At 45.2% G+C, this 144,179-nt stretch overlaps 3 protein-coding genes across 19 annotated transcripts in view; 1 reads left to right on the plus strand and 2 right to left on the minus strand.

The window, feature by feature from the left end:
- The window catches only part of arhgap24 (Rho GTPase activating protein 24), a 92,476-nt gene extending 65,629 nt beyond the window's left edge, over positions 1 to 26,847 (minus strand). Inside the window, exons 1-4 of one of the 6 annotated variants that reach the window (XM_042059597.1) lie at positions 26,681 to 26,847; positions 26,383 to 26,439; positions 25,439 to 25,565; positions 5,963 to 6,165 (exon numbers count right to left, since the gene is read on the minus strand). In XM_042059597.1, coding sequence (XP_041915531.1) covers positions 5,963 to 6,165; positions 25,439 to 25,556 — 321 coding nt within the window. In that variant the 5' untranslated portion in view covers positions 25,557 to 25,565; positions 26,383 to 26,439; positions 26,681 to 26,847. Of the gene's footprint in view, positions 1 to 5,962; positions 6,166 to 6,264; positions 6,359 to 18,923; positions 19,293 to 25,438; positions 25,566 to 26,382; positions 26,472 to 26,680 lie in introns of those variants that run through there. The other 5 variants (XM_042059596.1, XM_042059599.1, XM_042059600.1 and 2 more) reach the window with 5 other exon arrangements.
- Positions 26,848 to 37,478: 10,631 nt separating this feature from the next.
- esm1 (endothelial cell-specific molecule 1) lies at positions 37,479 to 39,690 on the minus strand. Its single transcript, XM_042059616.1, has 3 exons — positions 39,237 to 39,690; positions 38,503 to 38,649; positions 37,479 to 38,250 (listed from the first exon to the last, which is right to left on the minus strand). Exons 1-3 carry the CDS (start codon positions 39,541 to 39,543, stop codon positions 38,174 to 38,176), a joined length of 531 nt encoding a protein of 176 aa, XP_041915550.1. The 5' UTR covers positions 39,544 to 39,690; the 3' UTR covers positions 37,479 to 38,173.
- Positions 39,691 to 42,262: 2,572 nt separating this feature from the next.
- On the plus strand, positions 42,263 to 100,531 carry LOC121680306 (probable E3 ubiquitin-protein ligase HERC1). Of its 12 annotated transcripts, none has more exons than XM_042059592.1 (79): positions 42,263 to 42,607; positions 45,918 to 46,903; positions 49,143 to 49,238; positions 49,712 to 49,894; positions 50,350 to 50,661; positions 51,556 to 51,652; positions 52,071 to 52,214; positions 52,555 to 52,682; positions 53,035 to 53,179; positions 53,522 to 53,693; positions 54,493 to 54,627; positions 55,230 to 55,395; positions 55,651 to 55,776; positions 56,138 to 56,347; positions 57,185 to 57,337; positions 58,064 to 58,196; positions 59,149 to 59,340; positions 60,781 to 60,993; positions 61,384 to 61,557; positions 61,692 to 61,806; positions 62,259 to 62,385; positions 63,954 to 64,119; positions 64,923 to 65,220; positions 65,333 to 65,420; positions 65,549 to 65,597; positions 65,745 to 65,983; positions 66,308 to 66,505; positions 66,687 to 66,807; positions 66,913 to 67,153; positions 67,472 to 67,638; positions 68,528 to 68,689; positions 68,872 to 68,969; positions 69,059 to 69,157; positions 69,299 to 69,466; positions 69,807 to 70,046; positions 70,177 to 70,260; positions 70,404 to 70,623; positions 70,942 to 71,248; positions 71,700 to 72,541; positions 72,750 to 72,951; positions 73,175 to 73,227; positions 74,942 to 75,025; positions 76,993 to 77,200; positions 77,338 to 77,465; positions 77,574 to 77,782; positions 78,441 to 78,709; positions 78,793 to 78,872; positions 79,006 to 79,203; positions 79,370 to 79,544; positions 79,688 to 79,922; positions 80,541 to 80,754; positions 80,943 to 81,202; positions 82,022 to 82,149; positions 82,386 to 82,510; positions 82,875 to 83,093; positions 83,241 to 83,368; positions 83,847 to 84,046; positions 84,343 to 84,457; positions 84,688 to 84,819; positions 84,970 to 85,071; positions 85,183 to 85,356; positions 85,730 to 86,014; positions 86,792 to 86,857; positions 87,253 to 87,378; positions 87,572 to 87,710; positions 87,957 to 88,138; positions 88,715 to 88,870; positions 88,960 to 89,082; positions 89,310 to 89,412; positions 89,798 to 89,967; positions 91,052 to 91,190; positions 91,664 to 91,833; positions 93,048 to 93,217; positions 93,733 to 93,898; positions 96,736 to 96,812; positions 97,016 to 97,268; positions 97,506 to 97,658; positions 98,113 to 98,418; positions 98,601 to 100,531. In XM_042059592.1, the coding sequence occupies exons 2-79, from the start codon at positions 45,953 to 45,955 to the stop codon at positions 98,784 to 98,786; spliced, it is 14,367 nt and encodes a 4,788-aa protein (XP_041915526.1). In that variant the 5' UTR covers positions 42,263 to 42,607; positions 45,918 to 45,952; the 3' UTR covers positions 98,787 to 100,531. The 12 variants fall into 12 exon arrangements, with proteins under 12 accessions (XP_041915526.1, XP_041915517.1, XP_041915518.1 ...); XM_042059583.1 differs by lacking the exon at positions 73,175 to 73,227 and adding an exon at positions 74,112 to 74,269; XM_042059584.1 differs by lacking the exon at positions 73,175 to 73,227 and adding an exon at positions 74,112 to 74,269 and having other exon boundaries at positions 91,667 to 91,833.
- The last annotated feature ends 43,648 nt before the right edge of the window (positions 100,532 to 144,179 follow it).

Genomic DNA, 144,179 nt, shown 5'->3' on the forward strand with positions numbered 1-144,179 from the left:
AACACTGAGTGATGAAAAAAGCTGTCATTTGAGCCCCAGGCTAAAACCTGTGAGGACAAGTACTGTTTTGCATGGAACAAATCTGTCTGTCTGTGTGTGTGTGTGTGTGTGTGTGTGTGTGTGTGTGTGTGTGTGTGTGTGTGTGTGTGTGTGTGTGTGTGTGTGTGTGTGTGTGCAGAGATGTGAGGTATGTGGATGAGACGTGGGTGTCTCCTGACAGGGTAGAGGCGGAGTGTGGAGGTCATGCTAATGATTCTGCTCTCTAATTCCTCTCATCTACACAGAGCAGAGCAAAGCTGCAAGATGAATAATTAAACCTCAGATTGTCATTTTAATAGGCATCTAAAACGCCAAGGGCACAGGCCTTTCAACAGTCAACTACAGCTCTGGAAAGGTCTTGACTTTTTGTAGACACTGATAAGTGAACTTTTTTTTCTGTGCCGTAAAATGTTTATTTATTGAAAAGCAGCAACATGAAACCTGTAATTACACCAGTATTTTACACTGTGCCAGTCATTGTTTCTCTCTCTGTAATAAAAGTCATTTTGATTTAAATGATGAAATTAGATTTTTACCCAGTATGAACTATGCCACTCTCAAGCCACTGGCAAAACAATGCAGGCTCTATAAAAGTGGATCTATGGGCTCAGTAGACTATGCATCATTATTACACAATCAGATGATAAATGGTTGGGATTAGAATAATTATGCAATCTTCAGCACTTGCCAGGCACAGAATCTTCTTTGTGCCGCTGAATGACGCAGTTGTGTGCATGTGCGTGAGTGTGTTGTGCCAAGGGATGAGCGCTCGTGCCTAGCACTCAGACGTAGCCTCGTCTGTAGCTCTCTGTGACCACTGACCCATGCTGTGGCAATTCTGCACATTCCACATGGCACACACAGAGAAGGCGTCCAGCCTACTGCCCAGACATACGCATCAACCCACCATGAGGGTCCACGGTCATGTTTACATGTCATGTTTACAGCCAGCTAGGCTAGCCTGTCTGGCCAACATTCTCTGACCTGAGGTCAGGGGGATTGAAAACGCCAAGGCTAGTTCATCGTCCTTGAAGTAAAATAAACGGTTTGTGTTTTCTGTGGCTATTATACATAGCATGTACTCATGTGAGCTTGAGCGCACGCTCACACAAGGGTGCATTTGCGTCTGTGTGCAGTGCACACGCCATCGAGGTCACATCAAAAAGAAACAAAAAGAAATTTCACAAAAAGAAATTTCACCCAAATTGGTTCTGGCCTTTAATATCCACTTCAGACACAGCTCTTCTCACCTTCAGCAGTAGTCTCTAAATTTAGTTAGGCAGTAATTAGTCTTCCCCTCAACTCTTGGAGGAACACTGACAGATGCTGAGAGTTTTGTCATATTGGAGGGCAGTTTGGTAGCTTGCTTCTTACTAGCCCTGTTCACCCGCTTCTCTGTGGGTCAAAGCAATTAAGAGTTTGTGCTACATTCATGGCCCAGTTTTCTTCGAGTCTTCCTTCCCTACAGCATCAGAGCGAAAAGTTATGGTTAGAAAAAGGAGAAAACTAATGCTGTTGTCAGTTGTTTTTAGGTTGGGAAAGCAAGAACTTCCTTCCTCCGACAAATTTAGAATAATGTGGTGGCTACATGTAGGTTAGAACTTGCCGATGCATGTTCAAAACAGTGTCCAAAAATATACAGATAGTCCATGGGGCACCACAGGTCTTTTTTTTAACATCCAGAAGCATCCAGACACAATTTCTTCAGAAAATGGTCCAAACTGAACCATGCACCTGAGCCCACCGCCCCCCTGCGTTTTTACACATAGATCACATCAGTCCCACATTCCCCTGCACAAGGGAGGCCATTGAAAGCCAAATTGAAAAACATTTTTACTCGGGGGGTGAAATGTCCAGATGACATGCCGTCAGCCATACCACTCTTGATGTGTGGTGTTGTATTTCATGTAGGGCACAGACAGCGAGCCTCCACTTCCCCCTTGTCCCAGAGAGGCTCTCGTATTGTACCGTATGGACGCCATTGTCCTGGCTGGAGCCAAACATAGGATGCTTTAGATGAGAACATAAGGACTTTCATTCAGAGGCGGGGAGAACAACAGCTGCATTGTGGGTCTGAGGAGGTCCTCCCGGCCCACCGCCCACCTCCAGGCTTTGGCTGGCTGACCTTTTGTGTGGGCCTGGGCGTGGACCATGGCCAGAATAGAGGTGGTCCTGGCCCAGTCAGCGGTGCTGCAGAGAGGCCGTGGGCAGAGGAAACCTCCGTCCTCGGACAGAGCCAGCATGTTTTGGGTAGTACAACTAGCGTGGAGTAAGGAAATGGGAACTCCATTCACCAACAGTGCAAACAATACAGACAGATTTAGAGCATATTAATCAATGGAGAAATGCCAACAAGCTGATAGAAAAGTTCCACTATCAGATTCATTCTTCTTTGTTGTTTTTCATTAATAGTTTCAGCACAACAGCTTACATTACTAAGGCACTGTTAAGCCCACTTTTATCCAACGTTTGCTGTATATTTAGAACATCTAGAGGGAAGACAGACAGATTGTTGGGTGCACTGTCTCTCCACCCTTAATCAAAACCTCCCCGCCCCCACACTCGAGAAGAAAAAAGACAGGAAGGCAACATGGCACTGAAAAACACCGGTCTCATAAAATCAGTTCCTGATGCATGCGTTTGTAGATTTGCACTGCAAAAAATGAAATCTAACCAAGTGTTATTAATCTTGTTATAAGATCAAAAAATCTATTTGGTATTGTTTTTAGTATGAAAAGACTTACCTAGTGCTCTCCCGTAAGATCATTTTGACTTAATTTAAGAAGACTTTGACTTATTTTAAGGAGTCTTATCAAGACAAATTTACTTAACGCACTGGCAGACAAATTTGCTTGTTTTTAGGACAAATTTGCTTAACGCACTGGCAGAAAAACTTGCTTGTTTTCAGGATGAGATGTCTTAAAATAAGTCAAACTAAGTCAAATGATTTCACGAGAAAGCGCGGTAAGTCTCTTTATACTGAAAACAAAACAAACTAGTTATTTTTATCTTGATATAAGACTAATAATCTTGGTTAGATTTTATTAGATAAGCAGTTTTTTGCAGTGTGGCTGGGCTAAAAGGCATTTGATAAACGCCTCTCATTGGCATTCGGTACATCGCTGAAGTTATGGGAGATCAAAAACAAGCATCGCTGCCTCAGATCAGGGCTTCAGGTTCTCAAGCCGACTTTGAAGCCCTAGCTTTTAAAGGAAAAGTGAAAAATCTTTTTCTTGTCTGATATTGAATCTTGATCTGATCAAATGAGAGGACATGATGCAAAGAAACATCTCGTGAACGAAATACAGAACACACACGTCTGTGGTTTCTGGAAGTGAAACATTAAAGTGCAAAGGATTGACCACACACAGACCAAAAAATCACTATTCGCTGCCATCACACGCTTGAACATATCTCTTTCAAACTTCTCTTCTTGTTTTGGTCTCTGTTTAAAATTACCCTTATGCACAGATAAAATCAAACCACTTGTACACACAGACAGACAGACAGACATACAGACAGACACACACATACAAACACACACACACAGACAGACAAAGAAACAAATATAAATAGGTACAGCGCATAGGCAAACATAGAAACGCACACAAAATCACACATACACACACAAATACCTTCACACATTCCCTGACAGAGATGTGAGTGAACTTTAAAAGTGAACTCCGAAACCTAAATCCTGCTCTTGCTCTCTCTCTCTCTCTCTCTCTCCCTCTCTCCTCCTAATTACTTCAAAAGTGAGCTGATTAAAATATCCCGGGCTCACCGGGCCATGTAATATCGAGGTAGAGCACCTCTGCAAATGAAAGAGCTAAGACTGCCTGCACTCCACATTGGGACTTACTAATGATGGCCAAGCAGCAGGGATTTCCACCCAGAACATCAACACACATTTAGGCAGAAACTGCTGAGGCAGAGCTTCCAAACAAACCTTTCCCACTTCCTGCTTTTAGCCAGACCGAGCCCCACTCAAACACACTGCCCGCTCACGATGGGTCAGCTGCCTGCTTATGGAACTTGAGAAAGTGTGTGTGCATCTTTTTGTTTCTTTGAATGTGTGTGTGTGTGTGTGTGTGTGTGTGTGTGTGACTCATTGTCTGTTCTCCATTAAGGGAGTGTTAAACCCAAAGCAGATCTTTCCACCAGGCCTTGGTTACGGTGCGGGGAGAGACAGTCAAAACAATCTTACACACACTATTGTACTGTTTTCCAACATATATTCTCTGGCCTGATGACACTAGGGAGAGTTGAGTCTGCAGACTGAGGTTATGTACCATGCTATGTCCAGCTGTGTCCTTCTCCCTACTCTGATGTACTTACCAGTTATTATGTAAACAAATGTGAATAAATAAAATAAATAAAAAGTTTACACTTTTTTCTTTATTTGTCTCAATCTTCCTGTATCTTCCCCATACTGGTTGTGAGTCAGGGATTCTAAAAACAGCGTCTGTGTCCTCAGCTCTCCTGGTGTTTACTAGACCTCTCGTTTACTCCTGCAGCACCACTCAGACGCTGGCGCAGAAACAAATGTGTTCTCGTGCCACCGTGCCAACTCTTAGAAGCAAGGGGGCAGGAGCCCGAGATTACCTCGGAGACGGTTCACATAACACAGATTTTAATTTCGCATCGCTTTGTGGGAGACCACCCAGCACAGAACGGTTTCTGTCTTGGACGGCATTAATGCACAATGGTGTCTGGACTACTGTAACTCTGGTTCTGTTCTGCATAATGCTACATCTGTCTTATGTAAGTGCCACCCGTTTGAATCCGTCCATGTATGTTTTTGAGCCAAAATGGTGGATCTGTCTGGGTGACCAACACTGCATCCTCTATCAAGGGATTTGGGATTACTAAATGTTGTCTCACTGAGCCCAAATGAAGACATCAACATCAACATCACATCAATCCACTGCATGCACTCTGCAAGCTGCACACATGCACACGCCTGACTTCCCCAGGAAGCTCAGCTATTCCCTTCAACCCCAGCTGTGAGATAATAGAGAAATCATTCGATTCCTTGACAGAGAGCCAGTTGTGACAAGTGAATGTACTCACACATGGCTACTCTCTAGAAATGACCTGATAGAGATTAAAGTTTTGCCCCTTCAGTGCATTTGTGCTTATCTGCTTATCTGATCAGTGTTTCCGGTGCTCTGCACAGGCCATGACTATAATACAGTGGCACTATCATGCCATGCAAAACACCCTCTGCTGCAAGAATTGGAAAGAGTGATGCATTTCCATATGACATGGCGGACGTGGCCCCTCCCCTCTACTGGCCACAGGTCAACACTGCCCTTTATGTCATGAGTCGTGCTGGTCCACTTAAAACATCAAACACTCGCATGGCTATAAAAGCATATGAATACTCCAACAGAGATTCCTATAGCACAAGTTGTTTAGTGCTTCAGTTTTAAGAGCAAACCGAGGGCTGGGAATTCACTTTAACAGAATACTACGCATATAAATATAGAATATAGAAGAAACTCGTCATTTTGCTACAACATAGCAGTTGCTGGTGGTGCTTTCAGGTTGTCCAGAGTGCTAACAAGCATCTAATCTTAACGTGTGACTCAGACTCAACAGGTCTAACTGACCGACCTCCCTGGTCACAGCGTGTGTGTGAGAGCCCGTGTGAGGAGATCTTGCAGGGTGGGTGGATAATCCCCCCCCTGAGGCCTCTCTGAGAGGTGATATTTATCAAGGTGATCACACTGCCCTCGCCCACGCGGCTCTGAACCTGACACCACCTTCTAAAGCGCCGCAGCGGCTCATGGCCCGAGGGGTCAAGCTTCCATAAAGCCTGGGGGAGGATGGACACGGGTGGGGAGGGCAGGGGCAGGACGGAGGGAGGCGCGATGGTGCGGCGCGGTGCGGTGCGGTGCGGGGGAAGGTTTCGACTTACCAGGGCTTTTGTCTCCTCCTCGTCTTTATAGTAGTAGAGCTGGTCCCCGCGGAGCACGAACCAGCGCGTGTGCCAGGTCTTCACGAAGCCGCCCTGCTTCCTCAGCCAGCCACAGCGGAGCGTGGTGGGCTGGCCGCGGCCGTGGCGGGGGCTGGTGCCCCGCGACACGTCCAGCTCTTCCATGAGCAGGACGCTGGGCTTGCCTGCAGACACAACAAAGTCACCAAGTCACAAGAGGACCTCCACGCGTACTGACCAAACATTAGGATATCATAAGGATCCAATCTCTCTCTCTTTTTTACCCTCTCTCACTCTCACTCTCTCAGACACATTTGCCCTCATTCCCCCTCTTCTCTGCATTCCACCTCATTCCACCTTTTCTTTAATCAGAGCAAGTGCAGAGCCCCTGCTGTTCCACACTCCACAGTCAGAATAGAAACAGTTCTCTACTGCTGAACAAACACCTGCTCACAACAGGAAGGGGATCTCTGCTGCCTTAGCTCTCTCATGCACACACACTCACCACACAAACATACTCAACACACACACACACACACACACACTCTGTGGCACCTCATGATTTGAATATCCTTTCATAGGTAAATGGTTTATAAGGCATGAAATAATGCAGGCGGTGGCGTGGCGACTGAAACTCAGAGAATCCGAAGCCAGACAGTGAATAGCCAAAACATCACACAAACACACACACGCAAATGCACATGCCCACACACAAACACAGAGACAAACACAAACACACACACCCACACACACACACACATACACACCAAGGACTCACAGCCCTTTCACTAACCTCTGATCCCTTTATTAGCTAAGGCTATAGGCCACAATTTACATACAGTCAGACACCCTGTTTGATACTCAAGGTCAAACCGTAAGCTGTGGACATTTAAGCCTCATGCAGCAGGAGGAAAGACTGCAGCGTCTTGGAGCTTGATAGTCTTTCCAATCCTCTAGGTCAGGTCAACAGTACAAGCTAGAGCGCTGGTGTTTTTAAATGGTGTAAGGTGTATGAGAATAACAGAGAGAGAGAGAGCGAGAGAGGGAAAGAGAGAGAAAGAGAGATACAGAGGGAGGGAGGAAGGTAGAGCTAGAGCCCAGCGGACTGTTGGAGACATTAGAGAGAGGAGAGAGTCCACAGCAGCGCCTTCCAGCTCAGATAAAAACAGCAGTCGTGAGACTGTGGCCAGGAGCCACAACCACCGATGTGTTCCTGCCTGTCTGTGGACTCCCACACGCTCTGAGCCTGGACACCAGAGGTGTTATTGTACCAAAGTAAATAACTAGCAAAAATTAATTAATAAATCGTTTGACATTGAGGTCACATGGGAGGTGCAGTGGAGATGAGTGACATTTATTCAGCCGATTGTCTGACAGCCAGGCTGGCATGTGTGAAGTCTGGACCTGAGTGATTTCTCCGTCCTGATTTGGCTCTGTGATTCAACCTTCAGCAGGCTCAGAGGGAGAACATTGTCTGGCTCAGCTGCCATGTCAACAGGCTCCTGACTTGCTGTGTCCACCATCTTCCCGCATATCGCTATCATGTCACAGCTGTCAGTGTGGATTTGCTGCTAACAGACTCAGCATAAGTGAATGTTATTTACTTGTGTGTGTGTGTGTGTGTGATGTGTGTGTGTGTGTATGTGTCTGTGTGTGTGTGTGTTTGTACTCCATTCATTTCGCCAGAGTACAGTACATGAATCCCTGTCCGTCCACCTGGGGCCAGGCCTGGCAGCCACAGACTGGCCCTGTTTTCTTTGCTCCACGCAGACCATCAAAAACAAACATTTGGTGTCAGATGAGACAGCGCTTTACAGCGCTTCCCTTAATAAATCTATCACCCTGGAAAGGACACCATTTTCTGACAGCAGGATGGCAACACTTGAGTCGAGACGTCTCATGCTCAGTGATTAAGCACATGTGTAACCAATATGAGAGCCACAGCTCGCAGAGGCCTCTGCCCCAGACATAAGGGATTGGAATGAAGATGAAAGTGGGATGTCAGTGCTGTTCTAAGGATTGTTCAAAAACATCTATACATCAAACATCAACAACAAAAACCTCTACATGACAGACAGGTTTGTACCAGAGCCTTTCGCTTGCCAACATGGTCAAATGATGCTCAAAGAGATCTCAAGCAGGCTGCTTTTCCATGGCTCATTTGACATCGCTATAAACAACGAGATGACTTTGGGCTCTTTGTTGTGATGCCAACACACACACCAGTGAGTGAGTCCCACAGTGAGTGACCCGGGTGGGTGAGTGTGCGAAGCCAATGAGGTTGTAGGAGATGCTGTCGTCAGCTCGTTGCTTCTGCCACGCAGTCACCAGGGCTCTCCCCCGACCGCTCCAGCAACAGCGGGCTTCCAGATGAGTTCCAGATGTGGTGCAGGGGGGGGGGGGTGTTAGCAGCCTGCTCAACAAGTGCTGCGCTGGGCTGGGCTGGGCTGGGCTGCGCTGGTGTGTGTGTGTGCTGTGCTCTGGTGTGCTGCGGTGAAGTATGGAGAAACCCCAGCAGGCTGCTGACTGTTCCACTGGCACCACACCCCTCTAACCCCCCATCCATAACATCCTGCACCAGCCCCTACACACACACACACACACTACTCAGTCTGCAGACTTCTCTGGCTTTCATTAGGCTGTCCTCAGGGATTAGTCAGCCTCTCTCAGTACTAAGGTGGGCTTTTCACCGACCAAATCAAATGAAAACACTCGGAGATGCAAAGGGCCATCTGCTTGTGGACGCATGGTGGACAGAACAGAAGAGGAAGAGCAGAGAAGTGAAGAGCAGAAAAGAAAAGAGGAATAGACCCTTTCAACAATAAAAACAAAAACAATGCTTGAACGTTCTATTTGGGCCCCAATCTACTTCCTCTGCATTAAGATAACATATGGAATGTTAAAATGGAAGTCTTGTGGGGCCAACTATGATGCTGATAATGGAACTCTCTTGAAAGGGTCTATTGAGAAGGGCACTTCTTTTCTTAGCTGGACAGCAGCTAGCTCAGCATGATACATGTAGGGCCTTACCAAACCCGCTTTATTTGTGTACCAAATTCTGTTTACTTCTGTTTACTTTTTGCAGGATCCTGCCTTTCTGTTTTAGTGCTGGTAGATTTGGCTTTATACATTTTATTCAATCTTATGTCCAATTAAAAAAAGTATTTTTAGGTGATAGGGTCTAGGGTATAGCAATGCTAGTATACAGTAACCCCAAAGATTACAAATACACTTTCATGTACACTTTCTTGTACATGTACTTTCATTTGATTCAAGAAATTCCAGTTGGCAGGTACAAGACTTGTAGTGAGTCAGTAAGCCACTTGTGTTATGATAGCCTTCAGTGTGCATTCTAAGTATTAATCTAAGAATACTCATATGCTTCCCAGATGGCCAGTTTTAGTCTACTGTGTCTTGTGTTTGTCGTCTAAAAAGAGTATTTCCTGTTTGGTTCACTACACATTTAATGAATCAGCGCTATATCGCTGTAGGACTTGTTAACCTACCGTACACACCTACCATACATGGTCGATGTGATTACATTTATAGCTATTCTTTCATTAACTTTGGTCAGCTGTCTCTGACAACATCTTTGATGAGCCTTTGTCACTACTGCGGGCAAAAATATTTCTTTTTAGACAATTAAATGTTGCAAATGTATTCCTCTCCTGTCATTTTATTAGTGCAATTCAGACATCAGGCATAGTTCATCATACAATGACCAAGTATGTCATGGGCAGATGTTGTAGGTGAACATAAACACACTCACATCAGACATACATCAACAAAGCAAAACAGAAACACCCATGGACAGAGAGAAAGGCACAAGCACACACACACACACACACACACACACACACACACACACACACACACACACACACACAAATATACACCCTGGGTGGATGCAGTGTCCCTCCCTCCGTGGTGTCTTTCTGTCAAGCCACAGCTTTGTTACCATGCCAACATTCCTCATTACGCTATGTCTGTGTTTTAGACATTGGTGTATGTAGCCTGTGTGTTTGTGAGTCAGAGTCAATGTACAGACTGTGGGCAAACTATCTGTACGTTGTGTTTATGTACCTTATATTTGGGCATGGGTGTGTGAGGGTGTTTCCAGCCTCGTGCCACAGTCCTGTCAACATGCCATCCCTCTTAGTCTGGGATTTATCAGGCTTGTCTGCTGGAAGTGCTTACTGCTCAGCAGAGTGTCCCAGGCAGTGCCTGATGGAAAAGAGCAAGCCTCCGGAGGACCCGGGCTATCTGAACCTCTGGGAGGTCGAATACATCACCCGCAAGGACATTATCAGGACGATCAGCGCTGTAAATTCAGAGCGTGAGTCGGCGGGGGAGCTTCTAACGCCTCTAGGTTCATTTCTTGGCAGACCACGTCCGCCATATATCCACTTGGACTCCAATAAAAGCGCTCGCAGTTTACCGCTTTTAATACACAAATGATCACAGAGTTGGCCCTGAGTCAAAGACGAGAGGAGAATCCAGTCAAGTTGTTTACATCAGACACTTCAAACAAAAGGACCTGAGAGGAAGTGATGGTGTACCAAAACAGCCCTGAAGGGTTTCTCCATGCTAATTGAGTCTGTGACATGGAAATGATTTGTCCAGACATGAGATGGGTCTAATGCGTGTGTGTGTGTGTGTGTGTGTGTATTGGGCCAGGGGTCCCTGTGTGTTTGGCCTCGTGTGGCATGTGCCTTTTCAGAGGGTGACGGGGCCACTCGGGCCCCCCAAACACTGTGGCACTGTCTGGTCTAAAAGAGCTTATTGATGAAGTTCATGAATAAAATATCCACTTCAGTCTGGCAAATGGCTGCCTAGGAGAGAGAGGGGACTGGCTGGGGGGACATCAAACTTGTATTATTAATGACATTTTCGTCCGAAGCCAGACTCACACAGAAAGAGTACAACAATCGAAATTAAAATATTGGCATTTTAATAGAATCGGTCTACATTCTGATATATGAGGAGAGAGGTGGAATATGCGCCAGACAGAGGAGAGGAGAGAGAGAGATTCATATTTCCATCACTGAAGCTACTCAGAGGACACTCAACTCACAACATGTAACAAAAGAACGGCAACTGGAAGAGGTGACCTTCAGTCTCCAAGAAAAGACACTGCTGCAAAGCTGCAATCGCTAACCTCGCTTGGCTGCAAGTCTTGTATTTGTAAACAGGAAAGAGAATTCCTTATGGCTGCAGAGAACCAGAGCGAGCTACACGGCCGCTGTGGTGCTCGTCTGCTGATAGTTGCTTATCCTACATGACTGGTCTCCATATGCTAAAAACACTCAGCATCCAGCAGAATTGAAGGCTAATTCACTGACAAGGAGCACTTGATTCAGAACTGCTACAGAATCCACAAAGGCACAAGAGTATCTCTTCATCTCCTCTCTGGACCTTTCTTCTCGCTCTCGTCTGAAGTGCAGCATTAGAATTCCACCTGAGTCCTCGCTGTGGTACTCAGTAAAAGGTGGAGTGCAACTCACATGCCCTTGCTCATTTCAGCTTGACTTTGTACATTTGACACATTCCACTTTCAAGACTGTAAAAAAGCCTCTGAGCCTCTGAGGTCACAAGCATCTGCCCTTTAAATGCTAAACATTTATCTTGACTGGGGCTGACCAGTCATACTGGACTGGCCTTAGATCACCTGTGCAGCAGTGTAGATGAGGACTATCTATGAAAACTGTTACTGAGAACAACCAGGATACCACAGCACCTTAGGCCAGCAAAACCATTCCTGCTGTGTCTTGAACATACAGTTTGATTTATTGCCCATTTATACCACAGGATTCACAAACAACAGCCTTTGTCCATTATGAAATTGGACGAAGATCAGGAAGTTAAATTAGATTTAAGTTACCATTTCAGAGCTCTTAGGGATTGTTTTCTCCTATGGAAACAACACTGACAACTAAACCTCTCTCAGAGAGATTGATTATGGTACAATGTATGTCACTATTTTTCAAAGTAATGCATCCATATCAAATAAATCTGGAATAAGAATGTTCTACCCTTTTATATGAGGTCAGGCACTGTCCTGTAACTGGATTAAGAATATAAATCGTCTACACACAATGACTAAATCCTGGACTTGGTCGCAGTTCTGTTTTCCCATGGCCATTCTGTGAGAGTGATGGTGAGGCAGAGAGACAGAGCGTCGTCTCCTGGGTAGTGGGTCATGATGGGGGAAACTAGGCTGTATTCCAGCGAGTGTGTACAACGTCCTGTGGGTGACTGAGTATCTAGTTGACGCTGTCCCAGCAGGGAACAGACAGTGCAGAAGATTGGCAAAGATGAAAAAAGAGAGAGGGGGGGGGGGGGGGGTTGTGGCAGAAAGAGTAAAGAGGGGGATGTTGGGGTTGGATAAGTACATTAGCAGTGGAGTGTGTTGGCAAAGGGACAGAGGAAGAGAAGAGAGAGAACGATACGGGGGGGGGGGCTGGCAGGGTTCAGACCTGGAGAGATGGAGCAGCAGATGAGCTCCAGTGGAGTGATGGAGGAGGGGGGGGGGGGGGGCATGGAGCTGTGACCCATCTGGGCTTCTCTGTAAAAGGATCCCCCCTACTGACAGAGGGAGAAAGGGGGTTGCCAGTGCCCTGGATCAGTCAGGCTTTAGAAGATCATCTCTAACCCTACTCACAGGTGGCATGCCCATTGGCACAGGAGGGGTGGATGCCAGTCCAACGTTCAGAAGAACGCCGTTTTCATTGTAACATTTATAGCTGAACGTGTCTGGCCAGTCTCTTTAGTAAAATGTAGATTTCATTATACAGGGCAATAGTGTTCTCTTCACAAAGTAAAAGGTTCACCTCAACATTCATTACCCAACAAATATGCAAACCCATGCAAATGAAGTTGCTATGTGAGATGACACTTCATCAGAGAGAACATGAGAGTGTCCAGCTCTTCCATGTCTCCTAACTGACAGCATAGGGCTGGGGAGAGCAGGGGGGGTGCCGGCTGCAGTCTGGAGGTGGCTATTGACAGTGAGATGTGGCAAAGTGCGGGGAGGTGGCTATTGACAGTGAGGTGTGGGAGAGTGCAGGGAGGTGGCTATTGACAGTCTGGGGATGGGGAGAGTGATGGCGCTGGGGTATTGGCTTTCTTTGCTTGCTCAGTGTGTTTGCACTAGAGCAGGGGAATGTGACAGGAACCTCCGTACACAAAAAGGCAGGCTCCATGTTTGACATAGCCCCGCCTGGAGTCCCACGTATGTGCGAAAAGTGACAGCTCCGCTTTCACGGACTCTCAGTTTCAGGATCTAGTCTACTGGAGTGATATGACTGATGTCATTTACAAAGTTAAGGCTATAGTTGTTGTGTTAATGTTTTCTCTTCCTTAAATGAAAGTCCATATCCAGGTGTCTTGAGCTCTGGGCAGAACTTGACTGTGAATGGCAAAAATACACAGTAAAATTGCTGGCTGTTTATGATGTATTAAAAAAAGCCCGCAGGGGAGACAAGCCGTGATGACTTTCGATAATCTACAGTGCGCTTGAGCACTTAGGACCTCTGATGAATCCCTGGTGAATTGTGGTCATGAATTCTTTATTTCACATCGATGTGGTCTTTTTTCGAGTCGGCCCTTGTAACCGGGCAGCCGGAGCCATTATCCTGGCCATCTGTTTGTCTGTCTGTGTCTTGGGGAGAGCTGTCCGACAGCTGCTGACAGCACAGGGAGAGAGCAGGAGCTGGTTAACAGCTAATGTTCCGCCAGCTCAGCGGTCTCCGACACATAACATCCATAATGCATACGCTATCAAAGCTACATAGCACACACAATAATGGGAAGAATATTACACATACACCTTATATTACATCATTACTGAGAAAACCGTTCCAATAAGCTCATTAAATTTGATATGTCTGACCTCTTGGAAGTAGACAATGTTGTTACTCATCTAACCACAGCATACATCAACATCTAATTGCCATGACCGTAAAGGTAAACACGCCATGACGGCTTTCAAATTCATCATGAAAGTAATTTGAGCCAGAGCCATTAATTCCACGCCACTGATTGTCTGTTCACCAGATATCTGGAACAATGAGGAAACACTGCACATTTATGATCTTAGTGAAGCATTAGAGCCATTTAAGACTTTAATCAAACCTATTTTCAAAACAAATTCAGTAACACCAGTCTACAGCCAGTGAGAAGAGCAGAAGTTCCTTTAAAACATCTGAACACAAGAACACAATGGCTACTGTACATCATCCACTGGTGTCTTGCCACTTGCTTGTACCATCCATAACAAACTGAACAAAACAGTTGAAAAGGGCAAGCCTTTAAATGGGGAATCCTTTTCCCGCATTTAAATGGGTTGAAACGATGAGACAAAAAATCTCTGTGCAAAACAATCCATATTTAGTATTGTGGATTGGTGATGACTTCCGACACATTCACATTGCAATCACATACCACAATTGATGAGCCACATTGTGCAACCACCTTCAAGCTCAGCTATGTTAGATCAAGAAACACATCAAAGCAGAGTAAAATCTATCAAGTGAAATTATGAAAAAGAAAAAAATCTTTATTATACCGGCCCAATCAAAACCTCAGTCATGGTAGTATGTGGACAAGACATACACTGCTGTTCAAAACCATGCTATCCAGTATGTGAGCTCAGGTGCTGTGTTTTACTGTGAGGAGCTGCCATAAGTCCTCCAATATACCCAGATAGACATGTTTGTGTTTAGCAGCTTATTTCCGTAGTAGTAAGACTGTGTGGCATTGAAAGACATTGAAGTCCGTTGGTTTTTTAATGGTCCTGCCCACTGCTCAGGAGCCTCTACAAGGAGACCAAGGGGACAAGTGACAGGATTCCCTCTGACAGCTGCCATGGCTCCATAAACAAGAGATTTCTGGTTGTAGTGCTTTTGGAGATTTGCAGTGAAGCCTCAATTTGTACATTTCTGGTGGTCCACAAAGCACTGTGTTCTTTCCCCTGAGACTGTCTGGAGAGGAAAGACACACACACACACACACACACACACACACACACACACACACACACTTAAAGTAGAGGTGGAATGGGGTGGAATTCTTTCTGAATGGTCTGATCTGTTCAAACATGGCAGTTAGCAGCAAGGTAAGATCAATCACCTTGACAGTCCTGAGCCGGAGGGGCCCTCGGAAGAAGCACATTAAAATAGCGCGCTGCCGAGCGCCACTCTGAATGAAGCGCCCAACAGACGTATATTACATTCCCAGTCCTCTACAAGGTCCATCTGTCCTCAGAGGAACAAAGCACTTCACATAATTAGTTATCATATCAGAAGCCTTAAACAAAAAGAAAATCAAGACTTCTGAAAGACGCTCCGGGGCCAGAGACACTAGACACAGTTTGAGTCGTGCTTTTCACTTCCCTGTGATGCAGTAAATTGTTTAAATAGACTCTGGTGGTATCCAGGGGGTGGGTAGCAGCAGTGCCCAGACGGTAGACTCAATGGTGAAGACAAATATAACCCTGCGGTGGGCCAACACAGTTGCTGTGAAGCTGGGGTAAGGGAGTGGGTGGGTGGGTGGGGGGTCCGGAGGTAACGGAAGGCAGCGGGCCTCTGCTAGGGTGGTGTTGCGGGTGTGAGGTGCTCTCATGTGTACGGAGTGGACAGAGGTCACGAGGAGGTCGAACCCTGACGTCCAGCACTGAGAAGCACTCCGGGGGCCACAGAGGTGTGTGGTGGACACTGGTGAGCACATCACTGAGAATGATGTCACTATCAGGGGCGGTTTCTAGGGCAAGGCACTGCGGCTTCACACTTCTGGGTGATTTTTCAATATTTTGTCTGAAAAGGGAGATCGTTGGCCCCTGGCCTCTACTGTACCTCTCTCTAGAACTTCCAGATCTCCTTTACACTGTACAAGAGATTTACATATCTAACACTCCGAAGAATTCCCATATACCCGCATACTCTTTCCACTTGCTCTACTCTTCAAATGTCTTCTGAAAGCTTCCATGAATCCATTTGAAACTAACACAAGCAACTGATTCACAGGTTAAATGTACTTTACTCTCCCCAGTAAGTCTGCTGGATTCTTGCTAATGCAGCCTGTGACAAAGCAGGCCCTGGACTCTGAGTCATGCATGACAGAGACATGGAGAAATGAGCCTCTGCCAGTTAGAGAATACATCATAGAAAAAAAGGAAAAAAGGAGCTGTCTATTTTCGTCTGCAAAGACATGATTGTGTCAACGCGTGTGAGGAGACATTATGGAAATATCAGAGGAAATCATTACTCAGTTGTTTTGTTCGAGGAAAGCGAGGACTTGCTGTCCAGTGTCCAGTCATGCTGTGTTCGAACTTTTAAAGTAGGAGGATAGAGGATGATATGTCTCGGACAAAGCCACTGGTCTTCCAGACAAAACAGGAAGCATCCTGAAGATAACTGCATCTGACGGGGCCGTTTTACTGGGCGCACTCCAGTCAATACGGGCCACGAACTGGCTGGAGTTCAGTAGCAGAGACACTCTGAGTCTGAGCACAGAACACACCAACATCCCTGGTGAGCCTGCACATAAACACACTCACTGACACACACACACACACACACACACACACACACAGTCCTAAGGCTCTGTACAAACAAATAGATTTGTCTGTTATTATGGAGTTAACACCCTAAAATCAGGAGCTATCTTTGAGTTTCCACTGCAGTGTATTTGCGTGCACCTCCCACTCCCATCCCACCGTATGAATAAAGCAGTCAAATAAAGCTGAACAACTCTAGAAATAAGCCTGCCGTCCCATACTGCACTTGTGTGGGTCCTCCTCTGTCATGTCATAGAGTCTAATCTCAGAGCACTCCACTTATATATATATCACTTTCAGATCCCATTGTAATTTCAGTGCCACATCTCATCTACATAACTTCAAACACACCCTCCCTACATACATACAGTACAGAACGTATTGATATTTTTATATCCCTCTTTTCCCTCCTCCTCTATCCACCCCTCCCTCCCTCTCTTCCTCTCCTCAGGATGAACAGATATCACAAAGCTGGACCTGGCCGCCCACGACAGCTGACAGCAACCTGATCTCAGGGTATTGCAGTGGAGCCCAGGCTCTGCACACATTCCTCACGCAGCTCCCCTCCCTCCGCTCTCCCTTAGCGCCGCACTCGCTCTCCTCTTCTCTCTCTCCGACGCTTATTTACCTTCATTATCTGTCGTTCCCTCATCCACCCCTCCCTCCCTCCCTCCCTCCCTCTCTTGCACCAGAGCTCTCAATCTTTGCCTTTCCTTCACACCTCTGCACAGCTCCTGCAACCCGACAGTAATGTCTACCATCCAGGGTCTCTCTCTCTCTCTCTCTCTCTCTGTATGTGTGTGTATACAGTATGTGTGTGTGTGTGTGTGTGTGTGTGTGTGTGTGTGTGTGTGTGTGTGTCTCTTTGTTACTCTCACTCATTATGTGTCTCTCTCAAGTCTTTCTCTTTCAGTCCCCCTGTTCCTATGGTGAAGACATACCAAGTGCTCGCCACCCCCCAACGGTTGATGTGCTTCTTGCCATCTTTAGTGGCCGGCCAGTGTTCAGTGCCCGGCCCCTCTCCCTGGCTCCCCTCTGTGTCTACAGCAGGCACAAAGACCCACTCCGTGCCCTCGGGAGAGCTCCATGGGACAGTGACAGAGACATCACCCTCCCTCTGATGTTACACTCACACAAACACACATTCCACACAGCCAGGACACCTGATACACCACATTCAGCACCAAATGGATTTCTCTCGTCTGTGAATAGTATACAAGAGTGAGACCCAAGTGTGTGTGTGTGTGTGTGTGTGTGTGTGTGTGTCTGCGTGTGCCAGCGTCTCTGTTTCTGTGTTTGCTTCTTTGAAAGTACCAAATACTTCTGGTGTCCTTGAAATTCAAGTTTAACACAAGCCAGACTGTACCCCATATTATATGACCATCTTGTAGTTCAATTTGCACTCCCTTCCGTCTCCAATGTCCTCCCATCTCATTGGACATTTATCTGATCATTACTTAGATGCGTTACAGTCTGTTACAGAACTTCTACCAATCCAGTCATCAACAGCAATACCTCTTCTCACTGGTGACAAGTCTGGCAGCAAGAAATCGATTAAAATGTCACCAAATCCCACTGAAATTCCTCTCAAGAGAAACTTGTCTACCACAACCCAATCCAGAAATTCCCTAAGCTGTGTTTTTATGCCTGAAAATAGTTGGCTTCTAGCTGCAACAGCTTAGTAATTGGCACTGCTGGTGCAGAGAAGTGAAACCAGCTCAAAAGCACAGTTTGAGGAGGCATGGGTTTCTGTGTGCAGGGGAAATGACACACACACAGAAATAGTCCCTGACTCAGAAACATCTGACGAATGAAAATCTGACCGTTAGACCCCCCCATCACCATGCACACACAAACACACACACACACACACACACACACACACACACACACACACACAAAACACTGCTCTCCTCATGAAGAAGGTTTATACATAGACATGATAAGAGAGAAAGCAGCAGAAGCAGACAAGTCATCCCTGTCATAGTGCACACACATGGACACAGACACAACTCAACATCACACACATACACACTGATAGCTTGCGACCCTCTCTCTGCCATTCTGATAATGAGTGAAAAGGGGTGAGAAGACCTGTCCAGTGAAGAGATATGACCTCTAAACATTACACACATACACGGACAGAGACATACTTACACACACATGAACGAACACATACACACTCACACACAGAAATACACTAACCACAGACTGCAACACTTAACCACTCTTACTATATGTAGTCACAAACTTTAACTTCCTAAACAACACATATACTACTGCACAGGTGTACCTATTGCCAGATGCAGTTCATACGCACAAGTCAAGCACGGGAGTTTACACTGGCATGTAAACAAAAGCAGAGACTGCTCTCAAAGAAGTGCATACCTCTGAAAACCAGCTCTTCACCGGACGCAGTTTCACTGTCCTCTTCTCTCTCGGTCTCTCCTTACACAGCACACACGTAAAATCCACTGGCACACTCTTCAGAGAACAGCACAGTCCAAACGAGAGAGAAGGAGATCCAACACTGTAGTCACCTCCATGTGCCTGAGCGTACAGACTGAGAGGGGAGAGTGTGAACCAGACTGCGAGAGAGAGAGAAAGAGAGAAGGGGGGAGGAGGGAGAGAGCGAGGGCTGTCATAAACTTTTCCCCTGACTGCTCAGACCATCTGCATGCACCGAGTCTCTCGAGGGACGGCAGCCGCGATCAGCCGAGCAAAGCCACCAGGGGCTCAAGGGGCAGCCCATGTGTGTGCACTTGCATTACACCCCCCCCCCCCCCCCCACACACACACACACAATATACCAGCCCAAATTATGTTCATAAACACAGAAGTATGACAGGCAGTGTGTGAGAGGGAAAGAGATAAGGAAGGAAGGGGTGTGACTACAGATTGTTTGTGCGCGTGTGTGTGCGTGTGTGTGTGTGTGTGTGTGTGTGTGTGTGTGAGTGTGTGTGTGTGTGTGTAAAATCTCATGTCGTGAGACAAGTCATGTTTTCAGCTTCTGCAAAATCACTCACTTCACACTCTCAGATTTAACACACAAGTCTGGCAGAGTGTTCCCACCACCAAGTACAAATACAAACACTTTTTTCACTAACTCAGCTTGTCAGTCACAGTCAGTCACAAAGTCAGAGCTCTGTCTCTCTCTCTCTCTCTGGAGGCAGCAGCAGGTCCCCCCACAGTCTGTGTGTTCCCTGGAGTGAGAGCATAGCACTGGGGTAAGCCCCTACTGTTGACCTCACATACCTGTCAATCACTCATTAACACAGACATGCACACAACACTCACGTATACACATGATAGCACGCACATACAGACACAGATACACACACACACGATAGCATGCATGCACATAGACACAGATACACACACACACACACACACACACGTGTGCATGCTCACACCCACAGACATTTCCACATACATTCCAGTGTGTTGCTGATTCCCGGTGAGGAGAGTTGTTTCCACACATACCACATCATTATCGTAAGTCCCATACCTGCATCACCTCACCTGTCCATGCTTGCTTTCCCTCACTACACTCCAATCACCCACTGACATATACAACTGACTTGTGCGCTCATCCTTGCTATAGTCAAGTACACCCACACTTCACAGTGTTTCAGTGGTCAGTAAGATGAAGGCATCAAGTAGGTTATGAGGTGGAATCAAAACGTCTGCCCCTGCACAGGGGACATTGGGCTGGTCGCCCAGCAGAGGAGAGAGGCGAGAGTGTCACGCGTGATTGACAGCATGCTGTTCCTGATCCTAGCCTAGGTCCTGTGTCTGTCTGAGCCAGAGGTGACTGATGGGGAACTGCCTGCACAAACAGGGGAGGGGCTGTGTGTGTGTGTGTGCGTGGGTGTGTATGTGTCCCTCGCCCAGCCACTGCACCAGCTGAACACACACTGTATAGGAGACAGTGTGATGTTTGCTGCATAGATTTATAGCACTGACATTCCTGTACTTATAGGGTGAATCAGAAGGGGGTCTCAAAGGATCTCTGGGTCTCACACACAAGCATAGGCTATACACAATATGTATTAACATACTGTAGTAACAGTTTACAAATATGTATTATTCCTGACACAGACTAACCAATTTAGGAGCTAATATGCAATGATGACAATGGTTACATATCCATTCAATTAACTTTCCAAAATGAACAGATGACATATTGCAGTCAAGTAATAGCTGTTTGTCATACTATCACTTACTTTACTGATTCAAAATCCTGATCTGTATAATGTCTCAAATTTAACCTGCAATTCTGTGTTTGAAATATAGTTTCAAAATTGTATTTTTGTTGCATTCATTTATTGGTCACTTTATGTTGGCTGAACACATACCCACCATAAGTCAATGGCACTGACGCATACAACACACTTACTGTGCATTCATGCAAAAAGGTACAAAGAATAAAGGTAGTAGGCAGAGAAAGCCATAGCTTCAAACACACATGCATACACATGTCAAATATGTATGGCTAGCCATCCGCCACTACATTCCAGAGTTTTGACATTCCTGGAACTCCTTATCTTCTAAACCATAGATAACATTTCTAGCCAGAAAATGATGTATATCCACATTCTGCAACATCACAACAATAGAACAGACTTGGATGACTTGGACAACAGACTTGGATGAGAATAATCTTAACCCCACAAGATTGATATATTAATACAGCATCCAAATGAAACATGAGTTGAAAACACCCACATGGAGTCTCACTAAAAGCAATTTAACTGGATATTAGACAGGTATACAATACATGTAAGCAAATAAGAGTGATATATTTCAAAGCAGATGCTTTGATGTCTTTGGCACTGACTGCTATTCATATCTTTTCACAAGTGAAGAACTCTCGGGATGAGCTCTGACTGACATGAAAAAAAATCCATACAGAGTTGTGGCTTTACCAAAGATTCTACAGCACGAGGCTCCAACACAATTTCATCAGAAAACTAAGTTTTGCCCCAGGAGCTGTGGCTGCCTGGCTCTGCTATCAAGGACATGAATTACCATCATCTGACAACATTAAAGTCAAACTCTTGCCAATTTATAAACTTGTTTTCACCCTAAATTATTCAGAAAACCACCTTGCTGTTGGTCATGGGTATCAGACTATGATGTTCATCTTTTCAAGAGAACATAATACACAAGGGTTCACTGTTACATTGGGCCAAGAATGAGGCACTTGGGTTCCTTCCCAGGAATATCCTCTTCTAGATAAAAGTTGTATACCTGTAGTTATCCCAACATTTTCCTGATAACTGCCACACTACCACAGTTGTTGACTAAAGAATTGAACTCTTCATTAGACGTTTGTATTTCTTCCTGCTATAACAGCTAAATATTTGATGATAATTTGTAGATGTATTTACAAATTCCCTTTCTTTGTTTTTGTTTAAGTAATTAGTATATTACCTTCCCTGTGTCATTTTTAATTGCAAAATTCTAAGTAAACACACTGTTCAGAAATATAATCAACAGAATTTAAAACAACAAGTCTTTGTAAATATTTACATATTTTCGTAGCAAAGGTCATCACTACACACTGTGTCCATATGGTTGCTTTCCCCTCCATTACATCCCAGCTAACGGCACGAGAGAGGAGAGATGCCGAGACACTCAGGTGTCATTAATCACCATGGTTAGAATGGGCCTCCGTGTTGATGATGTGCACGTGCTGCCCACTGTGCCACAGCTGTTGACCACAAGGTTCCCACAGCCCTCAAGGAGACTTTCAGGTCAAACAGCTGAAGCCAGGCTCAGGGCAATGGAGTTACTAGAGCAAACCCTCTAAATCCGTCTGACCACTTTTCTTTTAAAATGAGCATTTAAATTCAGGCTCCTATAGGTTTTTGCCTATAAATCGATATTTCAGACCAGGAAGAGAGTGGTATTTAGTGGGTTTAGAAGTTAAATTATTTGATTAGCGTATACTATGTGTGGAGAGCATCCCCTCACCATCTTTATCTCATTTTTGACATAGGTGGCATTTAGAGGCTTTTGCATCTGAATCCTTCAATTTGAGTTTGCAGTGCAAAGGAATACAGCCAAGAATATGGTCCCATGAGTCTTATGTGAAATTTGCACATTTTATTGCACTATTTGCAATATTTATATTTCTGCCACTTAGAAAAGAATAAGCCACAAACTAAGTCAAAATTCTGAGACACTAAGTTGAAATTTTGAGATTGGCCTACTTAGTCAGAATGTTCAGATCCTAAGTCAAATTGTTAAGATAAGAAGTGTCAATGCAATGCAAAGTCTCAGAAATTTGACTCTCAATATTCTGACTTAGTATCTCAGAATTCTGACTTTTCAAATGACTTTAAAAAAATATTTTATCAAGTGGCGGACACTGGCTTCCACACTGATAGACACAACAAGTTTCTGGTTATAGATAACAATGTTACATCATTAACCAACATGAAAAACTCCCAGCTGCTTTTGTCTGAACGGGTTTATGGCAAACTACAATGAGGATGCCGGAGGTTTACAACTATCAATAGTGTTTTCAACCAGGGGAGTTGAGAGTGAGAGAGAGAGGGAGAGAGGGGAGGGGGTTAACAAGATTGTCCAGTAAAGTAAATCGCTATACACATCAGTAAAATATATATACAGCATATGGTTTGTTGCTCCTATTCATAATAGTTTGTTTATGAATAAAATGGTCTTTCCAAATATAGATTTGTACTCTGAGAATGAAGACAAGCCTGATTCAACCTATTCTTTTTCACAAAAGCAACCATTACTGCTCCTATGATCCTGCTATCCACAAGGACACCCCAGGCATTTTCCACCCTCAACACAAGGCTCTAATGGTTTCTCCTCTTCGCTGGACTTACAGTACATCCTGTTCCTGTAAAGGACACACAAAAAGGAACTAAAAATACTATGTCACTGCAGATTTCTCATGTTTCGACAGAGGTCGTATATCCACAAAATGTTGATTCTATTCTATCTGAATCTGGCTCTTGCTGAACATGTGAGAATATGGTTGCTTTCCTCTCCATTACATCCATACACAAGTGAGAATAAAATGTGTTTACACAGAAATGGAAATCAGAACTGATCAGTGTGTGCTTTACTGAACGGTGACAAAAGCCCCGCACCATTTTTCTAGTGTACTTCTGTCTGAATGACTATTTTAGCAACAATATACTGTAACCGAGTTCTCAAAACAAATTTGAGAGAAGCTCTGGGAGTTTTAACACAAGCTGTGGTCATCTTACACAAACTATTCCAACTCAGCTGGTTTCCACTTCCACCACAGCCTTTAGCTTAAGGGCTTGGTCAAACCCCAATTTCTCAATCGCCACCTGCCGTCTTTCTTCCAATTAGGAAGTACAACTGACGTGTTTGCCAGGAATCATCTCTCAGTCGCTAGCTTTAACTGCCTGATGCCGTCATCAATGACTCAAAACTCTCAAATATATCCTAATATATCAGAACCAGATTTTGTTGTGAAGATGGATGATGGTGGGCACTTGTTTACATTTGGTTCCGCTGTTGCAAAGCCTGTTTGTTGCTTGTTCAACCACTGTTTACTATGGTTGTTATAGTTACATGTTTATGAAAGAGCATTTATATGGGACAGTGAATAAACATTTTTACCAGATCTACTTCACAGGTATCCCAATATACAGAATGAATAGTATAATAAGATGTAATAATGACTGTAACTCACAGATGATTGGTTGCTAATAATCAAATTACTTCCTGTTGTTTAAACCCTAGTACCATGGTTTCACAGATGTGTGAAGCTCAACAGACATCCATCATTCTTCACAATGTGTATTCTGTAATATCGTAAGCAATACTGAAATATTTTTTTCCATGGGTGTCCATCATTTGACTGTACTGTATTCCTTACTCCTTGGAATGACAAACACGCATCCTCAGTGACACACGATGTCACTAAGGCAACAGAGGGAGCCATCCTAAAGCAAATAAACTCCACGGCCGGCCCTGTGAGAACGCGTGGGGGCTGGAGCCTGAGTGGAGACCCCGGCCACATGACAATCTCATCCTTTAGGTTCCCATGACATCCATGTCCCACAGGCTCTGACCCCTGAGTCACAGGACACCGGTCACCAGGGGTCATCACAGACTAACAATGTTAGATAACAGACAACAGCACTGTACGCGGCGCCAGTACTTTAAGGATGAGCATATGAGTGCACACTGATGGCCAGTCGAGGGCATATGTATTGTATACAGAAGTCACAAATCATCCACTAGAGGAGACCAGTGAGGGTCAGTGGGCAGTACAGAGAGAGCCTAAGCAATGGCTGCCTCTGACCGATGAGGAGGGAGATCCAGAGGAGGATGTGTTTACAAAAGTGAGGAGGAGAGGGAAAGAATCTGCTTATTTGGTGAGATTCTAGTGTTGACACATACCATGGAGCTGACTTAGATCATGACGTGAAATAGTCTTAGACCTCACCTGATTGTATGTTTAAATACTAAACAAGAAAGGAATGAGGACAGGAGAGAAATGTTACAACAACTGACAATTAAAAATTCAGAAGAATTACGCAAAGAGTTTTAGAATGATGAAGACCTGTAAAAGAACTGTAAAATATCAAATAACCACAGTTTGATAGGCATAATGCATTTTCAATGGATTCACACAAGACGTAAATACGGTGTTTAGATACTTTTACAATATATTCTGATGAAGATATTATTCTGAAGATACTTGGCAAATAAGCAGACTGCACAAAAAAAACCTATGAAAACCTGAATATCTATATCTCTGAAAAATACTGTTGTTTTAGTCAAGACATGCTCAGCTTTGCCCCGGCCATCATATTAAACATCATCTGTGACATTCGCCAACATGCTATTTACAGGTCCCCAGACTCAGCACTACGGTGACTCACCTATGTATTTCTGACCAGTGCCCCTCTGCTGCTCCTGTGAACTGCACGCTGTGTGCTGTGTGTATCTCAGTCCTGACCAGTTGAGACACGTCTCTGTCCCCCTCTGACAGCTGCGCATGGGTCTGCTCTGGAAGCACAGACTGAGTCATATCCAAGTTGTATCAGATGACAGCCGTCACCACTGAGACTATGGCCACAAGCAGGAGTTGCATCACGCTCTGGTCCTGCTGAAAGGTGCTGTCACAGGGTCTATCCCTCGACAATGTTTACATCTGCTTTTTGGCAAGCCACCACATACACTACATCTCAGCAGTAGAGGGATATAGTGGAGGAGGGATCAGTCTGACCAACATTTTAATTTGTTCCCTGTTAAATTTAAGTATTATATTGTTTTGTATTTGTATGTCGCTTTGGACAAAAGCGTATCCATAACCATATCTATCATTGTCACATCTGACTAAGTTCTATGACATAATCCAATTTGGATTTCTAATTTGACCATATTCAAGAGGTGTCAACATAATCATAAACAGTGCCTTATTTCAGTAGCAAATTAAATTATCATATTTGCTAGTAGATAACATGCTAAAAAATAACATCACTTAGGACTACAAGCAATTTTCACATGACAAGAGATAAAGAGGGAATAAAAAACGAGAGAAAGCATACTGTTGTGATACTGCACACGATATATTAACAATTTGAACTTCCTTTTTCATTCGTTGAAACTACGCACCTTCTGAAACTCAATATATAAGACTGATAATGCCTTTCTTTACACAATAATTTAATTAGCCTACAGGTTAAGCCATCAGCCAGACCAATTACCTCAAGCACCTGGCACTCCACAAGATCTTAGTACAACCCTACGCTGTCTTAGCACAGTGTAGGCTACCACACAAACCCAGTACTCTTTCTGGCAACAGCAGGTCCTGTATGTTTACCTGAGATAATGGTTAAGAGAAGCGGCGGATATTCAAACTGGCAGCCTTTGATGCACGCTGGGCAAGGAAGCAAATGAAAGTTTTAAGTCAAGCGTTAACCTGCAGGGTGTCTGAACTAAAGCAGCAACATTGGACCAATCATTCCTCCACACAACCTCAAAGCACGACGTTGAGCAAGCATGACTTTGCATTCTAGTTCTTAACTATTATGTTGTCCCAGTCGAATGCGCCTCGTATGATAAGTGCTAATTACACAAGACGTGGGACATGTTTATTTAGGCTACAAGTTTAGGCCTACCTCCCATTCTGTTAAAACAGCACCTCCAGCTGTACTATACAGATAGTAGCCTAGCTAGGATTGGATATATGAGGTAGTTAGATATCTGTTATGAAGTTAGCAAACATTGACATTAAAATAATGTTGCAGGTAGAATGAGTAGATCTGGGAAACAATTTACTAAGTGGGCCTAGGCCTGTCCTATCATTGTAACGTCACTGAAAAAAGCAGGTGGACATCTGACCTTGTCGAACTGCGATTGAGCACAGCCTTTTCATTAATTTCAAATCATATCCGATCTAGCACTATATGTAAGTAGGAGTAGGCCTAATCATGTACCGAGAATGTACATATGGGATATGTTCATTTCAGTTTTAGCATTTTAACACATTAGGCCCTGTACTTGCTTGTACCATCACTGCAATATTACACTCTGGGTACTCTACTGCCATCAAGTGGTAGCCTAGCCCTATAGGCCTATATTTTCACAAAGCAGCTTGGACGCCTGGTAGGCTACTGCTCTCAAATGATGTAGCCTATCAGCTAGAGCAGGGGTCTCAAACTCAAATGAGCTGGGGGCCACTTCTGCCAATGTCATCTGATTGGAGGGCCACATCAGTGTTAAAGAATAATACAAAAAATGCAATGTTTTTTTTTTCAAATACTGTATTTTCAAACACAAAACTACAAACAGAAAGTGGAAGTATTTTTATCTATTTTTAGACACCTGTGCTAGCAACCTTGTAGCTTATAAATAAAATAATATTTAAAAAAAAATATTAATACAAATTATAAAAACAAACAAAAAAGCATAAAAACGGGTAGGCCTATGTGTGTGTTTCAAACCAAAAAAAAAATATTTTCCTCTCATAACTTTTTTAAACCTGGCAATAGGCGTCAGGGTTAAGAAAGCAACACCATTGGATTTTTATATTAACATTTCAAAAGGCCATGGCTTGAAAGTGGTCAGAGATAAAGTCCTACTGTAAATGTAAAAATATTTGAGTATAAACAAAAGTTTATGAAGGGGGTACATTTACCCATCTAATTTGCCACTGGATGGCAAGCACCTCAAATTATGCACCTTTCAGTAAATACTGGATGAACATATTTGAGCAGGTTTACTTTCTTTTTTGTCATATTACCCACATAACAAATGAACCGGAATACCAACAATAGTAAACTATTACTGGCCTATAACCACAAGGCCTACAATAAACCTGGTCAAATCAGTTCCTATCGAGGGTGACTTTGTAGTTCTTCAGAGCCCTATTTCTACTAGCCCTGCTGTCTGTACCACGTCCATTGGACACTATCACCACGATTATCACTGCAACCTCCGAGCTATGTTGGGCAGAGGGTCGAAATAAGCATGGTATGCTTAGTGGACACCGTCGTTTAAGTTACACGCAAAGACGCACGTCCATTCACAGACGCACCGTTACTATCACTGTCAATAGACGATCGCTCATAATCTCCGAAAGGATATTCTCCTTCAGAATCAGAATAGGTGAATAACATAGCCTACCTAAGAATTCATCACACGTGAACATTTTTCAACATTTGGTGTAGGCCTATTTCTGCTTCAATTTGTGCAAAACTATGGCCTGCATCGCGTTATTACAAATGCACGTCTTCGTGTTTCTCGCGTGTAATACAAGTATTTCCTGAAAACTTTGTGCAGCGATTTTGGGTTTGAATCAAGCTCTGGATGTCTAGCAAATAGTGGAGAGTAGCCTACAAATGAGATTTGTCACCTTACTTGGATCTATCGTCTATTTTAATCAGTATCGTTGTTTGTCGCAATTAAAATATAGTATAGGGAATTGTGTTATTTTAGGAACGATTCATATAGATTTTTGCAACGGGTGTTTTTTTACTTGCTAGGACCCCATTGAATACAAAACAACCTGTTTCCAATTTTTTTCTTCATTTTCAGTGCCAAAATTCAAGATGACGGACAATATATGCGGAAAAATAATATAAAGGCTTAAAGTGGTCAACTTTTTGATAAATATACACCTAATAAGGTAGACAAGTGAGATACAGACTATTAAAAGATGTATTGCATTATTTGCCAACAAAATTGGAGAAAAAATGGAAAAAATGAAAAAAAGATGAAAAAAAAATCTGCAGCTTGTTTCATTATTGAAGAGTTCAACAAAACATTGTCATTGTCACTCAAGTATTTATCCTCACCACTGTCACTGTCTTTTTAATATTGGTGTACATCTCCTCAGAGCCTTCACACCTGCAAAGTTGCGTGAATGTTAAGTTGTTACTCTTGCAAGAACACCTTATACTGCATTGGCTGGCAAGACAACAACACTTCACAAGTTCCACAACAGCCTCTGGTGCTGGTGGAAGTTTTGACAGAACAGGAGCCCATTGCCCATCAACAATTTGTCTCCATCCCAGTGATAGTGAGTCAAGAATCTTTGGAGCAGGCACTGTATCTTGTGCCCAAACATTTGCTTTGTGTGCTCTCAGAATTTCAATTTCAATTTAATTTCAGTTATAGAGTGTCAAAACATTACACATGTCTCATGGCACTTTACAGAGTGTTAAACATTCAGACAGAGCCCATGAGTAACAGGGGCGATGAAAAATCTCCCAAGAATGGGAGAAACATATATGATGAAACCTCAAGCAGATCCACGACTCAAGGGCCTGACCCATCTGCCTGGGTCGGTTACAGGACAGTAAGGTCTATTTACAGAGAATAGAACATGGTATTTAGAGCCACCTGAGGTATATGTTACAACGTGGTTGGATGGTTACATAACCAGTATGATAATGCATGAATCCTATTTAGTGTTAAGTTCAAATAGTCCAGTGTAGGAGATGAATTGTCCATAGGAGTTAGGAGTTGTCATCGGGCAAATAGTGGGTCGCTAGGCTGTGCGGGCAGGAATCCGAGCATGGGGACAGCAATAGGCGATGGTAGGGCAATCATAGGGATGGGATTTCCCTAGTTCCTGAGTTTCTCCACTCCCTGGTTGGGTTTTAGAGTTTTAAACATGTTCCACCGAAGGGCTTTAGCTGTTTGAAAACCATGTTTTGAGGAGCTGACACAAATTTCTCACATCCAGCTAACATGTCTGGAGATGGATGAGGACCTACTACAAGCCTACAAAGTGTGTAAATGACACCATCATGACTTGATTGACTTGAAACAGAAACCTTTCCTTTCCCATGGGATAAACGGTAAATGGCGGGACAAACGGTTGACTTTCAATTTCCTGATAGGATAGGATACAATAGGATACCTGATAGGTCCACCGACTCTATACACAATGTGATTGGCCTGAGCGAAGTTTGGTTTTTCCACCTCACAAGCCAACGGAGAGTTGCTAGACTACCCTGACTGCAAATGACATTTGCTGCCGCTAGGGTGCGTCAAGATTTCTAGGCTGTATCTTTTGTTGACGTTCTCCAGTGCCCATGATAATGAGACTGTCTTTGTTGATGTCTGGTACCCTGCGAAGGGCAAGCACCAAGACATCTGTGTGACATGTAGATATATCGGGTTTTGCCAAAATGACTTACTGCTACCGCCACCTTTGTGTGTGTGAACTGTGACTGGCAGTTTACATAGTTCAACAGCTTTATGACCAAGGTAGAGGATGAGGTCGGCTTTGGTTTCCTTCGATCCCAGGAAAGCTTTAAAGTCTTTGATTGGTGTAGAGTCTTGTATTTTGTATCCCTTATCATGTGCTTTTCCCATTGTATGGACCTGTCTCATCCTGTCTTTCATGGAGTTTGTGATGGTATAGCTGTTAAATATTAAGTATATGTCATTGTAGCCTCGTGCCTTACTTTCAACATTTTCAAAGAAGCTTTCTGCCAGTTTATGTCACTTTTCCTGACAACCATCTCCTGTGTGTGTTAATTGCACTGAGCTACTCTCTGTAGATTGTTCAGAGGATGCTGTTTCTGAAACCAGTCACAATTCATAGATGAAGGCAGACTTAGCTGTAGTGGGCAGCATTAGGCTTGCATATAATCAACAAATTCATATGTTCCCACAATTGCAAATGCAAGTCCTGTTAACAGAATTATTGAAGACCAAAGAGTTCATTGTGGACTTCAGGAAGTCTAAAGATAGCACACACACCCATTCTCATCAATGGGACTGAAGTGGAGTGTATCACCAGCTTCAGATTTCTGGGTGTCCACATCTCTTGGACCTCTCTTGGACCCTCAACACCTCTACCCTGATCAAGAAGGCTTACCAGCATCTCTTCTATCTGAGGAGGCTAAAGAAGGTCCACCAGCCTCCTCAGATCCTGGTGAACTTCTACCCCTGCACCATCAAGTGTATCCTTACCAACTGTGTCACAGTTTGGTATGGCAACTGCTCTGCCCACAACCGAAAAGCACTGCAGAGGGTGGTGAAAACTGCCCAACGCATTCCTCACACCCCTCCATTGAGGCCATCCAGGGCAAGCGATGCTTGCATAAGGCGCACAGCAGGTTCAGAGGAAGCTTCTTTCCTGCAGCTGAAGTCTAGCTCTCCATCCCAGTGACAACCAACCAACTAAGCCCCCCCCCCCCCCCACCCCTGTCCAATGCCTCCTTGCCTGTGCCTGTTGAGGTGTCCACAACCATGGCAACCTTGACAGGGACAACAAGGAGGCAGACCCCCCCCCCCCCCCCCCCCCCCCCCCATGTATGTTGTTCACTTTACATAGCCATATTTATTCTGCTCTTATAAGGTAACCGCTAATACACTGCACATATTTATATTACTCTAAACCTCTCTACTTTATATAAATCAACTGTATACTATACTGTCTACACTGCACTATATTTCTTGACCTGTCTATGCACCACCTGTCTATACTTTGCAGTGTTTCCCACAGAATTCAGTTCTATTTGTGGTGGTAGGTGACGGTGGGGGTTGCAACAGTTTTGCGCAGCATGTTTATGATGCTAACCTGATTTAATCACGATTTAACCAGTCATCTTCTATGCCAACAACAATCCTTGCACAAATGACAATGTTTTCTTTAAACATGCATGCAGAAGAGGGGCAGGTTCGTTGAGAGAGAGAGAAAGAGAGAGAGAGAGAGAGACAAGGAGAGGCTTTGCAAAGGTGCCCATAGCTCTACAATGAAAGGATTTCATCCTATTTAAATAGTACAACATGGCAAATCATTGTGTGGTGGTCAAAGTTGATATTGTGGTGGGCCGCCACAAGTAAGTCAATTCTCCTTTTTTGCACTTCTGGTTAGACGCAAACCACATTTCGTTGTCTTCATTCTTGTACTCTGCAATGACAATAAAGTTGAATCTAATCTACTCTAATCTAATCTATTGGGGTGATTGCAGAACATTACTTTAATTCAAATGATTATTAGGTTATGTGAAGGAAACTTTTAAATCAGTCAATGTGTTTTTCCGGGTATGCCAATAAATAGCATAATGGTGGTTACACCCATCACTGGTTGATAATCATGACATCTCATGTCACCCATGGTCATATTTATTACCTAAGTCATTCAATTTTATTAGAAAATGTATGTATATAATGATAATACCTAACATATATCCATTTAAAATGTTTAAAAAGGCGATTATTTGTAATTTTTGGTGATATATCTGCCATCTTGGATTTTGGACCTGTGCAGTCCGGGAAAAAATTGGAAACAGGTAGTTTTGCAAACTATAGGGTCTGAAGAAGTGAAAAAACATAATTTGCAAAAATCTATATGAACACCTTTTTTTTGCTACATATCGCCCTGCACTAATACCCTCAAGGGCCGGATTACATTATTATTTTGACATACGTCGTGGGCCGGAATTGGGCCGGGAGTTTGAGACCCCTGAGCTAGAGTCACCGTTGGCGAACTGATTGTGTCACCAAATGAAAATAAAACACATTAGCGTGGGTATATGGATTATATCTGTGTATGTTAATATGACATGGTGGGTATCATTCTTAACCCAAAGTGAAATGATCATTGACTGTGTATGAACATATGTGGTCCTTGTATCACAGCTGTCTCAAGTCACATCAGTCAATATTTGATTTTAACACATTTACAAGAGATGGAATGTTTTCAACGTCCCAAGGACTATGAACATTAGGCCTACTTAATATATTGAAATTGAAATGTAGGCTTACATTTTCATGAAAGAATGTAGAACATTAATAAGCTGTTTTTGTGTTACTCAAGGAATTCTGCAAAAAAGAGCAAATTATCTGTTTTTACCTTTTTTATTGTGTAGTGTTGTTTCCAATAAAACTGAAAACAATATGAAATGATGTCAGTAATAACACAAACAGTAAACCATGGTCAGGCTTGCTCTGTGTTGTTGATCTGTTCTGCGGCTCACGCTCAAGTTTATTTTCTCCTCATCGAATATGTGATATGCATGTTTGTATTGTTGGTTAACCATACAGGACATTGTCCTGGTTAACGACCTTTGCAAGGTCTGATAATCCCACATGTGATGTGGAACAACAGAGGCTTTTTAAAGTCACATTTCTCCACATACTTCCCTGTATAGTAGGGTAATTAAAAGATAAAGATGATCAAAGAAAAAAGGCACACAGTTGACTTATGTGTGGGACATATTTATTATGCAGGGTAAGGGTTCACATCAGTTTTCAATTTAGTACTTGACACTCCTTTAGTCACTCCCTCTAAAGCTCATATCTTAACAAGTTGAGGTATATTTGTGAAATATTTACAGTTTTCCTGATCCTGTCCGTTTTACATGCCAGAACTGTTTTTTTTTTAAAGGGGCTCGGAGATGTATTCTCCACCAGAGGGCCCTGAAGGTTTGAGGCAAAGATTCTAGAACATAGCTCTGTTCTAGAATCTTTAGTTTGAGGTGATGGAAATGTTGTGAGGTGTACATAAAAAGACTGATTTGAATGATGCATTGTCCTGTGTGGTTATCACTGACACACACACAAGTTATATAAATCAGTATAATATTTTCTGAGATAACATGATCGACGTCAGGGTGGGGTGGGTGGAGGGTGGGGTTCCCAAGGATAACATTTGTGTTTAATACAGGGCTGTGGTGCCGGAAACGCCATGGGGAAAAAAGAAAAAAGCTAACAATGGAAACTTGCCTTGTCTTTGAAGAAAATGAAATAAATTGTTTTCATCCACTCACAGCAATCAGATCATTAATGGTGAGTTCATTGTAGACACATTACTCTTACAATTACACAATGAACACATGCATTACACATACTGTAGCTACTCAATGAACCAGACACATTATTCTAACAATTACACAATGAACACATGCATTACACATACTGTAGCTACTCAATGAACCAGACACATTATTCTAACAATACAGTTACCATTCATGACAACTCAATTAAATACCCCCCCCCCCCCCCCCCCCCCCCAAAGTGACTGACCTAAATCAACAGCGATCCAGCCAATTGGTGCTAATAGTCTCACAATTAGTGAAATGGAGATCGCCTGAGTGCAGTGAATGTGTATAGTATAGTAATATAGAGACACCTATGTCTGGAAGGTACAGTCACTGGTCAATCAGTATTCCTCCAAACACTCCAAACAACTCAACAAAAAGAAAATGTTATTAAAAAGCATAAGTGAGGGGATGGATACAAAAAAAAATGCCCTGAAGTTCAGTGACATCCATCATTAAGGAATATAAGGTCGTCACTACAAACGGAGTGAACATTCAAGAAGAATAATGATGGGGGAAGCCACCAAGGCATCTATAACTCTGAAGAAGTTAAAAAGGTTCAGCAACTACAGCAGCTTTTTCCCGAGTTCTTCACCAGTAAAAGCTCTATGGGTGAGTGGCAAAGCTCTTATTAAATCTTAACTAAAGTTCACCCAAAGACATGTGGGAGACTCCAAGGTCAAATGAAAGAAGGTTTGTTGGTCTGATGAGACCAAAATTGCTTTTTGGCCATCAAACTAGATGCTATTTTTGACGGACACCAAACACTGCACATCACCAAAAACGCACCATTCCTAATCTGAAGCATGGTGGTGGTAGCTTCATGCTGTGGGGACAGCAGGCCCTGGAAGGCTTGTAAAGGTAAAAGTAAAATTAATTCAGCAAAATATATGGAAATCCTGGAGGACAATATTATTCAGTCTGCAAGACTACAACTTGGGAGAAGATTTACTCTCCAGCAACACAATTATCTGAAGCCTACAGCGGACACTACCCAGAAATGGATTAAAGACAACAAGGTGAATGTTCTGGAGTGGCCAAGTCAACGCCCAGACCTCAATCCTATAGGAAATCTGTGGCTGGACTTAAAAAAGGGCCGTTCACACCTGATCCCCTCAAGCAGAGCTTGAGCAGTTTTGCAAAATGGAGTAAAATAAGAAAAAATGAGTAAAATTGCAGTATCAAGATGTGCAATAATAATTGAGACCTATCCACACAGACTCTTTAATTGTGGCCAAAGGTGCATTTCAATGCTGACTTGAAGGAGTTGAATATTTATGCATCACTTATTTTGCATTATATATTTTTTAATTAATTAACATTACTTTGTAGAAATCTGCTTTCAATTTGACATTAAAGAGGGGATTTTTGTAAATTATTGTAAAAAAGACCTAATTAAATTGATCAAGATTCCATTTATAAAAGCAGTAAAAGTGGAGATATCCAAGGGGGGTGAATACTTTTTATAGGCACTGTAAATTGGCTAAAGAAAAGGCTAAAAGTGTGAAAGTGCCATTATGCCAACATATTCTCAGTTAAATGCAGAACTAAATTCTGCCTATAATCCAACATTAGGCATTAAGCAAAAAGCAAAAACATAAGTGCCTATTTCTTGTGTTTGATATTACTGAGCTCTGCTATGATGCACTGGATCTATTGCATTGTTTTCATTGTGTACTGTATGACCTCAGGTCACAAGGGACAGATCAGTATTTTAATGTCTCCTCTGGTAAATGCTGTGGGTTCATAAAAATCCATAAGCTTGTCAGACCAAGGGAAAGGCAGAAATACATTAAATGGAGCTAAATTGGCTCTGGCTCTGTGCGGTGGCTGCCAGCAGGAATGTGGAACCATACTGTAGCTCCAGATAGGCATGTTGGAATGATTGGATGGCTCAAGCTAGCTCTAAAGTGCCATGACTTTCCAACCCCCTAATCAGTTCACTTTCTTGTTTCACAGGTTCTTTAATCCTTGATTTAGATATCCGACTCATTGTTGTTTTAGTGGTGGGTTGGGGGTGGGGGATATTCCCTCAGACACCGTCCAGTTTCCTAGAAAGGTCATGCTGTGTTGATATCCATCTAGCACGCTAGCCCACTCTAATAAACAACTTGGGTGCTTTGCTTACTGTAAATAGGGGCAACGGTGGTCTGTGCCGTAATAGCTATTTACTATGCTGCACCTTTGTGTTAGTCTTGCGATGCTGACGTGCTTGGGGGAGTCAGATAAAGAATATTTCTCACCAGTATTTTCCTGTTATTCAGTGGCCCCTTTGTCCGGCTGGAGGAGTCCCTGCTCTTTGGTTCTCAAGGGAACTGGCAGAACCTGCGTGCCTGAGGAGCCAAGCAATTTCAACACCTTCCCCAGGCAAGTTCATCAAATCACACGGAGCTTCCCTCCCCACCTCTTCACACACACTCACTCACCCAGCCCTCATCCTTGGTAGGGACTGCCCAGAAGATATTTCACTTGACCCGGTCAAGGTTATCTGGCACATTACTCAACTGACGCTGCTGCAGTTCTTGCGTTGTGGTGCAGACCAGTACCAGACATATTAATGCTTTCTTAACCAGTAGAAATGTTCCCAATGATTAGGACCAGTACTGGTAGCAGACCATTCAGCGTGACAATATTCAGTTAATCTGAAATAGGTCTCCAATGGCTACAGGGAAATGCACAAAATTTGTTGGACTTGTCAACAAGTTTTTGCCATCAATCAGCACAGCTTGAAATTGGATGGGACCATATTGGGATGTCTGTGCAGTAATGCTGTCTAGTCTGAAATAGAAACGTTTCAGTCAAGGGAGCTTGAGCAAAGTTGGCTAAAACAAATACTGCAGGAAAGTGTGTTGTGGACATTTATACCATACAGGCCATAACAAGCCATGAGCCTTTTAAAATGAAGGCTATCGATGAAGCAAAAAGTCTGAGCATACTTTGGATGAATGGCCATGATCGCCATTCATCCAAAGTATGCTCAGACTTTTTGGCATTGGTAACAAAGTGAGCAATGTCTGATTTTATACATATCTAAAGTGACTGGCCATTGCAGGTTTTAAATAAATAGAATTAGCTTCTAACCAACAGAATGCATGTGAGAAAGCACAATGCCAACCATGTCAATAAAACATGTTTGTGTTTAGGTGTTTTATTTCAGATCAAGCGAGGCGGAAACTCAGACGTCTGAGGCTCCCAGGACTGTCTATGATGACGTGTGTCACTTGACAAATTCCAGCGTGTTCGGAATTCTGTCCCCAGGACAGACACAACAACAACAGGAAGACAGGCCATTTTCACAGGTGTCAGGAAAGACAGGAAATAAACAAGCTGGATGCTGGAAAACAAGCGAGCCCACACAGCTCCGAGAGGTGACGGCCAAGACGGCTATTTTTAATCCTGAGGGGGTATTTTCAGAGTGGTCTCAATGAAGGTACGCCTGTTCTGTGACCAAACGGGTTACTGGAAGGGACACGGGGTTGGATAAGCTGAGACGTCCCCAACCCCCCCCCCCCCCCCAAACACACACACAAACTTCCACACACACACACACCATCCCCCCTTCCCAGACATCCAAATAAACAGACATTTATTGCATTTAGAAATACTGGCATGAACACAATATCCAAGTACACAATTCCAAGCATTGATGTATTTTATTCTTCCACGTCTCTCATGCTAATCAACTTTACATTTTTTTTAAAATATCCTGGTACAAAACAACAACAAATACAACAATAACAGACAATGACAAGCACAAGACATGAAGGATGTATTTCTGACAGTTGAAATATTTTTGCCATGAGTGTCTTTGAGGTCACATAATAATACTGGATTTAAAGATTAATGCTCACAATTCCATTACGATTAGATAAGGTACTTTATAGGGCAAAGATAGGACAATGTGTCTACATGTATGTCCATTACATTCTCTCTGGCAACTAGAAGCAAAATAATATGGAACTGTACCACCATACTGTAATTATTGCATTCAGTCATCAACATATTGTGTATGTTATATTGCATTCAGAATATTGTTTTTGGTTTGGCTAATAAATCCATGTATGTGTGTGTGAGTATGTGTGTGTGCATGCATGTGTGTGTGTGTGTGTGTGTATGTGTTTTGAAAATATGACTGACAGCAAAAGATGAAAGAGAAAAAGAATACATTTGCGTGTTTGGTATAAAATCACCACTTGAAAATATTGTATAAAACTCTGAATAATCACATCTCTGATGTATTCATTTGAGACATAATAAAATATAACCTTTATTGACCATTTAAGTTATTAATATGCTACATTGTCACTGAATAATGTCTGAAAGTGTCTGTCAGCGAGGATTCCATTTGGGGGATGTTGACCTGTCTTTGAGTTGGTCCCCACTGTCTCCAGAACCCATCTCGGTACCTAAGGGAGAGGATGAATAGCTTGACAATTACTTTTAGTTTACATTAAAGAAATCTAAAGATGCACTTAAACATCCATATAGGAAAACTCAAAATGCCTATTGCACTGTAAAGCAATACTTCTGTAATGGATGTCCCAAATTTGGCATATTTTTCAAGCAAAGTTGAGTACAGTATTACCTCAAATTCTATCTGATTTAATCTATCTGATCTGTGTTAAATGTTCTTTTTATTTTTGACAAAAGACTCTCACCAGTGCTCCCATGTGACCTAATCTTGTTGGTCATCTTTGAAAAGAATTTGAAGGTGAGACAAGCGCCAGTCTCTCTATCGCAAATTCCTCCAGCCTTACAGTTGCAAGTTCTTCTGCACTCTACTCCATATGTTCCAAACACGCAATCTGAGAAAGAGAAGATGGTTCAGTGCTTCAAAAAAGATACACAGGAAAATGCAACATATAAAATGGTAGAAAAAACAATTGAAATTTTAAAAATGTAATCAAATCAAGAGATATTAGTAGGCCTAGGCTGCATTAGGCAGTAGAAGAACTGCAGCCCACTTCACTTGTGAGAAATCTAAAACAGGCATCAGCTGATAAGAAAACATGAAACAGGATAATCCACCCTGAAACTGTCCATGTAAGCTAGCACAACATTATACACATGTTGTACATCATACACAAATCCATAATAATGGTCTAAAGCCTTTGATCTGAAGTCTTATGAATGTAATGGGCAACTGCTGTACAAGCTGTTATAGAATGAGACCCTACAGGTGATCATGTTGAGGTTTTGTGATGGCAACACATATCTCTCTAACAAATGTGCGGTCATCTCTGATGGACATAAGAACAACTTTAATGGTGATATTTGAAAACACCAATGTGTTTGATTGTTGTAATAACTTATTGCCTTTGAGACCCCTGAACTCCATCATTTCCCCCCTAAATATATTGGTGCAGTGCAGGTACTTCGGTGAAGATCTTACCTTTGCAAATTCCATACTCATCCCCATAATCATCTTCGTCTTTGTAGAAGTCACAGAAGAGCCCGGGTCCACACTTCACCCCGTGCATCCCAGAGACGGTGCGGTAACAGTGTTCACCCCTCCCCGCTGCGCAAACTTGACAGCAACCGCAATCATCCAGGACCGTCCGTCTGCATCTCTGCGTCGAGCCGCACAGGTCCACATTGCAGCGCTCGGGGCAGTTCACTGCGTATTTGGCTGCTGCGCCCCATGATTCAGCTTCTTGCAGCTGTACAATAAGAAAGACAGCAACGAGGAACATATGCATGATTACTCCGACAGCAATGTCACCTAGTGCACGGTAGTCTGGAAATTGACGAGAGGTACGCGAGGCAGGCGACGGTTACTTGAATGTTCGGAATTAACACGTCGTGTCGCATGGTTGTCAGCTTTAAACAAGTTTGTTTTGCACATGGTATGCCCTTGTCAATTTCCTCAATCCGGTGTTGTTGTCTATTTGCCAGCCTGCCCCCCTTATTTTAGAAATCCGGCATGGAAGTGGGATTAGCGCGCGACTGCCATCCAGGAATTGAAATTCGTGCAAAATGATGTCATCAGTTATGTTTAGGGTTGTTTGTGTGGACGATCTCAACGGGGCCCCTTGACCCCAGGTTCCTGGCTCCTCAGTTGACCCTTGTGTCGAGAAAAATGTTTAGTTGCAGTGGCAAAGATACCTGTATCGTATGAGGATATAGGCTGAACTCATACAATTCTTGCGCTATGCTATACAGACAAAGTTAAATTGTCCACAAGATGATTTAGTGATGGGGATTAATTTACTTTCAATGGGATGCTCAGGTTAGCCAGTCTTGACGATAGGGGGCACTGTCGTCATTACGGAGCGAATAACCTAATAGACTTCTTGTAAAATGATGGGATTTTGACGTGTGATGATGGCCAGCTGTAAAGAACTGTTCACTTGTGAAATTTGAACATGGAGTTGCAAAGTAATGTGTAAATAATGGCCCAAAACCTTTTGAATTTTGGATGTCATGTTTAGCTACTTCTTGAATTAATTATGCCTAACGTTTTTTTTTAAAAAAAAACATGATGACTGATAATTGACAGACCATTTATTTATTTAATAATTTACATATTGAGAGGTCTATCATTCAATGGACACAAATATGGGTAAAAAGAGAGCTTTCCCATCACAATTACACAATTACAGCTATACAGTAGCCTAGTTGTTCAGTCAGCAATCAATAACCTAAATCAGGGATGGGATTTGAGGGACTCCATAGTCTTGTAAACCTGCAAACCTGTTCCCTTGTGCTACAAATAATCATGAACAATTTGATTTCTTAGCTATGTTGATGACATATAAGTTTACTTAGCTCTGTCGCCTAATGACTATGGTCCTGAATCTCTTCATCAATATAATAACCAAATCAACAACTGGATGTCTCAAACTGCACTTCAGCTGAACAAAGTAAAAATTGAAGTACCGGTAAATGAATTTGGTAAAAAGGAGGAATGACTTAGAATTGCCAGTGCCACTCTTCTTGACACAAAATGGCTAAAAGCAAAAACACAGTTACAAATCTCAAAACATTGCTAAATTTAGAGGAATCTCATTTATGCATACAGGGTTGATTATGGCAATGGGCTTTTCACAGGCCTTCCTAAAAGAGAACCATCAAACCACCATCAAACAGCTCCAAAATTCAGCAGCTTGGGTTCTCACAAAAAACTGGAAAAAACCCTGACCACATTAGTCCAATGCTTAAGTCCCTCGGATTTAAGTAAGTGGGAGAATTGACTTTATAGCACTTCTGCTTGTTTATAAATCGTCTTTCTTTCTTTCTGTTTTTGTTAACTTGTGGAATAGTGGAATATTTTTGTTAACTTCTCAGTTGAAGTGAATTATTATATAACCTTTACACATTTGTTGAACCATGGTACTAATAAAAACTACAGGATAAGAGCTGAAATGTTGCTTCATTTATCCAATTTCCACCACTATGGAAAACGTGGGCCGGTCTTGGGCCTGAAACTCCTGGGCTGAAAAGTGGCCCCACTCCGGCCCTGGTAAAGAGAGATATCCTATAGGCAATGATTAATAGCAGTTATTGGGCTAATATTGGATGTTTGTAGCGTTGTCAAGCTATTTGCAAGTAACATATTAAATTACTTAAAATATTAGCCTTTTGTATCCGATTCATAGACTTTGCAGTATGCAAATATTAATAACAAAACTGAAGTTTGATCTGTGTAGGCATATGCGATAAAAATTGTAGCCTCTGAGCAGCAGATCAACCAGTCGACCACTGAAAATGATGAGCCCGAAATTAGTGATGAGGAGGCCATGACTACAGGGACAAGTAGAGAGGATAAATTAAAGTTATTTAATGTAAGAAAGAGCAAAATATGTATGCTACATGATGAAGCTATATGCCTTGTTTGCTTAGAAGAGGGTGTAGTAGGAGTAGGCTAAATCACCAAACAACAATATAGCTTACCCATGCAAAAAACATTTAGCCTAAACATTAGTTAAATATGCCTCTTTGTGGAAGCGTGGGATAGGCTACATTTCAAAGGCTTTCTTTCTTTCTGTCTTTCTTTCTGTTTTTGTTAACTTGTGGAATAGTGGAATATTTTTGTTAACTTCTCAGTTGAAGTGAATTATTATATAACATTTACACATTTGTTGAACCATGGTACTAATAAAAACTACAGGATAAGAGCTGAAATGTTGCTTCATCTATCCAATTTCCACCACTATGGAAAACGTGCCGGTCTTGGGCCTGAAACTCCCGGGCTGAAAAGTGGCCGCACTCCGGCCCTGGTGGTAGCCTGCATAATTGATGAATATCAATGAAAGAAATGTATGTCAAAATGTAAATCAACTTCTCCAAATTATTGAAACAACACGACAAAAGCATCGACCAATTCTGCAAATTAGGAGTTAAACAAATGGGTTCTCTGAGCGTGGTGACGTCTGTTCAAGCGTCTGAACGCTTAGACTGCGCTCTCCGCGCATTCCATGATTCCATATCTGTTTTTCATGGCAACAGTCCCGTTGCCTAACTGCTAGCTAGCTAGCGGAGTTATTTCAATTCTGGTATTAGGAACACTTCGCCGGCTTTTTGTGAGAGCACGATTGGAGATTTGAGCCTAGAAATATCGATTGCAAACACTGCAGTCGTAGTAATCTTGTTTTTGAGCAATGGCAGTTTAAAAAAAACCTTTCGCCCCTGTTTGTGCATCAAAATCAGACTTGCAGAGGGCAGTGGTTTGATAGCCTGTAGCATAGCTTTCTGGCTAGCCTGCTTGCTAGCTAAAGAAAGCAGTGTCAGACTGGGTGTGAATGACAGACGCAGGGAACAGAGGTAAGATTGGCCCTCTGTTTTGCATTGTTTTCAAGCGATTATGCATATGATTGATGTAGGATCTACCGGAATAACTCGTACGTTAAGTAAATGCTGTCAGATTTTCAAAACATCATAAATTACGTGCTGTCACTCTAGTGTGGTTTCTGATAAGCTAGCTAACTAGTAGGAGCCTGCCAGCAAGATGTCTTAACGTCAGAAAAAAAACAGCTAGTTAGTTGCTATCTAGCTAGGCTGTTTGTCAATTAACTAAGTAGGCTATCTTGGTAGGTTGTGCTTATTGCTAACTTGGTCCTTAGAACAAACCAAAGCCTTCATCGACTGTATTCTGCTGAGATGATTCAGCACGCTAATGCACCGTTTGCTATGCTTGGGTCGACTCGTTAACATAAGGTTCATTTGCAGTTAGCCAGATAGCTAAGTGCTACAGCATTAGCAATTTTGTATCTAATAACAGTAGCATAGCTCTTGTAGATATTGTAACATTAACCTAAAACGGAATTCAAGTGCAACATTGTAGCGTTATGGAGGAACTGTACCACCACCTTGAGCGTTGCATTTTGACATAAAGAGCAAAGAATATAATTGAAAACATTCCCAGAAAACCCACACAATGATTTTACATGGAAAGACGACTTTATAGATAGAGCATTCAACATGTTCTGTCGGGCTATTGCTACCTACCTGTGCATTTTTTTTTAAAAGTAAGCTGTGTGCTTTAGGTTTGAGTGATAGTGGTTAATCAAGTAATCAGTTTATGCAGGAGGTATGGCAGCTAAAGATGCACGACCTTTACACCAAGAGGCGTTGGCTTTCGTGGGCTGTTTGACATGCAGTTTTTTTTAGTTTAGTTGTATGAGTCTCTTACAATAAATGCAAGACAACCCGAAAATATTCCGTTTCAAATGTTTCAGCTTTCAATCATCTCTTCATTCAAGTAGGGTGGGCCTTGTGGTGTGAATGTTTGCCAAGTACATTTTGTGTGCCTCAGTCAAGTTTATCTGTTGCAGTATGTTTTTAACCATTTGTCCAAGGATTTGATAGATTTCTCTTTATGCTAGATTTATACTGTCAGTAGCATTACTGCCCCCCCTCTCAAAAATAATAAAATAAAATAAATAAATAAATAATAATAATAATAAAAAAATCCTGGACCCATTGTTGGTAATGTATAGGCCCCAATCACTTGTCAAATGGTACAGGTCCTATATAATGCCTGACTGCAGCTTTGTTAATGTTCTGCAAATATGTTTCTTTCCATCAATAATTTAGCTTAATGCTCAAATGTTTAGTTTTACTGTAGTTTATAGCAAATACAGTAGAATTTGCTGTTTGGTATCAAACATGCTTTAGGCTGATATTCAGGCCAGAGTGATATAATTTCTTCCAAAAAATCATGGTGTAAAGTTACTGTTCAACTTTATAGGGTCTTCTAAGTATTTGGAGGTATTATTAGAAACATGTAACCTTAGCTTCACCTACATTTGTACTCCCATAGTAAATAATCAAGCTTAACCAACAAGCCTGGAAAAGTAAACACTGCTTGAATATAACCTTGATATTGACATCGTTACTCCCTAACTTTAATTTTTTGATCTTGGCTATAGGCTAGGTGTGGTGAAGGAAGATTTGCACAAGATTTGTTTTTAGGAGTAGTTAGTGCAGTGTACCATAGCCTTGGATTTAACCACTGTCTGTAAGAAGCTTCCTGTTATTTTTACACATAAGAAACTGTATGTTGCCTGCAGTCATAAGTGTTGGTGTCAGTGCTGAGTTTTTGACTGCCACAGGGGGTCTAAGAAACTGAACTCCATAAGGAGAACGCACTGTGTCTGGGTCATGGCCGATGCCCTCACCTCACGCAGTGGGGTTGGCACAAGGAGAGCAGTGGAAACTCTGGAAGACCTCAGTGACATTTTGTGCTTGTGTGTTGTCTGTCTGCGTTCTGCCCTCAGTTAGACGGGTGATGGGGTATACTGTTTGATATAAAGTTTGTATAGCCTACTTTTCTGGTTGGAATTTTCCACTTTCCATCTTGATGCAACCCAACATTTTTATACTACTGTAAACATTGGCATCCTTACTAAGTATGAGTCAGCATTTTAAGATTGTTTACATTTTAATTGAATGCTTTTGTTTTTGAGTGCAGGAAATAGAATGTGCATACTGGCTGGTCTACATTTTGCTTTGACACCTGTTTGGTATGTTTGCATCTCTATGCTTGCTCCAAGTGTGCACAGCTTGATCAACAGCAAATTAATTCTTGAATATGAGCCATTTTAGTAGTTGCGAGGATTTACTTAACTGTATTCAAGCAGAATTCGAGGAATGTTATGTTTTACAGTGGGGTTAAGATGGTGGTCTGAGGTGTGACATAGGCTACAGACAGTGCATCAGCTGTTTGGAGTTCATATGACGCTGTCCCAGAATGTATTCATGATTCCTGCTGGCAGATCCTATTCCCATAGACGATACGTGTGTCGTGCCAGTCTCTGGCTGGCTTCATAACATCAGGCAGACCTGCAGATTTACCTGCTGTTAAATATAGGCTCCATGCAGCTTCATGCTCTCTGGCGGGTTAGGGAACCAGTGGTACAGCTCTGCTAATGAGAGAAAGCCCAACACTGCACCTAATGAGAATACTTCCGCACAGAGGTCTTGTAGAGGCAGAGTTTGAACTTGTAGTGCACTCAGCACTGCTGCGGGGTTTAATCACTCAGACACATACTGCGCAAGATTAGATTGAGTTAGCACTGCTGATTAGCGCGCCAGTGCCTGTATCAGTGGGACCCAGTGGCCTCATTTGTTCCCCACCCAGGATGGTGACAATATGGCTACAGTGCGCAGCTCTGTTCTCTTATTAATGACAGAAACTCTAGGGAGGATGTCCTCCAACCCCTAGCTCTATATGCTGGGCCTCTTAAGGCTGCAGATTAGAACGCTTCCTCCCGGCCAGTCTCACATTCAGTCATAAATAATGGATTTTGGGTACAGCAATGCATAAGATCTGCTTTCTTTATAGCAATTGTAATTTTGATTGCTTAACTTAGGTTCTTTTTTTTTAGTTTGGGTTCTGTAGCCTAATACTTGTAGACTTTATCAAAATGTATCAATCTAAATTTTAGTTGTAGGAATATGTAGGAATCAAGCTTTCTTTTTTGTAATTGGGGTCTTGATGTAAGATTAGTCTTAATCCCTTCTGTGAAATCAGAATTATGTAATGATTTTATTGATATGAATTGGCCTGTACTTGAAGTCCGATTAACTGATGACGAGCACATGCTAAAACTCTGTGCTTTTCCTCCTGCAGCTGTGGCCCACAGTCTCCGTGGATAATGCACAGTCATGGTGCCTTGCCAGACCCATGTGATGTTGAAATGGCAGGAGCACCTGAACAGCGCCTGGGCGGCGGAGGACAGCGTGCAGACGGCCACGCGGTGCGGGGCAGGCGCGCTCTACGCCAAGCTCCTGCAGAGTAAGGAGGTGGTGGCGCTGGCCCAGCCCGTGCAGGACCTGATGGGGCCGCGCCTGCCGGACTTCCAGCACGAGAGCAGCGCGGCGGAGGAGCGCGAGGAGTACCTGTCGGCGCTGCTGCTGGCCCAGCGCTGCCTGGCTCGCCGCTCGCTCGCCTGCACGCCCTTCGCCCTGGCGCTGCACCACAGGCTGGTGGTGCTCCAGCGCATCTACTACGCCCTCCACAGCAAGTACCACGAGCGCTTCCGGCCCGCGCCCCCGCCGCAGCCGGCCCAGAGCGGCGCCGACAGCGGAGCGCTGGAGCCGGCCGCCGAGCCCTGGATGCCGGGCCCGCGGGCCAGGTCGGGCACGGACGTGCTGATCGAGATGGGCGTGCGGACGGGGCTGAGCCTGCTGTTCGCGCTGCTGCAGCAGAATTGGCAGCGGGGTCAAGAGGTCACGGGCACAGCGGCGGGCAGCGGGGTGAGCTCGGGCGCGGAGCTGTGCAACGACGTGCTGGCCACCGCCTCCTCGGTGCTGGCCTCCCTGCCGCCGCTCTCGCTGGCCAACGAGAACAAGATCCCCAGCGTGGGGCTGCACTGCCTGGCGCAGGTGGGCGACTTCCTGAAGCGCACGGCGGTCAGCGGCTCGGGGGCCGACCGCGTGGGCAAGAGGCTGGCGCTGGAGCTGCTGCTTGGGCTGGCGCTACAGAGGGGCTCCCTGCGCTTCCTGCTGGAGTGGGTGGAGGTGGCTCTGGCCGCCTCCTCCTCCTCCTCCGGCGAGGGAGGGGGCATTGGGTACGATCTCATCCATCAGACCTTGCTTCAGATGAGGCAGTACTCGGTACGTGGTCTTCCTCCTCCATCTGTGCATTGACCTCGAAGGTTGTGTAGTGTAGCATTTCAATGAGGGCTGGGCAGTATATCAAAAAAGTTGATATTGATATGCTCAATACTGTTTTATACAATATTTATTAGTATTCTCATTAGTATATATGTATATGTCTTTTTTTTATTAGTTTAGCTGAACACAGCACAGCGACAACATTACAAATGATAAATACTGCTACTTTTTTCTACTTTGTTACATTGTTAGTAAATTGTATCCTTTCTATTGCTGTTCTCCTTAGCATATGGATAGGCTGTTTTGGCCAGATCACCCTGCCTTACTTTCTCTCTGTCTGACTCACACAGAAACCGTAACCCATACAAAATCTTGTGTCTGTCAGTGCCACCACTGAAGTAAACGATAAAGTAACCATTAAGCCTTTTACCTTTAAGAAACAATTAATCATAATGTAGGAATATTGAAAGCATTATTCCTTAATGTTCTTAATTATTGTCTCTAACCTAGATGAGTTTATGCAGTCTTTTTGACACAAGTTGAAAAAAGGACCATAATATCAGAAATGGTCGATGAACCGTGTTCTAAAGAATCTTTCAACATCTATAGGGTAGATCTTGAGCAGGGATGGACATGGTGTGCTTTGGGAGAGGCCCATGCTGTAGGAGGCTCAGCTTGAGGCCAGCCCAGTGATGGGAAGCATGAGTGCAGTGCTGTAGGAAAAGCACTCTGGACACACTGCCCAGTGACCACCACAAATTAGTGATGCCACTCACTCGGCTCTCAGCATCTTATAGCAGTCTCTCTCTCTGTGTGCTTGGAGTATTACAGACTCCTTAAAAGACCCTCTGTGTCTGAGTCTGTGAGTGAGTAGGATTGAGTGTGTGTGTGTGTGGCTTCCTTTTGCTATGTTATGTGATGTGCTGCCACAAAATATCAATATTGTACTTTCATATTCTAAATGGACTCATCCACTCATCCATTTATGGTGGATTTACCATACTAGAGTCACTAACACTAGTTTATGCATACACATATATACGCTGGAATTTGTCTAGAAACAAAGTAGTGTGTGGTAAAAATTAAGAAATCTGTTATTTTGACATTTTTGAATAATAGAATTGAAGAAATATTTGGGGATTTTTAAGAGGCAATGAGCTACATGTAAAACTCAGTGCATGTTAGGCCTATACAGTGTTTCAAATTCCTTTATGAATAAATGCCTTTTTCTTATTCATTAAACACAGATATGGTCATACAGTATATTGTAGATTCATCTTTTGCAATGTATGGAGTATTGCAGACTCGCTGAATCGTAATATGTTAAGGTGGGCAAAGTATCATATCGATTTGTGAGGTACTCTGTGATTCCCACCACGTGTGCGTGTGTGTGCAATGCAAGGGAGAGATCACAAACATTTCTCTTTTCACTAAATCAATTGTTGGCTATGGCTTGACTGATGTCTTGGCCGTCTGCCTGGCTTTGAGGCGGGCACTTGGAGCTGCTTTGGCTCTGCGTGTCCGTCTGATTTCGCCTGCACTTAATCAGTGGCAAGCCTTCCGCCAGGAGCCTTTTAGAGATGAGCCTGTGAAGGACTCCACCGCTATCGATCGGCACTTCTACTTTGAGGTGTAGCAGGCAGCATTATATATCGGCTTTACGTTCAAATGTTCTGAGAGCCTTTGAGGTGCCAGCTTATATAAAATTCATTTTTCAGACGATGAAAATCATATTGGACCCCACCCCCCCCAACTCCCCCACCCTATGTTTTCTATGTTTTCATCGACTCATCCTCATTCCAAAAGAGCCCTATTTTGGATTTCTTCACAGTAGAACATAACACAGCTGAATGCCAGAGTAGTCCGTTTTCTGAACCCTGAAATGGGATGCTCTAAATGAGGGGTTTTCAACCAGTGGTCCGCGGCCCACTTGTGGTCCGTGAGGACATTGCTGGTGGTCCCTGACCATGGATTCAGTAGTTGCAATGTGGGAATCAGTATTTTTATTCAGTGGTGGCTCTGGCGTTACGTAATTAGTCAGAATGGTGGTCCCTGGTTCACAATCAGTTGAAAACCCCTGCTCTAAATATCTTTAGTCTGCAGACAAGCAAAATAAATAGTGACCTCGAATATGAAGTAAATAACAGGATGTGACCTACCCCTTGATGATGTAACATCTGTTTTCTGACCCTTTGCCATGCGGCGTGATGACCACTCTGTTTTTTGCTCTCTCCTTCAGGGTTTCCGAGGCGAATCGGTGAACACTCAGGTACTGAAGAAGGACGCGGACGGCCTGTGCAGCCTCTCCCACGTCGCCCTGTGCCTCTTTGAAGAGGTGTGTGTGTGTGTGTGTGTGAAACCATGACCACAGGCTCTCTCTGTGTTCTGCTCTTCTGTCACAATGTCAGTGCAGAGCCCAGCGGAGGCCGGTCAGGCTGCGGTCAGTGAAGTGTCAGTGTGGTGCACTCAACATGGACAGGCCTCTCCAGACCCACGTGGCTAATGCTCCGGATGCTTCCATGCAGCGCTCATAAATCACAATCCTAATCTGTCCGGCGCTGTTTTCTGTGTTTCCCGTGATGGCCGTCCTTACAGCTCTCTCCCCGCGCTGAAATTCAATCTGTGCCCAGATTAGATCCCACGATTTCAGATTATCTTGCGAAAATTTACTCGGTGCTTAACCTTTGACCCGGAAAGCAGTCAGTGCACTTTGATGGGGTTTCGTGTTCGTGTCCTGCCTGTGGCTGTCCTGTGGTCTCTTTAGGATTCCTCTGGTGACTTGTGTGTCTTGTGCCGTCTGTCCTGCAGATCTGCAACCTGGCCTCCAACTGCCTCTGCTCCTGCAGCACGGGCACAGGCAGCGCGGGCACCGAGGGCGACGCCGTCCGCGTCTACGTTTGGGGCAGCAACAGCAGCCACCAGCTGGCCGAGGGCACCCTGGAGAAGATCCTGCAGCCCAAGCTAGCACAGGGCTTCAGTGACGCCCAAATGGTGAGGCCAGGACCCTTTTTGTTTTCCCACACGGTAACCAATACGCTCCGAGTAATGGTCCAGTTAGGCCTGGCCTGCTCTGGTCCTCCCGGAGACTGTGGCTGAGCGCCTGCGGCAGCTCTTTGGTTAGACTTCTGAAATGTGGTTATGGAGGGGGAGAACACAGATCGAGGATCTTACAGATAAATGATATTACATGTGGTCTAATGGAGACGAATCAGCTCTGTTAGCTGATTCATTACATTACATAGTTAATGTAATTTCCTGTGTGAGACTGGACCACTAATGGTCTGTGTGGAAGAGCTTACTCTGTCTGTTTACTTTGTGGCTGTCTGTATATGAATGTGACTGTGTTATTTTGTGGTTTTGTGGTTTTTTTGCACTTATCTCTTTGCGTATGTATGCTTTCTTATCACTGTGTTTGTGCTTGCTGTGTGTGTGTGGTCTGTGTTCAGATCGAGGCGGGGCAGTACTGTACATTCTCGGTGTCAGCTGACGGCTCGGTGAAGGCCTGTGGTAAGGGCAGTTATGGCCGCCTGGGCCTCGGCGACTCCAACAACCAGTCGATGCCCAAGAAGCTGGTGCTGGACCCGCCCCGGAGCATGCGCAAGGTGTCGTCCTCCAAGGGCTCGGACGGACACACGTTGGCCGTCACGGGCGAGGGCGAGGTCTTCAGCTGGGGCGACGGAGATTACGGGAAGCTGGGCCACGGCAACAGCGCCACCCAGAAGTACCCTAAGATCATCCAGGGACCACTACAGGGAAAGGTGGGTCACCACGCCAGCTGCAGGGATGCCTGGGTGGACAGACCATCTGCCAGTCCTGTACATCACAGATGTGCAGTTTAAACTGTTGGCCCCCTTTCTCCCTAGCCTCACGTTGTCATACTCAGAATTCTAGTCAGAATATTCTTTTCAACCGATACGGGGGGGGGGGGGGGCTAACCAATCAGAGCAACGAAAAAGCTTGCCGTGAGCTGTAGGAAGAACACCTGAGCCATCCTTCTTCTCCACAAATGGCGTTTTCATTGACGTCTTTGAAAACATTGTTTTCTGGTCTTTTTAAAAAGTTATTGTGCTGTCAATATCTTGTACAACACCCATTAGTAAAATGTAAGATAACAAAATACTAGCTCGGAAATTTCCCCTCCTTCGTTTTAAAAAATAATTCCGTTCACACCGTTGCTACAAACATGCTATAAACCGCATGGAAATAATATGCATTTTTCCATATGGGGTCTTAGAAGCCATCTGTATAGCTTCTAGCCACAGCTTTTTGTTGCAAACAAAATCAACCTAAGCGTGCTCATATGACGTGATGGATAAGACACTGTTGCTTATCTGTCCATCATCGTACAAAGCACAATTTGATTGCCCGAACCATAGCTGTTAGGACCATAGTTGCTCCACAACGGAACAAGTCCAGACCGAACTTCCCGACCTCAAATGTTGTGGGCGGGGCTAAGTTCGGCTGGCATCCACTCTCCTCTCTCCCAGGGCCATCTGAAATGCTCATGTTTCTATGTCTATTATCGGTACACATTTTCACACACAAACACATACAACAAGGCACTGTTCTTAGCTTCTAACTAGTAATGACAAGTTTGACCTTTCATTATGGCATTCTTAACTGTCTTGTTGCTGTCTGTGGTGTGCTGGCAGGTTGTGGTGTGTGTGTCTGCGGGATACAGGCACAGTGCAGCCGTGACCAATGACGGCGAACTCTACACGTGGGGAGAAGGAGACTTTGGCCGACTAGGTATACACTGACCTCAAGTCAAGTTACTGTCTCAAAGGGTAGAGAATGTGATTGCCCTGAGGTACTCTGAGGTACTCTTACGTACTCTAATCTTGCTGACAAACAATGAGGTTGATTTTCATAAATGTGGTGTAGCATGGACCAAAAAGGAACTCATACAAGTTTGGAGTAGATCTGTCTCAAGAGGCCAATGTGGAATTGTTGTTTTGACTTTCTGGAACATTGCGACAGTACATTTGACTTGGTGGAACTGATGCAATGCGAGGAAGGAAATGTCCAGGAGGTTAATTTTATCAGATGGAACTAGAAAATAGCCATGCAAGTACTCTTCTGTCAGTGAAAGCATTATGCTAGCCTTACTAGCCTTACACAGGTATGTGGTGCAGTGCGATTGAGCTGGCTGGTGCCCTCTCCGCAGGTCACAGTGACAGCCACAGCCGCAACGTCCCCACTCTGGTGAAGGACATCAGTGGTGTGGGCCAGGCGGCCTGCGGGAGCTCCCACACCATCGCAGTGGCTCAGGATGGACGCATCGTCTGGTCTTTTGGAGGAGGAGACAATGGTACGCTGCTTCTACAATCTGACCATTTTCTACACTGTTAGCTAGATGTAGCTTTACCAGTGATTGGCTGTTCATTTGTAAAAGCAAACTCTAAATGTGCTCTGTGACTCCGTTACCCAAGCCTATCTCTAGATGCCCCACTTTTCTGACCAAGTAAACCTTGACCATGCACGTGGAGTAGTATATTGTGCAATCACTGTACACCACGTCTGAAATTAATCATATGGCAAGACAGCTCTGCGTATGATATATAATTATTTATTTACTTTTTTCCCTTTATTTACTTTTTTCACTCTATTGTATGAGAGAATTATTTATCTACCTTTTTTTTCTCTTTCAGGTAAACTAGGTCACGGAGATACTAATCGTGTGTATCGGCCCAAGGTCATTGAGGCCCTGCATGGATATATTATCAGGAAAGTTTGTGCTGGCAGCCAGTCCTCCCTCGCTTTGACCTCAGCTGGCCAGGTACACACACACACACACACACACACACACACACACACACACACACACACACACACTCTCACTCACTCGCTCACTCACTCTCTCTCTCTAACACTTTTGTCAGCTGGCATAACTATGCTACAGACACATCTGTGTATGTACTTGTTGCGTACCTCTCATGCTTCTGTCAATAATTAACGCAAGCATTCACTTCATTATTCAAGTTGTCAAAGAGTAGCATACACCATTGTGTAGCATACACCATTGGTCCATAACAGCATATTTTGTTCACCTGCAAATTTTACCCACATCATTTAGTTCTATCTGTATTAAAGCAGTTCTATCTGTGTGTGCGTGTGCGTGTGCGCTGCAGGTGTTTGCGTGGGGCTGTGGCTCGTGCCTCGGTTGCGGCTCCTCTGAAACCACATCTCTTCGGCCACGCTTGATTGAGGAGCTGAGCATCACCAAGATCATTGATATCTCCTGTGGGGATAGCCACTGTCTGGCCCTCTCTCATGGTGAGTCACACACACACACACACACAGCTCTGTGTGGTTCCTCCCTTCTGCTGCTGTAATGCTGTTTTGTCTGCTATGGAACACTAGCTGTGATGGTGGTGAGAGCTGCTTCAGCAGTGCTGTGTGCTGGCTGTGTTCTCCTGTTTGTTCTAGTGGTGCTCTGTCCTGTCTGCTGGAGTGAAGCTGCTCTACTTTGGATCACTGCACTATTCCGTATGCTCCAATTGGCCTCTCTGTGCCAGTGATGCTTTGGGTTCAATGAGCAGGACTTCTCCAGCTGAATTAGCTTTACCTTATTTGATAAATCTGATTGATTCTGAGTGTTGTCTTGTCGGTGTTTAGAAAATGAGGTGTATGCCTGGGGAAACAACGCCATGGGGCAGTGTGGCCAGGGCCACACGTCTACGCCTGTCACCAAACCTAAGAAAGTGATTGGCTTAGAGGGAGTGGCCATCCAGCAGATCACCGCAGGAACCTCCCACAGCCTCGCTTGGACCGCAGTTCCTACAGACAGGTAAACACCCTCCGAAGAACAGGAAGTCATCATACTACACTTAGCCATGAAAACATGGCAGAGATTGACCCACTCTTTACAAGCAGTGACTTGCTTAAAGAGGCTCTCAAACAGCAAACAGTAACAACAGCACAGCTAACCCAGACTGCAAAACTGCATAGCTTTTGAAAGTGAATTATGGTAATGTGGAATTCATTTTGATTTCACCAATACGCTTTCTTTTTCCATGTCCATGGCTGCAGGCTAGTTCAGTTGGGGTCGGTAGGAAATGATCAATGCCATGTGACATTTGTCCTAATTGTGCTTATGCAGTAACCAGGCTCCCTCATATCATGCTGGTTACATCTTGCATGGTCTTTGGGAGATTTCATCATAACTTAAATAGTTCATAAATAAACATTTTTATTCTCTAATAAAAACACTGTAGAGGACTGTTAAAGGAGTAGATCTAGGTCAGTGGATTTCACTTCTTTCTCCATGATGAAACCTGGAAAACTTGCAGACTCACAGTTAACTGTTAGACTATGCCCTTCCTTAACCTTTCTCACTTGTGGTCAGGAAAAACAGATTGACCATTCCTTTTATTAGGCACAAGGTAGTCTTGCTACCTAGCTGAAATTCCGTGGTTGCTCCAATTCCATTTAATGGAATGGCAGTTTGTTCTGTCCTTTTTATGGCAGACAGCTACTTTTCATCTAAAAGCCCTGACTCTGAGGTTGTGTCTGTGTGTCTGTGTGTCTGTGTGTGTGTGTCTGTGTGTGTGTGTGTGTGTGTCTTGGGTGCGCCCTGGCACGTGCAGGCAGTTGGTGGCTTGGCACAGGCCGTTTTGTGTGGATCTCGAAGAGAGCACGTTCACCTACCTGCGCAGCTTCCTGGAGCGCTACTGCGATGGCATCAGTGGGGACACGCCCCCAGCCCCCTTCCCCTCTAAGAGGTAAACACACACACACACACACACACACACACACACACACACACACAGACCGCAGCAAAGAAGACAAGCAGAGAGAAGAGGTAGATGAATAGATAGTTTCCACCCTGTCAGTGAGGTGTGTCAAGTTTCCGCAAATGCCTAGATGCATTGCAGCAGAAAAAACAAACACAGCCGTCCATGTTGACATCCCGTAGACCGTGTTGCGGGAGCTTCAGTGAGGCGTGCCGGGCAGTGGAAGGACACTGTGATGGACGCTCTGCAGCTGAGCGACTGGGAGGCACGTAACCGGAGCCTGTCGGAGTCTCTGAAAATCACCTTGACTCAGCGCCCAGCCGAATGATGTCACTCACTGTGCTGGCAGCAGCCCACCAAAGCACACACACACACACACACACACACACACACACACACACACACACACACACACACACACACACACACACACTTCATGGGGAGAGAGAATGGAACATATGGGGACTTGTGAAGGTCAGCACCATTCTTCTGTCTTCTCTTGTTCTCCTTTTCATATCAGTCCCTTACTGTCCCTCTCTCCCTCTCTATCTCTCTCTCTCTCTCTCTCTCTCTCTCTCCCTCGCTCCTAGGGAGCATCATCAGTTTGTGTTGCTGTGCATGAAGCTGCTGTCCATCCATCTGTCCCTGGCCCATGCGGGCGGCACGGGAGCCACGGTCCTGGGGGCCCAGGGGAGGCCCCTGCGCAACCTGCTCTTCAGGCTCATCGATTCCAGTGTTCCAGACTCAATACAACAGGTAGGCATGGGCCGCAGGTGCACCGGGGACCAAAGGCGTGTGAGGTGTGACCACTAGAGATCTGTCTGAGTGATCCGTCTGAGGATGAAGCACGGAGGCCGAGAGAGACGCCATGGTAGAGTGCCCTCTGTGGCGGTGAATCAGATGAAGTGGGTTAGATTTGCATTAGGAATAGGCAAGGGTCCATCTTGTCTCCTCAGGCTGGTCCGAGTGTGATGTGAGTGAGCTCATCTTCTCTCTGTGTTCCGCCTGCAGGCAGTGATGAACACACTCTCCATCGGAGCATCTCTACTGCTGCCGCCCCTCAGGGAGAGAACTGAACTCCTACACTCACTCCTACCTCAGGGCCCAGAGAGCTGGGAGAGCCTCTCTAAAGGCCAGGTACACACACACACACACACACACACACACACACACACACACACACACACACACACACACACACACACACACACTAAACACCAAACTATTGATAGAAGCTAAACACACCTACACAGTCTCTCTCTTGCCAACCTTTTCTCCCAAACACTCATATTTGTACGCACCCTTACATGCAGACTGTACTTCATTCCATTCTCAGGACTGATAGCTGGGAGCTTGGTTTCCTGACCCCTCTCTGACACACACAAGAAGGCAGGCAGGCACGTCGGCTCGTATTGATCGTGCTCGCTTCAGCCTTTCATGGTGTAACGGTGCGGTCTCGGTCTCCTAAAGGCGCTTTGCTTTTCTATGGTCCCTGCAGCGTCTGCAGCTGGACATGGTGCTGAACAGCCTGCAGGAGCAGTCCCACGTGGCCTCCCTCCTGGGCTACAGCTCTCCCGGGGAGCTGAACGCTGGCCTGCCCCCGCCCCACTCCCCTGACCAGCTCCCGCCCAGTGCCAACTCTCCAGACCAGCTGCACCTGGCGGAGGTCTTGCTCAAGACCCTGCTGCTCAGCATCGGATTCTACACGGTGAGGGAGCGACAGAGACCGAGAGAGAGCCTGGTTGTGTATGTGTATGTGTGTGTGTGAGAGAGAATCTGTTTTCTGAGTTCCACTGTTCATATTCACATCGACTGAATAGAATGTCTATGTAACTGATTTTCAGTTATGTTGTAATACTGACGCCCTCCCCCCATTCCCATCATTTTTTTCAAGGCCTAAAAATGTGTGCAGTTGCAGGAAGGCAGGCATTACATTTGATCTGAAGCTGAATGTTTTATTTTACATGGCTATGCCAATACAATGGCCATTACCACAATTACTAGCACATCTAGTCTGCTCTAGGCCTGCAGGCCTTACCCTCAAACTGCATTCAGCACCGTTTCTCCAACAATTAGGCTGCACTGAAAGAAAAAGTGCTGTTGGCCATGTCACACATGCTTGCTAAGGACGATTTGGTTATTTGGGCTTCATAATGAAGTACCTTAAGACTTTGTCATCCTTGTTGAGAAAAATATGTTGCTGACTAAGGTAGGACCATAGAATTAGAAGCCTACAATGGATGTGTTCCTGTTCTGCCTGAGACTGTTGTGCACAGTAGTAAGAGCACTAATGCCTCTGGAGCCCAGTCTGGGCGTCAACTCTCCGTCCTCTCTGTGTTCCATCCAGCTCTCTGTAATGGGCTGGCTGGCGTGCAGGGCAGGGCAGTGCAGGGGAGGGGAGGGGAGGGGAGGAGAAGTGGGGCATTGTCTCTCATTAAGGCCACTGTGATGTGATGTATAGCTGGGTGTGCTCATTAGTGGGCGCTGCTGAAGAGCTCAGTGGTTTGAGGCTGTGCGTGTGCTGTTTGCGTGTGCCGTCCCCCAGGAGCGTGCCTTTGGGGAGCTGGAGAAGAACAGCGACAAGCAGCGGGCCAGCCAGGCCAAGAGGCAGACGGAGCCGCCGTCACACTTCCACCACCTCCTGTCTGCGCTGCACAAACACCTGCTGGCCCACTGCTTCATCTACACCAACACAGAGGTACGCTGGCTCTCTCTCCTTTCTTTCTTTCTTTCTTTCTCTCTCTCTTTCTCTCTCTCTTTCTCTCTCTCTCTCTCTCTCTCTCTCTCTCTCTCTCTCTCTCTCTCTCTCTCTCTCTCTCTGTTGCTCTCTCTCTCTGTTGCTCTCTCTCTCTGCAGGCTGAACTGCATTTGTTACTGTGGCGTCTCCACCTACACAGAGGCTTCCATCTCTATCTCAACTTTATTAAAGTTCTTTGCACTAGACACTAGTGCACAGAGCAGCGTTTTAACATCCCCACAGACACTGCATTCTCTATGCATACTTTACATGTACAGCATAGAGACGAATGTGACATGTGGCCACCACTTCTCACCTCACCACCAACTGGTACATTTTATCAACTGGTTGTAGAACCAGTTCTGTTCCGGTTTAGACTGAAGCATATGTCCTACAGGCTGTAAGGCAGGGCTGTATGGTACTGCATATACAGTATGTAGCACATGTTACAAACAAATCGGTCTGTGCTATAGATGATTTACCAGCTTAGCGCTAGTGACATTTCAAATGAGTTTTCTAGAGTATAGTTGAGGTGTCTGTAACCACCGATGCTAGAGATTTTGTGGATTGTGCTACAAAACTATCAACCTCTGCAGCCCAGTGCAAAAACGAGGTGAGCGTACGGCCGTGCTGTAAGGCCCTCAGTATGGCTTAGGTGAGACCTGTGCTGCTCTCATCTCCCCTCAGGACGACAGCAGTGTGACGCTGCTCCACAAGCACTTGTGTCTCCTGCTACCTTACGCCGCCGAGACCTTCAGAAGATCCACCATCCTGCTGGAGGAGAGCTCACTGGATAAGCACGTCATCCAGAAACTGCACAGTAGGTTCCCTGCTTTAGCAACGTCTGCTGCCTTGCTATTAGCATTGCTCAGTGTGAGGCTCAGAGTTATTCATCTATAGCTGGGTTTCCATTCAACTTCTTAATGCACATTTGGAGTATTGGAATAGGAAATCCTGACTGAAAACACTTGTAATTTGCATAACATCTTCTAAAGTGAATACAAATCTAATTCAGTAGAAGGAGTGGATAAACTCTCCATGTGCATAAGGTATAATACCACTTAAGTGGGTAGACACGACTTAAAGCTGCAGTTGGCAAGATTTTTTTGATCATATTCACTGAAACCGACACTATGCTCCGACAGAACAACATAAATTAGCCGGTTTTAGAAAAAAAACTCGCATTTCTACCTCCGTGTAGAGCCTGTTATTTGTTTTGCAAAAATCCACAGCTCCCGGTTCTTCTGGTCCAATCAGAGCAGGGCTGTGTGAGATCTTACTGTTAATCACAGTCTGGTGCAGTCTGGTGCGCACTGACGAGCACAAACTCGATGAGAGGGTGCTTGGTGGTAGTGGGGGAGGGGCATGAGAGTTGTAAACATTCAACATTTTGGCTAAATCCCCTCAATCTGTCAGACTTGCCAACTTCAGCTTTAATTAGCATAAATTCACATTTTTTGTAGTTTTCTTGCATGTTTCCGTCAATGTTGCCCTGCCAACCTTACATTTTGATCCCTCAGCTATTCCCAACTCCTCTCTTGATTAGGAGAGCGTTCATTTTAATGATCAAGACACAGCAGGTGGAAACACACTCAGATGAACATTTTCTAATTTTTCTTGAATGGGAACCGAGCTTATTGTTACCTCACATTTGACAACCTTTTAATCTTAACCTTTTCATCAACTGTCATTTTGACATCTCCTCCCTCTTCTCTTCCTTCACCCTTTTCTTCTCCTCCTCCTCTCTCTCCCTCCCTCTCTCTCTTTCCTAGCGGTGCTGTGTGGCTCGGTGGCGGGGAGCCTGCTGTGCCAGGTGATGTACTCTCTGCTGCTGCTGCCGCTGGGGGTGGTGCGCCCGCTGCTGCCTCACCTGCTCTCTTTGCTGGAGCACCTCAACGAGCTCAACTGCTTCCTGCCCGCCACAGGCCTGCTCGAGGACCTGGAGCTGGAGGGATCCTCTCCTGGTGAGGGAGTGCACAGAGTCACACGCACACACACACGCACACGCACACGCACACGCACATACATACATATGCACACGCACAACCAAGAAAAGTACAGGAAACAGGCACATACCCTCTGAGCTTAGAAAATAATAATAATAAAAAAAAAAAACCATAAAGCTCCAGAAGGGATTAAAATGCCAATCGAAAATCTTGTCATATCTATTTCTATATCTATCTATTTAAAGAGTATTAGATGATAATTTAAACCAAATCTTATTTTAAGAAGAAAATATATCAAAACTACTGCTATTGTCGTCATCATACTCTTGCTATAGCAGCAGTTGGTCGGCACAAAAGTGCTAGTAACACCTCAAAAGTAACTAGCATCCAAAGGTAACTATTGTAAAATTGACTACTTACAAGACAAAAAGTTGAACAAGTCAAAAGAAACATTTTGAGTGAGGGAAAGATCGGTTCAATGCAGTGATGTTGTCAGGAATGTCATCCTCAAAACAGTGGTTCATAAGAACAGAGAGGAGCTACAGATTTGCAGATGGCGGAAACGACTCCATTGACCAGGATGACCGCCAGCTCATTCGAACGTCACTAAAAGATCTTAGGATGATGTCAAGTGACCTACAAACAGAATGGCAAACGGCCGCTGGGGCGAAGTGCACAGCGAGGACGGGTCGTAACAGGCTCCTAGGGGCATGGTGGAAGTCGTTCAAAGCTAGAAAAGCTGTGCCAAAATGCAAGAAAGCTGATCAGGGTTATTTCGCCCAATATTGATTTCTGAACTCCTCCTCAGTTAAAACATTAGTATTGTGTTGTTTAAAGATGAATATGATCTTAGTTTCTTCAAGGTATGTAAACATGGCATCTTTTTGTTATTTTGACAAGTTAGGGTTTTTAAAATATGGAATTTGAAACAATTGTTAAGAGTTAAGTTATTTATTCTCAAGCATATAATTTATTAATTTTGCAGTGCTGTTCTTTTTCCAAATGCTGCACCATTTTCCTGACAGCTTCTGTAAAGTAGTGTAGGAAAAGGTTAATAACAGACTCAGAAAACGTCAGTAGTTTGGCCTGTTAGAGATTGCTCAATGTTTTATGTAGGGGAAAACAAGTTCACTGGGTTTAGAAAAGGTGATTTTTTTTTTTTCATTTAGAATGTAGGTGAATTTGGTATCAGACCGGTTGCAAGTTAAGACAGGGTATTGACTGACTAATTTGAACAGAATTCTCAGTAAAACCAGTAAAACAGGGCCCAGTCGTGCCTGTATCTTATAAACGTTTTCAGCCTCTGACTGGATTGTGTGTCTCCATTTTATGAGTGTCTGTTTTCTCCCAGACTAAACTTCGTAGCTATTTTTGTTGGGAAAGCAATAAAAAATGAGTCCTGTTTAGATGACTCACAACGCTGAAGCAACACACTCATGAGCGCTTTCCTGGTTTCAGAGGTGACCGAGGGGGCGGGATCAGCCACAGGGGCCGAGCCAGAGGATTGGATGTGGCTGCTGGACCTGGAGAGGACCGTGGCACTGGCCATTGGTCGGTGTCTGGGGGGCATGCTGCAGGGGCCGCCCCCTTCCATCCAGGAGAAGACAGCGGAGTTCTGGCTGTGCAACCCACTGCTGAGGAACGGTCTGGAGATGGACTTTGAGCAGCTAGGTAGAATTGGCCCACAGCTAACTCCGCAAGCCCATCCCCACTGTCCGGGTAGCCCTCAGTTTACAATCTGTCTCAAAGTCTGCCCCGCATGCCATACTGCATGCACTAGTCAGATAAAGGATAATATCAATATATATTATGCTAAATATATATATACATATTAAGCTAAAATATAGTGTATTTTCCACATTTAACAATGCAGTACTTTGAAATTGATTGATATGGTTTGTAATCCTGCTGAGTTTAGTGGTTTGAAAAGCAACACTATATAAAAAAGCGTCAGCCAAATGTAATGTAATGTAATGTAATATAAAGCCCATGTTGTCAGCATCATGCTTTTTGCATGGTCGTTTCTGGACTGTGTGCTGACTTTTGCGGTTTGGTGCTCAGACTTTGCCACCGGCTGGCTGACGGAGGCCATCCTGCTGGGCTGCCCCGACGCCAGGCTGGCAGACCTGGGCCTGAGCGAGGAGGGCACCATGCTGGTGGACCTGGCGCTGGGCTCCGGGCGGGAGCCGGCCAGCGGCCTCTGGAGGAAGATGAAGGAGTACGCCATCAGCCGAGGTGAGGAAGACCAACGACCCACCTGCTCAGGTGTACACAGCTGTAGGGGAGGTGCCATCTGGTGTGCCTGGGGGGCCTCGGGGGGGGGGGGGTGAACTGGCTTAACCACCTATCTGTTTGCTTCCCTGTTGCAGACTGGGATAACGGCGGCCCTCCAGGTGACTCCCTGCTGGAGACGGCCTGCCGGTGCAGTCTGGCTGTTCTGCTCAAACACACTGGCCTGCAGGACGAGGCCTACTGGCAGGACAAGTGAGTGGCCACCATTCCAAATGATTTACTCCGCCGCCCACACACACCTCTTTGTTACACTCTCATTCATTCAGTCACTTGCCAAGACACACACACACACACACACACACACACACACACACACACACACACACACACACACACACACACACACACACACACAGATTGACGATTCCCTTGAAACAGTAATGCCTTGCATGTGTGATGGAAGACTTGCTCATAATGAGTCATTTGGGAGCTTTAGTGCCTACTGAATATTGAGATGGGATTTATGGAGCAGAATAAACAGCCCCCAGTCTGTGTGCCAGTGCATAAGTGTCCCTGTGTGTTTGTGTTTGTGTTTGTGTTTGTGTGTGTGTGTGTGTGTGTGTGTGTAAAGCTGGGAAATAGCAACAGAAGGAGCTCCAGTTGTATCGCCCGGCCATAAATGTCTCCTCTATCCTGTGTGTTAGGTATGAGCCATGTGAGATGCTTATTGAGATCTACGAGATGGTGTACAAGATCCGCAACACACTGCTGTCACTCAAAGAGAGCATAGCGAACACGGGCAACCCACCAGCCACAGTTTCCAACAAACAGGTGAGTGAGGAAGGGCCGGTGTCCAGAACACCCAGTCAACTGAGCTCTCAGTAGGAACAGGAGTAGACTATGGACACTATGCTGTACTATGATTAACTTCAGGTGAAGGGATTTACTAATAGTCACCAAAAAGAATGAACATCAGCATATTAATGCATATACAAGGATACAAGGAAGTTTATTGTCACATGCATATAGTTACTGGAAGTAAGAAATGCAGTGAAATTATGTCTGGTGTCAGCCTATTTGTGCATTTATTGGGGGGGGGTAAAAAGTGCAGTAGAAGAGGGGTTTAGTAGATTAAGTGGCAAGGGCTGCATAAAAAAGGTGGGGGAGGATTGGGATTGGGCGGGGGGCACCAACAAGGAGCACCCTAGAGCAACAGGGGCAAGGAAAAACTCCCTTACCAAGGAAGAAACCTTGGGCAGATCCACGGCTCAAGGGGCTAACCCAACTTCCAGGGGTCTTGGTGTGTGTGTTGGGGGGGTGACAGGGGAGATGGGATAGTGTGCTGTGTATGTGGGGAGAGGGCAGTGTGCAATATGTGTGTTGGAGAAGCTTCCTCATGAGACAATGTGCTGTGTATGTAGGGGAGAGGGGGGGGGGCAGTGTACTGCAAGTATGGTGAAGGGACTTACTATTGCAAGCAGAGTACTGTATGTATGATGTATGTGAGTGATGACAGTGAAGATGTGTGTGTGTGTGTGTGTGGGCGGGAGGGGAGTGGAGCAGTGACTGTGTGTGTGTGTGTGTAGCGTGTGTGTGGGTAGGTGGGGGCAGTGTGCTGTAAGTATGTAGAGGATGTGTGTTGGAGAAGATCCTGAAGACAATGTGCTGTGTATGTAGGGAGGGGGGGGGCAGTGTGCAGCACTGGGTAAGAGGAGGCTTACTGTAGCAAGCAGTGTGCTGTATGTATGTATGTATGTATGTATGTATGTATGTATGTATGTGAGGTGATGACAGTGATGATGTAAGTGTGTGTGTTTTTTGTGTGTGTGTTGGGGACGGGGGTGGGGTGGGGGGGAAAGGCTAGGCAATCAAGGACATGGGTAGATAGATGGAGGAGAAATCAAAAATAATAAATAAAAAGTTCTATGGAGATGTGCAAAAGTTGGAGAAAGTCAGATGTGTGTGTGTGTTTTGACGTGTGATGAAATAAGAAAATAAATAAAAGGTCTGTAGCATAGGGAGAGGGATGTAAAAGTGCTAAAAGTCATGTAGGTGTGTGTGTGTGTGGGGGGGGGGGGGGGTCATGAGTGCTGAGGAGTGAATGAGTGCAAAGTCAGTATAGTGTGAGTTCGGAGGGCCTGGGGATAAAAACTTCTCCTCTCAGTCTCTCAGTTCTGGCTTTGTGACTACATAGGCATCTTCTTGATTTCAGCGGTAAGAATAATCCATTGTTAGGATGAGAAGAGTCCTACACAAGATGCGCGCACACACACACACACACACACACACACACACACACACACTGTAGACTCAGCTTTCATCCCAAGTTTATACTCCAGAACATTGCAGTGGAGATGAGCTATATTCCAACCCTCGTGCTCTGCTGTGCCTCCCTCCAGAGCTCGCTGAGCTCCCAGAGCCCCAGCGAGGACTGTCAGGAGCCGGGCCCGTCTGGTGAGCAGAGCCGGCGAGAGGCCGGGGCCCAGGGCCCCTCGTCCGAGCACAACCAGGACCAGGAGCTGCCCGAGGAGGAGACGCCCAGCATCAGCAGTATGTACCTGCCGGGTAAACACACACCTGTTCCTCTGCCCCGCCTCAGAGCAGGCCACGGCATGCAGGCATGGACATGAGACCACCGCTGTCTCTGCATTGGCTGTGCATGGACCTGCAAGAACACACATACGCTCACACTCACACTCACACTCACACACTCTCACACTCTCACACTCTCACACTCAAACACACACTCACACTCACACACACACACACACACACTCTCACACACACTCTCTCTCACTCACACACACACACACACACACACACACACACACACACACACACACACACACACACACACAGACTTTTGCAGTGTTTGTTTTGCACCCTTCCACACTCCATCCCTGCCTCAGTTATGGCTGCATGTGCATGGAAGAACATGCATGCACACACAGAAACAAATACACAGAAACACACACACACAAACACACACACACACAAAAACTCATACACTCACACACACACTCACACACACACACACACACACTCTCACACACACACACACACACACTCTCACACACACAAACACACACACACACACACACACACAGACTTTTGCAGTGTTTGTTTTGCACCCTTCCACACTCCATCCCTGCCTCAGTTATGGCTGCATGTGCATGGAAGAACATGCATGCACACACAGAAACACATACACGCACACACACAGAAACACGTACACGCGCACACAGAAACACACACACACACACACACACACACTAGACAGTTTATTTTCCACTCCTCCTCACTGCATCCCTATCAGCTGTGCTGTGTACAAGGCCGCTGTGCATCATCTCTCCTCTTGACCCTTGCAGAGGTGCTGCAGTGTTTCTTGGCCACAAGGGAGGCCATGCAGCTGCAGCAGAACGAGACGGTGTACGAGTCGTCCGGCACCAGCACGCTGCCCAGCAGCACTGAGAGCCCCGGCACGCCCGAGCGCGAGCCGCCGCCCAGGCAGTGGGAGCGCGGCCGCCCCCCCGACCACGCCCTGTCCTTCCCAGCCGCCTGCCACCTGCTGGTGTCCCGCTGCGTCTTCCTGCTGCTGGGGGTCCGCGCCGCGTGGCAGGAGCCCACCGAGGCCGCCGACTTCCAGGCCGAGAGTGACCAATCGCGGTACGTGAGCCTGTGAATGAGTGAACATGATTGTACAGGATTGTACTTGTGGCTGTGTGCTCATTTCTCTCTATTCTCTTGAGTACTGACTGCGTTCCCCCCTCTCTTGCAGTAGGTCTCCTTCATCTATGGAGTCCCAACCCTTCCTCAGCCCAATGTCAGAGTTCAGGTTCTCCTCGGAGTCCAAGAGACAAGGAGAGGTGTGTTCTCAGAGTGGCTAATGTTAATGTTCAAAAGAGGAGCTACTGCATCTGTTGTATAACAGTAGCTATATAGTCTTTAAAGTCCCATGCTAATTGCTAATGCCTCTTTTTATTACCTGTTGTAGACCGCAGATCAATCAAAAGTGTCCACAAGGTCCTTTAAGAACAAAATGGGTAAGTGCATTATGTAAAGGCCACGTTATGTTATGTAGGGTGATATGGAGTTGTGGTGATTTGTTTTTCCTGGAGTAGCTGTGTGTAGTGTGGTCAGTTGTGTGACTGTGCCCTCTGTGCCCCGCTGTGCCGCCCCCTGTGTTGCAGGGCTGCCCCTGTGCTCTCTGGGCATCATGAAAGACGCGTGGGAGCGCCTGCGGCAGTGCATCAGCCCCAGCGCCACGCTGTGCCCGGCCGGCCCGGGCTCGCCCATCCTGGGCCAAGTCTTCCACTTCCTGTGCGGCAGCCTGCTGCGCACCTCCGCCCTGGTGGAGCGCGACGCCGGCCTGCAGGCCGACCCCAAGGCCATCACCCTGGCCATGGCCCAGCAGCAGCAGAGGGCAGAGGTGAGGCCCACGGACCCTCCGCAAGAGGGCAGGTCTAGAGGTCCCAGTTGACCTGCGCTGATACATTTGACCAGTAAACATAAGTCCAAGTCCACTTTATTGTCAATCAAACCATGCAACAGTACATTACACAGCAGGCTGAAATTGTGTTTCTCCCATACTCCAATGTGCAGTATTAAAAAGATTTGACACACACTAGCATAACTAAACATAGGACACCACTAGACAAGTGCAAATAGATAAGACATGCATATATAGAGTCTGTGCATGATGAAAGCCCTGGGATGTCGTTTCTGACTGCTGCTGTGGTGACGGTGTTGTTAGGTGCGGCTGGAGGCCTTGTGCCAGATCTCCACATTCCTGCACGAGATGGAGGATAAGAGCAGTGGCTCCACAGCGCCCCCACGCTTCCCTGGCCTCCTGCAGTCAGTGCAACTGCAGTTCCTGTCGGGCTGCTTCGGTCTGGGCACCCCCACCTCAGGCAGCCTGTCCAGCCCCCCAGAGAAGCTGCAGCACTACACTGTAAGAGCCCTGTGTACAGCCAAGAGAACACACTAATATGAGTGGACTAGAACTAGCACTTCCTTCACTCTCATTCTCCTATATTGAATGTTGATCTATTTTGAATGTATGACATGCGTTTGATATATACGTGTGTGTGTGTGTGTGTGTGTTTGTGTGTGTGTGTTTTTTGCGTGTGCAGTCTGGGACACAGTCAGCTCAGATGAGCACTCAGAGGGAGCTGCAGTCTGCTGCTCACACACTCTACCAGCAGCTGGTGCGCGTCCTTCGCCAGAAGGTGGCGCTAGAGAAAGAGCAGACAGGTGAGCAATGCAGTGTGTTTACTCTGGCAGCGTTGTGCAAGAGTCGTTGTGCAATAGCCTCCTAGCTCCATGTGACTGATGGTGTTGGTGTGTGGTGTTCCTCAGGAGCCTACCAGCACCTCCTGCTGGCCACGGTGTTTGCGCTCAACTTCCACTACCAGCCAGTGGACCTGGTGGTGATGATCCGCAGCGGCCTGCTGGAGATCCTCTCCTGCCTGACCGACAGCACCTGCGTGCTCATGAACCAGCGCTGGCTGGCCGCCTCCGTCTCTGGACACATGCTGCTGAGCGGAGCGGTCAAGCTGGCCAGTGCCCGTCTGCTGCAGATACTTGCCATCGCCGCCAGGTGAGGGGCACAGGCCCAGCCGTGTAGAGGGCAGACATGGGGGCAGAACTAAATGAGGATGAGTGCATGTGATGTTCATTTCCTCACCACTAGAGGACAGTAGAGGATCTATGGGGCTGTGTTTCTAATAGATACCATTATGTTACCAGGATGTTTTATGGGCCCCATGGGATGATGACAACTTTATGTTGATTGATCATGTTGCTATCGCATCTTCTCTCTGTCTGTGTGTGTCTGTGTGTGTCTGTGTGTGCCTGTGTGTGTCTGTGTGCCTGTGTGTTTATGTTTGTGTTTGTTTGTGTGCGCATGTGGATCCAGCTCTTATGAGGAAGCCCTGCCTCTGGAGGTGTCCCAGGCTCTGATGGACGTGATGTGCGACCAGCTGCAGGGGCTCCTGCTCAGCGTCCGGCAGCAGGAGGCGCTAGAGAGCAGCATGGTGGAGCAGCCTGAGTCCCACGGCAGCAGCGCCAAGCACAGGCTAGAGAGTAAGTCAGCAACTCCAACCACACCACTAGCCTACGGTGGACACCTCCTTCAGACGTCTGTTCTGATGCTGCTGGAGACAGCTGTGCCTCTCGGCATAGAGTGGCCAGCTGGATTCCCTTCTCCACTTGCCTCGGGTCAGAAGTGTCCATTAGGAAGATGCTGAACCCCAAATAGCTCCCGAGGAGCAGGTTTGGCCTCAGGCACTAGGACATCAGGCATTTTAAGTGAGGCTCTTTTAGTGTTTGGTTTGTGGAGGGAAGAGCCTTCTAAATGTTATCCACTTATCACACAATAGAGGGGCTGCTGTGCTCTTTACTGGGACTGAAGTTGAGTTACACTTTTAGCTGATGTAGGAGTTCTGTGATTGCAAGTGTGGACTTATCTCATTTTATTTATTCACAAAGACACCACTCATTGATTAACTTTTCTGTAAATGTGCCAGTGTTGAGGCCTATTCACACCAAGAACGATAACGATAACTATAACCATAACGATAAAAGCGTTCACACTGAACAACGATAAACAAAGTCTCTCCTTGTGTTAATGAATGTGACGATGATGTGATTCAATGGGTTCTGATTGGCTATTAGCTTTTTATCATTCTGAAAATCGCTCTGAAAGTGATCCCCAACTATATCGTTCTTCATGTCGTTATCGTTATAGTTTATGTGTGAACGTCATCATTCATATTAACGAGAACGATATTTATTTATAGCTATCGTTATCGTTATCGTTCTTGGTGTGAATGGGCCTTTAGCCAGCTGATTCATTTTCAACTGAAGTCCTTTTTAATTTAGCTTCCCTCATGTCTGTGTGTTTCTGATTGTGTTAACATGGTTGTTTATGCTGATGACGTGTGTGTGTGTGTGTGTGTGTGTGTGTGTGCAGAGGTGGAGGCGGTGCGGAGCAGCAGAGTAGTGGAGTCCCAGCTCGCTGACTTCCTGGTCTTCCTGAGACGCATCCTGTCACTACGAGTCACCAAAAGAGTCTCCACCTTCATCAAGTGGATTGACCCGCTTATGACAATCATTTCTTACAAGTGCACTGCAGGTAACATTAAAAGAACGCCTGTTGATCACTTCAATGCCATACTTCCTCGTGGCCTAAATAGCAGTCATTCATAACCCAGCTCTGTTGAGGAAGCTGTTGGCAGGCCTGTGAATGAAAAGCACCTGATGCATGTGATGAATGGCAAAGCTCTGTTTCAGGTGTGGCGTGTGATGTGTTTTCAGGGACTCCATGTTTCCGGAACCTGCGAACCAAGCTGCTGGCCTTCCACATTCTGGAGGCGTTGTTACCCGCCTGCTCTGAGCCAGTTCATGTCAAACAGGTGAACATTTGCATGGTCTTGTAAAGTTTCCAAGGATATTTTCATTATGAAGTGTGCAGAAATCACAAAGATCTCCTATCCCCTTTTAGATTGTCGACCAACTCTTTGGACTTTTGTCCACGTTCATGTGGGAAGAGCCTCTGGCGGTACGGAAGAATCTGGAAGCTCTCCCTGAGGGCTGCAAAAGGGTAAGTAACATTCCTTATACCATCACCTCTCACATCTGAACTCAAGCGTTAGCTGAAGAGTGAACACTGGCTGTGTGTGTGTGTGTGTGTGTGTGTGTGTGTGTGTGTGCGTGTGTGTGTGTGTGTGTGTTTCTCCTGTAGGAGAGCATGAGTGAGGACGAGTGCATTCCGATTGGAGACTTCTCGTTTGACCCGCACAAGTTGACGTGCTGCTCGCTGGAGAGCGGGAACGTGCTGGCCCACGGAGCCGGAGGGAAAGGCTACGGCCTGGCCACCACCGCCATCACGTCCGGCTGCTTCATCTGGAAGGTACGGCACACGTGGGCAGGTCCTGCTGGACAGCATCTGAGCTGCTCCACTCCTGTGCTCTCGGCTGTAACGGTGGGGTGAGATGTCTCAGTGTTATGTGCCTGAGGGACTCCTAAATGTCAGTGGGTCAGCTGAAGTTGTGTAAGGCATCTGGGGATTAGCCAGCTGTATGTAACCAGCCTGTCTCAACACGGTGTTTATCCGTCATGATGTCTTCAGTCCAAAAGCACAAAAAAAGAGCCGAAGTATTTTCTTCCTAGAACTCTGTATTTGTCTCATCTGAAGTGCACGTGTAGCACTGTGTGATATCTGTGGTGTCCCTGTGTGTGCTCCTCTGCAGTTCTACATCACCAAAGAGAACAAGGGCAATGAGGGCACCTGCATCGGCGTGTCGCGCTGGCCCATCCGTGACTACAACCACCGCACCACCACGGACATGTGGCTGTACCGCGCCTACAGCGGCAGCCTGTACCACGGCGGGGAACTGGGCCGTGCCCTGCCCTCCTTCACCCAGGGGGACACCATCACCTGCATTCTGGACATGGAGGCCCGCACCATCTCCTTTGCCAAGAACAACAAGGTCACTTCATTTACTCCACCTAAAACCTCTGGGGTTGTGTTCATTGACCATCACTCCTCACTGGGCTATTGCTTCACTTATTACTTCAGTGTTGCTGTGGTCTTTAATGTCCATCCTGTTTGCCATGCAGGAGCCCAAGCTGGCGTTTGAAGGAGTGGATGCTACCGAGCTGTACCCCTGTGTCCTCTTCTACAGCAGCAACCCTGGGGAGAAGGTCGGCCATTTGAACCTTCCTAATGTCTATAGTAAATGGTCCTTGTGTTTATAGATGCTGACCATGCCCATGTGAATATGTCAGGGCCTTGACAGCCGTGTTGCTTTCAATGTTATTGACCTTCCTGTCCTCCACTCCCAAAGGTGGCGCTGTGCGACCTGCAGATGCGGGGCATGCCCAGTGACCTGCTGGCTGGAGAGCCGCTGTGCAGCCCCAGGGCCACAGTGCTGCTGGAGGCCACCGTCCAGCTCCTGAGACGCCTGCACCAGGTCGAGGGCTGGACCAGCCACATCAACCAACACATGCAGGCCCGTCTGGAGCTCATCGCCCCGCTGCTCAGAGATGGAGGCGCCCACAGACAGGGTCAGTCCCACTCCCCACACAGCTTAGCATTATCTGATATATACCCAGTGATCATGAAAGTGGGGAATCAGTGGGTATAGACCTGTATCTGTCAGAAGCACTCTAAATGGCTGGTCAACGCTGTCTAGTGGTGTAGCCCTTCATACGGTGAAATCGCAACCATTTTCTGTTTTTTTATTTATTTATTTTTTATCTTGAAGGGCATGTGCTGCATGGGAAGGGTGTTATGCTAATTTGTCCAAATCTAGTTGTGAAACGATGCTGTGGGTTGTTTAGATTAGATTAATGACCTCTGACTGTGTCTCATGTCCTGCCCAGGCCACAGCCCCAAAGGTCCAGAGGAGGGTGCCGATCAAGAGCGCAGCGGGCCAGAGAGCGGAGGCTCCACGGGCCGCGTTATGGAGCTGGTCACAGGCCCTGCGGGGCTCTCGGAGGCCCAGCTGAATGCCCTGTGCACAGAGGTGTGGCCCGTGCTAGCCCTGATCGGCGGGGTGGACAGTGGGCTGCGGGCAGGAGGGGTGTGCCTCCACAAACCCAGCGGGCGCAGGGCCACACTGCTGGGGGTGCTCAAGGAGGGCAGCCCACTGGCCAAGCTCCAATGGGAGGAGGCTGACCTCACTGTCAGGTACCAGACACACACACACACACACACACACACACACACACACACACACACACACAAACACACACATTTTTACCAGATTGGAAGATTATTATTATTTCAAATGACCCTTTGTTTTAAATGCAAAATTGACTGTAGCAATGTGTTATGACTTTCTTTCTTAGCTCAATCTCTGAATCATAATTTCCATTACTGCAATCCTTTGTCTTCTTTGCAAGCTAGACGTGAAGCCTCATTTCCTTTTCTGTATGTCTGCCGTCCCCTTACTCCTGTTAATTTCTGTCTTGTCCATTTGTTTCACTTTTCTCATTCATCCTTTTCTTCTTTGTTCTTGTCTTCTTTTCTCCCACTTCCTTTAAAACTCATCCATCCTTTCCTTTCATCCCTTCCTTCCATCATTATCTCTATCTCCATGTTTGCGCCTCTCTCTCTCTCTGATGGCACTAACCAAAAGCTCCCTGAATTCTTGGTCACCCAGCGACACACCGCTCTCGTCCCTGGAGCCGTGCGACGTGCCCCAGCTGGACATCTCGCTGCTCCGCGGCCTGCGTCCGGCCGTGCTGCTGGACCTGCTCCTGCTCACCGGCCTGCTGGAGGAGCCCGAGGGGCCCGGGGCCCTGCGGAGGGGCCGCGCCGAACCGGACCCCACCACCACCACCACCGCCGCAGCCACACAGCGCAGTGAGCTGGAGCGCCGGCTGGACGAGGACATTGCCCGGGTCATGCAGGACGAGGACACCCAGCAGACCCCGGCCGCATCCGCCGCCGTGCCCAGGGAAGGAGAGGAGCCGGCCGGGGAGGAGGGAGCCAGACAGCCGGAGGAGCCTCCGGAGCAGAAGGCCTCTCCGAAAACCCCCAGGACTCCAGGAGCGGAGCCCGAGGCCTTCGCCCCTCTGCCCACCCCGACTCACCCGTCGCCTCGGCCCGACCTCTTCGCCCTGGAGCTCCGCGCCGTGCGCCTCTCCTACCTCCTCCTGGGCGCCCTCAAGTCGCTCGCGGTCATCCTGGGCAGCGGCCGGCTGGCCGACCTCCTCCTGGTGCAGCGGCCGGACGCGTCGTCCTCGTCGGGGCCCTCGTCCGTAGCCGAGGGCGCCCAGAGCCCCCCTCCTGCAGAGGACGGGCCTGAGCTCCGCTCCGTCCTGCAGTTTGTGGTGCGGAGCATGGTGAAGTGGGCCGTGCGACCCTGCCCCATCAAACACCCCGTGGCCCTGGCCGACCTGGAGAGGGCGCAGGTGATGATCTACAAGGGCGTCCTCAACAGGCTGCACCTGGATGGCAGCGGCAAAGACCACAGAGGTATGAAGCGGGGGGGGGGGGGTTGAAGGCCCGGGGCAGAGGGGAGGGTTGAATGTCTTACTGCGTTTGTTGCTGTACCTGTTTTCTATGGCAGTGGTGCGTAATTGGTGGTCACATTCCTCTCTGTACTATGCTTGCATCCTTACACTGGGCTAGTGTGCTGAAGCTGTTGTGCCCTTTGTGGGTGCTCTTTGTTCCTGCTGTGTAGATCTGGGGCCGCACTCGGCCTCGCAGCCCGTCTCCAAGTCCTCCAGCTCGGTGTCGCTCTACAGCAACGGCTCCGACGGCACCGCCGCCTTCGGCCAGTCGGCCTCCTCCTCCACCAACGACCTGGCCAACTCTCTGCTGACCGCATTGCAGGCGGACGGCCTAGAGAACTTTAACCCTTTCCTGCCCATCAACTTGCTGCAGTGAGTGCCATTTATAGCATGTCTGTGCCATACTTGGTGTTAGGTTTAGGTATGGGGCCTACGGGTCATCGTCTAGTTAGCACTTTTATAAAATCAGTAGTTAGTCATCCACAGTGTAACCCAATCAGTGGAGGCCAGATCACTGCATCCACTCACACACTCACACACACACACTCGTTCATGTGCACACGTTTCTCACGTCCCCGGGATGTTCTCGCTCCAGATCCGCATCAGTAGGTGAAACTACCGACACTCAAAGCGAGAGTCCGAGGGCAGGTGAGTCCGTTAGGTGTGTGTGTGTTTGTTTGAGTGTGTGTGTGTAAGTGTGTGTGTGTGTGTGTAAACTAACGCGGCAGCTTGGGCTGTTTTGACCTGCCTGCCTGGCCTAACCGCTGGCATCTGGACGTGGCATCAGGGAAAAGGCCAGACCTGACTTGCAGATGCACCACCCCACACCTGACACATGATCACCTGACCACAGGCTCCAGTCTCTCCTCCCTCTCCTCTCCTCTCTCCTCTCTCTGCACCCCCTACATCATGCGTTCCCCAACATAGAGTTGATGCATGGTGTAGCCACTCATGTCAATGCTTGTGACAACATGACTTGTGTCCTTTTTGTAAGCCTGAACTGATTGTTTGTAATCTAGTCCTAGCTCATGACAAGCGTTTTCGAGTAGTGGATGAAGCAGTAACATGCACATGAGGCATTAGAGGTCCACCGTGCCATCTTACACTGTAGGTTTATTGTGTAACAGTAGAACACTAAAGGTTGCGTTTCTATTTTCCTAATGATGCCAGCCAAGGTTAGGTATTGCCTACTGTCACTTTTTTTCTCTATCTGCGCTCTCTCTCTCTCTCTCTCACACACACACACACACACACACACACACACACACACACACACACACACACACCCTCTTTTTCTCTCTCTCTCTCTCTCTCTCTCACACACCCCCCCCCTCTCTCTCTCTCTCACACACCCCCCCCCTCTCTCTCTCTCACACACACCCTCTCTCTCACACACACACACACACACACACACACACACACACACACACACACATACCCTCTCTCTTTCTTTCTTTTTCTCTCTCTCTCTCACTCTCTCACTGGTGAGCACTAGCCTAGCATTGTGTGTATGTGTGTGCGGCTTATTGCAGGCGGATGGTGCTAGCGCGCTTCCCCACGCTGGCAGGGCTGGTCCATAACCCCACGCTGCCCCCAGGCCTCAGCCTGGCCAGCTCCGCTTCCTGTGAGGGCTTCACTGAGCAGCAGACCAGCTTCCTGGAGCCCTGCGGACAGACCCGCACCCCCATGGGTAAGAGTCACCAGGGAGAAAAGAGGGAGGGAGGAGAGAGGGAATAAAGGGAGAGCAGGGGAGAGATAAAAGGCTCCTAATGAGCTGTACAGGAGAAGGGTCAGGCCTATAAGGGATGTGGCTGCTTCAGCATGGCAATGAAGGCTGACTCTGGTGTGGATCTCACAGGCCTTGTGGTTGGCTGTCTTGGTGGAAGTGTTTTTCTTTTCTATTGCAGTGATGTGTCTGTCTTGTGTGTGGGGCTTTATTTGGAGTGTGATGGCTTTGGTTGCATGAGACTGCAGTTAGCACTTGCTCTCACACATCTCTTTTTTTACGGCACCATGAAATTCACAGCCAACGGCAAACCCTTTCTGTTGTCCTGTTTAATTTGCTTTTATTTTATTTCACCTGTGCTCTTTGCACCGTGTTTTACAAGACCATCACAGTGTTCTAGAGGAGAAATTGTTCTTTAATGAATTTGTAGTTGAATAATGTACTGCTATTTGTTGTAAAGTAGCATCATCAGTTGTATCACATAGCGATAGTTCTCTTTCCCATATAGAATTACCGCCTTGTTCTTCATCAGATCACAATATCCTTTTGTAAATCTTTTTTTTTTTCAATCTGTTGTTGTTTACTTGTTTCTGTTCTGGTAACGATTTATCTGTCTGTTCTCCCTTGCCACTCCAGAGCGTCCTCAAATGTTTGTCCCCGTTCGCTTGCTAGAAATGGGCTTCTCCATGAGGCATATCTACAAGGCCATGGAGGCGGCAGGTACTCCAGCCAGTCACAGCTCCTGACCAGTCTCCCCAGATAGTGTCCAGCTCCCTCTAGTGTCCCTGCCCTCCCCTCCCCATCTCTAGCAGTGCATGTCTAACTGTTCCACAGCTGCTGCTTCTCCTTAGAGAAATTTAAAATGTGCATCGACGTCTTTAAAATATGCATCGACGTCTTTAAAATATGCATCGACGTCTCGTAACCAAACAGTGGAGGAACAGCCTTGAGTCGCCTAGTCAGTTCTCATGACGCCATAGTTGTGTGTGGTCCAGAGCCAGTGAGCGAGGTGGAGTGCTGTGGTGTGTGTCGATAGAGACGCAGACGCACACCGCTCAGTCTGGGCCACCTTCACGCCACCCATCTGCTCTGCCTGGCGCCCATCACCGCTTGTGCTCCATCACCCCAACGCCACCCCACGCCACACCACGCCACGCCAACCCCACGCCTCCCCTCCTCCCACTCCTCACCGCTCCTCATCCCAGCTCTCTGTCCCCCCCACACATGTGGGCATCATCTGTGCCAGTAGGCGGGTTTCTGTTGGGGTGGGTGGCGCCAGGGGCAATGCGGGGGGGGGGGGGCACACTAATCTTCCCATGCTCATGTGACCTTCACAACCTCTTACCATCTAATCAGGTTCCCTAAGCAATGCACATTTCAGTTTCCTTTCATACCTGTCTGAGTCCATCAGATAGTGCACAGTGTCCGTTAGTATCAACAGAGAATGTTGTATCAACAGAGAACTTCCGGTTTCTGAGCTGGTTGCAGTTCCTTCTCTGGTTCCACGTTCCAGGCCGCTCGCCGGCAAGTGCAGAATGAATGGTGGTCTGTGGAGCTGTACCTCCATAAATCCACTTTTCTCCGGATATCATTTTTTGTTTAGTAATTTGAATGTTTCATTCGAAAGCGGAGGCAAAGGAAATACACACTGTTGAGTATTATATTTTTTGAAGTCACTTAATTGTTCTAAAAAGCCTTCAAACGTTTCAGTGACGTCATTCATTAACAAGTACTCGTACATTCAACTTCAGACATATAATCCATAATGAACTTGCATAAACTACAATAGAATCTGCGATTCTTCAACGACAATCGTGTGAAAGAGACAAATTTAGCCGTCTAGCTCCATAGACCTAGCCTAGAAATCTAGACGCACCCTAGCGGCAGCAAATTAAATTTGCTGCCAGGGCTAGTCTAGCAACTCTCCGTTGGCTTGTGAGCTCAAAAAATTAAACTTCTATCAGGCCAATCAAATCGTGTAGAGTCGTTAGGCGGGCTTGACATAATGATTGATGGCAGAGTTGCAACGGTTTGGCTTGAATTCCCTGCTACTTGAAAATAAAGAAGATGGATGTTGCTGTTGGTTGGTTTTAAGTTGGCAAAAGTTTGAAGTAGCCAACTAGCTCCACTGGTGGGAAAACGCATGGGACTCATAGCGCTGTCCTATTGCGTGCAGAGGGAATTTGAAAGACAACCGATTATCCCGCCCCTCGGACTGAGCACTGCGAACGGTGAGTGCCCAGACCCTACATTTTATTGTGGGTCTGGCTCGTCAGGCTACCATAGACCCCCATTCATTTTGCACTCATCAGCGAACGCCACCAGTGGAATTCTGGTGGAACTGCAACCAAATTCGGTACAATGGGGTTTAATAGGGAGTGAACAGGCTCTCCGTAGACGGGCTCTGGTATCAAGGTGTACAAGTGCAAGGGGTTTTCAGTCAGAAGTTTATACATGGCCTGGATAGTTCTGATTTGACTATGCAAAGGGTTTAGATAGTTCAACATACTGAAGTGGTGTTGGAAACTCAAATGTGTGCTGCTTGGGGTTTTCAGGAGCAGTGAGGAGATTCCCTGCATTAAGTGAGAGACTTTAACATCCCCAAACTGCTAACTGGCACTGTTTAGAAGCCTCACTGTGGACGAGTGTGTGGGTGACCCTTGACCCTTCTTTGGTGTGTCCGGCAGGCGTGACGGGGGAAGTTGACTCGCGCACCATCGAGGTCCTGGCCAGCTGGATGCTGGAGCACCCTCTGGCCGACGAGCCCCAGCCTGGAGAGGGCACGTCTGCAGCGGGCGCGGTGGACACGCCGTCCCCGGATGGACCGGAGACGGTGCAGTGCCCCGAGAGTCCAGCCCCGCTCAACCTGCAGGAGAACAGGGAGCCCAGCGAGAGGTGCGCTGCCATGCCTTTGCATTTCCTCTCCATCAACTACTCTTTATCTTAATCCAGATGATTACAAACCTAAAACTCTCTATACACCATTTTGTGTGTGTGTGTGTGTGTGTGTGTGTGTGTGTGTGTGTGTGTAGTCTGTTGGCTGGCCTTGACCTGGTGGAGAGGGAAAACTTCTTGGATGTGCACCTGACCCGGAACAGGCCACCACCTGCCCGTCGCCAGAGGTCCAGTCTGGGCCAGAGAACGTCCTTCAGGAGAGCAGGTAGGCATTCAGACATGAGGACATTCATGTGGTGTCCTGCAATGCAAAAGGTTTCTTTGTAGCAATATTAGCTGTGCACCTCATGAATTCTGTCTGCCTGTCCGTCAGATTCTCCGTCGCCCAATCCGCTGCCGGCGCTCTACAGGCAGGATGTGGGCGTGGCCGAGTGGCCAGAGCGGGCGGAGACACATCCGTTCGCGGCTGAGGAGGAGTCGGAGCTGGGCTACATGGACGACTCCTACCAGGAGGAGCCCTTCGAAGAGCTGCTCAGTCCAGAGTTCATCAGCTCTGAGAGGGACACCCTGTGGATGGTGGAGGTACTGCAGCTGCCATGTGCCCCCTAAACATTACAACACAGAACGGTTCTAATGCATGCTTGACATACCGTAATTTCTATTTCTATAAACTATTAGCCGCGGATTATACATTGATTTCGCAAAATTTCTTCAGCTATGAGGTTAATACACGGGGGCAGTTAATATGGTATTGATATGGTTTTGTTTCTTTTAACTTGCATAAAACACTGCCCTGCGGCTTATACACAATGCGGCTAATACACAGGAAGTTACTGTACTCCCCCTGTCGTGGAGGGGAAATAACAGGGAGGCTACCCCGGACACGTAACTGAAGCGTTCCGTTCACAGAGCGTCTGCTGCAACAATTAGCTTCCATTGTAATCAATGGAGCTGGCTACACCAGTTGTGATTGTGGTGCGTACGTTTAAAAAAATTAGACCAGTCTTCCAAATCTATTTTGACGTAAGGCGAACGGAGTACATCAGTTACGGACGCGGTGTAGCCTCCCTGTAAAAAGCCACATTTAGTCATTTCAACATTTAGTAATGACCCTTTGGTATGTTTGCATTTTTGGTGTTGATGAGGCAGGATGAACAGTTAATGGCTATTTTAAATAAGCATAGGGTGAAAAACTGACGTGTGTGTGTGTGTGTGTGTGTGTGTGTGTGTGTGGTCGCAGGGAGGAGAAGAGCACCCGGAGCCTCATGAGATGGTGGAGTGTGAGCTGTGCAGCACTCTAACCCTGCAGTTCAACAACCACATGAAGCGTCACCACCCAGGCTGCGGACAAAGCGCCGGCCGCTGCGGTTACCGCAGCAACGGCGCCTACGTGGACGGCTGGTTCGGGGGCGAGTGCGGCTCGGGCAGCCCTTACTACCTGCTCTGCAGCACCTGTCGAGAGAAGTACCTGGCCGCCAACCTGGGCGATCTCAACTCCAAACAGGACAGGTGAGCAGCCGCGTGCCGTAAGATCTAGAACCATCTCATCTGTGCGCTATAAGGAAGAATACTGTAGAATAACTTAACTGTAGAGTGCTGTGTTTCTTCATCGTCTCTCTCAGGAAGGGGCTGGCGTCGGATTTGATCGGCCGATTGGATAGTACGTCAGATGGTATGTACAACTACTTCTGTGACCTTCCATAGGCTGTTGTAGCAATGTCCCTTTCCTCATGAGAGAGCTGTGTGTGTGTGTGTGTGTGTGTGTGTGTGTGTGTGTGTGTGTGTGTGTGTGTGCGCGCACACAGATGAGTGGGAGCTGGGCAACCAGGAGGCAGCCGACGCTGACCGGCTGACCGGCCAGGAGGACTTTGGGCTGCTGTTGAGGCCACTGGGCCTGAGTGAGAAGAAGCTGGTGCCGGACCCCATCCCCTTCACGGAGGCCGACCCGCTGGGGGCCATCACCAGCAGCTCCCTCAGCGGAGAGTCGGCCCTGCTCCACAGAGGTACGGCCGCTGACCTGAGGTGGACTGGTCACTCACAAAAGCTTATGTGTAGAGTGACTTTCTCTCGTGTAGAGAAAGGTGTTCGTTAGCCAGGTGTGAAGATGAGGGTGTGCACTGTACTGTCATGCTGTAAGGTTGTGTGTGTGCGTGTGTGCGTGTTTGTCAGGGGCGGTGAGCAGTGAGCAGAAGGGCTCCGCGGCTCCTCTGAGCCTGGGCGAACAGGCGGCCTCGCTGCGGGATGCCCAGGAGAGGCTGCAGGCCCTCAGGAGGGTCACCTCCACCGCCCAGATCCTGCTGGCCTACAGCATGGTCATGAGGACCCTGTCCCAGAGCACCGCTAGGTCAGAGAGCTTCACTTCTACCTCACCCGTACTGCTTAGGGTCACTGTTTCTCTCTGGACGAGGGCCCTTTGTGTGCGGTCACTCTGTCCTCTCTCTGGCCCGCTCCTGGCTCACTTGCGTTGTTCTGCTCTCCCTCCTGCAGTCAGTCCTGCGGCCTGGAGGCTCTGGGATTGGCCGACATCCGCATCCTGGTGCGGCTCATGTGTCTGGCGGCGGCAGGGCGCGTCCACATGGGGGCGGAGCCTCAGGGCCTCGGACGGGGCCCCGTGTCTGACCGCTCGGGCTCGGCCTTCCTGTCCTTCCTCAGCTCGGCCATCGGCAGCCTGGTGTCCCACAGCGCCGTGGCCTACAGAGAGCTGGTGGACATCTGCACTCAGGTACCCCCACCCCCACCCCAGCTCCACTACTGTTCATCCACCCTGCTATCTCCCCCATCTCTCCTCCATCTACCTCTACATCCATCTCTTTCCTTTCTGCTCTGCACACATGTGCTCCTACAGTCTCTTCCTCTTAATCTGCCTATTCCATAGGACTCGGTGAACTTTGAACCCAGACCTCCTATCCCTCACAGTGTTTCCCACATAATTAAATTATATTTGTGGTGGTAGGTTTGCGGAAATAACTTGATGCAACAGTTTTTTTACAAATTAGCGCAGCAGGGTTATGATGCTAACCAGATTTAAGCACAATTTAGTACAACCTGGAAAATCATTGTCTGGTGGTCAATGTTGATATTGTGGTGAACCGCCACAAATAAGTCGATTTATGGGAAACACTGCCTCAATATCTGTGTGCACTACATCTTATCTGTGTGGGATGGGGACTGTGAGAGTGGTAGTATAATGTCATGCTGAAGTTGTTACTTATCAAACTCCTGTTCTCTCTCTCTCTATCTCCCTCTCTCTCTCTCTCTCTCTCTATCTTTATCTCTCTCTCTCCCTCCCTCTCTTTATCTTTATCCCTCTTTCTCTTTCCCCCTTCTCTCACGCACACAGGATCTGATGGCAGCTGCCACCGGTATGAACATCAGTGCCATCAGTGACCCTCAGCAGCGGGCACGCCTCACCCTCTCTTTGAAGGGCAGCCCCCGCGAGCCCAAAGAGCTCACACCGCCCACCTTCCTGGTCACCCAGAGCCTGGTGTCCCTGCTGACGGAGAAGGGCATCCGCTACAGATACACCGCGGAGCGCAGCGACTCGGACGCTAAAGGTGCCCACTACTTTACACAAACACAATCCACACACACACACACACACACACACACACACACATGCATGCACACTTGCGTGAAAACACACACATGCTGCTCTAAACTGCTCTTGTGAAAACAGTGTGAAGAGGTCCGTCATGGTGGCCCATGTAGACTGACCTGTGCTGTGCTGTGCTTCTCTCTGTAGATGTGACGAGCCCTGCTGCAGCGGTGTCTCCAGCTCAGGTGGGGGTGCGCGTGGGTCCGCTGGAGTTGGCCAACGCTCTGGCCGCCTGCGCCCTCTCAGCCCGGCTGACCAGCAAGCACCGGCAGTGGGCCGCGCAGCAGCTGGTCCAGGCCCTGGCCGCCTCCGAGAGGGACAACCCCATCCGCCCGCAGACCTACAGCGACATGGCAGGAGACCTGCGCAAGTGTCCACTCCGCAAGCTGGAGGGCCATCAGAATAGGGTCAGGAAACACACACACACACACACACACATACACACACAGTGTTTCCCACAGAATTGAATTCTATTTGTGGTGGTACTGTAGGTTTGCAGTAGAGATGCACGGTTCGCGGTTACAGCTGCGGACTCCACGGTTAAACCGCGGATCGGGTGGATGACATGAAGAAATATAATAATTTAATTAAATTCGGGCGGGTGGCGGTTGAACCAATCAAATGAAAAAAATATAGCCTACAGCAACTTGAATGCAACAGTTTTTAGCAAATTAGCACAGCATGGTTATGATGCTAACCAGCTTTAAGCACAATTTAGTACAGCCTGGAAAATCATTGTGTGATGGTCAATGTTGATATTGTGGTGGGCCGCCACAAATAAGTCAATGTATGGGAAACACTGCACACACACACACACAAACACACACAAACACACACACAAAACTGCTGATGAATAGAGGGTTTCTATTCCCTAAAGCACACACTGCTTCTATGTCAGTCCGACTCCACTGAATCTCTGTTGGCAGGGTAAATGTAATTAGTCATGCAGCCTAAATGAGCTGATTAAATGGAGTGTTCATGTGATGAGACCTGACATGTCAGTTCATAGCGCTCACATGGAACGCATGAGCCACATTAGTAAGCATGTGTAAAGCTGCCTGGTGGCTAAATGCAGTTCAAACAGGGTCAGGGGGTGGCCAACGCATGGCTGGAGCAGTGACCGATGATGACCGTAGTAAGATGTTCATTTGAATGATTTTTTAATGAGTCCTAACTGGAATATACCAGAAATAAATGTCTCATTTGAAATGTGTCATCTTTGTTAGGTGACCAGCTGTAGTTGGAGTAATGCTCAGAGCCTTCTAGCCACCAGTGGTCAGGACGGGACGGCACGTGTCTGGGATGTGACACAGAATTCGGCTGAACTGCAGTACACTCACACCTGCGCCCTTAGGTAAGACGTCACACTCACACAAATATTTATGTGGACCCTACTTCACCCTAGTGTATATTATGTGGTATTTGTAATCCATTTCAGTGGAAGTAAAGGAATGCTGTGTGTGTGTGTGCGTGTGTGTGTGTGTGTGTGCGTGTGTGTGTGTGTGCGTGTGTGCGTGTGTGTGTGCGTGTGTGTGTGCGTGTGTGTGTGTATACTTGTGCGTATTCTTGTGCGTGTGTGTGTTTACCCAGTGAGGACACGCACAGCTCCGACTCCTCTCTGGGAGCCCACCTGCTCTCTCCGGTGTTCTGGAGTCCAGGGGGGACGTTGTTGGCTGCCTTCCAGAGCAAACAGATCAGCATATGGAGTGTCAACGGTCGGTCTCCCTACGCGCCGCGCTCACTCTCATGTGCTGCTGTGTCTCAGTACACACATACCGCTGTCTTTTTACACTGCCATACGCTACGCATATACACACTGACATATAGACATCACTCTCATTTGTGTGTTGTCAGGCTTGGTATTGTTGTAGTAGCATTAAATTCTGACTCTCTATGATGACAAATCGCAAATTGGCTTCAGAAAATTTGATATAGAAACACATTTGATATCTTTTCCACTTGTGTCATTCCATTATGACATTCTGTGTTACAGTCTGTGTTTGTATTCCTCTGAGAAATGGCATCTTTGAGACCTGAATCATTTGTGTATATCCTGTGTGTGTGTGTGTGTTCTCACAGGCTCCCAGGCGTGTGTGGTGGAGGCCCAGAGCTCGTGGGTGACCGCTCTGTCCTGGGTCCAGTCCTCGGCGCCTTTCCCCAGCCAGGGCGGTGCCAGCCCCTGCAGCTCCCCCGAGTCTCTGCTGGTGGGCCGGCTGGACGGCTCCCTCTGCTGGCTGGAGGTCTCTGATGGCCTGCGCGTGGAGAGCACCGAGCTGCCGCGCTGCCAGAGGAAAGAGAGTGAGTGTGGCGCCACACACACGTGTGCCAGCGGCTCTGGCCCTGCGGACAGTGGTCTTTAGAACCCATTTTGTTCATGTGTGGTTACCTGAACAGACTGTTCTCTCTCTCTTTCTCTCTCTCTCTGCCTCCCTTTCTCATTTGCAGGTCCTCAGTGTATTGCCTGGCACAGTGTAGATAAGCCTTTCGCTGTGGGATACCCTGATGGCAAAATCCTCCTGGCCACAGCTCAGGGCTATGAGACAGAACAGCCTGTACTGCTCACAGCATTCCCTGTGAGTATGGAGCTCTCCCTCCCTCCCTCCCTCTCTCTCTCTCTCTCTCTCTCTCTCTCTCTCTCTCTCTCTCTCTCTCTCTCTCTCTCTCTCTCTCTCTCTCTCTCTCGTTCACACTCTTTCTCTCTCTCCCCCCTCCCTCTCTCTCTCTCTCTCGTTCACACTCTTTCTCTCTCTCTCTCTCTCTCTCTCTCTCTCCTTCACTGAGTGTGCCTCTCTCTGCACCCCACCCTATGCCCTGTGCTCTTTGTGAATGCTCTCACATGGAGTGGAACAAAACGCCTTGTTCCTTTTTCTTTTTTTGCTCACCTCTGTGGCCAGAGGCACATTTGCACCTCACCTTGAGTGAAGTGGACACTGACACACAAAGAAATTCATAGACAGACACACACACACACACACACACACACACACACACACACACACACACACAGAAAGAACTCTCATCTCTCCTCTTGCGTCTCTATTCTCTTCCTAGGAGGGCATCAGCCTGCTGAAGTGGGACCCCACGGGTCACCTGCTCCTGTCGGTGGGTCGCTCGGAGATGGTCAAGATCTGGGGCCGCGTCGGCGGAGGCTGGAGCACGCTGCACTCACTCTTCCACACGGGTGCGGTCAACGCAGCCGAGTGGTGCCCACTACCCGGCAAAGGTCCAGAGCCACGCCTCATGATGGCAGTGTAAGTGTGCCAGCGCTCACTGGGCAGCAGGACCCAGGCTCTCAGGCTGACCACAGGGAGGAGGATTGACTTACCATTGATCTCAGGAGATCGACTCTCCATGCCTCCTGGAAGGACTTAATATAGGACATTTTCAAATTTAGGCCTTTAATAAGAGATTAGTAGTTGTATTTATATATATATGTGTGTGTGTGTGTGCTTAGGCCATTGTTTGACAGGAGGTGAAATTGAGATAGCGTTGTTGTTTTTCCATCTCCCAACATTGTGACGTTTGTATTTATCCGTTTTTTCCACAGTGGATGCCAAAATGGTCTCCTGTACGTGTGGACTCTGCCACAGGGTGGCGCCATTGTATCACTTCCTAGTTTCCTCAGCTCCTCCTCAAGCCAGGAGAAGAGTGGCGGCGTCAAGGTCAGCAGCCCATTGTGCCATAAATAAGATGCTTTTTGCAGTCTGTTTAAAATGCTATTCAGTCATTTGCACAAGAGAAGTGCTGCTCTTCCTGAATCCTACAACCCCAGAACTGGGCAGAGCGCGCCTCTTGAATGTAAATAGTGCAGTGAGCCAAGTATTGGGATTGTGCTTTGTGTACATAATGTGTGGGTACACAAAGCTAAATTTGACCTCGTCCTGTGTTTCAGCGTGGTAGTGCCAAGTGTGTGTTTAGGCTGAGTGGCCACATCACAGCCGTGAAGACTCTGTCCTTCTGCCCCGGTGGCATGGCACTGGTTTCTGGGGGCATTGGAGGTCTCCTCAACATCTGGTCCCTTAGGGTCAGTGGATGGTCACTCCTGTACTTTGATATTTTCTCTGATACTAAATGTTACCTTTGTAGCAGTGCATTAGGAGATAACATTGGTCCCAGTATCTTTTGTGTGTTCTGGTTTTCTCTGATGTCTTGTATTGTTCCTGCCTCTGTTCAGGATGGCACAGTCCTTCAGACTGTTGTCACAGGTCTGGGCTCAGTGGTCTGTACCACCTGGATTCCTAATGTGGGGGTGGCAGCCTGCTCTGGCAGATCAAAGGTATGTGAGCCTAACTTTGGTGATGAACTCTATGATCTTTTCCTTTGTTGTGCCTTCTGTAGTTGTCATGATGGAAGCGTCTGATGTTTGTTTTGTTCTCGCACCTCTTAGGATGTTCTGCTGATCCGATGCACACCTGAGTGGATCTCGCAGAACCAGGTGCTGGCGTCGTGTCGCTCCGTGCTCCGCTCCCAGGGCATTCTGGGTCTGAACCGCGCCCCCTGCATGGCCGTGCTCCTGGAGCGCCTCCCCATCCTCCTGCAGGAGCAGTTCAACTACGAGAGGGTGAGCGGAGCGCTAAATCCACAGCTCCAGACCGAACCCAAATAAGCGTCTTGAGTCAGGACTTATTTTTGATTTTATTTTTTTTCCTCCACTGCTCTGGGAAAGACGCCAGAATGCTCCAAAAGCTGTTTTTTTATCCAGCAACTTGAATAGATCTTCACCTCACAAGCTCATTACCAGGCTGCGTGTTGTGAATGGCCAAAAAATCCAGCACCTTAGTAATCGATCGCGTTCACCTTATTTGGGGATGTGTGTGTAAATGTGTGTGTGCTCTCTCTCTCTCTCTCTCTCTCTCTCTCTCTCTCTCTCTCTCTCTCTCTCTCTCTCTCTCTCTCTCTCTCTCTCTCTCTCTCTCTCTCTCTCTCCTCTTCAGAGTCACGTGATGGCAGGCGATCAGCTGGTGCACAGCCCCTTCCTGCAGAGCCTGTCCTCACTGACCGTGGGCCTTGCGATGGACCAGCTGCTATGCCGACCACCACGGCCCCTGCACCATGCCGGTGGCGAGGCGGACGGCTGCCCACTGGAGTGGACCTGGCTCGCCACCTTCTCCACCACCGTCAAGAGCGCCGAGGCCTTCGCCCGCGGCATTGGCTTCCCTGAGTCCTTCACCGTGCCAGAGTTCCAGCAGCTTGGGGTCACCGAGGTCTCTAAAGCCCTGGTCAGTTCATCTGGACGCTTTACATAGTTATGAGATGGTCCAGTTTTAAAGGGGTGGTTCAGGCAGTAGTTATACTTTGTTCCCTGAAGTTGGTAGTAGGCATATAAGCAACGGCAGCGGTGGACTGATATTACCAAGTGTTCTACTAGGTATCCCGATTGGAGTGTGCTTTCTTGAATTTCCCCTAGGGATCAATAAAGTATGTATATCTATCTATCTATCTATCTATCTATCTATCTATCTATCTATCTATCTATCTACCTATCTATCTATCTACCTATCTATCTTCTCTGTTTACCTTTCGGCGCAGTGCTACTAACCGGAGCAAGTATAATGCCGCTGCTAAGAAACTAGTCCCTCAAAATGTATGCGATCATTGAAATGCGATCGAAATGCGATATGCGATCATTGAAATGCAAGGATAGTTTTATTTCTAACATTTAGTGGCATTTTTAGTGGCAGGCTAACACATACTGATGACTTGCGCTAGCCTAGCACCTGTGAACTCTGCAACTAGAAGGACTGGATGAAACATGTTTCCACTGATAAATATCACACTTTCTAACTTGGAAATGAGGTCCTATGTCCAAAATCCTGAACCACCCCTTTAAGATCAACAGTGGAAGTTGGGAAACTAAATGAACGCTAGCTGAAACTCCCTCCTTGCCTCTGGGGATGTTTAGACCCATTCCCGCCACGAGACCCAGATAAAGTGTTGTGTGAATCGACCTAAACTGGAACAGCGGTGTTAAATAAAGATGTTGTCCTTTATTGCAGGACAACAGCAAGTGGAGTTTCATGATGGATGAACAGCTCATGTCGTGGGCCACAACTCGTCCTGAGGTAAGCGCCTGGCCCTGCCCCTATCACTCCATCTCCCATCATGCATCACTGTCGTCCGAGGCTCTGGGAACCTGGAGCCATGACTCACGCATCCATTGTTCGCATTGTTCACTGTTATTAATGACCTCCACGCTGCACCCGCAGAGGCTGGCTCCAGGTGCTTGTAATCTTGGGGAAGCAGCTGGAACTGGGACTGGGGGGGGTGTTTCTATTGAAAACCATTCTTTAAAATGTACAGCGCAATTTTGAGAAATTAACCTGCTGCACTTTTGAAATAGTCTAGGAGAGTCTGACTATTATGTATTTAGTTGTAAAGGCTTTCACAGACGTTCAAAAGAACGAACGGTAAGAATATGTGAATATTTGAATTTGATTTTGTGTGTGTACCTTTTCAGGACTGGCAGCAGGGTGGTAAAAGTGAGGTCTATCTGTGGGGTAATGGTCGCCATGGGCAGCTGGCAGATGCGGGCACCAATCTGTCTGTGCCCACCCTGGCACCTTCTCTGTGCCAGACCCAGCAGGTACGCTCCATCCTGCTACAGTAAACAGCTCCTCATGCAAACAGCTGAGTTAATAAACTACTCAGCAAAGGCAAATGATCAATATTGTTATTGAGCTGCGACCTGATGAAGTTAGATGGATGGATGTTTTTGTGTGTGTGTGTGTGTGTGTGTGTGTGTGTGTGCGTACGTGTGTGTGTTTACTCCCTGGCAGGTGGTGTGTGGGCAGAACTGCACGTTCCTGGTGCAGGCTAATGGCACAGTGCTGGCCATTGGAGAGGGCAGCTATGGCAGACTGGGCCAGGGCAACTCCGATGACCTGTACACCCCCACCATCATATCAGCCCTGCAAGGTAGCCTCCAGCCCAGCCGTGCCTGCACCTCATGTCCCCCCAGCAGGGGCTCACATACACTACTGTTTTAAAGGCCAACATGTTGATTATTGTTGCAAACTCCACATGATGTCCAAGCCATGGTTTTAATATGACTCAGTTGGCATTTTACTACATTGTGTGTTTTAGTGGGATCATTATTCTGTTTCTTCTGATATTGTGATTCTTTGGTGTAAGGGTGTTCTGTTCTCCGCTGGTCCCCCTCAGGCTATGTGGTTACGCAGCTGGTGACCTCCTACGGCTCCGACGGTCACTCTCTGGCCCTGACGGAGACTGGAGAGGTGTTCAGCTGGGGTGACGGGGATTATGGGAAACTGGGCCACGGCAACACTGAACGGCAGAGGCGGCCCAAACAAGTAGAAGCTCTCCAGGGGGAGGAAGTGGTGCAGGTAACATATACAGGAAGGAAGTGCAAACCATATAAAGGCATAATATACTGATGGTCTTTATCTTTACCTGCATAGTGGTGCAGGTAAGATATACAGGAAGGAAGTGCAAACCATATAAAGGCATAATATACTGATGGTCTTTATCTTTACCTGCATAGTGGTGCAGGTAAGATATACAGGAAGGAAGTGCAAACCATATAAAGGCATAATATACTGATGGTCTTTATCTTTACCTGCATAGTGGTGCAGGTAAGATATACAGGAAGGAAGTGCAAACCATATAAAGGCATAATATACTGATGGTCTTTATCAACAGTAGTAGTCTCAGTATCTGTGTGATGCCGAAAGCCAATCTGGCATGTTTCAATATTATCACACAATCTGAATGAACCTGTCAGCTTCCCATCTATTTGCAGATCTAAACATGTCATTGAAAGATTCCTTGAAACATTAAAAGTAGGTTGTTGATGAATGGAGTGCTGTTGCTTGGTTGGGTTCTTTGGGTGTGCATGGTGTATATGGAGACTCGAGTTCCTGTCATGCGTGTTTCTGACGCGCTGTGTCCTTCTGTCTCAGCTGGCCTGTGGCTTTAAGCACTCAGCTGTGGTCACGGCCGACGGGAAGCTCTTCACCTTCGGCAGCGGCGACTCCGGCCGCCTGGGTCAGAGGTCGACGTCCAACAAGATGCTGCCCGAGCGAGTGATGGCCCTCGAGGGCTACCACGTCGGACAGGTGAGAACGGCCCGATGACCTGTGATATACGGGACCTTTAATCCTGCGCATTTGACCTAACCCCCTCCCTCACCTGTCCTCTTGTGCAGGTGTCGTGTGGCATCAACCACACTCTGGTGCTGGCGTCTGATGGCATGACCGTGTGGGCGTTTGGAGACGGCGACTATGGCAAGCTGGGCACGGGGCCCTGCACGGTCAAGTGCTACCCTCAGGTACAGAGCCTGGGTCAAGTGCTACCCTCAGGTACAGAGCCTGGGTCAAGTGCTACCCTCAGGTACAGAGCCTGGGTCAAGTGCTACCCTCAGGTACAGAGCCTGGGCGCTGATGGCACTCTGCCACGGAGCTTTCAGACGCTCTCTCAGTAGTGCTTTAGTAGGGGTGGAGTAAGGGTGGAGTAAGGGTGGAGTAAGTAACTGTGTCTCACCACTGTGTTGGGCAGAAAGTGGAGCTGCTGTGTAATAAGGGAATAAAGAAGGTTGGCTGTGGGACCCACTTCTCCGTGGTGCTGGGCAAGGATGGACGAGTGTACACCTTTGGTCAAGGTAGGGAGTAGGAGTGTGTGTGTGTGTGTGTACTTGTGTTATGCTCCTCCCTGCCAGTATGTGTTGATTATATGTCTGAATTCTTACTCTGTGTGTAACGCTGTGTGTTCGTGTGCATGTGTGTGTGTGTGTGTGTGTGTACTTGTGTTATGCTCCTCCCTGCCAGTATATGTTGATTATATGTCTGAATTCTTACTCTGTGTGTAACGCTGTGTGTTCGTGTGTGTACATGTGTGCGTGTGTGTGTGTGTGTGTGTGTGTGTATACTTGTGTTATGGTCTTCCCTGCCAGTATATGTTGTTTATATGTCTGAATTCTTACTCTGTGTGTAACGCTGTGTGTGTGCGTGCGTGTGTGTGCGTGGGTGTTCTTTGCCCTCTTTCAGAGCGCTTGATTGGCTTGCCAGACTCCATGCTGAAGCACCATAACCGGCCGCAGGTGGTGCCAGCACTGGAGGGGGTGTTTGTGGAGGACATCGCTGTGGGCTGTGAGCACGTCCTGGCCCTCTGCTCCAATGGAGATGTCTACGCCTGGGGCTGCAACTGCGAGGGCCAGGTATACACACACACACACACACACACACACACACACACAGAGAGCTAGACAGAAATGGAGAGGCAGACACTCATAAGACTTAGATTTATAATCTCACACATACAAACTCATACTCACGTACACACACAAACACACACACACAGAGAGAGAGAGAGAGAGAGAGAGAGAGAGAGAGAGAGAGATATATACACACACACACACACACACAGACACACATACACACACACACAAATATGAATCCAGTCTATGAATAGGTATGCACAGCCATCCATAATAGTTATCCATAATAACCAGGTGTAACATTCTCTCACACTCATATTGGTATCCATCAGGTTCCCACCTTTCTTAAGGTGCTGGTGATTGACATGTGAATGATGAGTTGCTCTGCTCAGACCAAGACTCTGCTCCCCACTGTAATCCTGCTCCTCTATCTTTCCAATGTGGTGATTTATCTCAGGAGACAGTTGTTTATTTCAGGCTTATTGATTCATCTCAAATCAATGATGGGAGTATAGAAGGAGCGCCCGCTGCGTGGCAGTATTTCATGTGTGTCTGAGGGCTTTGTTGCACTCTGTGTGAACTGACTCGGTCCTGAGTGTGTTGCCATGGCGACAGGGGCGTTGCCAGCTCTGCGGCAGCTGCTCTGGTTTGCAGGGTGGGCTGGCGGAGGAGCGCGCGTCTCTGGCCAGCCAGCGGCCGCACGGGCACTAAATCCCCACTCCATTGTGGTCAGGTGTGCGTGTGTGTGTGCGCGTGTGTGCGCGTGCGTGCGTGTGTGTGTGTGGGGGGAGGTGCGTCGATTGATATGGCCCTCTGTGTGTCTGTGCAGGGCTGGCAGGTAATAGAGCTGGTGAGGTCTCTGCAGCTCACTGCTTATGCAGCGTATGCCCCCCCCCCTACACACACACACACACACACACACAGTATGCAGATTCCCAGTGCAGGATCAAGCCAGGTGTTCACTGATAAGTGCTGACAGGTCTGTCTCTGTGATTGGTGTACCAATGCGTATAAGCGTGTATGTTTAATGTCCACACATTTGTTGGTGTGTGTGTGTGTGTGTGTGTGTGTGTGTGTGTTACAGCTGGGCTTGGCCCACACCAACCCGGTAAAGGAGCCCGCGCTAGTGACTGCTCTCCAGGCCAAAAACATCCGGCAAATCTCTGCTGGCCGATGCCACAGTGCCGCCTGGACCACACCGTCCACATCAGCCAAAGCCTCTGGTATGGACCGGCTACTGTACATGCACACAGACCAGACGTCAGCTGGCACTGGAGACACTAGCACTTGGCGCACAGCCTCCACAATAGAACACACACACACACACACACACACACACACACACGCGGACAACATACTGCATGGCTCAGGCTAGAAAGTCTGCCAGAGCCCAGATAACAGTACAGAAATGCACACAGATGTTTCACAGAAACCGATAACATTTTAGTGGTACAAGCACCCATATTCACACACACTGCAGTTCACTTGTGCACACAGCCAGGCTACATTTCTCTCCTCGCTTGTGTCCATGACATCTCTGAGCTGGAAGATCACAGCAGACATTTTATCAGTTTTTGTGTCTGTTTTTCCATTGTATTCTAAGTGTGTGTGTGTGTGTGTGTGTTTGCGTGTGTGCGTGCGTGTGTGTGTGCGTGCGTCTGTGCGTGCGTGTGTGTGTGCTGCCTCTGTGTCTCAGCAGGCTCTCCCTCAGTGCAGCTGGGCCTGCCCCTGTCCGTGCCTCCCCAGTACAACGCGCTGAAGGACTGCAGCCCCGAGGTGCTCAACGGCCGGCTCCGCGTGCTCTACCACTTCTCCGACCTCATGTACAAGTCCTGGAGACTGCTCAACCTGGAGCCCCGCAACCAGGTGACCACTCGCCGCCCAGCCCCCTGGCATGTGGCCTTGGCAAACTTGAGCTTGCCCTTCCTCTTCAAGCAGTTGTCATTTATTAGGGTACTTTAGTTTGAAGATGAAGGTATAAGGACATATAAGGTCTCCAAAGTATGTTTGTGGGACTAATTGAGCTGTATTTCTGTAAAGTAAAAGTACAAAAGTGAATGGTATTTAGCAGACAATGTTTTAGTGAGATGAACTCACAGCAGCAGGTTGGGGGACCAAACCCTGGGTTGAGCCATTGTCAGGTGTAATGTTCCTACTGCTCCACCACACCGGCATTTTTCTTCAGAAGTAGTATGGAACAAACCACCTTGCTATTGCTAACATGCATGCATGCACTATTGGGTGCTGGTGTCCTATTCTGGGTGCTGGTGTCCTATTCTCTCCTCCTGACTTGATGTCTAGTCGTAAAGGCTGCAGTGCAGATGTGCTGCTTTGTTGGGGAAGCTCAGGGTTGCTGTAAAGGCTGCAGTGCAGATGTGCTGCTTTGTTGGGGAAGCTCAGGGTTGCTGTAAAGGCTGCAGTGCAGATGTGCTGCTTTGTTGGGGAAGCTCAGGGTTGCTGTAAAGGCTGCAGTGCAGATGTGCTGCTTTGTTGGGGAAGCTCAGGGTTGCTGTAAAGGATGTGGTGCAGATGTGCTGCTTTGTTGGGGAAGCTCAGGGTTGCTGTAAAAGCTGCAGTGCAGATGTGCTGCTTTGTTGGGGAAGCTCAGGGTTGCTGTAAAGGCTGCAGTGCAGATGTGCTGCTTTGTTGGGGAAGCTCAGGGTTGCTGTAAAGGCTGCAGTGCAGATGTGCTGCTTTGTTGGGGAAGCTCAGGGTTGCTGTAAAGGATGTGGTGCAGATGTGCTGCTTTGTTGGGGAAGCTCAGGGTTGCTGTAAAGGCTGCAGTGCAGATGTGCTGCTTTGTTGGGGAAGCTCAGGGTTGCTGTAAAGGATGTGGTGCAGATGTGCTGCTTTGTTGGGGAAGCTCAGGGTTGCTGTAAAGGATGTGCTGCTTTGTGGTGGAGCTCCGAGGCGTTGGTGGCGAGCCAGAGGGTGTAATGGCTGAAGGGAGGAACAGGTGCGGCGCTTGATGAATGCGCCTCGTTTACGGCCCCGGTGCGCATTCTGCTGATGTATAATGGATGTGCGTGTTCATTAGCCGCTCTGTACTCACTGCCAGTCTGCGCCCCCTCCCGTGCCAGGTGCTGGCGTCGCGCTACAGCTCGGGCACGGCCGCCATCGTGCAGGGTCAGCTCCGCGGGCTCCTCTCCCCCAAGGTCAACACGCTGCCCCTGGTCCGCTCCATCGGCCGGACCATGACCCAGGGCAAGACCTACGGGCCGCAGATCACCGTCAAGAGGATATCCACCAGGTACCGTACTAGGCTTGGGAATCGGTTCCAGGTATCGGTTAGGAACGTTCCGATCCATCGGAATCGTACACATTCACATGTTAACGATTCCACTAACGATTCCAATACAAAGCTTTGTTTTAGAAATGTTTACTTTTTTAGACATTTTAAAGCATTCAACTTCTGTATTGATATTGCACACTTGATACTCATTCTCTAAAACCACTTTAAATTAGACATTCAAAGCCAACAACTCTCAAAGCCATCCTATAAGTGTTCAGCTAATGGTACAGGAATCAATATGGGAATCGATAAGGAATCGCAGCGATAAGCAGACTCGACAATGGCATTGATATCGATAATTTCTTAACGATGCCCATCCCTATACCGTTCTGGTACTTCTCTGGGACTAGCGCAGCACCATGAAGAGATTCCAGTCACATTGCCTAAGCATCAGCATCTTAGCATCAGATACTCTTCTCCCATATGGTCCAGTCTGTGTATCAGTGTGTGTGTGTGTGTGTTTGCGTTTGCAGGGGGCGCTCCAGTAAGCCCATCTTTGTCCAGATCGCCAAGCAGGTGGTGGCGCTGAATCCCACCGAGCTGCGGCTGCCCTCGCGCGCTTGGAAGGTCAAGCTGGTGGGCGAGGGAGCGGACGACGCGGGTGGAGTGTTTGATGACACCATCACGGAGATGTGTCAGGTGAGCCATCGAGGCGACGCGCCTTGGCCTTTGGAATTAAAATAGCCCCACATCATCACATACCCTTCACCATACCTAGAGATTGGCATGGGTGTTATTTCAGTTAGCCTATTAGCTCGTTTGATTTGCATTGAGCTCAATGAGCATCAAACCAGCTAATAGGCTAACTGAAATAACACCCATGCCAATCTCTAGGTATGGTGAAGGGTATGTGATGATGTGGGGCTATTTTAATTCCAAAGGCCAAGGCAACTTTATCAGGATGCACAGTATTCTGGATCCATGAAATAACTGGCCTTTAAAAATAAAAATCTGCCTGTCTCTATGGGAATTTAACATGGGGGTGGAAATACTTATGACCCCTGTATTTTAAGGAAGAACATTTATTTATTTATGATACATTATTCATTCACTAAGAAAATTGGTGTCCTTAAAGGTTAGATATTTCCTCATTTTTCACTTAAGGCATTAACCTTATACATTTCCACCCCTATTTTGGAGTTTTTCCTCGAAATTGCACACCGCCTACTTAAAATGGCCCTGTTGCCACATACTTTGACTTACAATCAAGTGCCTGACCTCTTTGGAAAGCTAAGGCCTTGTAGAATTTTTTGGTACCAATAGATTGACTGTGTGATGAACTATCAGAGAGTGGCAAAGGGTAGAATGATAGTTTTTTTTATAGGCGGTTATGCACATCTCTAGAAATGACCACATTCTGCCCTCTTGGTCACTTATTTTCTCTTGAAAACACCACTGAGGCCCACTACCAGGTCTTGTGAATCTGTATGTCAAAGTAGATCCTTATAGGATGAAGTATGACTGTGTGGGACCCATATTTGTGTGGGCATACACATGCGTTTTGCTAAGTGTCCATTTGGAGACTCCAAAAGGACCTTTGGTTACCCAAAACTAAAACTCTTCCTATACAAGAACCCCTTTATGCAGAACCATGATCTTGGTGTCAAATGAAAGGTTACAGTCTGTGTCTCATGATGGAGTGATCCCTGGAGAGCTTTGCAGTGGCTGTGCCATACATTTAGAGATGCATTATCTGACCTGGAACTCTTACTTTTGCTCCAACACCTTTGAGATTTCCATGAAAAAATGACAAACAAGGTAATGCAGCAAACATTTGTATTATAAAATGAAACAAAGGTAAAAATAGTAAATATTATTATCTCCCCCTTCCTCTGCCTCTCCCCCTGCTTCTTGCAGCACCCTTTCCTCTTTGTGTCCCACTGGTCTCAGCCACTGGTCTCAGCCACCGGCTCCTCTTCCTCAGACACAGGATCCTCAGCTCTTGATGTTTTGCTTGGTGGGACCCAGTCTTCATTGCTGTCACTGAAACAATTGTACAGATGGAAGTTAGACTCAGACCCACTAAAGTATATGAAAACCCTTCCCAACAACTTATACAAATTATATAAATGTGTGTACTCAGGTCACACCTCCCCTGCACTCTTTTTTACACAAACACACACACACTGCATTCTCACCTAACTCCCCTCCCCCAGATACCAGAACTATTCACACCTCCCCCTGCACTCTCTTTTACACACACACACACACACACACTGCATTCTCACCTAACACCTAAAAACTATGCACTAAACATTACAAAAGCAAACGAAACTGTATCTGTAACTGTATATGGATATAAGTAGTATACTCACAGCTCGAAATCAGGGTCCTTCCCAGCTAAAAAGTTGTGCTCCTCCTCGGAGTCGCATTCGGAGAAACTACTTTCGGCTCCTCCAGATCATCGATGTCCTCCGGTTCAACATGTTTCGTTTTTGCTTGTCTTTTTGGCATGTTTTTACAAACAAAAACCTTCAAAAACTGCCTCTTGCTTGTTCAGTAAAACACTTCCAAAACACTGCTTCGGTGACTATGTTTACGCATCTGTTTTACGCATTGAATTTAGCCGACAAGGAAGTAGAATGTGACGATGTGTCACATGTCTAAAGAAAGCTCTCCTCATTGGCTACACAGACATCTAGGTCCCATCTCATTGGCTCAATCAGACGCAGCGCTATTGCCATTCAAAGACTGGTTGTCAGATTCATCGCTTACGTGACTCATTGGCTTTGATGGCATCTATCTCGACTCTCATTGGTCCTACAGACATGTAATTGGTATCGATGGAATCAGAAGAGCCTCGTGAACACGCAGAGTACCGTGAATCCAGCGACAATAATGGAAGTAGAACCGAAATATATGGATTTCCGCGAAAAATAAGTTTTTACTTCGCTTCTTTTCGTATGCATCTGTTTTGTTTGTACTGGCGTGTACAACTACTCAATATATTGGCAATAAAACAATGTAGATATTTTACATCTATGGATTCTTACGAAAATTTCAAGACCAAGCATGCTGGGCTAACTTATTGGTACGGCCATACAGACAAGTGACAAAGTATGAACGCAGCAACTTTGGGGGGTGGTGGAGGGGGGTATTCTGATATGTTATATATCGGGATAAACTTATATTTTACACACAAAATATATGTTAATTCATGGAAAGCTTTACATATATCGATTCTTGAGATTCTCAGCTTTAAAATGGTATATAGCATGACTATGGTAGTTCATGATAAGGTGCAAAAAAATGCATGGGGGTTGTTGGGGGGAGGTGGGGGGCACTGTATTTGTCCCGAATTCGGGTCACTATTAATGTACTGGGTTAAGATCAATTTCCAAAAGATGATTTTATATTCCTCTTTTCAGTCAACTTTAGCATGGGTGCCAATACTTTTGGCCAGCACTGTATGTCTGTCTTCTCTGAATCGGTCATGTGTCATGTTTGCTCATGTGCATTTCTGTCTCTCTCTGCAGGAGCTGCAGTCTGGTGTTGTGGACCTGCTGATCCACACGCCCAACAGCTCCACTGACATGGGAAGTAACACGGACAGGTGCGTGTTCGTCTCAGACGGCCACCATTTCTGCATCACCTGCTTGCTTACCAGATTTCTTGCCTTAATCGGCTTCAAAACTGTAGATACTTTGATATGGGTGATTTCAGTGTATTTCTATGGTGCATTGATGGTGAAATGTGAACTGGGGAAAAATAAGTTGGCGATTTGTACCCCGCTCGCTGATTGGTTGGTTCTTGCAGGTTTTTGCTGAACCCGGCCGCCGTGTCCGAGGACCACCTGGTGCAGTTCCGTTTCCTGGGCATCCTGATGGCGGTGGCCATCCGCACCAAGAAACCGCTGGACCTGCACCTGGCGCCGTGGGTGTGGAAGCAGCTGTGCTCCATCCCGCTGGGCGGCGGCGACCTGGAGGAGGTGGACCTGCTGACCTACCGCTCGCTGCAGGGCATCCTCCACCTGGACAACAGTGGCATCACTGAGGAGAACTTCACAGTGGTGAGGAGCAAAGCGGGCCCAGGGACGTGGCGCTGGTCTGCGCTGGTCTGCACTGGACCTGGTCCAGATGGGCTCAGGAGTGATCTGTCGCAGTGCCAGAGGGTTGGGAAATGAGAAGCTGACCACGTGGTGGGACAGTATAGAGTTCTCCCCAGAATGCAGTCCATATGCAGCATGGTGTGTAATAAGCAGTGATGGACCTTACAATGCTCTGTTGTCTTGTCTCCTTGTGTCCAGATGATCCCGCTGGACTCGTTCGTGGCCCACAGTGCTGATGGCAAGCTTGTGCCAGTGGTCCCTGGCGGCCACAACATCCCCCTGACCTTCTCCAACCGGACCGATTACGTGGAGCGGGCACTGGAGTATCGCCTGCATGAGATGGACCGACAGGTAGCTCCCCTACAACCCACCTCAGCGCTGGGCATGTGACTATCTACAGCCAGGGCCACAGCCTGTTGACATCAGTGGGCACTACGGTGGCCTGAGAGGGCCAGTGTTCAGAGCCGGAGCGTAGATCAATAGTGTGGGCGCTGGTGCAAAGCTGTCCTTGTGAACTGCCAGACTGTGCTCTCAGATCTATGTCTACCTCTGGCCTGTCACTGAACTAATGGTCCGTAGCGCATGTTGTAATTGCTGTGCAGTGGAGTTTTCGCTGACTGTGTTTGTGTGTGTGTGTGTGTGTGTGTGTGTGTGTGTGTGTGTGTGCTTGTGCATGTCTATGTGTGCGTGTGCGTGTGCGTGTGTGTGTGTGTGTGTGCTTGTGCATGTCTATGTGTGTGTGCGTGTGTGTGTGTGTCTCTGTGTGTGTGCGTGTGTGTCTTTGCATCTGTGTGTGTGTGTGTAGGTGGCGGCGGTGCGTGAGGGCATGTCCTCCATCATCCCCGTGCCCTTGCTCTCCCTGCTGACGGCGCGGCAGTTGGAGCAGCTGGTCTGCGGCCTGCCCGAGGTCTCCGTGGAGATGCTCAAGAAGGTGGTCCGCTACCGGGACATCACCGACAGCCACCAGCTCATTGGCTGGCTGTGGCAGAGCCTGGAGGAGTTCACCAATGAGGAGCGCGTGCTTTTCCTGCGCTTCGTGTCCGGCCGCTCCCGGCTGCCCTCCAACCCCGCCGACATCACACAGAAGTTCCAGATCATCAAAGTGGACCGGGTAAGCCTGAGGGGACTGACCAGTGCTTTTTAGTTTTTAGAATTTAGAGGTTTTCTAGCAAGCTATCAAAGCAACGCGGCATGCCTGCTCCTGCTAGTGTCCTGTGTTTGACTCTACTCTGAGGGGTCATTATTTTTCTCCTCCTCCTCACCTTTCTCTTCCTCCTCTGTCCCCTCCTGTAGCCCGTGAACGGCCTGCCCACGGCCCAGACCTGCTTCTTCCAGCTGCGTCTGCCGCCGTACACGAGCCAGTCGGTGCTGGCCGAGCGCCTGCGTTACTCCATCCACAACTGCCCCTCCATCGACATGGACAACTACATGCTGTCGCGCAACACCGACGCGGCCGAGGGCTCGGATACTGAGTACTAAAGCGGGCGTGAGCCGCCTCTGATTTGTTGAAAGCACAAGCCTTTGTCCCTGGTGTCTGTTCTTCTCCTCCGCCTCCGCCTCGTCTCTTCCTCCTCTCACGCGGGCGCTTGTGCAATAGAAGACCGCAGCTCGCTCGGCTGCTGCCCGGTGCAGTGGGCAGACCCCGGCACTGCAGCACCATAGAGCGTCCGCCCCTCGCTGATGTGAAGGGGTCCTGTCCGTTCATAAATCACCCCCCCTCCCTTTTGGTTTTTGCATGGCATTTCTGGTTGACTGTTACAAAGACAAAACATCTTGTTTTTTTTTTTTTTGCCCTTTTAATTTTCCCTTTGTAGGTTTGTTTTGGGTACGGATTGTGCTCCCGCCGGACACTCTCGTGGAGGACATCCCTCTGAACACGTAGCCTTCATTGGCTTGCAAAGATACGTACTGTAATGACCATATCCCTCTCTGTGCCTGTGTGAAACGTTGCAGAGTGGCACTCCTAGGTCAGCCTTAGCTCATAGGAATGCTCTTGACCTGGGCCAAGCGTGGGATGGCGGCGTTGCTCTCACTTGTTCTCCTTACTGCTCCCAAGCTCGTGGAGCTGTTTTGTTGTGTCGTCGAGGTGTGGACTGGGCTAATGATCCGCTCATGACCTTTTGGCCTCCCCAAGCTTTTAAAGTGAGAATGACCCAAAGAGGACGAGGGCCAGCCGAGCGGGGGGGGGGGGGGTTGGGATGGGGGGGACGGATGGAACTTTGGTGTTCAGTCTCACAACCATATGATGTTGCTCCATAAGAAAAAATATCAAAACATGTATTTAGGATGAATGTATACTCGTGAATGCCATGCACATATGCACTCAGATCAGTTTTCTTTTTTAATTTGCCAAAAAAAAAAGAAAAATCTGTACTACTGTAATTTATTGCATTTAGATGATGGATTTGAGTTATTTGCAGCTATGAAATGGTGTGGTGTTGCAGACCATTTTTTTATTTTGGTTTTCCCTGCCAATATGAACGAGGGGGGGTTTTTAGTTAAAAAAAAAAAAAGAGCTCTTTCATGGCAGTGCTGTGCTTGAAAGAGTCCGAATGGCTTCTCCTGAGCTGTGGGACTTTGTGTGTTGCGGTCACCCACACTTTCCGTTCCGTGCTGCCCATGATCCTCCAGAGCCCAAAGGAAGCGAGGAACTGTGTAGTGGACACGTCCATGACTACTGTGTGCTGTGAATTACAGTATTGGCTAACTTATTCCTCTTTCCTTTGTCTTTTTTTATTTCGAAGAGAGGTTTTCTACGAGAGGGGGCTTTTTTGACTCAAGGGAAGTGTGTTTGGTGGTCAGTCCCATTATGGTCATTGAAGTGGCATGGTTGTTGTGGTGTTTGCACTTTAGACTTGTATGCATTGTGCTTGAGCAAAAAAAAAAAAAAAAGATAATAACTATAATAATGAAAACCTTTAAAAAGGAGATTCTTCAATTCAAAAGAGAGAGACATAAAACCTTATGGTGCTCCTTACATCACTTGAATTTCCTTCATGTAAATTGGCCTAATCTCGTCCACATCTGAGATCTGCATAGAGCTCCATCATCACTGCTGCCCCCTGCTGCTCATCGGAGGTCTTGAATCATAGCGTTTGGGTTTTATGAGAAAGGGGGAAGATTCATGTCCAGTTCAAATGTGAGGAGCAGCATAAGCAGTACGATCTGTCATGTTGGTTTCAGCTGAAGTCCAATGTAAATTAAATCTTGTGTTGAAATTTCAAGCGTGTTTATTCTTACTATTTGGTAGTTCATTTTGATAGATGATCTGTGCCAGTCAACTAGAACTACATTCTACTTGAAATGATAACCATCCTTTTGCCAGCAATTTCAGTTAAGTATGACCTGGTCTCACTATCTTAACTAACTTGTTTATATATAACACTATAGGGTCCTACAAAGAAATATGTAAGTGGATGAATAAGCACCGCCATACCCATCCAGGTTTCAGAGGAGTCAGTGTAAACTGATGGAAAGGTTTTGATCTTTTCACTCCCAATTATCTTGGGATGCTTTTGGGATTGGGTCCTGTTCTGATGTTACCCCACACCGTGAACATTTGATAGGATAACAGGAAGGCTGGGAGAGCTAAGCTTCCCTCTGAGAGCTGGCCGGGATAAAAATAAGCTTGTTTACTCGCCGAAACCTTTTGCCCGTTTCTTATTCACCTGGAGGAATTGGGTGTCTGAGTAAAGTTCCACTCTCCTCTCCTCTGCAGGGCTGGCCTTGTGGCTCTCCCTTTCCACTCCTAGGCAATCCCCTTGGACCGAGGAGTGTGTGTGTGTGTCCTACACACACACACTCCTCGGTCATAACCTACACACACCCAGTAGCCTAGTCCACTGCTGATGATCTCAACTGTTGTTACATCCTAGAGGATGCCTAAGACAGGATTTTTAGAGAAAGATTTCATAGGTATCAATTTGAAGATTTAAGCATAGGCTGTTGTGTTTAAACAGACACAAACTGAGGTACGTTGACCATGACAAAAGTACAGTGCCAGTGCATTTGGCAGCTCCAATCTGACTGGCACAGTGGATCAAATGAGCTTTAACTTCCAGGTTCTCTCTTAAGATGCTATCACTTTGATGGATGGGCCTGCCACTGGCCCAGTGAGCACAGGAGAAACTGATGGTGATCATCAGGATCCTTGAGTTTCTTCCTTTTGAATTAAGGGAAGGGGCAGGCTGGGTCCTCCATTCTTGGCTTGAGAGGAATTAAGGGGAAAGTGGGATCAGAAAATCTATATTGGATATGTGTGAGTGTTATGATTGAAAGCTGAAATTAGTTTGTTTTCTACAAGTCATTCCCTGCCCTTAGGGAAGGCAAGTATTTTTTTTTTTTCAGTATTCGCTGTAGAGAAGCCAGGAGACACAATGCCAGCAATATATCAGTGAAACAAATTGTTCCACACCATTCTCTTCCAGCCAGATTTAGCTTTGACCTTAATTTGTCCAAATCGGAGGTTGACAATAGGCTTGTTTTTAAGCTGAATTGGCTCAAGCTAGACGCATTTCTCATTACTTTATTCCACAGAAGTAATGTGTAGCCTGACCTTATTACCCATCTGTTTTTGGTCTCGGTGTACCTGGCGCCCGGTGTGGAATTCATGGCCCAGTCAGCAGCCCCGCAGCTGGGGCGGTCCGCTCAGCTCCGCACGGCGTCGACTCATCACGCCTCGGTCCAGAGCGGAATACGCACGGCAAAGCCATCTATCACCGTAATTACACACGCCATTAGAGAGACCAGTAAAAACGTCACAGCTCAACAATTGTCCAGGTGAGTGGAATTACGCTCTTCCTGCAAATCAAATGGAAAAGGAAATATCCCCAGTAGGCTGAAGAGCAATGTGGGAAGGTGAGAAATGAATGCGGAACGTTGCTAAATCAACGGGGTGAGGTCAAGGGAAAATAACTTTGCTCCCAGTCATTCTCATGCAGTGGGGGATGTGCCATTTTAATGGTCCTTTTTTAGGGGACACCAAGCTACTGACTCTGCTCACAACACTGATAGTAGCCTAGCATGCTGCTGAATGACAGAACACTAATGTGTGCACAGCTCACAGAAACATTTGAGCCTACACTGTTTGAATCCAAATCAGTTGTTAACTAGGCCTGTAATGAAAATAAGAAGTGAAAGATCTAGAACATGAATGGTATCAAAGGCTTAACAAAAACAGACACATGATTGTAGTTATATTTACCACACACATACACAATTGCACCCTTGGTAATTGTAGTTTTTTAAGGCTCAAGGAATGCTGCAGGTTGTGGATGATGAAATTCATGGTAACTTCCTAGCATGGCAAGACTGCATATATTTTATCAACTGCATTGCCATGTCTATATTTTGATAATTTATAAATAAGTAAATTGATGTTTATTTCAATGTTTACATTCTAGTGTTATTTCCTTAGCGTGTGTTTTTCATTTTTATAGTTGCAAACAAGCCTTACAGTAATAGCATTCCATTAGCAGAACAGCTATTAAAACATGCCAGTATTCTACACTGGCATGTGCTGCTATGTAAAAACAGGTAAGCTGAGCAATGTGTGAAGAGGTTGCTATTTTCCTTGTCTGAATGGGCTAGAATAATTAGGACGGTTAAATCCATCCAAGTCAAAAGTAAAGCTCAGATCTTAGTTAAAAAAAATCTAGTGTCATGATAAATGCATAGACTGGATATTGAATTCTGTTTTTCTTTGTTAATGAGGCATGAACACAAAGCTTCTGGTGCTGTGTGTGTGTGTGTGTGTGTGTGTGTGGGCAGGGTGGGGGCAGGGCCTGGGGGCTGTCCAGGTAGCTGACCTGAGATGACAAAGGACCCACACACACACACACACACACACACACACACACACCTGCATAGACACATGCCCTGACACATGTGGATATGTAATGTGATGTGATGAATTTAATATTTTATGTCTTTCATCTGAATTATAGACAGGGTCAATGTTCCAAAATACAGATGCCACACATTCAATTTATAGCTGATGTATTTATAAAGTCCAAATGATTTTCATATAATATTTTGTTCCATCTGTCAATGACAAGTATGTATATCAAAAAAAGATCAGCGTGAAATTCTATGTCACCTTTGCACTGACGTTCGCCCACCCTCTTACTCATCCTCTACACACACACACACACACACACACACACACACTCCAAACACATACACGCAAAGCCATAACCCTCAGGCTCTCACACATCCAGCAGCGTGCAAGAATATAGATGAGTGTCACGAAGGCAAGGGAAAGGAGATCCTGTCTGATGCTTGATTGAGTGTGACATGGTGTCCCCTTTGCTTTGATTTGGAAACTCACAACTCATCAATAATGAGAGCTGAGATGGCCACACAGCATCAACAATTCACAGCGCTGTACACCTCCTAGCCACCAGGGGATAGTGTTGCCACTGCGCTCAGTCACTCCTGCTGCAGCATGCTTCAGAATGCCCTCTTCCACACACACAAGGTTACAGACAGAGTTTGCCTCATTCTCCGAGTTTCCATCGTGGGGTTTAAATCATGATCTGCATCCCGTAGCACAGCTTTACAAAGCGCTGATCCTTGTTTCTCCAAATCCTGCTTGAATCGGTGTCCTCATGCACCCTCTCAACGACAGACCGATCAGACCGTCTGCTCTCCTCCATCAGCCTGACACAGGGTAGCAGAGGGAATTACTTGGCCAACTCTGAGCCCTGTGCTCCTCACCCCACCCACTGGGTTAATTATACAGGTGAGTGACAGGCTCACTGCCCCCCCCCCCCCCCCCCCCCCACTGTCAGGCTGCTTGATGTTGACAAATGGCCTTGAGGGGAGAGTTAGTGCTGCCTCTTGAGGAGAGTGAGTCTGCCCAGGGATCAGAGCGCCTCATCAGCTCACTGCTGAATATCAGAGAGGGATACAAGTGGACAGAGGGTGTGTGTGTGGGGGGGGGGGTCAGCAAGAAACATTGGCATGACTTTCAGGGGAGGGGGGGGGGGGTGGTATGGGCGGTGCACAATACAGTGCACACATCACAAGAAACAGATCATGCACATTGCAAGTGAAAGTACATATGTCGTAGCCTTGTGAGACCATCCTGATCTTGTGAGCTTCAGTTTTCCACTCGCAGATCAGTCTGGCATCTTTCCGAACGGCCAATCAGCGTTGGTTTTGAGGCGGGTTTAGGTGTGACGCAACAAACAACATGGCGGCATCCACAGATGAGATGAGCGTAGCTATCGCGCAAGTTTTATTTGAATTAGAAAGTATTCCTGGGGAAGCTGTGAAGCTATGAGTCTCAGCCATGCAGCTGGGAGGAATGAATGACACAGACATCATCCACGGCCGATTCCAGTCGGTGTTCGGTAGCCTTGAATCTTGGTTCTGAATCTTCCAAAAGTTCTCCAATGGAAAGTTCCCAGATGGACATGCAGAGCAAATGCAAAACATCCATCTGGCGGAGTCAGGTTACATATGTGGTGGACCTAAACCAGACAAGTTTCTCTACATCTTTATCCAGCACCCATTCTGTGCTCTTCATTAGCCTGGCTAGCGCCACCACTTCTCAATGAGACGTGGTCTGGGAACCAAACGTTCATTTTCTCGTATTAGAAAAAAATGCCCAGATCCGTTTATTGGGTGCCACGGATGTCTATCAAATGCATCTGTGCATAGCTCATCATCGTCTTGCTTTCCCACCTGTTCTGTGATTGGTTCCCTATCTCAGGCGAAAATTTGCTTCATGGTCTCCAGGCTGCCTTAGCAGCGTGAATCAAATCGCACGCAAGGCAGCATGGGAACACCCAGGCTAGCACTTCATCTCAATTCTGATCAAATTCATGCTTTATCAATTTTTCAAGTATTTCAGTGTCCTGCCTTTGGATGTGAATAAAACACTTTCTCTAAACAGTCAAATTATGTTTATTTGCACAAAAATATGCTTGCTTCATTTCAACTGAAGGCATCATATCTAACCCTATCAAGTGAGTTACTAGAATAGGGTAACTGGACAGCATATAAACAGTGTATCATTTTGTTTGTTTCGGATACTCTGAGCAATACATCGGTCTGCCAATATCCACAACAAAAAAAATTTCAAAAATATTAGCATTGACACATGGACAATATACAATACAGATTCTCTGGACACAACTGCGGAATATGTCATGTCTAAAACTAGAGAAACATAATAAAGTGCATTGGTCAAGAAATGAGAATAGTTGCTCTCCTCTTCAAACAATCGTCTTTTGATTATTTGTGAGTATAACTTGACTGTATGACTTTTTTCTTTTCTTTTTTTTATGAATTTTCTTTTCCTTCAACTTCTTATCGTTTCTTATGCTTCTTTCACCAGAGAAGAAAAGCACAAACGCTGAATGGACATTGATTTCCTTTCCACCCCCTCCCTCATCAAGCGGTCCTCTGATGCGTGCCCTGTCTTGTGCCCTGTGTCTCCTCGTTAATGATCTCTCGCACCCCGTGCCGTTAGGGGTCCCCAAGAGGACTATTGCACACCTAGTTTATGCCATCTGCTGAAGACTGGTAGGCAAAGGGGGATCGAGTCTCCTTGTGTACATTATTAAAGGCTTCGCAAAAAGGGCATGGTGAAGTCAGAAAAGTTATTTAGTCAGGCACCAGGAAGGATGTTTTACTTATCACTTTTAAATTGCTCTATGGCAATTCCTCTTATAAAAGACCTAAGCCAAGCCCTCAAGGACCTTCATGCTCTTGCTGGCTTGAAGATGAAAAGAGATTTAACTGACACAGTATAGGGACAGCCTGAAACTGAATAGTCAGTGAATAACAAAGAGTATCTAGTTGTTCCAGTTGCTCTGTGGATGGTGTTGTTTGGGCTCTGCTGCTGGTGCTGTGTGGATGGTGTTATAGATAGATAGATAGATAGATAGATAGATACTTTATTGATCCCCAAGGGGAAATTCAAGGGTCTCAGTAGCATACAGACATCACACACAGCATGCACTTACAGCAGAAATGGTAAACATAAGTATAAGTATAAACATATAACTAAACTCCACTGTACAATAAAGACAGTAGAAGATAAGAAAACTAACAAAACTAAATACTAAATACACTATATAAATTAAATGTAAAAAGTCCAATGTGCTTGAGGGTGATCAAGCATAAGACGCTTAAGACGCTTGTAGTGACAGCACCGGGACTGGTAAGGTGCTCAAGAGAGTGAGTGTCATGGTGAAGGTGCAAAAAGTAGTCTAACCATAGTCCTTTAGTTATGTGTGCATGGCAAGGTGCTCAAGAGAGTGAGTGTCATGGTGAAGGTGCAAAAAGTAGTCCAACAGTGCAAGAATAAGGTCTGGAGACCAGCATAAACTAGATGTACCGCAGAGCGGTACAAAATATGACCGCCGCCCAGTCCAGCACATTTTTTCAACAAAAATAAATCACGCTGAAAAGCCTATATGATTCTAACTGTCTCACTAAATTGCATTATCCACTCTCAATTCTCACTGGTATCTGTTAGACAACAAGTACCAAAACATGATTAGTTCATAGATTTCACATGTAAAATTCATTTTATACAACCCCACCCCCATCTTGCCTGTTCATAATTCTGAGAAATTCTTGAAATGTGTGCATGCACACGTTTATGTTTATGTGTGTGTGTGTGTGTGTGTGCGTGCTTGTGTGTTTGTCTGCGTATGTGTGTTTGTGCATGCATGCGTACATATGTCTACTGTGTGAGTATGTGTCATACGTATGATTACTGTGAATGTATGTGTGTGCGTGTGTATCTGTTTATGCACATGTGTGCACATGGAATGGGTTAACATGACCCCTGGAGGCAAACATACAGAAAAAATTGGTCATCCTAGGCCCTACGGTTCTCAAGATATTCACAGAAAACGGTGTCTGCCCTACCCTCCTTTCGGGGGGTCCAGTCCAGCGGGGGGGCTACAGATCAAAGCGAAAAACGATGGTTCCATGCTATCCGTGTGGGGTTACATGCCCACCAAGTTTCGTGTACCCCGGTCTTTCAGTGTCCCAGGAATCCTTGTTGGTGTACGGTCACTAAATGTACACATAAATCATTTTATTGTAAGGCCCCCCATGAACGAAAGTTCACAAAACTTGGCATGCATTCGGAAGGTGTCATAATGATCCTACACTTTCAATTTTGTGCAGTTTTGACCATGTCAGCCAGAGATATTGTGATGAAAACACCTAATTTTTTGCTTTTTTGTGTTTAACTAGGTGGCGCTATACATGAAATGAGTGGTTATGGAATGGGTTGACATGGCCCCTTGAGATCAACATACAAAAAAAAAAGGTCCTCCTAAACCCTACGGTTCTCGAGATATTCACAGAAAACTGTGTCTGCCCTACCCTCCTTTCGGGGGGTCCAGTCCAGCGGGGGGGCTACAGATCAAAGCGAAAAACGATGGTTCCATGCTATCCATGTGGGGTTACATGCCCACCAAGTTTCGTGTACCCCGGTCTTTCAGTGTCCCGGGAATCCTTGACAGAAATTTGGACATGCGAAAAAGAAAAAAAAAAAAGAAAAAATCTGACTAAACCTATATGACTGCCGCTTCGCTGCGCGGCGGTCATAATAATATGGACAAATAGGAGAGTAAAGTATAATGTAGACAAGGTAATATAAAACACTATGTCAGTGCAAGAACAGGTTGAGGTAATAGGGTTATAGCCATTCATTCATTCAGTATTGTAGCAGAAGCCTGACCGCAGCCATTGATCATGTGTGCTAATATAGCATGAAAAACAGTGTAGCAGTAAAACAGTAGTGAAAACATTAGGCTGTGGACATTAGTAAAACAGTAGTAAAGCAGTAGTGGGCAGTCAGTACTCAAACATGGTTAGTTCAATGGCCCTGGGGACAAATTACTTCCTCAGCCTTTCAGTTGTGCATGTCAGTGAGCGAAGTCTCCAGCTGATCAAGCTCTTTTGCTTTTTAATAGTGCTGTAGAGTGGATGACATTCATTGTCCAAGATGTTGATCAGTTTGTTCAGAGTCCTTTTGTCAGATATTGAAGTGATGCACTCCAGTTCAGCTCCCACTACAGAGCCAGCCTTCCTTACCAGCCTGTCAAGTCGCCCAGCATCCTTCTTCTTTGTGCTTCCTCCCCAGCATACCACTGCATAGAAGAGGACGCTGGCCACAACAGACTGGTAGAACATCCTGAGGAGCTTGCTGCACACACTGAAGGACCGCAGCCTCTACAGGAAGTACAGCCTCCTCCTTTCTTGTAGAGTGCATCAGTGTTGGCTGACCAGTACAGTTTATTGTCCAGGTGGAGACCCAGATACTTGTAGGTGCTTACCACCTCCACATTGACCCCATCAATGGAGACTGGTAGCAGAGCGGGCTTAGACCTGCGGAAATCCACCACCATCTCCTTGGTCTTTGAAGTGTTGAGTTGAAGGTGATTGAGTTTGCACCAATGCACAAAGTCCTCCACCAGGCTCCTGTACTCCTCCTCTTGCTCGTCCCTGATACACCCCACAATTGCAGTATCGTCAGAAAACTTCTGCATGTGGCATGACTCGGTGTTGTAGCAGAAGTCAGATGTGTACAGGGTGAACAGGACTGGAGAGAGCACAGTTCCCTGTGGCGCTCCGGTGCTGCTGATCACAGTGTCAGAGAGACAGTTCTTCAGTCTGACGAACTGTCGCTCGGTCAGGTAATCTGTAATCTAGGTTACCAGGTGAGCGTCCACACCCATCTGCAAGAGCTTGTCTCCCAGTCTGAGGGGTTGGATGGTGTTAAAAGCACTTGAGAAATCAAAGAACATGATTCTCACAGCACTTTTCCCCTTGTCTAGGTGAGAATGTGTCCTGTGTAAAAGATAAGTGATGGCATCGTCCACGCCCACTTTCTCCTGGTATGCAAACTGTAACGGGTCTAGTGCATGGCGTACCTGGGGTCTGAGCATACCTAAGACCACCTTATTTGGGCTCTGCTGCTGGTGTTGTGTGGATGGTGTTATTTGGGCTCTGCTGCTGGTGTTGTGTGGATGGTGTTGTTTTATTTGGGCTCTGCTGCTGGTGCTATGTGGATGGTGTTGTTTTATTTGGGGTCTGCTGCTGGTGTTGTGTGGATGGTGTTATTTGGGCTCTGCTGGTGTTGTGTGGATGGTGTTATTTGGGCTCTGCTGCTGGTGTTGTGTGGATGGTGTTATTTGGGCTCTGCTGCTGGTGTTGTGTGTTGGTGTGGAGATCCACATATACGTGTACATGCACCAGGCGAGTGGCACCGCGCTCCGCTCAGCTCAGTCCCCTCCTGCTGGGATGAAAGAAGACCGTCTGGGGGGAGGATGGAGTCTCCCACTGCACGCGCCTGCCTGCGACAAAATCAATAAATATAACCTCGGCGCAATGTCCTTGAGAGAGCCTCTCTCTCTCTCTCTCTGCCTTTCCTTGGCCTCCCTTTCTTTCTTTATTTATTTATTGCTCTTCTCTCCTTCTCTCTCCCTCTTTCTCTCTGGGCCGGTTTCCTCTCTCTCCTGAAGGGGTAAGCTCCTCGCTCCTGCTGTGTACGGGTCTGGGCAGGAGCTGTTCTGGATGGGGAATGCGTCACTACTGCCAGCAGTCCTCCAATCAGCTCCTCCACAGCATTCCATTGGACTGGGTCCCCTGGGGAGGGGGGGGTGTCTCCTGGGCTGTGACAGGCATGGACCCTTTAGTGACCATGATCACTGTGGCGCTGATCGAGAGCTGAATGGAGCTTAGACTGGCTGGCCATGCCTTGGACTGTGCCTTGGCCGTGTGTGTGTGTCGGTGTGCATCGGTGCGTGTGTTTGTGTGTTCTCTTTTGGAAATTGAATACATCAATCGTAGTCAACAGCGACCAGCTCCCTTTCACCTGCCCTGACTGGGCTGACGTATAGCCCTGGCAGATGGCCGAAAGATGGGAATTGATATGGGCGATGCCGGGGATGACTAAGGGGCCTGTTTAAATGTGTGCTCACTCGCAGTACTATCAGCAGGTGAACCGTGAACTCATGGTGACCCATTGTGAATCATGTAAACAGAATACACAAGCGATTCAGACTTGATGTTTTATTGCCGTGGTGTTCTTGTTGTCTGTCTAAGAGCAGCAGGCCAGAAATGAATACAAAGTATCTCACAGACTAACAAGAGATGAAAATGCACAGCTGTTGTACACAGCAGACTAAAGTTTGTTTGCTGTCCCTAACTCCAAAGAACAAGGTAGACTTTTTTTTCATTATTGCATCGATCAATTAATCTGCTCTCATTAAATAAGAGCAAGATCTCACTAACTCCTGTTGGTCAATAATCTCCAAGGGTATTCCAAAAATTGGGTTTTGCTTTGTTAACCCTGAGATGAGGGAAATCCTGGATTCCTCAACTTGGTTCAGTTACCACGGTAACTGACTTTGTGACCTAACCTGTAAAGGTAGAAGTGGGAAAGGACATGAATTTGACTTTGGTGGAGACCGAGGGAAACAGAGGTATGTGACTGCCAGTACAAACACTGGATTTATACTGTTTTTTTCACAATTACTGAGATATACAGTACATGGTGTCTCGTAAGGATCCCATCCATTTAGCACAGCACTTGTAATGACATTTTGAGTCTGTTAAGAGGCACAAATACAGTCTAAATTCTGGCCCCATTGCATAGCTTTGTAGCCGTCTGACTGCACTAGCCACTAGCAGGATAATTTCCCCCTCTTTTCCCTCCCGGCATTGACCTCGAACGTGTTAAAAACGGCCCTTCAACTCAGACTGAACATATCCAACATAAACTGAGCATAATCAACTGATTGAAATAACTGCTTGGCTTTTCTGGTACCAAAAAATCTGTTTCCCCTTGTCATCATTCATCAACTCAGGTTAATCTCAGACTTTGTTAAACTGGCTTTCTGGAATATTCTGATAACAAAGTAAAGTTTAGAAATCATCTTTTGTACTTGTTATAATGGCATTTAATGGGGTAAGTGCCTCTAAAATAGTCAGTTTGACATGATTCCTGATAGATCATTCATTATTGTGAGAGGAAAGTGGCATTTAACGCTTTTTTAACATGCATAAACAGAGTAATGGTTTGTCATTGTTGTGTATGAGCTCATAGATGTGTTGAGTGTTGTGCTTTTATTTATGATTATAGGCTAAGCACTAGCCACATCTGGTGCACTGAGTTAGGGAGAGACCCTGAGAATCTTCCTGTACTCATGTTCATCTTCTCTTTGTGTAAGCAATCGCTCATTCTGTCAAGTGATGGGGACCAGTGCCTGATACTGATGCAGTAGGCTCATCATCATTTATATTAGTTCTGAGGCATTACACAGAATTGGCCTGCAGTGCCTGTAAATTTATGAGACTATTGAAACGGCACGCACCACTACACCATGGCATATTGTTTAGTGGGAAAGCCATTATTAGGGACTGTAATTCCTCGCACTGCCAGTACTTATTTGAATTTCAGGAATGAAAAGGTTTATTGATTTTTCCCCAGTCGCAATTAGGTTAGGATTAGATTCAGAGGGTATCTTTAGTTCTCTCCGGGAACTTTCCAGTTTAGTCTATTTCCCCTTGTCAACCTGTGTTAGCAGCGAGAAAGTGTTGTTCACTCTAACCATGAGAAGCTCTTTGTCAGAGTCAAGCAAAGGAAAAGGACAATAGGTCCAGAATATCCCGTCAGTTGAGTTGTCCATAGCATCAGTCTTGTTCTCCATAACAGAGACTTTTTGGTGTGTTTATGCCTTTAGCGACCAACATCTTTTTAAAACTTAATTTTCTTGAAAGTGGCCTTCTATGATTCCATTTCATTTCGCCGCACCAAACCTTGAGCGTAATGCATAATTAGATCTCTGCCTATAGGCTTTACCTGAATAATGACTCTGGCAGGTGAACCTGACACCTGTATATTAGTTTGGAGTGTTGAATCATTTTTTCTCTCTATTACCCAAATAGCTTTAGTGGCATCAAGCTAATATGGCGCAGTGAGGAAGCAATTTATTTCTCATACAGTACATTTTGCAACATAGTCTGTTAGCATGAATACCAATGATTAACATATATTATCTAGGCTATCGATCTTCAAGTGTTGGCAGGCACAGTGATTTTGAATACCTTATAACTTATTGCAGTCTTGCTGTGCTATACAATGGAACCATGAACTAAAATCATAAAATAAGAGATGCACAAAAACATGCTTTGTTTGAAACACTGAAAATGTCCATGCTGCTGGAATTCCCATGAGCGCAATATTTGGGAGGACACATCCCCATCCTTTACTAAATATTTCCCAATGCCTCCTCCTCATGTTCCTACCGACAATAAAGCAGGAGATGAAGTTGGATGTCTCCAGAGAGGAAGTGAAGACACGGAACAGTACATATGACATCTGTTGGCCAGAGCACCGGAGGGCCCAAGGCCCTGAGCATACGTACGCAGAGCACAGTGAGCCCTCAGCTCCCTCCCCGGCGCAATATCTTGGTGCTCTCTTTTTTGTGTTTGTGGATTTATGTGGTACACATCTTTCTGTGCATGCCTGTGTTATGTGCATTACGTGTCAGTGCATGCATGCGTTAGGGGAGACATATCAGCATGTTTGCGTGCTCACCCGTGTCAGTGCATATTTGCTCTTGTGTGTGGGGGAGAGAAAGAGTAAAGGTTGAGAAGATAAAGAGAGAGAGAGAGAGAGTGTGTGTGTGTGTGTGTGTGTGTGTGTGTAAAGGCATTTGGCACATACTGTTCTTTTGTCCTGCATCATTACTGCATGTAGTGCAGGAGATCAGAGGACATTGTATGGAGATGGTGTCCATGGCCCCGGCTGTCCTCTGTGATGATGATGGAAAGTCGACAATCTCTCCGTTGATCCATCCTCCTCCCCTCCCACAGCATGCAGGCCTGGAAGAGGCCTTTGAATACTGCGATGCATCTCACTGGAGCATTTGTAAACATGAGTCACAGATGAGCCTGCTGTCATATCCACAGCACCAAATACAGGATCTGGACCCAGGAAGTAATGACTTCCTACTCCTCCAAGTTAGTCATCTTACCCAGGGCCTTCAGTTTGGCTTGAGCACAGTGATGCCATGGATCATTTGCCTCATGTCAGGACAGAAATGTTATTGGAACTGTTCCATCATTTGCCATATTCCACAAACTCCTCCTTTGTGCTCACACACAACATTCCTTTAAAACAGCTGCTTATCTGAATACGTTACCTGGTAGTCTCTCACTTTGAGAGAGCTGTAAGCCACAAGTTACTTTTACACAAGCAGACAAGAACCAAATCAGAAAACTCAACAAGCAGGAAAGCAGTCCGCTGTATTGGTTTAGTCACGCCGGTGCACCTTCTATATGTTGATTTGCTGGCTGGCTCAGGCATGATTTGTTTCTGTGCGAGATTGGTTCGGAGTCAACACAATCTTCCTGGAAGTAGAGCTCTGACGTTGGCTGCGTTGTGCTGGCCCGGGTGTCACTCCCTATGGGCTCTCATATGTCTCTCACCAGGCTGGTTCGCTCCAGTGGAAGCTGCCGCTGAGAGGCCTGTTATTGCTTCATACACACTGGTACACAAATCTATGGGCTCTGTGCGCACGCTTGCCACTTCCATCATGTGGACGTTGTGTGTTCACCATGCAGACAGAGAGGAATACAAACGCTGTGTTTGGTTTTATATGCACGAAGCGTTGTTTGCAGTTGTACAATATGCCGCAGATTCACTGTATTTACAATATGCAGCAGATTCACTGTTTTTACAATAAGCAGCAGATTCACTGTATTTACAATATGCAGCAGATTCACTGTATTTACAATATATGCAGCAGATTCACTGTACTCTTCTCCTGTGGACACATATGCAAGAATGTAGGCAAATATTTTAATCATATGTAAAAATGTGTGTCATTATGTGTACAAAAATTAAAAGAACACTCTTTCTATGTAATTCTGGTTCAGTAAAAAGACATTTCCAAGAACTCTGACAGTGAGAACGCATGCTATGATCTGAGGGTAATGTGATGAGAAAATATAAAAGGTCTTTAATATAGAACTGTTGGGCTGCCTCCCTCCCTGCTGCCTGTCCCAGATTATGTAACCCTGACATTCTGCTGGAGTCTGCCCCATAATTTTTTAATGTGTCTTTCAGCAGCTAATCCAAGATGCTACCTGGTAATACTTTAGATAGCACTTAGAATATCAGATTCCCTCCAGATTTATCCTAAAAAGAACAGAGTCAGAAATCTGTTACAAATCCCTGAAAGAGTTTGTGTGTGTGTGTGTGCGTTTGCGTGTGTACGTGTGTGTGCGCTTGCGTGTGTTTTTTTGCTTGTGTGTGTGCGTGTGTGTGTGTGTGTGTGTGTGTGTGTGTGTGTGTGTGTGTGCGTGTGTGTACATATATGTGTGCATGCATGCATGCAAGTGTGTGTGCATGTGCAAGTGTGTGTGTGTGCATGCATCTGTGTATGCGTGTATGAAAGATATGACGCTATTTTTACATGACTCTGGGCTATTAAAATATACAGTAGGAGGTTTCATACAGTTGCCCCCGTGGCAGAGTAAGTGCATTGCTTTGCCCCCACACACTTCAAGATTCAAGACTTTCAAAATTTTATGAAGCGACTTCACAGTGTGTGCAGCATCTGCTGAATGGGCAACTGTATCCACTCCACCATCTGGGTTCTCATTCAGCGCTCCGCAAGATCACCTTTCCTCTCTTTTGAAGATATGACATCGCCTGCCAGTTGGGCACACTATCAGTTACCCTCACTTACACACAACAGACCTGAAATAACCTTTCAACACAGGAGCAGCAGAACACAACACAACCCCAACACAACACAACACCAAATCACAATCCACACCACCAGCCCTCCTCACCTACACAGTTAAGCACAACATTGTTAAGGTCCTTGGACTTTGACTACAATGTAATTTTGCAAACATTAAAGATGCATTCTGGCCTGTTTCACTTCCATCTTGTCAAATATCTACACCTACGGGCTCATTGGCACATTTTTATTCATGGTTTGAACCCCTTGACGTGACTTTTCAATGCAATGGGTGCCCCAGTTGTATATCGTTAAGACCCGCCTGGTCTTTCTTCTTCTGGTGGCAGAGTGCTGTAGGATGTTGAAGGAAGGTTTCTCTGGCCTGTCTTTCTCCTCCATAACTTGCACAGAGAGATACAGTAGGCTTTGCCGTCCAGGTTGTACAGTATCCTGAAATCCTTCCCAGCCCAGGGATCTTCCCTCTGCAACCGTGTTTGACTAAAAAACAACCCCACAGACTATCTGTCCATCTGCCGACACCGGAGTGCTATACTTAGTTGTGAGGCCCAGACATTCGACATTCACGTCCTCCGGTTCCTCAGGGTACTAAGGCATTTACAGAGGGACAGGAGGGATCAGCTGAGGCCTTTGTGGTTGGATAGTTTTCGGTGGTCCGTATAGATTGTCGCCCTGTGTACGTATTGTCGCCCTCTGAACACCTGCCACCTTGACCCTGTGAAGACCTTCTAGGCCACTCTGACCAGATCGATGTTTCTTGGAAATCATCTGTAGAGTGCCTGAATGATTTTTATTTTGAGCCATTCATCAAGAGGCGCTTATGAACGGTCATACAAATGAGCACCTGTGAGCTGCTGATAGAAAGCAGGATTGCTGTGATGCAATTCAGCTTCTCAGTCAGAGGTTCTTCTGGTCTAACGTTTGTCACCAGAGCTTTAACTGTTTTCACCCAGCTGATGAACTGGTACCTAAAGGGCAATGAAATAGGAATTGAAATTTATGACATGACTACATGAAGGTAAAGCTATGAACAAAAGGACTGCTGCTAATGAGATAATCACATACCTGCCAGCACTCACATTTTTACCTGGTTTTCTCCCATATTTTAAGGCCATCTCCTGGCACCTTCCTATTTAATTGTTTCTCCTTGGAAACTTCCATAATGTGCATGACCTACACAAACAAATCCATAAGGATTCTTTCTAATTCCCCTGCCAACACCAGACACTTATATGCACAAGCTATTGAATATGGAGTGGCAATCAAAGCATGAAGTCTATGAGTGGAGCTTACATGCATATGCTGTCAGGTGACTGAATATTAATCGTTTCTAATTGCTTCATTTCAAGGTCTGCACATCTGTTACTGATAGATGCAAATAAATGAGATGCTGGCTTATGCAAGACAAACAGAGAAGTGGTGGCACTGATTTGGGTGTGTGGGGTGAACAAAGGAATCCATAAATTGGATTTGATTAGCAGGACTGGGATCAAGGGTACAGTACAATGTAGATACATGGTGTGCGATCGGGAGGCAAAATATACTGTTGTTTATTTCGTCTAGAATAGTGCTGATGTCTGGGAAATTTGTATGAACAAGAATCCTGCTAAATAGAAAAATACATAAATTTAAAATAAAATAAAATTGCAATATGTCCTTTCCCCTCAAATAAATCAAATGTATTATTATTATTATTATTATTATTATTATTATATTATTATTATGTATTACATAAAAAATGTACATATCTAGGCCTACCTATAGTGCAATAATGATGTTGTTATCAGGAACAGTGAAAACAAGATTGTTTCCAATATCATAATTGATCTAAGATTTTCTGTATTTTTCCCTACATATTCAAGTGCAGAAAAATATAAATAATTGTGAAAAAGCCCAAATGTATGCAAAGTAGATGCACAAAATAAACAGGACTGTTTGGAAACATGTTATTCATGTCATCAGAATTACATAAGCCAGTCTTAAAAACAATTTTGCTGTTTGATAACAAAAACTACATATAAAACTTCTTTGAAATAAATGTAGGCTGTGCTGATGAAATGATGCAACCTTTGTTTAATGAATTATGTCATATTGGTGTTATAAAAAGATTAATAGTCGTATTCTTATTCTGTAACATACAATGTTCAAAGGATATATCTGTGTAACCTTCGCACATGGACATGTTCCATCAGCTTGTCTATATCTCCTGCTTGCATGCTTTTGCGTGTATTACTGGAACATAGATGGAAGCACTAATCTCTGACCAAAATGATTGACCATCAGGGCTTTTATTTCAGCTGAATGGATCTATCTGTCAATGGATTTACATTGCCAACCAACAGATAGCTTGATGGAAAAAAATCTCAAAGCCTTGTTACATCTTAATGTTGCGGGCCGATTGTCTCATACAGTCCATTCTGTCAATCATTTGGTCAGAGAAAACTACATACAGTATTTGAATATGATCATGATTTTATTCTGGAATGTTATAAAGGTACAGTACATGTTATCTGCATTATCATTCAGTTAAATCCATTAGGATTTAATTAATAATCATTCACCCTTGTGTTTTCTTAGATGTCAAAATATACCTCCCACTATGTTTAACAGTATACTGTAGTTGAAATCTTTTTTCAACTTGAAATTTGGTGACCTTTCCTAGTGTGTTCCTATCATTCACCCAAAGATTACTTCTGTTCATATTTATATAAAAGCTATACACCACATGGTACAAATATTATCTTTGGATCATTTTTGACTCGGCAGTTATGAAATAATTAATACAAAAAAAAAACACACAAAATACATGAACATATACAACTAAACCCATAAATTTACTAGATTTACCCCACCACACACACACACACACACACACACACACATTCATACACTATAACCTACAGGCATAATAAATAAATGATCAAATGTGCTACTGACTGAATTCAGACAAACTAACATTTTTTTGCAGGAATGGCAAATGTTCATTGATTTAATCACAGAACAATTTTTTCACAGAATAGGGGAGAAATCCATATTTATATTACATTTATAATGGGTGACAGGTTGTTATTTCAAAATCAATTAAACAGCTTTATTTCGGGGGTTTAGTGAAGGAAGTCGTTTTTGGCCAGAGGACAAGGGAAGTATACAGAAAATGATGACAACCTGAGGGTTTTTTATAAAAAACAAAACAATGGAAACCTTTAAAAGACAGGTAATTTAGCCCCATATTTGTAATCATTTTCACTGGTGAACAGCTTATACCTTAAAGCCATAATCTGAGCTTCAAATCAAATTTCTTTAATCATGCCTGTTTGTGGCAAATACAGTATCGCCATGATGAATGACACGCTACACAGAAACAAATGCAATCATGGATTGTCTGCGTTGTCTGAGCCTGAGATTAGTGTGGACCTGACATTCCATCCCTCTGGCCACTGGAGTCCAGCACGTCAGACGTGAGAGGAGACCCAGGTGACAGGGAGCGACCAGCAGCAGACATCCTGTCCTCGTCCTCGGGAGGCGGCCAAGGCTGTGCCAGGGCTCCAAACATTTGTCCTCACAGCATCCAGATGGGATCATAGCAAAGGCACAGGGACTCTTGTGGTGGAACAATACAAGGTTTTTTTGTCTCATCCACAGAGCTTGTTTGCAGATAATGTGTGAAATATGCTAAGTGTTATTTTAATCAACATGCATAGCACAGCCATGCTGAGCACATTATCCAACAAATCACGCAGATGCAAATAAATCAAGTAGCTCTCATTACCATCATCATTATCTGGCCGGCAGAGGCTTAATCTGTACACCGTTGTGCCCCACATGCAGATGTGCTCCTGCAAGGCCTTTTCGTCTGCTATTCCTTTGCCGCTATACTTATCTGATTGGGCCAACTGAAGATTTCCTCAGGGGGAGAATAACTGTTATGACTGAAGAGAATAGTGTCAGACCTGCAAAATCAATCCAGCTACACACCTCAATATTATTAGAAAAAGTTGCCACCAACTCAGCATAATGGAGAAAACACCTTGCTGAGCAAGCCAAGTTCATGTGCTAAAAATACTGAATGAAATGACTCATTTCCCTGCAGAAAATAGAAAGTGGAGCACAGGAGTGACTGAATACCAGTGTCATCTCACAAGCCTTAGCAACTAATCTCAGAAAAGCCAACAGATTTGGCGTCTTTGTGCTTTTGTTTGTGTTTGAGTCAGTTTCTTTGAAGCAATTTGTATGAGGATGTTATTGCAAAAGTGCAATTTTTTTCCCCGCCGAGTTTTATGTGAAAAAATCATGGTGCACTGCTGTTGTGGGTTCACTGAACTTTCCAAATGCAAAATCTTCACAGTGACAACCAAAGATTTGGAATGGACCTGAGAGATCAGTAAGATTTTATAAGTGGTCTAAACAAGAAATATCTTCTTTTTTTAAATTTAATGTTAAAGACCATATGGTTTTTTAATGGTGGGCTTTTTTGTTTTGTTGAAACTATATACGTCTAGACATCTAAATGGTCATGTCCACTCAAACTGAAACATCAGGGAGCCGTAAAAGTTGGCCAGGTCAATTGTTGATTATCAGGATAGATTGCGATGTCTGCAGGTGACAAATGCGCTGCTTGAGCTCAGGGCTACAGCAAATGAGATTATCAGAGCTTCTCAGGATATACCGAGGGTTTCTGTTCACAGCAGGAGGCTCCTCTGAGTGAAGGACTTGAAGCCGGAGCTTCAGTTGGTTGTAGACTTAAATGTCTGTCAGTTAATGATCAGATACTGAAAAGTATGTTGTAATTAATGAATCTGAACATTGAATCTACACGATAGGGTCTGCAAGTTGAATTTCCAATATAGTATTGAAGGATTGCATTTTGATGAGAACAAAACACATCACTGACAATTAGTGTCTTTGTCTGTTGCAAGTGACATGACTTCTCCCTGTGACTCATCATTAACTAAGATCTATAGTATTGTAGTCTATTTCTCTGATTAAGTACTCAACAACAGTAATACTGTTTTTCAAATCCCAGGCACAGTGGAATAAAAATGCAAACCATGGCATAATTCATTTCATTCGTTTGATAACTGGCAACCATGAGGAATGTTGGTGGAGCACATGGTATAGATCAGCTGAGCGCCAGAGACAAGGCTTTGTGAGGCAACACATTCATCTGGAGGCCCGCTGCTGTCACCAAGGCCATATCTGTGTGCCCAGCAATGTGCAAATATTTGAGCAATGAATCTTCTGCATCTGCTGCATAAATCAGACACACAGCAGAATAAATGCATGGCAACTACCTGCACAGCCGTTTACTGAGTGGGCTGTGGCCTGTGGGGAGAAAGGTCTGGTGGCATAGCTGTGGAGTGTGGAATGTGCCCGGAATAAAGTTCTGCCATGGTGCTGAGGAAACAAACACCGCCACCCCTGATCAATCAGCTACCCCATGGAATAGAGCTTGGCTGAGAACTAATGTTTTAAAGTGCACTGAACAGTACAAATGTCTTCATATGTGCCTTTGTGAGTGCTGGTTTTACCTGACAAACCCTTTACCAGCATCATGCTACAGGGCATTTAGGTCTATATTTTATTGTTTGTAACTGATCTGATTGAATTTGATGGAGAATTACACTCTTTTTACACCATAAATATGGTGTGCAACCATACCCAAAACAACATTTTTCACATGGTAATATTATACATATTTAAAAAGTGGATAAATGGACCCAAGGTTCAAACAAATTGTGTCATTTGACAAATTCCAGATTGACAAGGGAATGGTAGAGCAATGTCTATGCTCAGCTTGCCTTTAAGACCACAACTCATTGTACATTACTACATTTGTAAGGCTTTTGTTTTTAAGTCAGCAAGTTCCATGGCCATGTCACATCCATAACGTTTTATAGGAAAAGTTTATGCTACATAGTGTTGATGCGACAATGTCCATAGTGTCTGTGCAAAGCTGATTTATATCAATGTAAAGTGTGATGACCAAATTGTGCCCCTTTCTTACTTTTAAAACCTTTAATGGTGCGTTATGGATGTGACGTTATGGATGTTACATAATGTGAATTTACAAGACTGGAGACTTTATTATACCTCAAAGCCGATAAAACGTCTGTTCTGGTGGCATGTCAGTTTCAACGCATTTAGGTTGATCAAAACCAGAGGGAGGCCTTGCCTAACCATTAGCAAAACAAACATAATATTAAAATACCTTTCAGTGATTAGCCTAGCCATAGCCTATTTTCAAGTGGCCTAATAACGAAAATCTGAGCGATTATCTTCCCGTAACTGTCATACTGTTGTTGTACAGTAACTGGATTATCGTGTTAGCTGGTGAAGATGGCTGACTTTGCTGCTGGAGTTAGAAAAAAAAAGTTTGAAGAAGGCCAGACGGCCGAAACGTCACTTCAACATTAAAACATGGAGCAGAGTGTGCGGCATTCTCTTTATTTTCTTTAACATTTGCAGCTGGAGTTAACATAGCAACCTCCTTCTGTTGCAGATCTGTTCAGCCTGCCGTTCACATCTGCTTAACACAGTTTAATTTATATTAGATTATATATCAGATATGCCAGCATGGTCCTCTGTAGCTAATACCCACAGAGTAACATGAGTAACAGCAGCAATAAACTAGATGTACCGCATAGCGGTACAAAATATGACCGCCTCTCAGTCCTGCATATTCTCTACGCAAAAATAAATCACGCTTGTAAATTTATTTCCATCTCCTACTCCTGCAACCAGGGATGGATTACTGCACGGGCCCTGGCCCAGGGGCCCAAGGGGTCAGGGGGCCCTGAAGGCCAAGTCTTTGCATGGAATCATTGCCTCAATATCAACAAATCAGGATGTAGGCTATGAATCTGATTGAATTTAGTGTTGGCCATCCCCAAAATGCACCAGAATACAGGAAATCACTAGCCTAGAAATCTAGACGCACCCTAGCCAGGGCTAGTCTAGCAACTCTCCGTTGGCTTGTGAGCTCGAAAAATTAAACTTCTATCAGGCCAATCAAATCGTGTATAGAGTCGTTAGGCGGGCTTAACATAATGATTGATGGCAGAGTTGCAACGGTTTGGCTTGAATTCCCTGCTACTTGAAAACAAATAAGATGGATGTTGCTGTTGGCGAACAGTGTGACACGAGTTAAGCTTTTATTAAGTTGGCAAAAGTTTGAACTAGCCAACTAGCTCCGCTGGTGGGAAACGCATGGGACTCATAGCGCTGTCCTATTGCGTGCAGAAAGAATTTGAAAGACAACCGATTATCCCGCCCCTCGGACTGAGCACTGCGAAATGTGAGTGCCCAGACCCTACATTTTATTGTGGGTCTGGCTCATCAGGCTAGGAAATGGCTAGGTGTTTGTGCGTGTGTGTGTGTGTGTGTGTGTGAGTGCTTGCCTGTCTGTATATGTTTATGTGTGTGTGTGCTTATCATCTGTCTGTATGTGTGCGACTGTGCGTGCGTGCGTGTGTGTGCATGTGTGTGTGTGTGCATGTGCTTGTGTGCACATGCGTGTGCATGTACTTTATGTGTGCAAATCACAAATGAGTGGGTATAGGTTAGGTTGATGCGGGCTCTTGAGACTAACATACCATAAATATTTTTTCATCTTGGGTGCAACGGTTCAAGTAGGGCTAGTTATTTAGGGGAGCTGCCACCAAGTTTCATGTTCCCTGGTGTTTCAGTAACCCGGGAATCGCTGACCAAAATTGATGACGGTAAAAGAAAAAAAATATATATTTTTTATATTTTAAATGACTTGTTGTCCTGATTCTTCCTGTGGATCTTAGTGGACACTGAGGAAGCAATAATTTCATCGCTAGTTTTTCATGATTACTATTTCAATTGTTTCATATCAAAATTCACTACTTAATTATGTGTTTTATGTAGTTTGTCGAGGACTGGTTCAGACACGTCACATCCATAACGTGAAACCGTCACATCCATAACGCCAGTTTTTCCTACATAATGCATTACGAAAATGACGTATAGTTTCAAAAACACACTTTTTGTGTTCATTCAAGTCTCCTTCATGCTACATATATATCATAGTTTCGGCAGTTTCCTTAAAAATTCATAGAGTTTGTAGAAAACATGTAATCTCTCACAAAAGTGTGTCCATTTCATGTCACATCCATAACGCTGATAAAATGCCTTGTATTCTTAGAATTAAATTGATTATATGAAATTTGAGGACAGAGGTTACATTAAAAGTTATGCAAATTAATTCACTGATACTAATTTTGCCCCCACTCTAAGGCATTTTGTTTACCAATATGAGTCCAATTGTCACATCCATAACACTGGAACTGCCCTACAACAAGACTGTTCAAATTATTAGTGCTCCAATTTTAATACATGGGGGAAGTGGCTGTCACCTCAGGATGCTATGATGATCATTAATAGTTGAAATGAAAGCTGATAGTAGCAACCTTAAGTCTTTCACTTTGTTTCACTTCCAATTCAATTACTAAATGTCCAGTAAATGAGTGAATATTCCATAATTTTGTAAAAGTAGGTCCAATTTATGAGTGAATATGTAAGGGAAAATGGACGACACGCCGTTCCACTATACAGAGTTAATACAAGTTTGAGATAGTAAAATGGCCCGACATAAAGAAGATGGATTTCCATCTAGAAAATGCATAGGGCCTAAGTATGCAAAAGTCATTTAAAAAAGTAAAACAAAAGTATGCAAAAGTAGCAACACAGAGATCCTTTGGAGAGAAGCCTGATTATTGTCAAACACATAGTTTAAAGTACTTTACAAGGAAATTACAAAGTGCACAAAAATGGCTAAACTTAAGTTGAGAAAATGGGTACTGCCAGATGTCACAGTGGCTTGCCCTGAAGAGGCTTATATCCCTGTGCACACTCAGAAATAACTTACCACATTAATCTCAATATCCTTATTAAGGGTCTCTAATGTTTCAATATTTTGGCTGGGGTGGCTTATGAGATGGCACTCACCCAATAGATTCAACTGAGTGCCAACACTGTAGCTCAGCATCATTTGTGCCAGTTGAGTTTGGATGTGATGAGCTCCTGAGTACTTGTGCTGTGGAGTGCATTTGATGTGGAGACACTGTGCTCTGCGTTGGGCCGTGCCTCAGTCTCAGAGACCCCTCAGTACGTCCAGCACTTTCAAATCCACCTGCTTTTCCTCTTTGCATCATGCCTGGCCAAGTCTAGTTTTGAAGCGATGCTCTTCGATTGCATATGATTCCTTTATAAAGGACAGCATTTCGTATACCTTTGAGAGGCTGGGGTGCAGGAGTTGTGAGGGCAGAGAAGGACACAGAGCCTTGGGTGACAACTTGCACAAACTCACAGAGCAGATGAAAGGGCAGTGACATTGAGTACAGGACAGGCAAAACAATGTGCTCATTTGCAGCAGAATACTACATGTACATGTCCCGTGGGGTACAATTACCGACAAGGCAAAGGAAGGACAGCACAATGTTTGTCTCTTACTGGTGCGTGGGACTGTTTCTACAACTAGAACAAGAGTCTTCTTTTAAAGATCAAATGAACTCTGAGGAAAAGAACTGGGCAACAGAGAATTACTTTAAATTAATTCATGTTTGCGCTTATGTGAGTTATCAAAACATCTTACAGCTTTGATTTTTGAACTGTGGCATATCCCTACTTATTTACAGTATGTATTAGTATTAGTACTACACATCACTGGATCAGCAGAGCCCTGTGCAAGCCTTGGACATGTGTTTAGTGAAGGAAGGAAGTGCCAAGTACCTCTGCAGCTGTCTAAGGAAGTGTTTTTGGCACACCGATAGCACTTTGATGTCATGAGTTTGAGATATGTTGAGGAATGCATGACACTTATTGCCATTGTCATCGCTCCAGCATTTGTAAGACTGATTGTGATGGTACCTGATCATTTTGCGTAAACTGCAAGTCCTTCACTTTTCATGCTGCTGGAGAAGTGACATAAAAAGAGTCATAAATATGTGGACAGAGCCTGTGGTTATTTCAACAGAAAAACATTTAACAACAAATCACCATAATTCTGAGCGCCTGTTACAAAGTACAGCGTGTCCTGCTGTGACTGCCTGTAAGTGGGTGGTATGATTTGTTACTGCAGTCATGGCAGATGGGTAATCCGATCACATCCTGCACACGATGGAGATTTTTTTGTTGAATACCAGCTGTGACATGCTTTATAAATGAAAATGATATGATCATTAATGTTATTTTATAGACCCAAACAAACTCCATGAGTCCAATGATATTTTTTATAATCTAACTTTGGCAGATTTTGGATTATTTCCTGTTGTGTAATGTGGTTTCCCTGTCAGGTAAAGGCCAGAGGGTATAAATGATTATTAGTTGGGTCAATCACTGTACTGTGCAAAATCACAAAAATCCAACAAGGACATTAAGTATTTCAATATTGTTTCAGTATACTGTTATCAGTCCACCTTTGTGCTGCAATGCTAGTATGACTACCCACTGCTCTTTACTCAGTCAATATGACCTAACATCTGTCTTATAGTAGTAATATAATGCAAATTCATTTTAAACTGCTGTGTCTCAATGGTACTAGACAATTAACTGCCTTTTAAAAGCCTCTGGAATTGAACCTGGAATGTATGAAATGTAAATGTAATAATGAAAAGAGATTGTCATACATTTTGCTAATGAAATAAAAAGCAGTTACTTTGATGTCATAACACATTCTCCACTCCTATTAAAGATGCTGACATTCTAATATATGACTACTGCCTGTGGATTTTTTTCATAGCAAACAAGAAAGAAAAAAAAACACAACGGGAAGGCATTCATTCATTTTTTTGTGAAAGGTTCCCACTTGGCCCTAGAAGGAAAATTCTGAAACGAAACTTAAGCTTTCTCAACATCTATCACTGAGACTATAGGGCTGCTTTGGGATGAAGAATAACATCTCAGACTGAATCAATACTGGCAGAAATGGTGGTGCTAGCCCTCAGGCTATAGTTTATTGTGCTGTTCCCCTCACCGCTCCATGTATATTGCCTTCAGTTGATTCTCATGTGTGTTTTACGCTTTGTTTTGATAAAAAAGGAGTTGTGCATTGTGAACAGCAGAGCAGACAGGGCAACTGCTGTGGCTGTGATGTTTTTGAACTTCACACATTGTGAATTCGACAGGGTTTTCTGCAGGCTCATATTCATGTTCAACAATGGTTGCAAGAAGATAGAATTATGTAAATATTCAAGACATATACCCTAATGGGATTAACTCCCACAAAGGTCTACTCAAATGTCCTGACCATGCATACATGAATGATGTATTGACACATTTTTACATTTCCAGATGTTATGCATGCATGAATAAACACAGTGCTATACAAAGCATAGTTGGAATTATTATTTACATTTACCCTGTAAATAGTATTGGAAGTATGTTTAATAAATTTGGCATGAAGTTCAGATCAATGTATTCGAAGATATTCAAAATTGGTTAGAGAAACAGAATGTGTTCAAGACAAATGTACAACATCTTCTTTATTTTAAATATATATACATTTTGAATACCACTGGAGTCCAGTGGAATTATATGGAATGATGTGGGACAAAACAAATGTGATATGGGGCAATACATTCCATTCAAGGCCGTTCCAGCCCTTTCATGCTTCCCATCTAGGGACATTCATTTGAGGCCAGTGATGCTCCTATTCATAATATGGTATCAAAAACAACTGCATGAAACAAAAAGTACTCGCACTCTCAAGCTTTAACTCTTTAATTTTTAAGAAAGCATGTCACAAGACATTTCGGCTTATGCCATCTTTAGCGTCTTACCGAGGATAGGTACGTTTTGTTTCACCCACTTTTTTACGTTGAGTCGAGTGCACCTACAGTATTTCTTGCCTATCAAAAACACTACATCCATCCACGTCTTGTGTAACATGGCAGGCGATGGAGCCAGAGCTGGTTGAGAAACACATCCTCACCAGAGAGGGTGAAAAAGAGGCTGAGATCTTGAGTTTCATCCCCTTATGCAGAATCAAACCCATCCCATACAGAGCCCCTGTGTAATGGGCTTCTCTGAGCGCCATACAGGGTGTGAGTGCAGTGCACATGACTGCTCTTGTAGCTTAAAGATGATATAATCCTCACAACATCAACAAGGGTGTTATGTAACACACTTCTGTTTTTCTGCATACATGTACATAATGACCATCCTCTCTGACCTTTGCCATAATAACACATTATTATTTTAATCTAACAGTGGAGACAGTGTTATACCCTGAAGAAAGATGCAACTCTTTGGTGACCTAGTTTTGTAAAAAATATGAGTTCCAGTAATGCCCTGTCTTCCCCCTCAAAGATACAAAAGATGTGATAAGCAACACTTTGCAGTGTTGTTGGCTGCTTTTCTAACAAATGACTCAAACTGGGGGGGGGGGGGGGGGGGGGTCTTGATTGTCCATCAGTCTCTAATCAAAAGCATGATTGCTTGTAACAAACTATGGCTACATGATTGCCTGTATAAAACTATGGCTACGGCTGATTGGAATGGCAAATGTTAAGCCCTCAATGAAATGTTTGCAAATGATCCTGGGGTATGTGGAGATAGCCTGCAGTATCTGCAACTCATTTTTGTTCCCACAACCACTTGACAAACACTCAGATGGTCATAAATTCTTGCTCATTCTTCCTCTTGCTGCTGACTTCCATTATCATTGTTGGAGTTATTTTTAGACACTGCAGCTGTAGAGCTAAGTCCTGTTCCACTGGCTTCAGGGCCATACATGACTTCCTCCATACTGGCACAATTCTCCAGATGTGCCTCCAGAAGAGAGCAGTGGTCCAGGCTGTAGCAGAGCTACGCCAGCCCACGTGGTCAACTACAGTATGCAGAGGTCACCATCACCCAACCCCCCCACGCATGGTCTCCAGGTCATCGCAAGCACGACTGGGTTTGCAAACACAAAAACAAACACGCAAAAAAGGTTGCATTTGGCAACGAGCAAATACTTCTCAGTTTCATTTAATTATTCATGAATTTGTTTGTTTGTTCATCTGTCTCCAAAAAATTATGTAAATGCCCGAGTGCATGCATGAAGGCAACAGCCTTCTGTGGTAGCTTCAGGGCCAAATGCTATTTGTTTGTGTATGCAAGTGATATGACAGTTAAACTTAGCTATCCAGCTAAATCTCTTGACTGTGGTGAAAACTGATCCAAACTGTACATAATACAGCTCCAATGTCTTACTCCTCAACTACCTGGTTTTAATGGATATCAAGAGTCAACACTGTCATTTACCACATGACCTCTATGTTCCTCATGTTTTCGAGTCTGTATTCTCCCCCCCCCCCCCCCCCCTGTTATTTATAAAGGTCTCCCGTGGTACAATTAAATCTACCAATAGGAGGGAGTGAGCCAGGCACTTCTGTAAAGGTGTCACAAATATTAACAAAGAAGAAGTGCTTACCACACTTGCAGTTGAATCAGAACTATCATTTATCTCACTTAATCATTGACCCTCCTGTTAACCTTCTCTAAGCAAGGACTTTCATCATTACAAACTGAATTTTAAAAATATATTGGTGAAAGATCAAAAGCCTGTTCGCTTCCAAGTTAATTGGGACCTCATTAGCGTTGAGTCCATTTTAACAAGGGAGAAGGGCAATGTGCTAAAGATGACAGTGTCAGCCAGTATGGATCTACAGATATATGCTGTACTCTGATATGTATATTATCCATACTGTGATCTGCTTAGACCTGCATCTGCACCTTGGAACACAAGTTGCTACAGTGAATTACTCTTTAAACTACTAACCATGTTTTACAACCACCAACATCACCACAACAACAGTTAAATTAATAAATCAATGAACTCTTCTCAACACAATGTGTACGCTCCCAGCTATAGAGTAGATATAGACAATAGACAAAGACTCCGATGCGTTGAGCCATCTGTTTACTGTTCACATTGCAAAGCCCTCCAATCTGCACACTGGCCATGACCCCTGCTGCTTGATTCTATGGTCATTTAAGGCCAAATACATCAGAATTATGATTTGATGGGTTGATAAAAGGAAATGGTAGCTGATTGATTGTCTCTTATTTTGGGTAAACCAATAACATTATGGTCCTTGTCAGGGGTGTAATGGTAAAACAAGAGGTGGGTAAACTATGAATTCTGTGATCATGGTAAGGTAGACTGCGCCATGCGGTATCAGATTTTTTTTAAAAGGCACTCAGAAGAACATGTTTGATGATGGTGTAGGTTATTGTCCAATGTTTAGAACAATACCAGTGGTATTAAATGGTTCCTATGTTGACTGTAAATATTGTGAATGTAGATAATACAGTGTGATTTTTAATTGTTAAAAGTTGCAATTGGTGAATAAACTCTTTTGAGAGGTGGATAAACTCCAATAAGAGGTGGATAAACTCTATTTCTGAAATCTCAGAGGTAGGTAAACTGTTCCTCCACTACATCCCTGCTCCTTGTATTGCTGAAGGGTCTTCTCTTTCCCTGTGCACCCCCCTCCTTTCCTACTGTGCCTAATACTTATGCATGAACTTAACCCTTCTTGACTCCCACTCCCACACATATGCATCATGCTTCTTCTCAGTAGCCTATCTGAGGTACGTGGAGGCTTGTCCAGATGCTGTCTGATAACAAACTCTGTGAGTGTGTATGTCAAAGAAAGGCAAACAGGGAGAGAGTGTGTACATATGGCTGAGTAGTATGACAGATTGATGTGTGTGATTTGGGGTCTGTGTTGTGAAAGGTTGTTGTTTGAGCTGAACATTGTGAACAACCACTCAGGTTCTTCCCTTCTCTTCCATGCTGTTGAAGCAGCGTGTTGATTGGCTGGGACTGGTCATCATAGCCTGGTGCCATACCACTGTGTGTTTGTTTCCCCTACAGAGCCAGAACGTTGATTTGAGTGCAAACCAGTCAGCTTGAAGGCCATGGAGACCATGGGTTCAAATCATGCAGCGCACCTTCAACTTCACATGATGCAAGCCAGATCAGGGGAGCTTCGTGGTCATGGAGGTAGTACGGCTGGAGGACATGGGTAGAGGACATCTGGAGACCACACATGCACACACACCCACAGAGTTATTTTATTTTAGAGCTGGCTTTCCACACGTTACAGTACATTTCCCCTAAGCCCCATACACAGATCAGAGGCATTTGAGCAATACCTGCATCACCCAGGGTCACATCCAGCTCCTTTTTGCTTGGAAAGGGATATGAGATTAAGGGGGAAAAAAATGTTCTCGCACAGGGCACTGGGGAGCTGGTGGCACTAATCTTGATGGACTTATCTGCCGGAACAGACTTCATTATCTGTCCGAGATCACAGAGACTGGCCTGCCAGCATGTACTTTGAAGAAGCTGTTTAAATCAGATGCCTTTAGTGCTGACTCCGCCACCGCAAATGTCAATACATGTAAATAAACTCCCGCTTACAGTAACACCCCAACCTCAGCCTCTAACATTAACGGCTGTGTGTGTGTGTGTGTGTTTGTGTGTGTGTGTGTGTGTGTGTGTGTGTGTGTGTGTGTGTGTGTGTGTGTGTGTGTGTGTGTGTGTGTTTCTCTCTCTCTCTCTTTCTCTGTGTGTGCGCGTGTGTGTTTGCATGAAAGCTGATGCTTATGAGTGAATAAACCACTTCCAAGAATCCTAACCAGGAATTGTCAAGGTCTAGCTTAGGATGTTTTAGAAGGTGTATTCCATTAACTGTCATTACTTAAGAGGCTTTCTTCTGATTATCTCCTCTGGCTGTGCCTTATGGACCATTTGAAGGGACTTACTGGCCTTTTCACCTGAGCATAATTGCCCTTGCATTGCTGATTAACAGTTGTGCTTTTCAAGTTCATGATCAGCCAATATTTTTGTCAAACTGTGCTTTTCAAGTTCAAGTTCAATCTATATTAATGTCACTGACACTGACTCATGACATTAAATTCCATAAACATCCATTGAGCACATAACCTCCAGCTTGCTGTAGCCTACGACGGAAATGTTGGACTCAGACACCCATATACTGCAGATCTCTACTCTCTGGGCACAGTAGGTAGAAGGTGGTTTGGCAAATGCCACCGTTTCTCCTTACCTCACGTTCCTCACACTCCATTGGCTAGAGAGTACTCATGCTCGGAGCACCACATCTACCAACCCTGACTAGGACTGGGATAGAGTGTGGTAATGTCACGCTATTATGATGTGTCTCTAAAAACATTATACTTACCTAAAGTATAATGCAACTCACTCTATGGTTATTCATACAGCCTCTTTATAATGTCTGATATAATCTTCATAGTTCTACACAAATGTTTGCAGCTACAAACATAAAATGTTTTGATATTTGGACAAATACCTACTGTATATAGTGAAAAGTTACTCAATTCATGCCCAAATTGTTTTGACCGTTGTCTAAAAGCCAGATGGCAAACCCACGGCAGCAGGTCTAATGTACCTCACAGCACTGAAAGAGTATGAGAAAAAGTAGCCTCGTTGGTACATCAGACTAATGACAAGGCTTGATTTAGCACTGCAACACTTTTCTACTGTAGCTCCAGCTCATCAGGCAGCAGCCTAGCCTGGCTAGCGCCACCACTTCTCAATGAGACGTGGTCTGGGAACCAAACGTTCATTTTCTCGTATTTGAAAAAAAATGCCCAGATCCGTTTATTGGGTGCCACGGATGTCTATCAAATGCGTCTGTTCATAGCTCATCATCGTCTTGCTTTCCCCCCTGTTCTGTGATTGGTTCCCTATCTCAGGCGAAAATTTGCTCCATGGTCTCCAGGCTGCCTTAGCAGCGTGAATCAAATCGTGCGCAAGGCAGCATGGGAACACCCAGACTAGCAGCAGCCTAGACTGAATAGTGCCTGCAGATAGGTTCTGTCTGTGAAGAGAAGCAGCGCACACTGAGCAGGAATGTGGAAGTGAGGGAGAGGGAGAGGGAAATGTATGTTGAAGGAAGATGGAATCTTTTGTTCATTGGCAATCAGCTTTCGGACAATGAGCCGTCCTAAGCCGCTGCACTTTTTAAAGGGTGAAAAATAAAATCAGGCGTCAGTCTACCTTTTAGAACTGCTACAGAATCACAAATAGAAAGCATGGCATTTCTATTGTGGGTTGACCTTGTGTCTCACAATTGAAGGCAGAAGCAAGAGGTCAATCATCTTCGTTTCCACTTGAGCAAATTGGAGAAAATTAACAACAAAACATGTACGGATCAGTGCTCTCAAGATAAGCCATTTCAAAGTGAGTCTGCCACAGGATGACTCTAAGGGAGATGTCCAGGGGGAAAACTATAGGAGTCAGATTAACAAAGGAGTCATCAGCACTGTTGGTTTAATTGCAATTTATCACATCAGCGCGGCCAAGCATATTATGAGTATAATGTGAATGTGTGATATATTTTTAGCTTATGACACTTGTCATGGACAAGAGTTTCTTTTCAAAGCCTCTTGACCCTTCATTAATTTCTTAGCTAACTTTTTGTTCTACACACTGACAAAGTCATGCAATCTTGCTATTCACCATCTTTGTGTTGACTGCATTTAGAAGGAGATTGAGCAAGCTATCTCTTCAGTTAATAAGGTGAGTGATAGTTAATAAAAAAAATACTATTTTAGGCCCTGGAATGTACTGTAGGTGTCAATTTGTCATAAGTGTTGCATGTAGCATACTTTCACTTTGTTTTTGCCATTTCATTCACATGTATGGGATGAAGTGGTGGTTCTTGGGTTAGTTTTAGTCAAAGAAATTGGACCAGGGGCCTCATTTATAAAAGTGTTGCGTAGAAACCATCCTTCATTTGATCTTTGATCATTTCTGAAATGATCGTACGTGTGATTCAGAGAAAACGAACGTACGCACAAAAAAACGTGCATACGCCACCCTTCCAGATGTGCCCATTATAAATCACAAATGAACATCAACTTGTGCGCAGCCGGATGGTTTTAGGTCTCCGCCTTGTAAACACCCCCTCATTAATATCATTAGCATATGTTTTAATGAAATCAATTGCCTAAAAGCGGTAGCCTATGTAAAATTATATATTGAAAACATTGTATAGGCGGATTATGAATTTTTGAGCCCCTGTATTAAGGGCCCCCCACTAATTGTCGTATATATGCTAAATTTTTTATTTGTTTGATCTGATTTCCTGTATTCTGGTGCATTTTGGGGATTGCCAATACTAAATTCAATCAGATTCATAGCCTACATCCTGATTTGTTGATATTGAGGCAATGATTCCATGCAAAGGCTTGGGCTTCAGGGCCCCCTGACCCCTTGGGCCCCTGGGCTTGGGCCCGGTAGGCCCGTGCAGTAATCCATCCCTGTGTATAGGCCTAGCCTATGCCATCTGATGTTAACTATATGCGTCAGTTCGAATAGCTTAATTTCCAAGCAAGGCTTTCTGGAAAGAGATCGTATTCATCCATGTCCATTGTCCTCTACTCGCTTTCATTCCTTTTGCTTGCAGTAATGTGAATAATCAACATTTAGCCCTACTTTGTAGAAAAAAGAATGGTAGGCCTACCTTATGAAGGAAAGACCTCTAGGCCTACAGCATAATGTACGTTATGATACAGTATAGGCTACTGCGTTTCATATGACCCAGCCTAATGTAGGCTTAACGTTTCTTTTAGGATAGGCTATGTTTTTGCTGAAAAAGTAGCCTAGTTCGCCGGTCATTATTCATTGATTCAGCATATCTTTGCGATCGTTTTCTTTCAATAATGTCCAATGGCTTAGCCTAAACATTGTCCTTTATTGTTTGCTTTGGGCCTACCTTTATATTTTAGCTATTATCCAACTCACGTATTGTCATCTGATCTTGGGCACTGTCAGTCAAAAAAAGCAAACAGGTGCGCGCTCTGCACCTCTTTACGCAACCCCGCCGCAACACTAAATATGAAGATGCCCTGCTTTCAGAGGATAACTCCTGTCCCTTGGTTGTGTAGGCTATATATGATATAAAATATCTATAGCCTACATTATATAACTTACATTCAAATATTACCTTTCTGTTACGGAGCTGGGAATAGACCTATGAGTGCAAATTAGGATGTAGTGGAGGCTAAACGCGAGTAAACGCAGTTTATCCACCTCTGAATTTTCAGAAATAGAGATTACCCACCTCTTATTAGCGTTTATCCACCTCTTAAAAGAGTTTATTCACTTTTAACATTAAAAACTGTCTAAATTATCCAATACTATCCTATTCCCAATATTGTACAATAACCTCACCCACCTCTTAATTTACCACTACATCCCTGGGGCAAAAGTACTTTTCCTCTCCTAAACGAGGGCAATTGGACATTTTATGGTCAATATTAGATTGGTGAGAGCACTAAATATACTAGGTCACCTGTAAGAATGTTTCAATCATTCTATCGTAGGTCTTGGTGTTTTTTTATATTATGAAATAAGTAAGCTATTCGTTTTTTCACTTTCTTAAGTGGGCTATAAGTTCTCATTATCAGTTTTATGCCAAACCATGAAACATTTAGCTGCGTCCCAAACGACTTTAAACATCTTCTGATATTGATCATGCATATGGTAAAGAAAGACATAAGATCGTTGGTCTTGGAATTTTGAAAATGCATCGCACTTAGACCTCAGATTACTTGCAGTACCCCGGCATTACCACAAGGAAATGGTCGTACGTCAAGTTTGAACCTGACGTGGAGATAAGCACTTTTCCACGTCAAAGACGGTTTTTATAAATCTGAGCGTTGGCATGGATTTGAGCGTACGCACGGTCTAAGATCAAATCTGTGCGTAAGAACCCTTTATAAATGAGGGGATACAGTATAAACAAAGTATAAACAACCTGTATGGCAAACCATACAGGTTTTGTGCACTGGAACTGCTGCACCCCATATCTGCGCTCATTCACACCATGATCTCCTCTGGAGAAATAAAATAAGTGGTGAACAGAACAGAATAGAATTGACTTATTCCTCAGGTTTGTAAAACTGTCCAGATGCATACACACAAACATACACTCACTCACTCACTCACAAAGTAACCTTGGCAAAGCAGGAGTGGCCAAAGGCTAGCCCTGAGCCTGTAATGCTATTTTGGTCTTATTTGGAGATAATACCCTTTAATCTAGTTGTGTTCAGGAGAGTGGGGCAGCAGACTGGCTAAGTGAATGTATAAATATGTACTGTGTGTGTGAGAGGGTGTGTTTGTGTGTGTGTGTGTGTTTGCATGATAGTAAAAGCTGTAGCTCCAATTAAACACTATTCATTTCATGCTGAACTTCCAATCAAGCACAATTCTCTACTAAGAGTATCACAAGCACACTACACTATTTGTTTGTCTTCACTTATTCAGCAAGATCATATTTTATGATAATGTCAAAGCTGACATCAGACATGATGTGAACATTCACCCTGTTTAGCAGGTTTAGAACATAAACTGGAACATAAACCGTAGATTATAAACTCAGACTCAAACTCATCTCAGAGCACTAGAAAGAGGTGCCTGGGTTCATGGGCTGCAGAGGTATACAGACTAGATAGGCCTACAGGAGACACATTGTATGTGACACAGTGACAGCAGCATTGCTGCACTCACTAAATGAGTTCCCCACAGACCATACTGTAGGATACACTCTCCAGAGTCAACTGCTCCGAACAGCCTGACCGAGAGATTGCAACACCTGGTAAGACTATGCATTCCCACAGGAGCAGGGCGCTCTTTCTCATACTTACACACAAAGTATATGAAGCAGTTGTTGTCCTTAGTCCTCTTTGTCTATCCTCTAAATCCTCTAAGATGTGATTCCTACAAAACAAGAGTGTCTGTTACCAAATTCAACTCTCCACCATGCTTGTGATGTAAGTTTGATAAAAACATTCACACATTTTCCAGATGGTAAGCTGCCTATTCTATGAACCATGTGGAATCATTATATTCCCATTGCTACAGTATGCTTTGATGTACAGCAATCTTTGATAAAGGGGCAGAACAAAGCTTTCTGTGTTACTTCTTTTGCAATTGCAGAACTTTTGCAAGCCTCTGGCGAAGGCACTGTAGCTTTAACGAGGGTTAAGCCCATCTAACAGATACTGGCAATATATTTTTTTATTTTGGGAGGAGGCAGGCTGTCAGAAAGCTGTGTTCTCCTGGGACAGGTGTGAGTAAGAGTCTGCACAGAAATAGTATTCATTAACCTTTCATTGAGTTAGTGGAGCTGCAGCTCTGATATTTAATTACATTAATTGCACAATTTAATATGCTGAATAAGGAAATCACACACCAGAAACACCAGTCTGGTCCAAAGAGCCACTTTATCTGTTTGCTCCAAACTGACTAGATCCCTGAAGGCTGATAGAGTAATAGGCAGACTACACCAAACACGGAACTGAAGCGCCCATCCGTGGAGCGTATGCTGCAAATATGAGCTTCCACTATTATCAATGACTAGTCTGGTAGCTCCACTATTATCAATGACTAGTCTGGTAGCTCTTCTGCTGTTTGATGGCTGGATTGCTGTTTGCATTTGATAATTTTTTTCTGTGAAGCCTCTTCCTTGCCATCAAATAATTGCTTGGGAAAATGAATGCTATACCACGACAAATGTATTCTCTATCCTAATTTGCTTTCTTAAATGTTTGCAGTATTGATCAAAAGGTAATCCAACAAATAACACATGCATCACAGTTAAATTAGCTTTACTGACAAAAAAATAGCCTTTTTAATGTTACGTCAAACGATTAGAAGACATTCCAATGGCCCTCATACGCCCTGAGAAACAGTAGCAATTGATTCCAAGGTCTTTCCCTGTGGAGGCCTAATGAAATGCCCTTTAATCAGACTCTGAATCAGCAGTGTGTTTAGTCTGGGCGGCTATTTCCAATTCAGGCAGTGAAGCCGCCAATGTATCACCTGTATCGTACTCATTCAGCAACACAGCAATTAAATTAACCGCAGTTACCCAGGGACAATGGTTAATACACAACATATTTATTAGTCTGGGATAACCTTCAGAGTTTATTCTCTCAGCTATGCTTATCAGATTACCAACAGAACAAGGAATGTTTTATTTTGTTACTCACGGTCTAATTTAGGGAATTACTTGACAAGAGATTGGATTCTCTTTTTTTAAATTGACTCTACGTGCAGGTAACCTTTGTCATGAACTGTTGTGCTGTTTTAGATATTGAGCTGAATCTATTTGAGTAATGCATGATCTATCTTCAAAGCAGAATATACTACAGGGTATACAGAAGGAGGGAGAAGAGAAAAGGTAGATGAGAAATAGACTAATGAAGCTTGGCATTTGTAATTACCACAAAGTCATAAAGGACTAGAACCAAGTATGTTTACACAGATCCTCCATCGGATTTCGACATCTAATCTTACACGATTCTGTCCATCATACTGGGTTTGCGTTGACCTTCTGGTCTGCTAAGCACACCAAAATGAGGTCTCAGAAAGAACAGGGTACTAACATTCATCTTTAAAATGAGTTCATTTAGTTTCTGCATACATTCCCCAGTTGTGTTGAATATGTGTCATTGAAAATAAATAGCCAAATTATGGTGAAATTCCAACATCCAGCTTTTGGTTCTTGGTTCCAATTCTCCAATTTAACATCAGTTAAATACCATCAAATTGGCATTCTAGGAATACAAAATCTCCTTTTTGTCGTTATGAAACCTCTGTATCTGTTCTGGATAGCCATGATGCGGAGCAAGGTCAGGTGGTTTTACATAAAGTGCTTTCCCCTGGACTGCTGTCTCACCGACTGGGACAAACAGCCCCTCAGTCACAGATGAGCCGATTGCCATCATTCACCAGGAAAGTGGCGGATTGTTTTTAATACCCGGAAACATGTCCCAAACCAGTGCAGGGGAACCCTGAGCAGATTCCATCTGGGCTCAATGAATAGTTCTAAAACTCACCTGCTTTTTCTGTTTATGGTCTCTGATGGAGATTATAGTCTTCTCTCAGATGTTTTTTTAGGTAGGCGCAGGCCTTGTTGATAGGAGAGTAGGTGCATTGTAGGATGTACATATGTACATACTCTCATAGATAACATCCGGATCCCGGTGGATTTAACGGTTCTAATGGTTTGCATCATCTTGCGGATTCATCTGGCTCCAGGAAAAACATCCTGCCTGGCCATGTGATGACCTTCTCACCCTCAACCTGTCAGTTCAGCTTCAACTGACCTCTGAACAGTTGTTTATCAGAAACACTCCCTCCCTGTCTCTTCTCTGCCTTATCAGAACATTGCTGCTCTTCTTAAATGCACCAAGCAGGCCAGCTCATGCTATATGCATACATTCCATTAAGAGGGATCACAGCCTCTTTGATGGATTGGATTTAGTGAAGCTCTGTAGGCATAAACATTAACCATGTCAATCTGAACTATAGAAAAAGATTAATGCTTTAGGATTCTTAATTCCCTGTAGTATAATATACAGTGAACTGGTTTCTCTTGAAATCATTATTTGCGAAATGCAGTTCTTCTGAACTCCATAAGCTTTTATGAATTGTTGATCTCAAACTCACTAGAGTTGTTCTCGACCTTGGTTGTAGGAGAGAGATAAACATGGCTACCATTTGGGGGTAGGGCTAGACAACTCATACTTTTGCATGGTAAGATCTTAAGTCCTAACCCTAACCCTTACCCATGCCTAACCCTAGTGCCTTCCAGGCAGCGCTGCCTTGACGTTGAGAAACCAGTTCACTGTATATTATAAAACACCAAGAAACGGTTATTTTAAGATGTCTTGTCATAAAACAAGAGGTAGACAGACCAACTTTACCTTACATTGCCATAGAACATGTCAACATTATTATAATCAGTTAACATTAACTATACATTATCATTATCTGTACAAATTTTTACTTAATTTATATATTTACACTCTTAAAACGAAGGTGTTGGAAACAACACAAACAATGTTGTCACTATCTGGACACAGAGATGTGTTAAAAAACAATGGAAGTTGTGTTGTTTTCAACACAGGTTGTGTTATCTTCAACACACACTGTGTAATGAATAACAAAAGCAATGTGTGAAACAACACAAACTGTGTTGTCCCTATCTGGAGACAGAGAAGTGTTAAAAATAACACAACTTGCAAGAGTGTAATGAGTTAAGAGTGTAATGTGTTTTCTTTTACACTTGTTTATTTATTTATTATTATTATCGGTCATTTCTAAGCATCTTCCTCATGTTTATTTAGAAGTATCAGCTTACACTGAAGACCAGCCTGCCACTGGCCTTACATAGCCTACACCAGGAACATCGATGGAAACAAGTTTCAAACACCCTCATGGTTCTACTACAGACTAAAAGATTTCACAACTACAAAATGATGTGAATTATGTAGTTGTCTATTTTAATGTATGTATTTGAATGGACAAATAAACAACCACAACCAAAACTGGCATATCAAGTAGATGTGTGTAGAAGTTTACTATTCTTCTGGCAGCCCTGCGTAAACAGAAAACGCATCGCTGGGCATAACTATGAATCTTTAAATAGGTAAAGCTGCTCATTGTTGTCCAGATAGTGATAGGCCAGAAGCATTTACTTAACGAGACAATCTCACCAAACACATGCTGAAATATTAATTTGCTGTGTCTACGATTACAGTCATTTAAATGCCATAATAATACCTGATTGAGAGCAGTGTTCCGTTGATAATGAAATGACAGAGTGACTCACGTAAGCCCTTTAAGCCTGTCTTTCACCTTTCACCTTGTAACCAGACCCTGGTCATGCAACATGGTCAGCGCATCTGACTCTTTTATCAGAGTTAAATGACCCTGACTGAGGCCGTAACGGCCTCCTGAGGTCCACTTCGAAAGGCCTTGGGTCATGCAGCAAGCCTAAGTGATAACACACACACAAGGTAATGCTCCACCTATCTCATACCCTGGGGCTACTTAAAAATGCATGGGCTCATCACTGAAGCCATATCTCCCATCCGATCTGGTGCCGTGGTGGCCCCTGTCCATCCCTGTGAGTGATGAGCAGGTTGTTATGAATAACAACATGCACCTCCAAAAGGGTCCAGCGGATGGGCACGGCTCTCGCTCCCTTCCCCCTGCAATGGAAATGGATGTGGGGGCTGGAGGGATCCGTCTTCATGTATGAATTCTTCATGACGGATAACTGGAGGTGAAGGTAATGAATGGAAATCCTTTGCACCCGCGAGGGTCGATTTTTCATAACCTGGGAACGAACTGCTGACGTTCCCCCTCTGCTCTCCTCCTCCTCCCCCCCCCTCCCTCTACATCATCTGTCATTCTCATGTCTCTCACTTGCTTTCCATCATCCCTCCATCTTCACATGCTGTACAGTGAAAAGGAAGGGAGCAATCACCCTTTGCTCTTGTGCCAGATCTTCTGAGAAATGGCCTCCAATAGTGTCTGTAAATCCCGCCCCTGCTCTAGACGCTGCCCCGACTCTGCTTTATATCAGCTTTTATGCTGTCCTGTCCTGTCCTGTCCTGTCCTGTCGGACACAACCAGTATATTCTGCCTCAGTGCTGCCAATATATATGTGTAGCTGTTGCACACACACAGCCAGGGCATCCTGAAAAGTTTGATCTCTATCCATGCACCATATTTCATAATAATGATTTGCTCTATATCTCCTTTTTGATCAATGTTGTCTCAAAAGTGCCACACTGATCAAATCTTTATGATCAAATTCAGTGCTACGCTGTTCATTATATGCTGATGTTTTATCCAGATATTGCATGAGGAGTGTGCTCTGTGTTTGAACCTTAACAAACACACAAATAGGCTCAGCAGTAAATTACAATATTTCTTTATTTTTTTCTCTATATTTTAAAGGTTTATTATTTACAAACAGAAAAAAATAAAACAAAATCAAAATAATTTCTGACAAACACCGTTTGTCTGCATATAGATTGTAAGAAAGTATACATTTTTTATCTTTCCTTATTCTGAATCAAGTAACCAACTAATTGTTCATTTATCCAAGCCTTGGTTAACGTAAAAGGAGCACAATGATAATGTCAGTAGAGTTTAAGAAGAGCTTGTGGCTTGTAATAGCATGTCTCTCTTTCTTGCGCGCTCTCTCTCTGTTACACAAAACATAGCATCCGTAAACATTTCAAATAAATTTAATTCACCTGCAAATGCAGAGGTTGTAAACCCAAGTGTCAGTTTCCTCTTTCTACTCTGATCTTTATTATATTTGCATCACTGAAAAAAGAAACAGCAAAAGTAAAAGTAAAAAAAAAAAAAAAATGAAACATATAAATATATGTGCTGGTTTCTTGAATGCTTCCATGTTTGACTGTTTTATTTGTTTTTATTTAGCTAAGTTTGTTTCTTGGCCTATAATGCCCTGTCCCAAAGTGCTAGCTAGAGGTGGAATAGTGGATAAAAGCACATGATTAGGAAGCAATCCCCCGTGAAGGCTAGTATCAAAAACAGCAGATACCAACAGTACTGCAATCCAACTCAAGCTGTATACTAGTCCCTATACACTATGGCATAGCAAGGTTAAACGCTCATTGTTGAAATTAAATATGGGCCCCCCCTTTCGAAGTACCACAAAACTGTGGGAGGGTCAGAAACTAGCTCATTCTTCTTCTTAATTAGCCTATCAACTTAAACTATAAACGCAGAGTCGTTTATTTAATCTCTGCCTCTTTTTAAGTCAGAAAGTGCAATTCAAAATGAATAAAGTTACTCAGAATGTTTTGCTTTGGCCAGTTTTCATTCCACATAACAATATATCCAACCAAACATCAGTAGCTACAACAAAAGGTATGACAGTGCTCCAGAAGGACACAGCCTGTATGCGCACACAGACTTTAGACTTCAGTGTAGAAGCTGTACTTACTATGTCCTACACTACATCTCTCTCTCTTTCTCTGTCTCTCTCTCTGTCTTTTTTACTAATCAGGAAACAACAGATTGCTCTGTCGACCATGATTCCTAGAGTGTTTATAAGGTTGTGTTTACAAGTATTCACTTACTCTAACACATTTGGCCAGCTTGTTTGCATGCCACCATCCTTCCAAAACATTGATCTATGATCATATGACCATATATCATCTTTATATGTGTGTGTGCAGGCACACAGCTCACAGACAACAAAAAAAGGATGAAACATGGCTATAGTTTAGGCACAAATACTTAAGAATGTCCTCTTGTGAAAATTCAATGCTTCTGATACACACAAATAATGCCTAGGTACTGTAGACAGACAACAAAATCATAATTTCACAATACATTTAACTTCAACATTTTAAATAGTTTCTCTTTTGAGTATTTGTGACAATGCATGCTTTTATGATGTGGGTGGATGTCTGTATTGATACAATATTGACACAAGTGGGTACTGTATTTTGCTTAACTGATTTTTTTCTGTATCCCTTGAAACTCTGAGCTGGTCTGGTTTAGTGTTGATACGCTTGACACAGAGACACAGAGGCAAAAAGTATCAGTTTGATATCAATCCACTGCAAACAAGCATTTAGCTGTATAAGGCCACACTGCAATGCAGTCATATTGACAGTCCACACTGATTTCACATGATGCACAACCTGCCATGATGGACCTAAATTATACATCATTAATTTGGTGTTGAATTTGCAGGGGCTTACTCACTTTTCAGATTCTATGAACAGTATTTAATAACCAGCTCAGAGGTCAGCTGGCCATCAGCAATCTCTTTACTGAGGGCACGCGTGTGCTTGTGTTTGTGTGAGTGTGTCGCGTTTCCACACCATATCAGCTCAGAATCTCAAGACCCAGACAGGATGAAATCACACACTCACACACACACATATGGACAAGAGACAGAAACCTTAATGCAAACCAGCTGTGCCTTTCAGCTCCTGAGATAACCTCCATTGGAAATGAGCTTTTTTCGCCATTTTTCTGCTAATCATGTATAATATCATCGACTTACGAATTCTTGCAATTGCGATTACCTTTCTTGCAATTGACAAAGGGAATCTAAAATGAAAGCTCGTTGATGATGCAGCTTCAGCTAAACATGCTGCAATACAGTAATACCCAGTAGAGATGTTACAGTCCATACACTCAGCATTGCCTCTGCTCCTGCAATATGTTACGCTTTATATTGTGCGGCAAAGCAATATAGTGGAAACAAGCATAGCAAATCCAGTTAGATATAGAACCATCTTATATATTTCTGATCCTGGGACATAGACAGTGGATCCTGTTCACACGTACACATAAAGCAGTCATAAACAAACGAGTCACTGATAAAAGCAGTAATTGGAAAAGGAGAGTAGAAAAAGACATTTAAAGGCAAGTGACAGTCACATGAGAAAAATATACAAGGAATACAAAACATACAAGGAATTCCACGGCCTCCTTCCTGGGACAGGCATTTTAGTACAGATAGGCCTATACGCTAAAGCATTACACTAAGTGTCCCAATCAGAAAACAAACAAATGAAGAAAATACAAATAAGATCAAGACACAAACAATAAACATACAAACAAATTCAAACACTTACAGTTTGGTGATTTAGGTTCAGCTGAAATGTCGGGTATTACTGTATTGCTCAATGTCACTCATCACTGTCATTCTATATGAAGGAAGCATGTTGTGATTTTTTTTTCTGACATATTGAAATACTGGACAAAAGTAAAATAATTAAACAAATTCAAAGTACAACAAAAATGACAACAAGAATGTGGTGTCAAATTAGGAAGCTAGGTAGGTGATGGGATGCATGTGGGTTTAAAGTATGTTAAAGGAGTGTTTTTCATGAGTGTAAGATATGTATGCTATAACCAGGATATGTTTAACACAATTTGAACAAAATGTATGTTTAATATTAATGTTGAAGAAAAGGTCTATCTCCAATTAATCTATTTCCAAAGAGACGTCATTCCATACCAGTCTGAACAGACCGACAAGGGTGACTCATCAGATTGAGGAGGGCATTTCGAGGCTGCCAAAGCGAGTCAAGGTGTCCAAGCATGTGAAGCAATTTAAGAGGGGCACAACTGCCTCAGGGTTTTGCAGACAGGAAGCTGTTATGTTTCACTTTGAGAGGTGGCATCTTCTCAGTGTCAAGTGGCATTCTAAATTGCATTAAGGTTTGCTCATCTCTGATGTTTTTTTTTTTTTGTATTTTTATC

This window comes from Alosa sapidissima, chromosome 13 (assembly GCF_018492685.1).
Source record: "Alosa sapidissima isolate fAloSap1 chromosome 13, fAloSap1.pri, whole genome shotgun sequence".
NCBI classification, from domain to species: domain Eukaryota; kingdom Metazoa; phylum Chordata; class Actinopteri; order Clupeiformes; family Clupeidae; genus Alosa; species Alosa sapidissima.

Excerpts from the sequence above, each read along its gene's own strand:
- esm1 (XM_042059616.1), bottom strand. The coding sequence starts at position 39,543 with ATGCATATGTTCCTCGTTGCTGTCTTTCTTATTGTACAGCTGCAAGAA. Across the intron at positions 38,650-39,236 it reads TGAGTATGGAATTTGCAAAG|ATTGCGTGTTTGGAACATAT; the intron begins GTAAGATCTTCA and ends TCTCTTTCTCAG. Across the intron at positions 38,251-38,502 it reads TAGGTCACATGGGAGCACTG|GTACCGAGATGGGTTCTGGA; the intron begins GTGAGAGTCTTT and ends CCTCTCCCTTAG.
- LOC121680306 (XM_042059583.1), top strand. The coding sequence starts at position 45,953 with ATGGTGCCTTGCCAGACCCATGTGATGTTGAAATGGCAGGAGCACCTG. Across the intron at positions 77,783-78,440 it reads ACACCCTGTGGATGGTGGAG|GGAGGAGAAGAGCACCCGGA; the intron begins GTACTGCAGCTG and ends GTGTGGTCGCAG. Across the intron at positions 85,357-85,729 it reads AGCAGTTCAACTACGAGAGG|AGTCACGTGATGGCAGGCGA; the intron begins GTGAGCGGAGCG and ends TCTCCTCTTCAG.